Consider the following 144179-nt stretch of genomic DNA (forward strand, 5'->3'; position numbering starts at 1 on the left):
ACTTTAAAATTATTAATTAGTTAATAATTAATTATTACTTAATGAACTTCCCACCCTATCTCCCTACAAACCCAATTGCCCGCTACAACACTATAATTTACCATTAGCAATTAAATTCAAAAATGGTAATCACTTAAAATTATTAACTAAATTTTAAAAAATGAATAACAATCATACAAACAATAACACATAAAATTATTTTATATACTAAAACACATCGAAATAATCAAAAAAATGATATTTTTAACAACTATATTATTGAAAAATTATATTAAAAACAACGATATTCTTAACAATTATATTACTTACCTAAAATATCAATATTCTTGACAACGATATTTCTGCATCATGATATTTTTGTATGACGATCGTTTTTTTCCGATATTTCTGTCTCCCTATATTAAACATTCGATATTTTTTCCAAACATTGGTCTGCTAGAATGTATAGGATCATTCAGATTTGTCTTGGTCACTGTAGCTAGTAAGAAATCTTTAATGTTTGCACTGCTGGATAGTGCTCAACATATTACAGAATTCCCCTGGTGCCCCCGTGTGTCACACAATATCAGTTCTCTTCACATTGTCACCTTGTGAAGAGCCAAATTCACATGGTGTACACGAAATTAAGTGGAAGCTCTGCAGAAAGGAGATTTCCATCTAATTGTTTGGAGACTCCACACAGCCAATGTCCATTACAGGACGTCATACTTCCAGAGGGCATTGGCTGCAGCCTCAGAAGCTTTTTAGGTCGCAGCCTAGCAGACAGCGCATCCGGCTTGTTTGCTAAAGACATCTTGGGGAGTTTCAGAAAGTTGACCTAGGAATGCATCTGCCCATTGCTCGCCATTGGCTTTGTTGTTTGTGACGTAAATTTTCTTGCTTTTCATTTGCTTGAGGTTCTCCAGGTTCAGTTCGCCTGTCTCGTTGCCCAAACCTTATTTACAGTATCCTTCCGAGTCCTCGATTTCTGTAAACAGGCCTGTAAATCTTATTCTTATCTCATCACATTTGCTGTGCATTCAAAGACCGAGGTCAGATGTCAGGCACTGTCTTCCGACTATACTTTTCTTTGTCTGGCTTGAAAGGGAGATGATTTAAGTGTCTATCTTGCTGGATACTGGGGGTAGGAAAGAGTTTTTTTCTATCACACTAAAACATTTTTGAGGAACTGTGTGAGTATTTCAGAATATATCAGAATTAGAAACACAAATTAAGCATATTTTTGTTATTTCTGAAGTGAGTTGAAAAAAATTATTTTAATATGATCAAAATAAATCATTACGCTAGGTGATGCAATTTCTACACATTTTCGTCTGTGCACTCTATAGTTTTATTAGTAAAACTGTATGTCAGTGCAAATGTATTGGTCATTTAAATTGAAAATATGTTGTCTATAATGGTAGCGCGCTACCAAACCATGAATGCTCCACACTACGCCACTCCACTCTACTCTGCACCACACCACTGCACTCTACTCTGCACCACTTCATTTTACACCACCCCATGCCATCGCGCTCTGCACCACTCCACTCTATGCCACTGCACTCACTGCCACTTCACGCTACGCCTCTCTACTCTACCCTGTACCACTCAACGCTTTGCCAATAAAGTCTTTGCCATTCTACTCTCCACCACTGCACTCAACACCACTCCAGTCTAGGCCACACTTATCTACTCTGCACAACTCCACGCTACGCCACTGTACTCAATGCCACTCTGCAACACTGCACTCTACACCGCACTCTATGCCAACACACTCTATACCAATGCACTTTACTCTGTAACATTCAACTCTATGCCCCGGCACTCTACGCCAACCTACTTTATGCCACTCCAATCTACTCTGCACCACTGCACTCTATGCCATTGCACTCTACACCACTTTACTTTACTCCATTACACGCTATGCCACTCTACACAACTGCACTCTACCCTGCACCACTCCACTCTACGCTACTTCACTCTACTCTGAAACAATCTACTTTTTGCAACTGCACTCTACTCCACTCTACTCCATCCTGTGCCACTCCACTCTATGCCACTGCACTCTACACCACTCTACTCTTAACCACTGCACTCTATGCCAAAGCACTCTACACAACTGCACTCTATGACACTGCACTCTACACCACTGCACTCTACTCTGCATCACTGTACTTTATGTCACTGCTCTCTAACCCACTCTATTTCACTATACACCACTGCACTCTGACACTCTACTCTGCAACACTGCACTCCCTGCCACTGAACTCTACGCCACTCTACTGTGCACTGCTCCACTCTATGCCACTGCACTCTACGACACTATACTCTACTCTGCACCACTCTATGCTATTCTACTCTGCATCACTACACGCCACTGTACTCTATGCCACTCCACTCTACTCTGCACCCTACGACACTGAGCTCTAAGCTACTCCACTCTACTCTGCACCACTGCATCATTCAACTCTACGCCACTCCACTCTCACCACTGTATGTCACTCCACTCTGCACCGCTCTAGACCACTGCACTCTACACCACTCTGTGCCAATCCACTCTACTATGCTCCACTCTAATCTACGCCACTGCATTCTTTGACGCTGCACTGTACGCCGCTGAATTCAATGCCGCTACACTCAACACCACTATACTCTGCAACACTCTACACCAATGCACTCTACACCAGTTCACTCTACTCTATGCCACTCCAGTGTATGCCACTCTACACGACTCCACGCTATGCCACTCCAATAAATGATACTCTCTGCCACTCCACCCTACAGCACTCTATTCCACTCTTAGCCATTCCACTCTAGGACACTCCACACCATTCTCTTCTACGCCACTAACTTTTAGCCATGCTGAACAGCAGCCTTCCTGTTGCACAACATGTCTAAAACACATTGGCAAAGCCAATAGCTCTTGCATAGACGAGACCTATTGGGTTTTCCAATGCTTGCTTGTTGTGTGGGAGGGGGAGGTGGTGAGTTAAAGTGCCTCAGGCTCTGCTCAGAAAGTCCAAGGCCCAACCCCTCCTGACAGGTGAAAACATTTCACAAGTTGGTAGGTTTGGTAATAAGAGAAAGCAACAAGTGAGAGTTTGGTCAGCACTAAAACGTTAATGTGAATGAACAGCGATTCTTTCTGCTGGGATGGGTGAATACGATGTCAATTAATGTCATGATATGTGCAGGCCAGACAACAGCAATATCAGTCAATCCAACCTGAACGTATGCACAGCCTGTGCCCACATGCTTCTCAATGCTATGTCAATGCATACCGTAACTTGTGCCTGCACAGAAGCGCCGACATCAGCAGTAATGATATCAATGTATGCTTGTACGATAATATTATTGTTGCCAATAACACCAATGTCAATGTACATTCAGATCAAAGCAAACATACCTTTAACAACACCAGTAAGGACATTGTTAATGTGCAAGATGACAACTATGCACAATTTTGGTAATGCCGATAAAGATTATACCCACGGCTGCTATATTATATTTAGGCATTCTAATGAACTCACATGATTGCTGTTGGATTCACCCAAGATGACCTCCCAATCAACCCGAGTCAGAGATACGGGGTCAGGTAGGCCCTGTGACCCATGCCCACACTTATCGTGTAACAAGTCACTGGTGGTGTTCCCCATAAATTACAGGCAAACACACACCCAGGGAAAACCCTGATCGATTCCACAGATTGATAATTGCACCACAAACAAGTCTGAGGTAATTGGCTCCAGTAAAACCCATTTGGCCAAAGGCTTGCGTTCCCCAGAAATACCACAAAGCTAGACACCACATGTAGACAGGTACACTCCAACCAATCAGGACACGACATGCACACCACACATAGCGATCAAGTGCCCCTCACACCGGACATCTGGACACATAAACACTGGCCCACATTCCCTCGCCCCAAGTTCGAGAGCCATATGTGTCCTTATCAGATGTGCACGTTAGGGTGACCAGGCGTCCCGGATATGCCAGAACGGTCCCCGTTTTTCACCAGCTGTCCGGGCAGATTTCGAGAAATTTAGCTCATGTCCCGGTTTTTGGAGAGGGTCGACTAAAAACGGGGGGAGGTGTTTTTTTATGTTTTACAAAGCGGGGATAGTTAGCAGTTGTTCCAAGAAAGCAATTTAATTCACAGGCAAGCTACTGGGTGTAAAAATTGCATCTTATGTATGTTCTTACTGCCTGTTTTGTAATTCTCTGCTGAGGAGCGCTGTCATTCTGTGCGCTCACTTGATGTAAAATTATAGTCCTTCTTCTATTTTTGTGAAATGTCCTGTTTTTTGCCTTTAAAATTCTGGTCACCCTAGCACATGTGATTGATTTATGACTAATATGCTCTTTTGGAATGTAGAGAACATTGTATTATTCCTCATTGTAGGAGAGTAGGATCTGCTTCACATGGGTACCCCCACTTTTTGTTGGTGTTTTACTGTTTTTCGACCTTAGTCTGGCTGTGGCCCTGCTAATCAGGACCACAGCCTAGCTACTTCCTCTCTAAAATGGGGTGCATGTACATTAGGTACATATCTAATTAGATTCTGGAGTGCCTTATAAGCCCCTAGTATATGGTATACTATGTACCTAGGGCATAGGTACCTCAGAGGCCTACCAGGGGCTGAAGCATGTATTATGCCACCCCTGGGAAGCACTCCAAAATGGCACCACAGGTCTGCTACTGCAGCCTGGGTAAGGGTGTGCTTGCACCCCTTACAGTGGTATAGGCTACCTATATCACTACCATTGCACACACATATAAAACCTATAAGTTACTCCTATGGCAGGCCTTAACAATCCTGAAGGGAGAGTGCTTGGTTTGTATGTGAGAGGGTGCCCCTACATGAGCAGAGCCCCTCTGCAGTGTTCGGAGTACCTTCTCTGTGCTGTTTGTGGTGCAGCCTGACCATATACTCTTAATATACTCTTAGGTGCATTATAACCTCGTGGTAAATGCTAACTTTTGCCTCTGCCACAGACACGGGTCTGGCCTCCTGCTGCTGACCGAAGCTCCGACAGGGGAGGCCTGGATAATAGGTTTCCTGTCGCAGGGAGGTGTAACCACCTCCCCAGACAGGCAGATGTGTATTGGGGCTGGGCGGGAGCACTCTCTGGTGCTTTGAAGTCCTGCACAGGGGGCACACTTGGTGTCCCTGTGCATCGTCCAGTTCAAACCGGTTGCAGGGGCTACTCCTCTTCTACTTGGGCTTCCCTGGTTGCTCCAGACGTGCCCTGACTTACCCCTGCTGGGTGAGTCCCTCAGACCTTGCTGGTCTGCACCGATGTCCTTCTTCTCTTTCCACAAGACTTGCCGTTGCCAAGCCTTGTTGGGTCCAATGTGGTTGCAGACACCGCAGCACTCGACAGACTTTGTGGGACAGCTCGAATTCGGCTCATGGACTTCGTCGATGCCTCCTGGACCTCGTGGCTGAAGAGTCAAGACACCCGTCAACTCACCTGAAGCAACCGACATCTGTGGGCATTGGTCCATCGTGCCCTAGGTCACTGGCAAGTGACCCAGACTCTGTCCCCTCTGCTTTCAGGTTCTTTCCATCCTAGAGCCAGGCTTGGATCTCTTCGCAAACTTCTCCTCTTCACGGCAGCAGCAGTTCTTCGCCAGCTTCCATTGAAATCGATGACGCGACCCGACACCAAAAGACACCTATGCACCCGGCTTCCCTGGGTGAGGTAACTCGAGTACTCCGGTGCTCCCGTGGGTGCTAGCCCTAGAACCTAAGGGTTTGGTCCTGACTCGATTCTAAGTGTCCCTAATCTTTAAATTTCCAACCGCGACATTGCCCATAGAAGCTAATGGGAACCCGCAAATGTGTTTACACCCTGCAGTCCCCATGGGTCCCCTGTGTCACTACCTTGGGTGGTTCCTTGGGGTCCCAGCGATTACGCACCCAGGGCCCAAACGTGTATTTGTGCTATTACTGTTTATTGCTAACTTGTAAATTAAGTACTTCGAACTCCAGTCTCATAAAGAGACTAGAGGGGTGTGTTCTATCTTAAATACATATATTTTGAATATATACCTGGTGTGGTTGTCCTTTCATTTGATCATTCAAGAGATTATAGACTGGTAAAACAAGCTGCTTTACATTCCTTCGAGACTTAGCCTGAAGGCTGTTCTCCATAGCTACCACTAGGATAGCTTTCAATAAAGGTTGTCTTTAACTAATCGCCATAAGGGGTTGTTTGGAATGATACAAGGTGCCCACTAGAATTAGTGGATAGCATATATCAGGCCAACTTCTCACACTCATGAACTGTATAAATTGACAGACAAAACTTTGTACAATGAGAGATTTTGAACAGAAGCATTCTGTCCAGGCTCTCCTGGCTGCAGTGTTTGATTAAACCAACTTGTTCCTGTTTTGACAAACGCCTCTTGTCTTTTCACCCATTTAAGGTAAATTCATATCCTAGCAACATTTCTTTGTCATATTTCTAATATCAATATAAAGTGACGTTATGAAAAGGTTTTGGACACCCAAAACCTTTTATGTCTGCTTTGTATGCTCTGCAAACCTCAATGATTCCTATTGGGAACAGAAACGTTTTATTAAAAAATAAATATTTTTAAAAAAAATATTTTTCCGTGAAATAAATACCCTTAATTCTAAACACAACTGGAGATCGACAATTTAGTCTCTCACAATGCGCACTGCTTGTGCTGAAAGGCCCTCTCGTCCCAAATAGTGAAGAGGCGGTGCAAACGCCTGCACCCACTCATCTGCATATAGTGGATCTCCACTGAGCAGGTCATATGTAATAAACGTACACTGAGCATATGCACGGAGGTAGTGTTTCTGTGCGCTTTACTTATCGGTCATCTGATGACCCACACTGAGCATGCGCAAGGGAGCAGTGAACAGGGTTACAGTAACATCCTGTTGATACACCACAGCCCAATTATATTTTTTGCACGAGCGTGTCTTCGAGTGCAGTAGTTGTGGGGGGTATTCATCGGTATCGTTGCCTCCCCTCCAGCAGCTTCTTTATTAGGAATACTTTAAAAGAGGGTCTGTGTGCTTGCCTAGGGGGAGGGAGTGTGTACCATGAAGAATAGAAAAGGAAGTCCCCACCAGGGTTCAGCTAAGGTAAGTTATGACGTATAACGATGGGCCTTATTGGTAGCAAGAGGACTCTCCTTGTATGAACAATAACACAGTCCAGCACGCCCAATTTAGCAGGAGTAATCCATTTTTTAAAGGACATGTTTAGCTGTCTGCCGCCAACTTTTCATCCATTTCATTGCAAGATAACAGGGGGAAACAAAACAATTTCCACCTTTTTCTCCATATCTCTCTAAGTTAATTTCTTTAGCAGATTGTGATGAATATTTCAAACCCACACCTATTACTTATGTTCCTCGCAATGTCACTCTGGAACCTCGTTTAGGAAAAAAAAAAGGTTTAAACGAAAATCAAAGAAACAATGATGTTCTATTTTAGAGAATTTTAAGATACACGAATGGATGTTTTTGGCTGAATTTAGGTTGGTTGCAGTTTTAGTTACATGTCTAAATTGTGGTCCTCCAGTATTTTGTTACTTCACTGTATGAAAGTGTACCCCACTTTGATATTACAGCAATGTAATTGTAGTTCATTTTGGTTTTATATGTGAGGGGTGAAAGGTGAAAGTCGAAAGGACAAATAAAGTAGTCGCACGGCCGGTGTTTGTCTTACAGTCTGATTAGTGCCACCCAACAGTGGGATTTGGAAACAAAGCAAAAAGTCAAATATGAAGTTCAAATATATGTGACACTGGAAATCTGTTGGCATATTATGACACGAATCTAGTACTGTCCGTTACTTGGAGGAATGGCAGACGATCTACAAGACTGTATATTAAGTGGAGATTTCACGAATACAATTCATACATTACATTTCACATTTTTAGGCACAGGGACCTTAAGTGATTTGCCAAAGATTTGCCATGGTGTTCACAGTGAACTGTCTTATGTAGTGGTGGATGGACCACCAAGGTGTACAAGGCATCGAGTAAGCCAGACCGGTACTATAATTTAATGGTTTTGCCATGCTTTGATTTATCACCCAAATGAGAGGAGCCATATTGGGTAGAAACCTTTCCAGAAATTCTACAAAAGGAGCACTAAAAATTCCCCAGTGCATGCATGAATAGCTCTACAAGTCCTTATTTTTAGGTCGAGCCTGGGCAACGCATGCGCTGCTTTGCGAGCCATGCTGTATTGGAGTCTGGACTTGAAGCCCCACTCACTCTCCGCCCATATTTGTAATTGGCTTGTGTCATTGTCCTTCATAAATGCTGACTTCTGATTCGTTAATAGGGTTGTTAGTCCCTCCTTAGTACCGCCTTGTCTTCATTTTTAACCTCCCATGAGGACTGGCCCTTTTACTTTGGTTGTTACACAGTACGTCTTATTTAGTTTGTAAGCACTATTTTCTTTAATGGTTTCTCGTACCGCAGGCACTACATGCTGTCCTGAAAAATTCAGCGTGCCATGAACGCTTTCACTGTGTACTTTTACCAAAAAAAAGCATTTGTTTGTCAACTTGACAAACAAATTCATTTTTGGTAAAAGTGCCCCATACCGCACTTTCACTTTAATAGCGGCTACGGACCTTTCTTTAGGCACGGCTTGTATAAAGAAAGGGGCGTGGCCTCTATTAACTGAAAGCGCAGCATGGGGCGCTTGTAGACAAGAAGCATTTGCAATGCAATAGGTCTCGCATTTTAGAAACTTTAACCTTTTGGTATTGTAAATGACATTGCCTTTTGTTATTGCAGGTTTTTTAAACACGGATAAAAGGCATTGTCATTTACAATGCCAATAGCTCAAAATCTCGCAATTGCGAGACCTATTGCATTGGAAATGCTTGTTTTCTATGTGCCCTGAAACTTGTAGTCTTGAATTGATGGTGGCATGAATCGAACCACAAGTCCCAAAGTAAAAAGAAAATATCTAGACTAGATGAGCTACTTGCATATGGAGGATTGGGATTCTAAACAATTAACAGAGTTGTGATCATTTTTTAAATGGAGGGAGTTGTGAGAGTGGTATTTTTTTAAAGAGAATATGGGAGAATCTGTCTTTTACTTTTCCTTAAGTTAGGGTTAGTTTATGATCTAAGAGAGGACTGCTTTCCAAAGCGTGAGCAGAGTGTTACTTCTGACAGAGAGAAGGCTCGCATGTTTGTCTTTAGAGCTGGATCTCAAGCGTAAACTTAGCATAACGCGCACTGACATGGCCATAAAAATGACCAAATAAACCTTTATACAGGTATCCTCGTACATGACAGAGTAATGTATGATGTTGATGCATCTGTGGTGTACTACTTTTTGTTCAAGGTGCCAGCCTCATTTTGCGATGTTGCCGCCTGTTTCTCCGAAGAGGAGTGGAAGCTTTTACACCACTGGCAGAAGGAACTTTACAAGAGTGTGATGAAGCAAATACACCAAGCCTTCAGTTCCCTGGGTGAAGTTACACTGTCTGTTTATGTTCCAGAGTACATAATGCATGACTAGAGCACCCTGATACACATGAGCGTTTCTCAGAAATTGATTGTATGTAATTTTTCTGAAATGAATTTGGTAACTTGTAGGACTATTACCAGGCCACATTTCTCTTAGAGACTTTATTCTATTAATACATTTAGATTTTATAATTTTAGAGTGAAAACCTATGATATTTCCAGTAGAACTCTCTAGTTTATGAAGAACTAACAGACATAGTTTTGTGTGGTGCATGTCAATGGGGCAGCCCAGCAAAAGCTGAGTAAAGTTGCCATAATTCTTTGTGACGTAGCAAAAGCTGCTACCTCTAAATTGCAGTGGCGGTTGGCAGTCACAAGCACATCTCTGCAGTTGTTGGCTCCATTCACTTGCTTCCGATTCACCAATGAATTATCTTAGCCCATCAAGCTTGTAATGGCCAATGTCCTGTGAATCGGTGAGCCAAACTCTTGAATGCATGCGCCAAGACCGCAGTTGCAATCTTCCATTGGTGCTCTGTTGCAGGATTCCAAGCTAACTCAGTAGGGAACTGGTGGCCGGTTCACTTTACGCCTCAGTTTTAACAGCACAACTATTGAACACACCCATTTCTTACAATATAAGTAGGGAGCTCTCTGGGTCTGCCCCTCTCTGCTTTGCTATCCCCTGGCCTCTGACCTGATAACATCAGTGGCAAGAACACAGAGCAGTCACCCTTTTGGGCGTCAGTGCTCCTGCCTTCTTGTTTTCTGTCCATTTTCATTATTGTATCAATAATGAATAATAGTTTATTATTCATTATTGATACAATAATGAAAATGGAGCACAGGAGCTGTAACAGGACATTCGCTAAAAAGCCGAGGTAAGTTAAATAAAATTAGTTTATTGTGTCCATTGGGGCAGGGAGAGTGTGTTTGTGTGAGAGAGGGAGCCTGTGTAAGTATGAGAGTGTTTGTTTCTATGTACGAGCATGCTTGTGCTTGTGGGATTGAAAGTGAGTGAGAGTGAGTGAGAATGAATAAGACTGAACGTGAAGCATGTTAGAGAGAGTGAGAGAGTGTGAATGAGAATGAATGTGAGTGAGTGAGTGAGAATGCTTAGGAACAAGTGGCAATGAATGAACGTAACTATTAGTGGGAATGAGTGAGAACAAGTGAAAAGAGTGACAAAGTGAATTCAAGTGATTGTGAGAGAGAATGTATGAGTGAGAGTAATGAGTGAGTGAGTGTACTCAAAGGAGGGAGAACAAGTGAGTCAGAGTGAGTGATATTAAGACTGAGTGAAAAAGAACATATGAGTGAGAGTAAGCGTGAGTGGAAGAGTGTGAGTGAGAATTTATGAGTGAGAGTGAGTAGAAGTGAGTGAGGATGAGTGAATGCAAGTGATTGCGAATTAATGAGTTTGAGTGAGTGAATTTATGTGAGCTTGAGAGAGAATGTGGTGTTATGCTTGCTAGTATGCAGTTGGCTGGGGCATACAGAAGGCAATTATTGGCATTTAGAGCCAACCACTGCAAAAGGCTTGGGCTTGTATACTAAATACAATTCTTAGCATGACAGGCCCCTGTGACAAAATACTGGCATTGCCATTCTAAAAGTAATACTTGGCATTTCTGGACACCCATGGGAAAATTCTGCCAATGGCATACTGGAGCAAATTCTTTAGCATGGGGGACCAATGCCACAATGCTGAGACTGGCACATTGGAGGTCATTCTTGGCATAAAGGAGCACAATTGTGGCTTATTGAGGAGGAAGCAACCAAAATGCTGGCCCTGGTATACTAGAGGTAATGTTTAATATAGAAGGCACCCCTGATAGATGGAGAGCACTAATGGCAAAATTCTGGCACTGTAATATTGGATCTCATTTTTGGCCTAAGAGGGCACCCATGATGAAATGCACATTTTTAAACAAATTGTTACTATGTTCCATTATTGTGAATACATAAAAAATATATATATTTTTAAAAACCTTAAAATAATTTAGGCTTCCGGTACAGTTCTGTATTTTGTGGCGCTATATATTCTTGAGGTGACAACATAGCAACCACATAATATTTTATTTTAACGTAAAGAGAAAGGAGTAAGGTTCCCCTGGCATTGTTTATCTACACCCTATTGGAGGTGGTATCTAAAATAAACATTTGTGTTATATTAGTAATGCTGTTATTATGGAACTTCAGCAATGTCAATTATTGTAATTTATTCAAGATCATGTGAGATCGCTTCGTGGGAGTATTTAGAGTCAAATGTCATTGTGATATCACTTTTGTGGTGTTATTCAGATCAAAGAGTGTGTGATGTCACTTCCGCTACCCCTTACATTTTGGTGAATAACATTTTTTCTAGCTAACGCATCAGAAATTTCTGTTCTATTAAGGTCACAGAGGCGAGAATTATGTTTCTCTTTCTTTCTTGATAAAATTACGGCAGCCAATTAAAACAATGAAAGCTTTAAACTACGCATTCCTTGAGCAAAGGCCCAATGTCTCCACAAATCAGTTTATAACAGTCTCCATATATAAGCTCTAGAAACCTGTGTCCGTCCTCTTTCTTTACGAAAATCATAACTGCAACTGGGCACGAACGACCGTTCTCCAACGTGGATACCAAGAACCAACAGCAAACTTCACACCAACAGGCGTATCCAAACATGACACCCCATAGGCGAACCTTTCAAGTGAGATTCCGTCAGATGGATCTCCAACCACGCACGCTCCAACAGCTTCTCTGCTGGTTTATTATCCGCACCTGTCAGGAAGAAAAAAGAATCGTAACACCCAACCTCTTCAAAAGAGGAATCTGAAATCAAAGGGTGGGTCATACAAAATAATATCAAATTAAAATCGGATGTTAGCAACATCAACAGTTCTGTATATTTTACATAATCTAAACCATAACATGTGAGATCGCTTTGTGGGAATATTTAGAGTCAAAGGTCATTGTGATATCACTTCTGTGGTGTCATTCAGATCAAAAGGTGTGTGATGTCACTTCAGCTACCCCTTACATTTTGGTGAATAACATTTTTTCTAGCTAACGCGTCAAGAATTTTCTGTTCTATTAAGGACACCGAGGTGAGAATTATGCTTCTCTTTATTGATAAAATTACAGCAGCCAATTAAATCAATGAAAGCTTTAAACTACGCATTCCTTAAGCCTTTAGCCCAATGTCGTCCACAAATCAGTTTATAACAGTCTCCATATATAAGCTCTAGAAACCTGTGTCCGTCCTCTTTCTTTACGAAAACCATAACTTCAACTGGGCATGAACGACCGTTCTCCAAGTGGATACCAAGAACCAACAGCAAATTCACACCAACGGGCGCATCCAAACATGACACCCCATAGGCGAACCTTTCAAGTGAGATTCCGTCAGATGGATCTCCAACCGCGCACGCTACTACAGCTTCTCTGCTGGTTTATTATCCACACCTGTCAGGAAGAAAAAAGAATCGTAACACCCAACCTCTTCAAAAGAAGAATCTGAAATCAAAAAGTGGGTCATACAAAATAATATCAAATTAAAATTGGACGTTAACAACATCAACAGTTCTGTATATTCTACATAATCTAAACCATAACACTGGGCGGGATAATCCTCGCCTCTGTGTCTATAATTGAACTGAAAATTCTGGGCACTTTACTAGCATTTTTTTATTCTATATCAGGATAAGACAAGACAAGACATGCAACATAAATTTGTCTTAGTGCTTTTAGATATCTGTAAGGAAACCCCGTAGAAGTAAAACCTCTACTTGTTTTATCCAAGGCCCTCACATCGGATACTTGCCTACAAGAAATGAGGCATAAAAGTAGAGTCAACTTTGCTGATAACTGTTTCCTCAAAGGATCTTCGTTTGCCAGCAAAGCCCTTCAAAAAATATTTCAGTTAAGGGGGTCGAACAAGCCTGATAGTCTGGAACATTTTACAGATTAACGGATGCTCACCCACAGGTCTGCCATCAGAACCAAGATTACCCACTGAAATAGCAGACCTAAAATTGTTCCCTGTGTGATAGGCTAAACCTTGAGTAGCCAGTTCCGAGGGAAATTAGTGATCACTGGTATAGTGGACCCCAGGGTATCAATTTCCTGTTCACCACACTAATGAATCTGTAAGCGCCAGGAGAGAGTCAAACGAGTCCACCATGCAGGGGCCACATAATTCATTGAGGGCTCTGAAGACGCGAGAGTGAATACTCCAATTGCTGGAATCTCAGACAAACCGAGAGTTCTAGTCCACCACCACATTCGCATGACCCAGAATGTATTCCACAATCACTGATAGCTTATGTTGTAGACAATAATGCCAGAAATCCTTGGCAATCGTCACTCACAGACGTGACCTCATCCCCCCCAGCTGGTTTTTGTACCAAACTGCTGAAACATTGTCCCTCCGAAGCAGGATGTAACATTTGACCTTGTGCGGGGATAAAATCCATACTGCAGATGCCCCGGCAACAGCTCGAGGCAATTGATATGTAGATTCAGTTCATGTGAGAACCATCTGCCTCCCATCTCTACTGGCCCGCATCTGTCTCCCCAACCCCATCTGTTGTCATTCAACTCTATGACCATCTCCGGAACTGAGGCAAAAATTGCCTTGCCATTCCAGGCTTCTATATGGTCTAACCACCAGGCGATTTCCGTCCTGGCTTCATCCGACAAAACTATGTGTTCCGAGTAAGATAAACCCTCCTGTAGATGTTAAATCTTGAAGTGCTGTAAAGCCCGATAATGAAGGGGACCAGGAAATGTGGCTTGAATCGACGAGGACGGAAGCCCGCCAACCTGGCCAAAATCCTCAATGATATAGTCTGCGAGGTAGAGGCTTTCCTTAACTCCTTAATTGATGCAATCTTTGCAAGGAGCAGTTTGAGCTGCACCAGAACTGAGTCAACTAATAATCCTAGGAACTCCAGACTCAAAGTTGGGAGAGATTTCACCCCATTGATTATGAAACCCAAATCTTGGAGGACTTGCACCACCCACGAAAGATTGGTTAAAGCCGTCTCCCTGCTTTGCGCCCCAATAAGAATATTGTCTAGATATGTGATCAGACGTACCCCCTTTTTTCTGAGGAACTGTAGGATTGGACGAAGAATCTTGGTGAAGCACCCAGGGGCCGAGGACTGGCCGAAGGGCAGGGCGGTAAACCCGTACTACATATGAATCAACAGATATGCATAATTCAAATCAAATCACACCATCCAATCTATCTCCTTCCTGTAAAAGGTCTTGCACAAGATGAATGCCCACCCACCTTGAAATGGTGATACACCACCCAAGAATTGAGGTGCCTGCGGTTGAGAACCAGACAAAATCATCACCCCATTTCTGTACCAGAGATATGGTGGTCACAGGTAAGCAGGTTTTGGTAAGCAAGTTTTGAACCCTGATATCGATAAAGAGACTCTCTGGAGAAAAAAGGAGAGGGGGAGAGGGGAGAAATGGATTCCTGAGAAGGAGTGGTGCAAAAATCTATTTTGAAGCTTTGCACTGTTTCCCAGGGATGGTGACTAATCGCCCGTTGATTGTGTAAGAAGTACTGAACGCTGCCCCTCAATGCAACTTCTGAACAAGAATTGAGATTTAACTGTAAAGTCAGTGTCGCCTGCTGTGCTACCACCACAGTAGCCACCTCGATGTTGTAGGGGTGGAAGTTGGAAGATCCCAAATAGGATGCGCTGCCTCTGGAAGCATAGCCCCTGAAGAAGATCTGGGGGTAACCACTGTCTGGCCCTCGCCCCTTGAAGTGCCTGGCCCTTGTAAAAAGGCCAGGGTGCAACATATTTTTGATATTAGATTGAGCTTTATTCAAAGCGGAACAGGTGGCATCCTACTTGCCCAGATCTTTGACAAATCTGTCGCCAAATAGAAGGCAGTTCGCTGAAGGACTTGCCTCCGAAGAGGCCAGTTCAGTCAACTCAGGGTCTATCAATACAGATCTGCAGCGCTGAGCTGACATGGCGCAGTTTGGGTTGCCAAGCAGACAGAGAGCACACTGGGATCCTTCCAGTAAAATCTCTGATCCACCGTGGCATTGGAGTCATTGGCCTGAACCACTAACTCCAAACCTTTGGTTAGAGGCCCGTAGAGGTCTAACAGCTTGTCCTGGCAGCCGTGCCAGCCTCAGTCAATCCCTTTAATTGGGGTCCTTTGCAAATTGTTAATTATCATCTCCATGCTGGTATCTAATTCAGGAGTATCTGCGACTTTCCTCATAAGTGATCGTTGTGTGCATACGGAACTTAAGGTATTGCGCACCTTTTTCTTGAATTCTTTTCGCAGGTGAGTGTGGACATAGTCTGCCACCTCAGGGCAGGGCACCCAGTCAGTTGATTGAGGCTAAACGATGTCATCCTGATCAAAGAGGAGGTTACGAGGGCGATTGTCCAGTGTGTTGTCATCAACATGCTGAGATTTGCGTTTCACCGGTTGCAATTCTCCTTGTGAATGCTCCGATTCAGATTGGGAAGATGAGTGGGAGGAAGAGTCTTCAGGGTAGCGTCCCTGGCCCAGACTGACCTGCACCGAAGAGACCCTATATTGATGGTCTAGGTGAACTGAGGAGGAACTCTGTGCCCCTGCCTGTATTGAAGGCCGTCCCACCAGACCCTTACTCGGTCTACCAGTGTTAGTGGTGTTCCGATTCAAAAGGGGGGTTTAGCTCCGTACTCGGACTTCACGTTATCCGGCGTCCATGCACTTGGAAGCATCTGTCACGATATAGATATTGAGCAAGCTACTGGAACCCAATAATAGACGCACAACTCGTGTGGATGCCGTAAAGAAACAGAACCCCTTGTGGGTCAGAAATATCACCACAATTTGAGGAAAACATAAGAATGGACCATAGCCTTGATAAAGTCGCGGGACGATTGCCCTTGTTAAGCGACGAAACACGTGTCGGCTGTTGTGAAAGGCTCTCTTTGAAGACTCAAGGATTAAAAAGAAAAGAACTAATTACTTTTGTATTCGAATTTGTGCCAATATTCAGCACGTTTGAATAATTCCTGTAACAACATTTTGTGTGCTGGGGTGTTCTCACCAACGAGGATCTCCTCCTCCTCCCTAAGTACAGAGTAGGCAGCAAAATGTAACAACATCCTGGTTGGTTTACATTCAACAATCTCTCCCGCTCCTCCCAGATACTCGATCAGATACTCAATGCGCATGGGCCTGTCAGCTGTTCTGTAATAGGAACATTCATCTCGGAAACTTAAGATTCCCTCATTTCTTGAGTAACAGCCCAGTGCCAATCAGGATACTATCCAGTATGAGTGTTCTGGTGTGGGTTCTTGTCTAGTACCATTGTAAAGCACTCCGATTCCCGCCGTCCTACTGTGTGCTGTAGAAAACAAAGAATAAAAGAAATATATCGGGCATTACTGAAATTGTTGCACTATTTGCAGGTCACAACATGTGGTGCAAAAATACAGACATTGCGTTAATTGCTGGTTTCTTACATTTTCCGTAAAGGGGTCCTAATATTTTCTTATGGGAAGCCAACAATGTAATTATTTAAAGTATTATCTTTGCACTCACACAAAGTCAGACACATGTCCTGTGTTCCAGAGGAATATATGACGTTACAACGCAAACAATTGCAACGCATGCATTTACAACGCGGTTTTTACATCGCAACTACCATCACATCGCATGATTTTACAACGCCTGCCATTACAAAACATTTTTTAAAACTACCTTTACAACGCATACCATTACAACGCATAATACTTTTAGGTTAACAGTGGGGTAAGTGTTGGATAGCGTAGGGGTAAAAGTTACTATTCCCACTCCAGTGAGTGCAACAGTAGGGAAAGTGTTGGATAGTGTAGAGGTTAAAATTACTATTCCCAGGTACCCCCAAAACCCATACCCACCCTAAAACTAAAAAAATCTCCTTTACTTACCTTATAATGCGTTGTAATGGCATGCGTTGTAGTGACATGCGTTGTAATGACATGCGTTGTAATGGCATGCAATGTTAAGGCAGTTGCGTTGTAACAGCTGCATTGTAAGGGTAGTATGTTGTAATGACTGCGTTATAATGTTGTTTCCCGTTTAAGAGTCAGTTGGGCCATGTCTCAAATGGATATGAGGCTGGAAGTCATGATTTAATGATACTGACTGGTGTTGGCATGTAAAATGAGGCAATAATATTGTCAGTATTAGTAAAAAAAATATTTCCAGAGACACAGATATCAAAGTGTTGGTCAATAGGTCAGTTATCTTTGTAATGTCAATTATAAACAAAAAGGAATAATTCAGATAGTAATAAAAAAAAAGGATGAGAACAGATAGATACTCGGGTGAGTAAAGAGATCTGGTTAGAGGTCTCAGACCTTTGAAAAAATGCACACCTGGGTTCAGATTTTAAAAGAATGAACCTATTCATTTAATGGGTTATGTATTACACTTCAGAATGTGTACAGATGCGAAATCAGAATATATCCCACCAGTGTCCAAGATGTTCACGATGAGGAACAAAAGTACAGGCATACTGCAGTGATATATTTGCATTCATAAGTAATGGGATGGAAAACGTGATATCAGATCCAATCCCAGTTCTATTGGAAAGCTCAAAACATCTTGGCACAACCCTTATTGCTAGATGTAGATGGTGCTTTGTTGCAATGCTAGTTCTTTGATTATAGAACTGTGGAAAGCAAACGTCCCTCGCTTGTTTGTTATCCGGTTACAAAAAAGTAGAAAAGTACGCACAAATGAAAAAATGTGTTAAAAAAGAATGCTTTTGCTACATAAGTGGGACACATTTTGAGGTCGGTACTAACCCATATGGATGTTTTTAACTTACTTTTGATTGTTAATAATTCCCTTCTATTATTATGACTTTTATGCTTTTCTAGAAAACAGAATAAAAAAGAAACAAATCTAAATAAAAGGAGGACGATAATATTCTTGTTGTTCTTGGGTCCATCGACCTCAAAATGCCAGACAGTGGTACTGTATTTGGTATCACTGACATAGATCCCAAACCCATAGTTTCTACACCTGCTTTGTCCACGGTTGGTGCATTAAAGGCAGGAGTGGCTGTGCTTCCCTAGCAGTGTAAGTCTATAATTCCTCAGAATAATCTATTGGTAAAGGAATTTCAGGTGCGCCTGGAGCATGAACAAAAGGCATGTAAACATCTTTTCTATGGTCATGCTATATTTGATCAATTTGCAGTAGCATGTATTAACTAATGTTGCTTTTCCTTTCTTAACAGGTCCTCTCATTGCAACCTCAGTATTTTCATTAGGTCCTAAAGAAAAGGGAGATGCCTGCTTCAAGGACCTTCAGGACTTGGAGATACATGGTAGTATTCGCTATTTCTAAAACAAAGTAGCAGAGCAGAATTGATCTCTCTTGATCTTAAAACAGTAGACGCATTGTTGGATCATATTTTTCCAAATGCCTATATTGTCGACCTGCCACTTTAACAAGGTGGCCAACTTTGGAGAGACTAAGGTGTGTTTCAAATTGTCATTACTATGAGTGCAAACAGAAACTTTAGAATGGCATGTGTGGGGTTCCGATTAGTGTTGCTTATTCTCCCAACGTTTACCCTCAGAGTGGAAATTCTGTTTATACTCCTCTGTATGCAATCCACGTAGCCACTCCATTCCATGAAATGGTCATCTTCTTACTCCACTCCCATGCAGACTTCACGCCTTCACCTTTACACCACCTGCAAGGCTAGCTCTTTTACCTCCTCCCATGCATAGGTACACTCCCCTGATTCCTGGCGTGGATTCCTGCCAGTTGACATGGCAGTTACTACCAAGTGATGAGAGGTTAAAAAGGTACTGGAAAGGGACGTGACAAAATCAGTGCATCTTCAAGGATAAACAAGGATTTTAAATTCTTGATTACAAAAATGTACTCAGTTGTTACCAGATACTCTTCTGTTGACACACTTTGCATTAAAACAAATATATGGACATGCATTTGCATGCAAAAACACTCACATGCACACAGAGCAGCACTAGTTTTTGACCATTATGGAAGATGATGTTGGGTTGTAATTCAATCCAGATGCCTTAGGGTGTAACAGAAGTAATATTTTAAAATATTTTAATGTTGCCCATTGGGACCAAAATACTGTGGTCTATAACACCTTGTATGTGAAAAGGTGGCTTCTTAAGTTAAGGCGAATTGTGTTTGTGAAATGCACGTTAACTGGCTGTCAAAATAGCTAAATATGGTAAAATTGAATCTGTCTTTGCACCTCATCCAGTCCAGCCTGCCACAATCTGTTACAGACTAACAAAATGTCATCATGGACACAGTCATATATACAACACTGGTATTGTAAATGTTGCAGTAATCCCACATGTGGATATAGAAGAAACTATTGCTGATGCTCCTGTACTCCTTAGTAAAGTGCAAAGATTTCCACTGAGCATGGAGCTAAGAGATACATGGGGCCTAATTACGATGTTGGGCAGATCGCCACCGACAGGCCGTCAATGGCGGTCCACCCAAAATCCAGGGCAAATTTTGATGCAGCTGGTTAGACCGCAGTGGTCGGGGGTAAGACTGCTTCCTCTGACAGGATCCAAGAGCCCATTGGGGTAGTGGTCGGAATCCTATCCCTACAATGAAGGCGGTGCCTGCACCGTCATAGGGATTAGGATGTCCCTTTCGGATTGCTTTTCCATGGCGGTCCCACCGCCATCAAAAGGCAGACGAAAACAGACTTTGCAGGCCCCAAGAGGGCCCCTGTCCCCCATGGGCAACTGTTAAGTGGCCCTGGGGGCACATGCACTGCCTCTCCACACATCCATGCACCTGTGTCAGGCACCACATGGTGCCTGGCACACAGTGCATGTATGTGCACAAAGTGTCTTTTTCTGCTGCAGCCCTTTTCCTGGGCCGCAGCACAAGTCACAGTAGAAAAAAACACTTTCCAGGCTGATCATATTAGGCTTGGTGGAATCGCCCACTTATTGTCGGACGGTCACCTGCCCAATACGATGGCAGCCGGCAGTCCGACGAACCGCCATTGTAATTAGGCCCTTAGTGTCTACTAAGCAGATGATGCTATAATATTTGATAGAACTTCCATTGGCTTTCAGAGATCACTGAACGATTCTGTCAATGCTGTTAAGATAAATTCTTAAAATTAAATATTCAGAAGACAAAACATTTAGGACGAGAAATTTCAGACTGAAGAACACTTTGAAGTTAGATGGAAAGGAATTGAAAGATGTACACTGGTATGCATATCTAGGTGTAAACTTTGCAAGCAATCTACCCATGATCCACACAAAGGGAATGGTATCTTGTTCAAAAATGGTAGCTGGAGCTCTATATAAAGTAGACAACTAAATCGGTAGAAGATCAATTGAGATGTTAGTACATTCCGTTGAAGCAAAGCTTATATGCCTGTTGTTAAATGGCTCTGAAATTATTTCTTGAAAACTTGAAAATTCTAAAGTGGAGATGGCTTTTTGGTAAACTTGTTATCATTGTGTAAGGAAACATCAAACTTTGCATTAAGATTAGAGTTTAGTATAAATTCTATGCAAAGGTTTTATCACATATACATCGAGCTGACTTGAAAGTAGAAGGAACAGAGTCACATATAATAAAAAAAAGTCAGTTGGTGAAGAGTCACCAGGTCTGTTGCTTACAACTAGAACATGAATCTTAGAACACCTGGGACCCAAGGAGACGAGTGGGTAGCTATTGGAGGTTAGTCAAGGTTGGAAGATAGAGATAAAACTACTGATAAGAAACTCCAATATGGAGAATAGAATCGCATAGAATAGACAGCGAGTAAACCCATGCTCCAGAAATATTTATTCTTTAAACAATCACAAGAGGTCAGACTCTGGGTGCTAATGATGAGGGTGGAGTGGCTCCATTCAGTAGAATTTGCTGGAAGTTGGACAAATACTTCTTATAATAAAGAGACTAAGCCAAATCTGTATGCAAGTGGTGCAAACTCTTAGGCCTATCTTGTTTTTTGTCTGCTAAATAAACGTCCACAACAGTTAGTTTCAGTTTTTAGTAAAATACAGATTCAAAGGTTAATGAAATGCTGCTATAGCTCTTAGTTCAGAAAGCCTGCTTTTTGTGATTTGGTGTAAATCGGTTCAGTAGTTTTGGAGATATTAAGCGCCAAAAGTCTTTGTATATCTGGACAGTTGAGTTTGATAGACTCTTGCGGGAGCCGCTCAATCCAGTAAAAAAAATAGAGCCATCTGATTGACCCAGGGGGGCTTCTTTACCCATGGGCCGTCCAGATCGCTCCCGCAAGAGCAACCCTCAGATTGGCTGCCTGCAACATGAGGAAACATGTTGCAGGCAGCCATTTTGGGACTCAGTGACTTCGTTCCCTGTCCTGCGATTAGTTAAAAAAAATAATGCAAGTGTACAGGTTCGGGATACCCTGCCCTTCTAGGCCCTGTGTGGCCAAAATATTTTTAAAAAGGTTGCAGCCCCATTGGAGTCCCACGCGATTCTGGCTTTTAAAAATAAATGGACACCCACCAGCCTTTTCATTTTTATGATATTCTGGGAAGGGGGCATGTGGCCCACCATCCCAAGCCACAGATGGGTCCCAGGGTCCCTATTCCCCGGGGCCAGGTTTATGAAAAAAGGGGATGGGACATGCTTGTCTTCTTCCTGAGCCTTAAGAGGTCCAGCAGACCCCATCCCCTGGGGCCAAGCACATTAGTTTTAAGGAAGTCGGCATGCAGCCCCTCTCCCGGAGTCCAAATGGGCCCCTGGGGCACTATCCCTAGGGCCAAACAGTAACTAGAGGGGAGGGGAACGCGTTGCCCCCCTTCCGTGAGACCCCAGCCCCCGTGACCGGCTCTTTTCCATGCGGGAGCCGGCTTGGGCTGCGGGGGCTCGCTCTGCAGCCCCATCTGTATGTTTTGTGGGAGCCCCAAGTGCATTTAAATGGAAAAGGCCCCGGGGAATGGTGTCCCGGGGCCTCTCAATGCTCGGGAGGGGCGCCAAGCGCCACCCCTCCTATAATTAATTTATGCTATTTGGGTTATAATTAAAGTATGGCCCCGAGGGATAGGGTCTTTGGGGCCCGTTTGGGCTCGGGAGGAGGATCATGCCCCCCCTCCCCTATTATTAATGTTTTCATTGCGTCTCTGGGGCCTCTTGAGGCTTGGAAAGGGTGGCCATGCACCCCCTGCCTTATAAAGTATGACCCTGGGGGATGGGGGCCCATTCAGGATAGGGGAGGGATTCCACTCCCTCCCGAATAATATATTTTTTTGCTTCTGGGGAAGAGTCGCAATGGCCAAAAGTGGGCATGGGAAGGGGGAATGCATGCCAGGTTCTGCGACCAACCCTACGTAGCGCTTTGATGAATGCCGTGCGTGGTGGTGTTGGCTTTACGTATGGTAATAAAATATTACTTTATGTTAAAAAACAACTACAAATTCAGTGAAAAAAACCAAAGGTTTAAGTGACGTTATAGTTAGGTGAAACTTTCAATACCAATGTAAGGTTTAAAACTCAAAAAGTCACTGAAATTCACCAGTTATAGTTATCTCTAGTAACCATAACTCATGTTCTAAGGTAACTATTACTTGTGCCCTCGCCTGCACTGCTAATTACCTCCCCTATTACATCACTCATGACACGTTCTATGACATTGTTGATAACATCACTGCAATATCTGAAATTACATCTTTGATGACAAGATTGTGCATGGTGGGGGGTGCGAGTTATAGTTACCTTAAGGCACGAGTTTTAGTTAGTAGAGATAACAATAACTGGTGAATTTCAGTGTTATTTTAGTTTAAAACGGTCCTTAATACAGTACTTTGGCACTGACATTTTCGCCTAACTAAAGCGTCACTGTAACATTTAATTTTTTCAGTGAATATAATATGTAGATGGACAAATATGAGGAGTGGGTAAAGTTTTAAAGATTGATCTGATGAAATAAAATGAGCATGAATATTGTAAATGTGTATCTTAATAGTTTAGATGTATGAAATGAATTTTAAAATGTCCACTCTTTAATGGCTGTTAGTGTTTGTATGTTCACTTTGTTGGCATGTAACAAACATAAAATACATTTAAAATGAAGCTTGTAACTTCACTAGCATGCAGAAGGAAAGTGATTTATAGGAGTGTGGAGTTTTGGTCCTGATTTCCAATTGTCTGTGAAGAAGGGACAGTGTGTACATTGTCTCATGATTTGAACGGTGATGGATTAAACCCAGATCAGTTGACTGGGGGCGAGTGCTTGCAATGTTCAACACTCCGTCCATCATTTCCTTTGGTTTTGCTTTGTTCGCCATAAGTTGGCAGGGTATGCTCAGACGTGAGTCCCTTGCTCACTTTGCCACTGGATTCAAGCAAGCCTAGCTGAAGACGGCTGAAATGCCAGAAACCGGTCCTAGGAAGCTTGTTTCCGGTCCAGGGAAGACATGGCTTGGCAGTTCGGGCTGGACTGTTCCCATGAGGCACAGGGTCAGACTGATTTGCATATGGCCATGTCTGAACTGGGGTGGCAGAGTGGGCTAAAGAACGGTGATGGATTAAACCCAGATCAGTTGACTGGGGGTGAGTGCTTGCAATGTTCAACACTCCGTCCATCATTTCCTTTGGTTTTGCTTTGTTCGCCATAAGTTGGCAGGGTATGCTCAGACGTGAGTCCCTTGCTCACTTTGCCACTGGATTCAAGCAAGCCTGGCTGAAGACGGCTGAAATGCCAGAAACCGGTCCTAGGAAGCTTGTTTCCGGTCCAGGGAAGACATGGCTTGGCAGTTCGGGCTGGACTGTTCCCATGAGGCACAGGGTCAGACTGATTTGCATATGGCCATGTCTGAACTGGGGTGGCAGAGTGGGCTAAAGAACGGTGATGGATTAAACCCAGATCAGTTGACTGGGGGTGAGTGCTTGCAATGTTCAACACTCCGTCCATCATTTCCTTTGGTTTTGCCTCATGATTTGATTGCCATGTCTATACATTAATTGATACAAATATAACCATAATTTCCATTTGTTTACCACTATTAAATGTGATGCACTTCTGTTCCTTCCAGTCTACGTCTGCAGTTCCATTGTCTATATGCAACTATAGTTTAAATATGTGTTTATAATTACTTGAGTGTACCTTCTTTTTTCCTCTTTACAATTGTGCGTTTTTTGTGTGCCTGGTTATTGGTGATGAGCTTGCAGTGTTTATGTTAAATAAATTAGCTATTTGAATACAGCTTCTTGCTGGGGAAAGTGAAAATCATGCATTTTTTCTTTTTTAATAGAACTTTTTGCCGCTGAACCTGAAGTGTTATTCATGCCCAATCAACATTTGAAGGATGCTGAGAATGCAGTTGAAATGGACAACTTTGGGGATCCTGGCACAGGTCAGAAATAATTGACAATGACGTATTTATTTTGATTTTGAAAATAAAATTGGAAATCATCTACTGTAACTGGCTATAACCTAAGAACTGGGTCAGAAAGTTTAAAGCGTGGAATTGATTTATCGGGCCATTGCTCAGACAAAATGTATGTTTTATTTATACCCTCCATTTTAAAACGTAATACAACTGTGTGAAATAATGCATGAATGGTCAGGAGAAATAAGAATGTCCTGTTCGTTCAGACATCACTCAATAATGACAGAATAGTACCTAGTCTCTTATTCCTATACAGGCAAATCCATCAAGCTAGGATTTTGCGAGTCCTTAATTGAGAATATTATGGATTCGCAATTAAGGACTCGCAAAATCCTATGCATGTGGGAATCGCTATAATAATAGCGATTCCTACACGTTTCTTATTTGCGATTCGAAAATTGCGAGTCGCAAATAAGGAATAGCTTCCCATTCATTCCTATGGGCCTACAGGCCCATAGAAATGAATGGGAAATTGCAAGCGCAATTTGCGAGTACCAGTAGGTACTCACAAATTGCGCATGCAATTTCAAGGGTGCCAGGGTGTCAAAGGACACCCTGATGCACCCCTGAAATTGATCCGTGCACATATGGTGTGCACACACATGCCCTACAACTTTGAAAAATGCACTTTCGTGCATTTTTCAAAGTTTTCGCTATATACCATGTGGTATGATTCCACGGTAAATAGCGGGATCAAATAGCGAAATCGCTATTTTTAAAGGTATCTTGCATTGCATTAAAGGAATCGCAATTTGCGATTCCTTAAATGCAATCGCAATTCAAGAAATCGCAAAAATTTGACATTTCTTACATTGCGAGTGGCAACTTGTTTCATGCATCGCAAAAGCTATTTTTGCGATCGCAAACGGCCGATTTTTGCGAATCGCACCATTTGCAATTGCAAAAAGCTTTGATGCATGTGCCTGATAGTGAGTGAATATTATGGGAGAGATGCGGTGAGTTGCCTTAGAAGAAACACGCACTATTACAGTCCTGCAGGTACTCTACACCTATCTGTGTTTTTGAGTTCCCGGGCCTCATGAGCTAACCTCACTCCAATTACTACTCAGACTATGTATTTATTTCTGCTCTAACCTAGCAATGCACATTCTATTGTTTTCCCACCAGTTTTTTTCAATTTTGGAGGACAGTCCATTACAGAGACTGTTCAATATGTATGGTTTCCTTGAAATAGGAGGTCAATTTCGTTGTGAAAATAGAATTCCCAACCGCACTTTTATGCTTCTGAATACATAATTAAATTTTATGTATTTTCATACTGTTGTATGTGACTGCAAGTAAGAGTGCTGCAGTTAGTAAACTGTTTTTGTATCCATGTGATCCTAAACCCAACATAAGTTTTTGGGTAATGTTTTGTGTGGCTGCATACCAAGCGGTGTCCACAGGGGAAATTACTCTTTATTGATGGTGTCCCTGATATTAGCTTTCAATAATCTTTATTGAGGAAGGCAGGCTTAACCATACATACACAAACACTGACTTTTCAGCATAATAGAAATGGAACATTCCCCATAACGATAGTCACTCTGGGTCATAACTTCCAAATAACAATTTATGGCGTATTTTTTTGCCTCTTCAATCTTCGAAATGTGTGGTCATGGGACGTGTCGATGGCTAGGGCTTAGGAGTAGTTAAGAAGAGGGGGGAAACAATTAAGTACCACAGTGAAAGTACCAAACGTCCTTAAGTTACGAAATAAGATATCAGGCACCACAAGAACTAGACGGCACATACCAATACAGGATATGCGATTGGCAGTGTGACAGTTAAACCATGTTGCAAGAACAAAGATATTTCCTAGTTCACCTGTGGTTGTGAAAAAAAGGTCTTCCCTTCACTTTTCACTCTTACGGTCGCCAGTACCAGTACCAGTACCAGAAAATCTTGATTTTCTGGTACTCCTGTCTCTTCTGACGTGTGACATGACTCCTATTTGGGAATCTGTGTATTTTTGCTTCCTTCCAATTAAGATCCAATCTTCTAAAATCTGTTTTAAGTTTTAAGTTTAATTGACTTCTGTCTGGGATTAGTGTATGTCCACCTGAACATTTCCATAGCCCTGCTGAGAGCTTTATGGTCCTCCTAAGATCTATGTCAGAATCACCATCAGCTGCCACTACTTAATTGTGCAACTAGCTCTTCAGCAAATACTTCAAGACCTCTGATTCATTAGCAGGCAGCTATCCTAGAGTCCTGGGGCAAGGGGCTTTCCCCTCATTTTCCAGGAATTCACTTTGGAACTCCAAGTTAGACAATAAGATTGCTTAAAATGAATTCTCTGATCCACCTCCTCTTTCTGCCTTCATCTCGTGCCTACAGAGGGATGTAACTTCCTCCAGCTTACTCATTACAATCCACTCATTCATTCATTCATTAAGACTTTATTCGGTTATAAAACAATGATAACCATGAAAGTACATAAAAAGACATATTATATCACAATTCATAATCCAAAATTCAAATTTCAAGTTTAAGCATTTCATACTTCAGATAATTTCAAGTCAATAGTGGTAAAATAAAATGAGTGTTAAAAGGCACATGGGCTCTAAAATACATTTAAAACAGTATCGATTTTCTTAAATGGAAAACATTTCTTAGAAATACAGAAACCGAGGCGACCGTGAATATATCCTCAAGTTTTCGTATAATCAAGAAAGCAGGTCGGCATTGTCTAAGATTCATATATTTTATGATTGGCTTAATCCACCTTTCCCTAGGTATAACATAATATTTACAAAATAATAAAATATGAATGTCCGATTGGGAGGAAATATTATCACAGGGGCATTTAATAATTCCAGCTGACCAATCATTCTGTACAGGAAAACTCACAGACCTAAAAAGAAACCCAAGTATAAAACGTATCAGCAGGAACTTTTCATGTTCCGTCAACCGCAGGGTTAAGTATGGTTGGATATCCTGCGATATTAAAATCAATTGATGGGACATCACAGTTTTCTTTGTCAGTTCCGTTCGTTCTCTTAACTCCTCTAGGTACATAATGCATAACCTTTTCAGTTCCTTCCTAGAGATCGTTGCCATAGACTCAGGATCATCATAAAATTCCGGGTGGTTAATGTGGCCGCAGAAGCTTTTAATATACTTCAGCCATTTTATTCGGTGCACATTCTCCAGATTTAGGGTATCCCTCAATATGAGGCGATTCAGATGACACTCAATTGTAGTCCAAACCCTATACCACAGGAGGACAGGTTGAAGTCTAACGAGGTCCTCAATATATAACATTCCAAGCTCAGCATGGACGTTAAAAGTGGATGTGCCGTCTGGGGTAGCTAAAAGAAATTTCAAAAAACTATTCTCTGTTAGCTGAATACTAGCTACATTTGAGTAACCCCAAATTCCTGCACCATAAGTTGCCACGGCCACACAACTGGATTTGTAAATACACAATAACTCTTTCAATGGTTTCTTACCCATCTTTTTACTAAAAAGTTTAAGGGCCATTATGGACTTAGTGAATTGCATGTTTCTCCCCTTAACTGCAGCATTCCACTGACCTGAGCATTCAAACATAATTCCTAAATAGGGGAAAGTAGAAATATGTTCTAATGGCTTAGACTCTATGAACATAGCTTTTTTCCTCTGTTTAGTTTTAGTGCCACAATTCATGGAATAAGTTTTTGTACAGTTCACCCTCAGGTCCAAACTAGTCATGAAGGTGGAAAAGGAAGTAATCATAGTTTGCATTACAACAGGGGTCCTTGCCATCAGAACGGCATCATCGGCATAAATTAAGGCCGGGATATGGCGTTTTATTGCCGATGGCATATCTGTGCAGTCCCTCAGCAAGACATCCTCAAGCCCATTGATGTAGATTGTAAATAAGAACGGAGCAAGGACGCATCCTTGTCTTACTCCCCTCGCAATATTAAACATTCTGGTGCATTCTCCCTTTAGACCGAATCTAACTGTAGCCCTGGCCCCATTGTACAACTCTCTTAGGAAACAAATAATATTATCCTCAACTCCCAATCGTGTTAAAATTAACCATAGTTTGCTGTGTGTAACACAGTCAAAGGCGGAAGTTAAATCTACAAAAGTTAAAAACATTTTCCCGGCCTTGGCCTTGGTATATTTTTCCAATAGAATGAATAAGTTGAGTCCTTGATCAACAGTCCCGACCCCTTCCCTGAACCCATATTGCAAGTCGCTGATAATCTTGTGCTCGTCTGCCCACACCTGCAACCTTTCAAGAATAACCCTGCCCACAATTTTGATGGTAGAATCGAGTAGGGATATAGGGCGATAGCATTTACAGCTTTCCCTATCGCCCTTTTTAAAGATTGGTACTATTATTGATTCATACCAGGTGTTAGGGAGACCTAACTTACAAGCAGCGTTCAAAAATCTAGTTAATAGGGGAGCCCATAGTGTAAGATTATCTTTAAAAACATCTACAGGTACCCCATCAGGGCCTGGTGCCTTGCCCCCCTGGCTCAAACTAATACCCTTCAACACCTCACTCAAGGTAAATGTGAGGTTCAAACTCTTAAATTTTGTGGGTATGTTAGGTAAATCTTACTTTATCGAATCACTCAAAGGGTCAACGGGGCTGTAAAGGGACTCGAAATAACTCACCCATTCATTCTCACCAATGGCTATCTCAATCCTCGCCTTGGTGTCATCCTTAAAATATGGTGCGTTTACTGCCCTCCAAAAGGCAGTCATATCTCTCCGTTCTGAAGCACTTAGTAGTTCCTCCCACGCTTCCTTCTTTAAGCTGGCCCTCCTATTCTTGATTGCCAGTTTATAAGACTTACGAAGCTCTCTGATCTGGATTTTATCCCTTACTTGTCCATTTAATGCCAATTTAAGTTTAGAGTGTGCCTTCGTACACTCTTGGTCAAACCATCCCTCCTTTTTCCTGTTTCTGTTATTATCTTTTTTCAAACTAACCCACAGACTTTCCTTAATGCATGTTACAATAGATTTAAAATCATTTACTACTTCTAGATCTTTGGAGGCAATATCCAGACAAGTGTTGAAACATGTGTTACATGTCTTAATTAGGTTAGAAAGAAAGTCAGCAGGTACAATTTTTGACCATTTTATGGCGTATCCGTTTTGTCTAGAGATAACAATATCTCTAGATTGTGGCCTGGGAGTGCTATCGAGGATAACACAGGGGTTACTAAGTTCCACCTTAATGGGAAAATGATCACTGATGGATAATTCTAAAACATCAAAGTTTCTAACACTACTCCTAAAGCACGAAGAAATCAAAACAAAATCAATTACAGAGGAGAGTCCCCTACCACAAAAGGTGGGAGTAAACAGAACTTCTGGTTGACATAAAGTGTTTGCAAACCCTAAGTGATTCACAAAAAGAATCTCATTTAGGGCGTCGCCCTTACCATTATGTTCAAAATGTGTTGGTGCGGACTCTTTATCCAAAGTTAGACCACAAATTCCATTCCTGGCTCTATTACAAATAGTGCAGTTAAAATCCCCCCCCCCATATGGCGACACACTCCTTTCCTTTATTACAAAGTATGGAGTTGATTTCCGAGCTAAGTTTTTTAAAAATTAAAGCTGAGTCTGCCGGGGGAACATTATTGTAAAAATTAATAACCAGAATACAGAAATTTTTCTTCATGTGTAGGCCAACAATGTGGTAATAAGTGGTATTATGAAAGACCTCGATAGTTTGACAAGTAAAACGGTTAGAGACATATGTGCAGAGCCCACCCTTAGCTCTGCCATGCACTGAGCCAATTGTCGGAGTAAAAATAGTTCTAAAACCATTCAAATGATATACGTCTTTCGCCCAGGATTCCTGTAGACATATAACATCGTGGTCTTCAATTAGTTTATGCCATAACGGATTATCCAATTTTGTCCTAAGGCCAGCGATATTCCAGTAAATAATAGACCAGTTTTTTTCAGTCCTATCATGTGTGGCATGTCTTGGGTTGGTAGTATTGGCAAGAATCTTTTCTGTAATGCCCTTTCTCTCTTCTTGGATTCCCAAAAGTGTCCTGTCCACCCTTTCATTAAGTTTAAGTTTGATACTAGCCAAATCCTGTGCTGCTCGGTCATAGGGAAGCCCCATTTCCTGACTGTCCCCTACTTGAACAGGGGTGGAATATTCCACACAGGTATCAATAATCTGTTCCCGTGCTGGTCAATCCACCCCCCCCAAGCCTGATAGAGTGTCAAATCTGTTGTGCGTTGGGACATTAAATAAATTCCCTATCTGATGATAATGGTCAGGGTTATACGGTCTGAAACCACCATGCGTCATAGGCACCCTGTTATCTTTACGATGATTTCTGACGTAGGGGGGCCTTCCTTCATAACGTATTGTAGTCAGTCTCTGACCAGTGACAGCAACAGGGGGAGCTGGTGGATAAAAATAACTTAAATCCAAAGACCGAATTCCTCCAGGGTTTCCATAATTTGGAAAGCCACGAATAAATTCGGTAACTCTTGAGTCTCTGAAATTTACGATGATACAATCCCCAGTAATATCTTTAGCTGTAGGCCCGAGCCAATTTACACGGCGAACATTAATGATTTCCCCACATAAATCAGGTCTGAGAGGTCTGTTTTTCCCTAGCCAAAACATAACCTTGTTTTTTAATTCAGACGTGGTTTCATCCCTAATGTTACTCCACTCTGGGACCCCTGCAAGTACAATTACGTAGGGATAGGAGTCCGGTGGTAGATCAATTCTTTTTTTATGACCTTTTCCATTATTTTCTCTTACTTTTTGTAACCCGGATGCCATATTATCAGAGACTTCATTTATACATGAATTAAGACTGTCTGTATTAGTTACCTTTCTGGCCTTTTCATTTTGTGTGGTGTTATCGATATCCATCATCGTCATTTCACCTTCCTGTAGAGCCAAGTTTATATTACCTTGTCCAAGTTTAGTACTTAGTAGTAATGATTGTGTATTTTTGGGTGCTACAGTAGGATTATATGTCATGAGTTTATCGTCCCCTAATTTTTTTTAGCAAGGCTGAGTTCTCCCTCGTGATTTTTTCCAGGACTTCTAACTGTGTGCCTAAGCGTCTGGTACGTTCTAACAGTGGGAGAATCAAAAACCTGACTAAATGCTCAATGTTATCCAATGAGCATACTGTGTTTCTGTCAATTACAGGTGGACTGTCCGTTATATCAACGGTCGAGTTTATGTTGTTGGGAACAGTATTTTCAACTTGTATGGGGTTTTTATCCCTATATGTTATCCCCTTTTCGTTGTGCATAGGTAGTGTACTTTTGCTCTTTTTATAGCGCCCACCCTTATGCTGCTTTCCACCTCGTTTACGTTTTAAACTGGAGACATTTCCCTCTACTAATACGCGGTTAGTGCAATCAGATGGTGGCTTGTTATTAATTGGTAGAAGGCTTTTTCGTCGACAAGGTTCCATAATTGGATAAGCCATGAAAGATTCTAAGCTTGTGTCTACGCCAGTTATATCCAATACTGTGGAAAGATTTTGTTGTGGGCATGATAAGTGAGCGTTTTGGGTCTCTATTGGGTCGGGAGACAGTACATTAGCAATTTTCCCCAAGGACGACTTTCTCATAAACACAGGTTCAAGGGATAGTCTTTGTTCCGTTAGGGCTATCTCCTTCTCCAAAACAGTCACAGCCTTCGTAAAAAAGGCGTCTATAGTGCCAATTATCCCAGTTCCAGCCCCACCAGTGAGCGGGATATTTTTTAATACCATATTTACTAAACCTATCTAAATGACCAAGATCACACGCTAGATGTCACTATGGATGTGGGCGTCGATAGTATATACAAAATAACAGTTAAAATAACATTGTACTGAATAAAGTCTTGCAACCTTACTGTAATTAAAATCAATAGGGGGAGGCCCAGTCCAGTCTTCTCCGGTCTTTGACGGGCTTAGACGGGCCGGCCCTTGGCCCGGGCTTCGCCCGGCGCGTCCCGCGCGCGATCCCGCAACGCGGGAAGCGCGAGGTGCTTTTTGAAGTCCTGTGCAAAGGGAGGGAGGGGCCGCTGCTGGTCACTAAGCCCCTAAGCCTCCTGGAGCCTGTAGTCCGCTGCCGCCTCGGAATTCAGCGATGTCGTCCCACTCTGGCGCTGCGCTTCCCGCTCTCTCTTTTCCATAGTCTCCTGTACACTCGACAATGACAAAATCTTGCGGAGACATAGACCAACCGGAAGTTAAAACGAGAGACAGAAGGAATACTGATTACCTAAATAATGAATCTAATATAGGCCCCGGTTCATTAAAAAGTACTGAGGCCCCTCGTCCACTATATAGTTTAGTTAATAGTCCAAATTATTTTTTACATCTGGACACAGATTGCGAGGAAGGGGTTAACGGTATTATAAGTATTGAGCATGCAGAACAGCCTATTGTTGAAGGAAGGGGAGATAAGGTGGCCATTGACCAACAATATGCCCATGCATTGAGAATGGTCTCCTGGAACATTACGGGTATTAGAACTAGACTCTCTGATGAGGCTTGGCTATTATATATTAAGACGTTTGATATAATTTGGTTCCAGGAAACATGGTGCAGAGAGGAAGTGGTTATTGACGGCTTTTGTTCATTTACAGTAGACGCAACTCCGTCACTTGCAGGGTGGGCAAAGGGAGGTTTAGTGAGCATGATCTCTGTCAAATATGGATCAGTAAAGATAGAGAATATTGTGGACTCGCCCTGGTACCAGATTATCTTGATCTAATTTAATTGAAGTCCCAATACTATTGATTAATTGGTATTATAATATATTTGATCAAAATGAGAGTGGAATTATTAACACCCTTAAAGAGGAGATTAATAAGGCTGCGAGTGTTCATTTCCCTGTATGCATAATATGGACAGGGGATTTTAATTGCACCCTATGCCGTTATAGTAAGCATGCGGCGTGTGGGATATTAGATATTGAAAACCAACCTTTTGCTCATTTTAAACAAACCCCGCAGGGCGAAGCATTAAATGATATAGTTCTAGTCAATGACCTCTGCTTTTTTGATACTCTGGTTTGTACCCCTCCTATCCAGTATCCAACATTTATGGGCGGGGGCAGGACTAACACTATAGATTTCATGCTGATATCACGTACATATTCACATTTGGTGGAAAGCTTTTCGGTAGAACCTAATCCTACTAGTGATCATAACCCTCTGACGACTAGTCTGCAAATAATGGCAGCAAAGGGTAAAGGTGATGAATATTCTATGAATTATAATCCTAGTCAGGGGGTGAAAATAAAATGGTCTAAAATAGATGCTGTAAAATTTGAAGAGAGTATTGTCAAAGCTAATACTGGAAAAGTCTTGACATGTTTATCTGAGGCTTCTACTTCGGAGGTGGTCATGCAGTGTTTTGAAGACATTTGTAAAGAGGTCGCCAACAATTAGACTAGGGTAGTGAAGAAGAACAACGCCCCGCAGGAAATTAGATGGTTTAATGCAGAGTGTTCTAGGGCCCAAAAAGACCTTAAAAAAGCCTTGCACGTGGTCCCCCGTGATAAGGCCTTAATAAGTTCGGCAAGACAACTTTATAAACAAATAATTGGGCTCAGGAAGGATGAATTAAGAAGACTTGCCTGGGACGACTTGGAGAGAGCTAGCGCTCTCAAGGATTCCAGGGGCTTCTGGGAAGTCATAAACCGTCCTTTTTTTACAGACGCTGTTAGAAACATGGAATCAACTATAACGGGGGAATCCTGGGTAAACCATTTTTCGAAAATATTTAATCCAAACGGCGTATCCTTGCAACATCAAAAAGACCACACAATTATTAACTTGGAAACTGCGACCCAAATGAGTTTATCTATTTCTGCCAGCGAAGTTGAAGAGGCGCTAATAAAAGGCATCTCTGCAAAAGCCTCAGGGCCAGACGGGGTACCCCTAGACATGTTTAAGGGCAATCTCCAATTATGGGCTCCATTTTTGGCAAATGTTTTTAAGGCAATAATAGTGGGTCGCATCCCTACCACGTGGAAAAAAAGGCAGTGGTGGTGCCGATATATAAGAAAGGCAACAGGAATGATCCTGTATGCTATCGGCCCATATCCCTAATTGATGCCACATGTAAAATGCTGGGGAGGGTAATTCTCGCCCGTCTGGAAACCTGGGCTAATGACTCTGGTCTTATATCTCAATCACAATATGGTTTCCGGAAGGGAATGGGAACGAATGAACAATGTCTCAACCTGTCCCTAGTTATGGGTAAGTACATGAAGGCCAAGGGTGGGTCAGTCCACCTGGCCTTCATGGACTTATCTAGTGCCTTTGACTCAGTCAATAGAGGGAAGTTGAGGACATTAATGGAAAGAATGGGTTTTGAGGAAGCACTTATTACTTTGTTGCGTAAATTGCACTCGACAACCTCTGTCTCTATATGCTATGGACCAGGGGGCGAAAAAACTAGGCCTATTGCGTCTACTAAGGGTGTCAGACAGGGATGCATATTGGCCCTCTTTTTATTCCTTTTATATACAAATGGGGTGGAGAAATTTTTATTGGATCAGCAGCTGGACTATCCGAGCATTGGAGGAAAGCGGGTTCCCCTTTTATCATATGCGGATTACACGGTACTGATGACTTTAACTGCTAATAGGCTAAAAAAAGCTTTAATGGCTTTTACTGACTTTATGATGGCACTGGATCTTAAAGTACATTTTAGTAAGTCTTTTATTATGGTGTGTGGCCCAAAACAAACAAAAACGAGGAAATTTGTAGTAAAGGAAAATACTGTTTACATATCGAGGGAACGTCTTCAACAATAAACTGAATTGGGATCATCTGATCATAGTGAGGGCCCAACACACTAGCAGAATCATAGAGGGCTTGTTCCGCTTTGCGTGCAAGTTGGGTCATAAGCCGGTCGCGGAAATGCTTACCTTGTATAAATCAAAATGCTGGTCAGTTACTACTTATTGGGCAGGAGTATGGGGCTATCAAAAATGTAGCCAGTTACAAATTCTGGAAAACAATTTTTTTAAAAGACTATTGATGGTCTCTATTAGTTCTCCTACGAAATTTTGTCACTCCGAATTGGGAGTGGATTATGTTGAAGACCGAATTAAAATTGCCCCATTAATTTTATGGGGGAAAGTGTGGTCTTCAGAGGAATCGTCATTTACTAGAGAGATTATTAAGGACTGTATGAGCCTGGAAAATGTATTGTCCATTCCTTGGCTCCGTTATGTTAAAAATGCATTCAATAAGGAAATTATTATGACAATCCCAAAAGCATACCAGCTAATATGAAACCAATCATAAAAAACTCTTATTACAAAGAATTAGGAATGCTTGACTCGGTCGACGAGCTTTTAGTTTATAGGCAGCCAAGAGACCAGGAATTTTATCTATCTTTTAGCACCCATACACAATCACGCTTCCTTCTGACTATGTTTCGTTTCTGCACAGTGCACTTTTTTCTGGCTTTTCCTAACCCAGTTAGCTGGTGTGAGAGACTGACTCCCTGTCCATGTAATAATTTAGCCCAACAAAGCACAATGCATTTTATGCTCTTTTGCACATTATATAAGGATATAAGGGCCCGTTTTATTAGGCCAATTTTGAAGGAAATTTGTCCTAGTTCGCATCAAGAGGGTTTTAATTATTTATTATCTTTATCTTCGGTTGCCATCTGTAGTGCTGTGCTTAATTTTATTAGAACTGCATTATCAATTAGGAAACAATATGAATTGTGTTAGAAAATCCAGGTAATGCGATTGAAGGGTTTAAATCCATGCAGTTATTTTCGCATAGTGATAGAATACAATGAAAGCTTAGGATCATGTTTTAAAAAAATGTATATTGTGAAATCTAAATATTTATCCACCCCAAATGTTGTATTGGAAAATTTTAAGGATGTTTTATGTATGGTGCTTACTTTTATGATTCAATGAATCGAATAAAGTTTATTTGATGATGACAAAATCTTATTTTCAATCTGTTTAAGCACAGACATCACTGCCAGCTCTCCTTGGACTAAGCCTGTGACAAACGCAGCACAGTAGCACCCATCTCTGACTCAGCCTCATGACATTCCCTGGTGGACAATGCTTTCTATGTGAATACATCTCTCTTTTCTCTTTGAGTCTTTAGTTTCAGTTCTTTTAGGCACATTTTCTCCAATGGTCAGTCTGCTCCCATCTACTACAAAGAATCAGGAGTTTTCTCTGAGCCAAATAACTTAACCCAGCAAAGAAATGTGTGCTCTGCCTTTCTCTCACAGACTCCAGAGACGTTGCTCTGTGGGAGAGAAAACTGCTCTCACCAAAGATCCTCCCTCTGCATTGCCCTCCACGTGCTGATATCCCCCGAGGATCTGCCCTCCTTCTCCCTCTCTACAGTTCTCGTCTAGGTGGCACGCTTCGCTTAGGAGTTTGACTTCTGCCACCATCTTCATGAATATGCAGCCCAGTAAGGGGGGATAGACAACCTCCAAAATACCAGTTGAGCGTCGACTCACTGTCCAGGAGCAGGATCTCCTGATGGACTTCCCATTCCTCCATCAATATCCACCGCTAGCCCGCTACACCACCACCCCAGTGCAGAAGCGCAACTCAAGTGAAGGGAGCTTTGTGGGAGCTCACAGACGAAACAATCATTTTGAAGTTCCATTGGATCTGCCCTATGTTCCTATTTCTAAACTCAGGGATTAACTGACAGGGAATTTCAAATTTACTAATTTAGCTCTCAAATTTGGTTGTCTCTTGACTGCAACGCAAGTCTGCAGGAGGAAGGGTTCGAATGGAACCTTTTCTCCAGTTCCAAAATCCTCCATTGTCAGTCAATGGGTTTCTTTATTCTGGTGACTATGAGTTAACGTAGAAAATGCTCTAATTCTGTCCTCCACTACCCTTCATGCAAGCTCAAAAGATTGTCTGTGTCGTTATTTTTAGCTCTAGAAAATATTTTTCCCCATGCAAATCAACAATATTTTTACAATTATGAGGGTACATATATTTCTTAAAAGGAGGGAATGCACAATGAAAAACTCAGCAAAATACATGAAACACAGAGCAGCTTTGAGGTCCACACACAGTGTCACGAATAATGTAAGAGGAGACAGATAAAAATCCAGTTTTATCATTGATTTAAAGGCAGTGTAACTACACTTGGTGTGCCAGGGAGAAGAATCTGTGGGTAAGAACTTGGCTGCCTCTTCTGTCCCATGCAAGACACTTTGAGTTCTCTCAAATTGTCTACTTTTTTCAAAAAGTGGCCTTTCTTTTCCAGCAGCGCTTGAGGTAAACATGATGGCAGAGGGAATCAATATCTCCAAACTCCCAGACATACAGGAAGGAAGGACCGCACTCGAGGGCAGTGGCCAATTTGCAATATTTATTCCTGGTGACTGAAACTTGTCGGGTGTTGTATTTTTGTGCCGATTGTTGTTCGTGGAATATATATATATATATATATATATATATATATATATATATATATATATATATATATATATATATATATATATATATATATATTTTTTTTTTGTTTTTTTTTTTCTGATTGCCAGCTGAGGCAATGCTAGAAAAGCCTTTTCATCTTGGAAGAGAAATTTCCAAGTCAATTATAAGAAATGTAAAAAGCATTTTTACAGCCCCATAAGTATACAGAGCTTAACAGGAATCTGTCAAATTATTCAAAAATTTCTGTACCATAAGTAAACATATTGAGCTGTGTTTTTATTCGAGTACATGAATGAATGATGACAATACTTCATAAACTAAGTGTATGCCAACGTTATTCTACTGAGAAGTTACTATCAGATCCTATTAACTGAGTGGAAAGCACCATTGATATTTACAATCGAACCTCAAGGCAAATAACATGCAGGCCTAAAGTGAAGCTACTTCAGAAGAATACCTATACAATATACCAAGCCAACCCAAGAATGTACTGAAGTTAAATAATGAAATTATTTCCCAGTATTTGTTTTTATCAGCAATTTCGAAGTACATCTTTTCAAAGACAATGTTTATTGGCAATAGAGTAGCTCAGCGTATAAGTATTTATTCTGATGATTATTAATGTAGAACTTGTAGAAGTGTGTCTTTCATACATAAATGTATTTATTAGTTCAGCTTTGTTTTTAAATTCTTGATGGTGCTTGTTTTACTTATATATAAGATATTTATTTTTTATTGAATAGTATAGTTAACTATTGTTTATGTGAGTAGTTCTACTCGACACCCACAGCACATACAGGTTAGATCCACAGCACATAAAAGTTAGTCTTGGAGTAGATAGAAGCATACGCTTTAGATATGTAAATTACACTGTCAGTTCACAAGCACATATATGTATATGGTATTACCCTAAGTCTAGTTCTACCTGACTGCAAAGACTCTGGTTGATAACCTCAGGTGAGTGAGACAATGAGACCTCCTTTCCTCTCAGCTACCTACAGCGCTAAAAGAGCGTGTGAAAGAGGAAAAGGGTCTAATTGGATTTGGGAAGCTAATTGCTGCATTTAATGAACTTACTGTCCTAGACCATCCTGATCCCATATTAATTCAGTAATCATAAAGGACTAGTCACAACAATATATATGTGGATATATAATGTGAGTTTTGTAGTAGTGCTGTGTATTTTCCCTAATAAATGTGTCTTTCCCAAGTCAAAAGGCTTCTGTTAAAAAAACCTAGCCACTCACTTTATCATCCACATTCTGATAGATTAACTTTCCAGTTTCACCAACTAATAATTACAATTCCAGTGCACTTGTTTGTATTTTTCTAACAGGATATTGTGTTCCTAATTCTGGCACTATTTTGAGAATGGGTGAAAAGTTTGACCCCAGTACAACAGATCAGGATAGTGAGGGAGGAGAAAAAAGTGGCACTGCCGTTAGATCAGGTAAGGTAGCTATTCTATTAGTTTTTGTACATTTTCCACTTTTGCACAATGAACATTCCTTTCTTAGTAAAGACTCCAGCAGCTGAAATTAGTGTTAAATAGAATTTGTTTATGGTATGGAGAAAACCATATAGCAGGTGTGTCTGTGTGTAGGTTTGTGTACTACTGCCCGAAATAGACTCAAACTAATTTCTACATCCTGGGCTAGTCCTAACCTACTTCTTTTAAACCCTACCACCATTTAGGAGAAACATCTTCATTCCTGATCTATTCCAATAGCATCATCTCTCTGGCAGGCATTCTCTATAGGAGCTTTATACTTCTTGATTGTGGCAGTGTCTTTCAGCTATGGCTTGATTCAATGCTTCATCCTGTGACTGAAATCACTGCTCGACTTATCTTCAGGAAGTAGCCCCAGACAGCCCTCTGGATTAGCTCCTCATTAAAAGAAATAAAACCATAAAGTTGAGTATTGGAGAACAAAATGCTGCACCGTAAAGGGAAAGGTTATTATTGAGAACTATAAAAAAAGAGTTCCTGGCTGGCACTTTTATCAAACAGTTCAGTATTTATGGTCTCAAGTACTTGATGAGGTACTCCACTGTTTTTTACCCATTTTGCAGCGTGGAAGAGGTGTGGCGCAGCGGCCAGGGTGCCTGACTCCAGACCACAGGGTTCACGGTTCGATCTCTGGCACTGGCAGCAGGTTAGCCCAGCACAATCTGACTCTGGGCAATAGCTTGCTTAATCTTCCCGAGGGCCCCCAGCGCCGGGATACCTCTCCGGAGCTAGCTGTGCGCTTTACAAATGCTGGCATTTACATTTTTTAAGGATCCATGTAGAAACCCTTATATTCAGTAATTCAAAGATTCTTCTTATTTTTGTAATGTGAGTGATAGATTCCAATAGTTATGTATCCAATTATGTCATCTAATGTATTTTTTGCTCAACTGTTTTAGCCTACGAGCTTCCTCAAGTTGACCATAGTAGATGGGTTTCTGTCAGACCTCCAATAATGATTGAATTTAGCAATTAAATTGCAAGTCTATTGTTTTCTAAAGTCTCCTTATGCCTCGGTCTGCAGAGAAGTTAGTGTCTTTTTGTGTGTACGATGACTTGCGTTCTGGAAAACAGTCATGCGACTTACTGAGCCACAAACAATTCCCATGCTATGTTGTAAATGTGTTTCTTATATCCATATTTAGAATTATATAATAGATACATTACAGTTTGTAAAGCCTACTTTCACCGCCAATGATGTATATTATACTGATTACAGACGTTCATGTTACCCAACTCAGTGGTGCTTATTTTATCACCCTTGGAAGGATGGAAGTTGAGTCTATACGTGGGATTCAAAGCTGTGACAATGTCGATAAACATGCGACACTGTAGTGGTTACATTAGCACATTGAGTCACTAGATTTCTTGGCACGCTTGTGACATTTCTTGGTATTACATGGTATATTTGACCATTTCTGTGCGCACATAAATTGATTGTTTGACGGATGAGGGCCTGTCCTTAGCAGGATGCAGCATGTGGTTGAAGTTCTCACTCATCTCGGCAGCATTCGATACCGTCTCACCGGCATGGATGGTTCAGCGTCTGCAGCAAGTGGGAGTCAGTGGGACAGCCTTGCAGCTTCTCCACTCATTTTTTTGTCTAACAGGGCTCAAACTGTCAGCTGTGGAGGCTTCAAGGCTAAGGCTTTCAGTCTCCCATGTGGGGTACCACAGGACTCATCTCTGAGTCCTACCCTTTTCAACCTCTATGTGGCTTCTTTGGCTGACCTGGTGCGTTCATTTGGTTTTCAAGTGCTGTTGAATGCAGACGACACACAAGTAATCATCTCTATTTCTAAGGACCCGCAGTTGGTGGCAGGGAAGTTCAATGAGTGCATGCCCAGCATCATCTGCTGGATGAAGGACAACTCCCGGAAGATTAATGCAGACAAGACTGAGGTGCTTATGTTTGGTTCTCAAAACTCCATTTGGTCAAGCACTTGGTGGCCAGATTTCTGCAGACCTCTCCCCACCCCTGTCAGGCCAGCCAAAACCTTGGGCTCATCTTTGATGACTCAGGTCAGTTGCCCTGTCAGCACTTGTTTCTACATCATTCGGACCCTGAAAAAGGTCATCCCCTACATCCCATCGCAATTACACCAGTCAGGCATCATTGCCCTGGTCACCTCACGGTTGGACTATTCCAATGCTTTGTACCTGAACATTAATAGTTCCTCCCTGAACAAACTTCAGGTTGTACAAAATGGGGCAGCTCGTCTCATTCTGAACACTCCAAAGCAGCATTCCGTTAGGTAGGGGATTTGTTACCTTCATTATTGCTTTTAAGGCTATGTGCCTAGTTTCTAAGGCCCTTCATCATAAGGGCCCCTCTCATACGAATGCGCTTTTTTAAAGGTACATTCCAGGAAGGATACTGAGATCTTCTTCTTGCAAAAAACTTAGGATCCACAGATTTTTGAAGACTAGATGGGGTGAATGCTCCTTTTCGGTATCAGCTGCCAAACTATGGAATGACCTACCTACTTATATTTCAGATGTGAGCTCTTTCATGTCCTTTAAAAAACATCTGAAAACCGGGCTTTTATCATCTTAGTACCCTTTTCTGGGCCACTTCACCTCTGCTGACTCCTTTGCTCCGTATAGCGCCTTCACACCTGTGGGTTTTAGTGCGCTCTATAAATTCTATCCTATCCCAGGCTGTGTAAGACGTCACATAGCACAGCTACAATGTTGTTACAGTAAGGGAACTCAGATTAATCGGTGTGACAATAAATCCATTTATTAACTGCCTAAGAGACGATGGCAATGCTTATTGGTAATTTACCCTTGCACGCCAAACATGGCAGAGGGGCAGATTGCTGTGCATCTGCTGCACGTCGCAGAGGTGCATTGCCTGCATCATTAGTTTGTGTACACAATGACATTTTGCTCAGTGGATCGGATTCTCTCACTGGTTGTTCTCATAGCAGGAAGAGCAGCCTCAGCGCTTCATTAATCCTTCGATGTGCAGAGGGACTCTGCACAGTGGGAGCATGCCTTATTAAGCCGACACTGGCTTTGCACCTCTTTACGAACAGTCTTGAATACTTATGCGGAGGCCAGCATAGGACAGCAGACCTCTGTTACTGGAATTTAACTGGCAGTGAATCAGCCTGGTCATGGGTCACGGTTCCCAAAAAAGTGTCACACTAGACATTTTGGAAGGCATGCAGCAGTCCAAAGGACCATAGTTTGCACTTCCTGATGGCTGCAGCTTGCACACACACACAGCCGGTGCTACCAGAGATTGTCATCTCACACTTTGTAAATGGCTTCAATTTGCCCTTGGCAGGGCCGGTTCTAGGCATGTGCAGAACGTGCGGCTGCACCGAGCCGATGTCAGTCCCCCACCTACACCTGCCTCTGCCCAACTACATCTCTCTGGCTCTGCCCCAGTGCCTAATTTGAGATGATGGTTTCCGGTGCTCAGCAATCACAGGATGTTGAGCTGACACCGAGACTCAAACCCGGTTCCCTAGCTCCAAGGTCGGCAGCTCTGCCTTTAGGCCACATTCTCTTCCCAATTTCATGGTAAGTATTTGGTTCAGTTTAAGGCAGCGCTAAGAGGAGAAATGGGTTGGTGCAAGCTACCTGCTGAGGAGAGCCCCGGCACTTATTTATTTACAAATTAACCACTGCTCTGCCCCTTTGATGGGCTGTGCAGTGTAGCAGTGAAGCGTTCAAGCAAAATCTAGAAGCATTATATGTGTTGTGGCATGGCATGAGCTTGCCTGGACCTCCACTGAAGAGAGTGCAGCTCAGTCCCAGAATAGACATTCACGACACACACACACAGACCACATCTCCTCTCTCCAACCCACTGCAGAGGCCCCTATCCGACCTTTCTCTGAAAGTTTGTCAGTAATGAAGCCAAATCCTTCACATGTAAAGCCTTGTCTGAGGCTCTTATTGACATGTAATGGACCCTTTCCCATCCTCCTTGGCCTTTGCTAAGATGCCTGATTCTCCTTCCACTGTGTATGGTCCATAGTCCAGTCGACCTCTGGGAGAGGAAGAGGCGGAAAGAACAGGAGGTTTGGGCAGCGCAGCTGGTTATGAATATAAGGCTAGACTGGGTAGAAAGAGATGGCGAAGGTCTGGAGAAAACTGAAAACAGGAAGCGGAGAAGACATTAGGAAAGAACGTGCGGTGGTGGAAAGAGGAGAATATGTAAGAAGTGGAGGGGTAGGACAGGACAAAAGAAAAGCTAGAAAGTAAAAAGGAAATAGGCACGAAATGGGGAACAGGGACAGTGTTGATACGGGAACAGGACAGTATTGGTAATAAAATGGAGAAGAAATCAGAGCAAAGGACCAAATTGCAAGAAGAGAGGGACAAAGGAGAGGGTAGAGGCCAAGAGAAAGGGAAAGCAGGCAACAGTGAGGCGAGAATGAGAAAAAAAACCAGAGGCAAGGGCTGGGGAGAAATGAAAGCGAGGCGAGGCGAAAGAGTAAGCAGGGAAGAGAAAACAAAATATATTTTACCAGGCTAAGGTAGAAGAGCCGTTCACCTAAGCCGGAAGTGTAGAGAGGTATTCCCTGGTGTGGGTACGTCCTCCCGAATCAAATACAAATTATTAAAGGTATCCCATCCAGTGTAATGAAAGCGCAGCACTAAACTCTCGAATCGCCACGAGAGGTAAGGGCCGAGCTTTCATTACACTGGATGGGATACCTTTGGCGATTAGTAAGAGAAAAACAAAAGCCATCGACAGAAAGGAGCACCTAAGGGGCAAGGCATAATTAGAGGCAGCAAATAAGAGACATATGTTTATAAGAGGTTGAGAAGGAGGGGACTGAGAAGAGATATGTGGGTAGAGAGGCAGTGGAAGAAGGTAATGCAGGCTGGACTGCTTTTTTCTTTTCACATTAATGTCCTTAAAAATGGCCACTTGGTCTGGAGTTGGACTGTGCCTGGCACATTGACACAGGCCTACTGACAGCAGAATACGCCACTGAGCTGAAGTCTCCCTGTTAATAAAATGTGGCATTATGGGGGCTATAAGTTTGAATCGTGTAAGGCAGGCTCAGTCTTCCGGCTAGTCGAGTTTGGTAAACGAAGCACCTTCAATTAGCTAATAGTAACATCTGTGATTTACAGTTTTTAGAAACTGCAGACATCAGCAGTCCTGCAGTAAATTAAAAACAAGTTATTACGTTATTATCACCCTTTCACAGTTCAACTGCCTTTTAGACCTGGTGTTGCATGCATATGGCATTGTGCTAGTACCATTGGCCTGTCAGAAAAAGATAGTGGGGGTATCTTTTGCAGCTAGTGAGATTAATGCTATGCATATACACTTAATTGATCTATAGGAGATAGGTATTCATTTTGTTTAAGCTTGCTATTTATGTCCTTATCAATTTCTTTGATGTCCAAGGAAGTCACATCTTGTAAAGTTGCTTCACTGTTTTAGAAGAGCATAGTTTGAAACAAAATGTTACGATGTAAAACTAAAATGACGCATGGAGTATTTAGATACTGACAACAGTGTTATCTATGTATCCCGTTGGCATATTGCAATTCTCTATAACTGATGCTCAGCACGAATATATTGTTGCCTTGCAATTCGATGTCTGGATAATTGCTGTGGAAAGTCAATAAAAATACATTAAAAAAAAAAAAGTTGCTTCACTGTTACCAAAGAGGATGATAAGTCAATGTCACTTCCTGTGATGTCATTCTGATGTCACTTTCTGTGGTTATCAGGCCACATTCAAATAAAAGGGGACTCATGATTTCCCCCTTTTGCGGCGGGCCCTAAAATTTTGTAGATCAACCGTGGCCCTCAGCATTCATTATCCATTCCATGCTTTACAAATGCAATAGAAAAACACCAGTTCATTCCGTTGTGAGTAACAAGGTGGGACGGATACCATTTCCTTGCAACTTGCATTGTGTGCATTTGCTTTTTCAAAGTCAGCGGCACTGCCTTTACAAATGCAAAGTACTTATTTGAATCTGGATCACAGTTTTGTTTCTCGCTACTTTAAGAGTATTACAAATGTTTTGGAGGCCTACCTCTGTTTTTCTTGAAAATAAATGACTGCATTATCAGCTTCTTAGCTTTTGTCATCAATTGTTGCTCCTTATATCAATATTTGATTGATCTTGTCCATGTTATCTGTGAATGTCATGTAATGTTATTAAAGACACCATAATTCTTAATTTGTTGATTGAACACAGGTATTCAGATATGAAGTTTCCTTATACAACTACTTGTTTTATGTGTTTTTTTTAAATCAGGGCTTACTGATATTTTACCGGGTGGTTCCTTAAACATAAAAATCAAGGAGGAATTGTGTTTCGTGGACACCCTTGACTGTGAGAAGCAAGGGAGCATCTCCAGGGCCACACGTGAGTAATTATTGCTAACCAAATTGGAATTGAAGTAAGTTGTATAAGCATCTACCCCATTGCTTGGACCAAATTAGATCAAAAAATGTTCGCCAATGATAGTTTGTCACAAATGTTTATTGTAACTCATTGCCCCTGACAGCATATGGGATAGAGCAAAAGCATACCAGGAGCTATGTAATGTATAACATCAGTTTGATGGGTTCTGTTATTACAAGGATTTAATACTAAAAAGTGTATTAATCTTTTTGCGTTTATCGACCCATTCAAAATACCAATTCTCCAGAGTGAAGTATTTACCGGATGACGTAAATACCTCCAATTACGAATTTGCAGAGGGAATTGAGGAATTAAATTTGGAAAGAGGTTTCACGGCACCTCTTTCTGTATGTGTCAGAGTTTGTACTTCGCATTTTCCCTTGATACATTTCAGCTGGGTTGACCTCCTGAAACGTGCCAGGAGTAAATAGTTAGGCTGCGGGTCTTACAGCAAAATTTGACATTTCGAGTAAATCACAAACTGAAGTCATTATATATTGGGTTTGAGTGACCTGTGCCTCAGAAGACAGATGGATCACCCAGTTCCCACTGGCCTTAGCCATATGTTACCTGGAACAGCTAGGTTATATAGTGGGAAGTTGTGGACATTAATGGAAAGAATGGGTTTTGAGGAAGCACTTATTACTTTGTTGCGTAAATTGCACTCGACAACCTCTGTCTCTATATGCTATGGACCAGGGGGCGAAAAAACTAGGCCTATTGCGTCTACTAAGGGTGTCAGACAGGGATGCATATTGGCCCCCTTTTTATTCCTTTTATATACAAATGGAGTGGAGAAATTTTTATTGGATCAGCAGCTGGACTATCCGAGCATTGGAGGAAAGTGGGTTCCCCTTTTATCATATGCGGCTGACACGGTACTGATGACTTTAACTGCTAATAGCCTACAAAAAGCTTTAATGGCTTTTACTGACTTTATGATGGCACTGGATCTTAAAGTACATTTTAGTAAGTCTTTTATTATGGTGTGTGGCCCAAAACAAACAAAAACGAGGAAATTTGTGGTAAAGGAAAATACTGTAGAAAAAGTATCTAAGTTTACATATCTGGGGAACGTCTTCAACAATAAACTGAATTGGGATCATCTGATCATAGTGAGAGCCCAACACACTAGCAGAATCATAGAGGGCTTGTTCCGCTTTGCGTGCAAGTTGGGTCATAAGCCGGACGCGGAAATGCTTACCTTGTATAAATCAAAATGCTGGTCAGTTACAACTTATGGGGCATGAGTATGGGGCTATCAAAAATGTAGCCAGTTACAAATTCTGGAAAACAATTTTTTAAAAAGACTATTGGTGGTCTCTATTAGTTCTCCTATGAAATTTTGTCACTCCGAATTGGGAGTGGATTATGTTGAAGACAGAATTAAAATTGCCCCATTAATTTTATGGGGGAAAGTGTGGTCTTCAGAGGAATTGTCATTTACTAGTGAGATCATTAAGGACTGTATGAGCCTGGAAAATGTATTGTCCATTCCTTGGCTCCGTTATGTTAAAAATGCATTCAATAAGATTGGTCTGGGAAATGATTATGACAATCCCAAAAGCATACCAGCTAATATGAAACCAATCATAAAAAACTCTTATTACAAAGAATTAGGAATGCTTGACTCGGTCGACGAGCATTTGGTTTATAGGCAGCCAAGAGACCAGGAATTGTAACTATCTTTTAGCACCCATACACAATCACGCTTCCTTCTGACTAGGTTTCGTTTCTGCACAGTGCACTTTTTTCTGGCTTTTCCTAACCCAGTGAGCTGGTGTGAGAGACTGACTCCCTGTCCATGTAATAATTTAGCCCAACAAAGCACAATGCATTTTATGCTCTTTTGCACATTATATAAGGATATAAGGGCCCGTTTTATTGGGCCAATTTTGAAGGAAATTTGTCCTAGTTCGCATCAAGAAGGTTTCAATTATTTATTATCTTTATCTTCGATTGCCATCTGTCGTGCTGTGCTTAATTTTATTAGAACTGCATTATCAATTAGGAAACAATATGAATTGTGTTAGGAAATCCAGGTAATGCGGTTGAAGGGTTTAAATCCATGCAGTTATTTTCGCATAGTGATAGAATACAATGAAAGCTTAAGATCATGTTTTAAAAAAAATTATATTGTGAAATCTAAATATTTATCCACCCCAAATGTTGTATTGGAAAATTTTAAGGATGTTTTATGTATGATGCTTACTTTTATGATTCAATGAATCGAATAAAGTTTATTTGATGATGACAAAATCTTATTTTCAATCTGTTTAAGCACAGACATCACTGCCAGCTCTCCTTGGACTAAGCCTGTGACAAACGCAGCACAGTAGCACCCATCTCGGACTCAGCCTCATGACATTGCCTGGTAGACAATGCTTTCTATGTGAATACATCTCTGTTTTCTCTTTGAGTCTTTAGTTTCAGTTCTTTTAGGCACATTGTCTCCAATGGTCAGTCTGCTCCCATCTGCTACAAAGAATCAGGAGTTTTCTCTGAGCCAAATAACTTAACCCAGCATAGAAATGTGTGCTCTGCCTTTCTCTCACAGACTCCAGAGACCGTTGCTCTGTGGGAGAGAAAACTGCTCTCACCAAAGATCCTCCCTCTGCATTGCCCTCCACGTGCTGATATCACCCGAGGATCTGCCTGCCTTCTCCCTCTCTACAGATCTTGTCTAGGTGGCACGCTTGCCTTAGTAGTTTGACTTCTGCCACCATCTTCATGAATATGCAGCCCAGTAAGGGGGGATAGACAACCTCCAAAATACCAGTTGAGCGTCGAATCACTGTCCAAGAACAGGATCTCCTGATGGACTTCCCATTCCTCCATCAATATCCACCGCTAGCCCGCTACACCACCACCCCAGTGCAGAAGCGCAACTCAAGTGAAGGGAGCTTTGTGGGAGCTCACAGACGAAACAATCATTTTGAAGTTCCATTGGATCTGCCCTATGTTCCTATTTCTAAACTCAGGGATTAACTGACAGGGAATTTCAAATTTACTAATTTAGCTCTCAAATTTGGTTGTCTCTTGACTGCAACGCAAGTCTGCAGGAGGAAGGGTTCGAATGGAACCTTTTCTCCAGTTCCAAAATCCTCCATTGTCAATCAATGGGTTTCTTTATTCTGGTGACTATGAGTTAACGTAGAAAATGCTGTAATTCTGTCCTCCACTACCCTTCATGCAAGATCAAAAGATTGTTTGTGTCGTTATTTTTAGCTCTAGAAAATATTTTTCCCCATGGAAATCAACAATATTTTTACAATTATGAGGGTACATATATTTCTTAAAAGGAGGGAATGCACAAAGAAAAACTCAGCAAAATACATGAAACACAGAGCAGCTTTGAGGTCCACACACAGTGTCACGAATAATGTGAGAGGAGACAGATACAAATCCAGTTTTATGATTGATTTAAAGGCAGTGTAACTACACTTGGTGTGCCAGGGAGAAGAATCTGTGGGTAAGAACTTGGTTGCCTCTTCTGTCCCATGCAAGACACTTTGAGTTCTCTCAAATTGTCTACTTTTTTCAAAAAGTGGCCTTTCTTTTCCAACAGCGCTTGAGGTAAACATGATGACAGAGGGAATCAATATCTCCCAACTCCCAGACATACAGGAAGGAAGGACCGCACTCGAGGGCAGTGGCCAATTTGCAATTTTTATTCCTGGTGACTGAAACTTGTTGGGTGTTGTATTTTTGTGCCGATTGTTGTTTGTGGAATATATATATATATATATATATATATATATATATATATATATATATATATATATATATATATATATATATATATTCACTTAAAAAACCATAGGTTTCACACATGTTATAGTTAGGTGGATATTTCACTCGTAAAAAACCAATGAAATTCCCCCGTTATAGTTAGTTCAGATAACTATAACTCGCGCGCCCGCAATCCACTGCTCATGATGTCACATATTACATCACTCATGACATGGTCAGTGGCATCACTCATGACATCACTGATGACATCATCCTTGTGATAGAGTGGCGGTCGCGCGAGTTATAGTTATCTGAACTAACTATAACGGGGGTCCTTCAGGGACCCCCTGACAAACGCTAGGGGGTCAGGAACTCTCTACCCTGCCACCTTCCTTTTTCACTCGCGCACTGAAAACAAACAAAATGGCGGCCGACACTTCCTGATTTCGACCGATTCGAACATTGACTAACATGTAACCACCAATCAGAATTACGCTCGCGCACGTTAGGGTGCTCGCACGGTGTGCGCACAGTGCGCGCGTATAGATATTGATATGCTTTTAAATGCTATTTTCTCAGGAAATACTGAACAGATTTACACCAGACCTGCAAAAGGCACTTCCTTGACCTTATGGCTACCTCTCTGCCAAATTTCAAGTAATTCTTTTCAGCCGTTCGGGCTGTAGCTGCGACTAAAGGTCCTATGGAAAAATGCATGGGGAAAACGCGTTTTGGGACCCCCCCTTTTTCTCGGCCCCGCTTGACAAATCACCCCGAGACTTTCTGGGTAGGAGCTGAACGGAGCGCCCCATTAGTTTTGAAAATTTCGCGAGGATTCGTCAACCGGCACCAAAGTTATTCAAAATAGAATTTTGCGATTTCCTATGGAAACTCGGTCCTAACTATAACTATCTACTGGCGACCGCCAGTAGATTATATATATATATATATATATATTCACTGAAAAAACCATAGGTTTCACACACGTTATAGTTAGGAATTAGCATTTAAAAAACCTTGCAAATTCACTGAAAAAACCATAGGTTTCACACATGTTATAGTTAGCGGAAATTTTACTGATAAAAAACCAGTGAAATTGCCCCGTTATAGTTAGTGCTGGCAACTATAACTCACGCGACCGCAATCTTCTGCTGATGCTAATACTGTATTTAGACACTTATTTGCCCATGTCTTCTTCCATACATTTTTAGCTATACATATATTACAAATATTTTTTTTTCATAAAGACACATATGTCATCAGCAGAAGATTGCGGTCGCGTGAGTTATAGTTGCCAGCACTAACTATAACGGGGCAATTTCTCTGGTTTTTTATCAGTAAAATTTCCGCTAACTATAACATGTGTGAAACCTATGGTTTTTTCAGTGAATTTGCAAGGTTTTTTAAATGCTAATTCCTAACTATAACGTGTGTGAAACCTATGGTTTTTTCAGTGAATTTGTACGGTTTTTTAAATGCTAAGTTACTTTACGCCATTCGAGGCGTGCGCGCCCACTTAACGCAGTTCGTTCCGTGCACGGTTTTTATCAACTTTAATAAGCCCTGTACATTTGGTGGCCTTCGGCCACCAAAAGCACAGGGGGTGGGGTCAATGTGGATAGTGTTTTTTTTATTTCGATTTTATAATTTCATGTTGCCAAAATTTAGTTTTTTTTTCCTATTAATAAGCCCTGTACATTTGGTGGCCTACGGCCACCAAAAGCAGAGAGGGTGGGGTAAGTGTGGATAGTGTTTTTTTTATTTATTTTTTTTTACCGTACGCTTACGGTAAGCGTACGGTAAGCGTACTCGGCGAAATTGCCGAAAAAAAAATAAAACCGTTTTTGCTCTTGGGGGATGTTTGGGGACTCCCTCAACATGACTATGTGGGAGGGAGTTGTCAAAACAGCCCCGTAACATGTTTTTGGCCATCTTGTTTGATAAACAACACTCAGTGCGAGAGACAAAATGGCGGCCGCCGCTTCCTGGTTTCGGCCGATTCGAATGTTTACTAAGATCTAAGAGCCAATCAGAATCGCGCTCGCGCACGCCACCGTACGCTTACGGTAAGCGTACGGTAAGCGTACCGTAAGCGGGCTCAGATATATATATTGATTTAAAGGCTATTTTCTCAGAATCTACTGAACAGATTTACACCAAACCTACAAAAGGCACTTCCTTGACCTAGGGACTACCTCTCTGCCAAATTTCTAGTAATTCTGTTCAGCCGTTCGGGCTGTAGCTCGTTCTAAAGGTCCTATGGAAAAATGCATGGGAAAAACGCGTTTTGGGACCCCCCTTTTATCTCAGCCCCCGCTTGACGAATCCCCCCGAGACTTTCAGGGTAGGAGCGGAGCGTAGCGCCCCACCTATTTTGAGAAATTCGCGAGGATTCATCGACCGGCGCCAAAGTTATTCAAAATAGAATGTTGAGGTTTTCCTATGGAAAAGGGGTCCTAACTATAACTACCTACTGGCGACCGCCAGTAGGTAATATATATATATATTTTTTTTTCTGATTGCCAGCTGAGGCAGTGCTAGAAAAGCCATCGCTCATACATCTTGGAAGAGAAATTTCCAAGTCAATTATAAGAAATGTAAAAAGCATTTTTTACAGCCCCATAAGTATTCAGAGCTTAACAGAAATCTGTCAAGTTATTCAAAAATGTCTGCACCATAACTAAACATATTGAGCTGTGTTTTTATTCGAGTACATGAATGAATGATGACAATACTTCATAAACTAAGTGTATGCCAACGTTATTCTACTGAGAAGTTACTATCACATCCTATTAACCTAGTGAAAAGCACCATTGATATTTACAGTCGAACCTCAAGGCAAATAACATGCAGGCCTAAAGTGAAGCTACTTCAGAAGAATACCTATACAATATACCAAGCAAACCCAAGAATGTACTGAAGTTAAATAATGAAATTATTTCCCAGTATTTGTTTTTATCAGCAATTTCGAAGTACATCTTTTCAAAGACAATGTTTATTGGCAATAGAGTAGCTCAGCGTATCAGTATTTATTCTGATGATTTTTAATGTAGAACTTGTAGAAGTGTGTCTTTCATACATAGATGTATTTATTAGTTCAGCTTTGTTTTTAAATTCTTGATGGTGCTTGTTTTACTTATATATAAGATATTTATTTTTTATTGAATAGTATAGTTAACTATTGTTTATGTGAGTAGTTCTACTCGACACCCACAGCACATACAGGTTAGATCCACAGCACATAAAAGTTAGTCTTGGAGTAGATAGAAGCATACGCTTTAGATATGTAAATTACACTGTCAGTTCACAAGCACATATATGTATATGGTATTACCCTAAGTCTAGTTCTACCTGACTGCAAAGACTCTGGTTGATAACCTCAGGTGAGTGAGACAATGAGACCTCCTTTCCTCTCAGCTACCTACAGCGCTAAAAGAGCGTGTGAAAGAGGAAAAGGGTCTAAGTGGATTTGGGAAGCTAATTGCTGCATTTAATGAACTTACTGTCCTAGACCATCCTGATCCCATATTAATTCAGTAATCATAAAGGACTAGTCACAACAATATATATGTGGATATATAATGTGAGTTTTGTAGTAGTGCTGTGTATTTTCCCTAATAAATGTGTCTTTCCCAAGTCAAAAGGCTTCTGTTAAAAAAACCTAGCCACTCACTTTATCATCCACATTCTGATAGATTAACTTTCCAGTTTCACCAACTAATAATTACAATTACAATGCACTTGTTTGTACTTTTCTAACAGGATATTGTGTTCCTAATTCTGGCACTATTTTGAGAATGGGTGAAGAGTTTGACCCCAGTACAACAGAACAGGATAGTGCGGGAGGAGAAAAAAGTGCCACTGCCGTTAGATCAGGTAAGGTAGCTATTCTATTAGTTTTTGTACATTTTCCACTTTTGCACAATGAACATTCCTTTCTTAGTAAAGACTCCAGCAGCTGAAATTAGTGTTAAATAGAATTTGTTTATGGTATGGAGCAAACCATATCCCAGGTGTGTCTGTGTGTAGGTTTGTGTACTACTGCCCGAAATAGACTCAAACTAATTTCTACATCCTGAGCTAGTCCTAACCTACTTCTTTTAAACTCTACCACCATTTAGGAGAAACATCTTCATTCCTGATCTATTCCAATAGCATCATCTCTCTGGCAGGCATTCTCTATAGGAGCTTTATACTTCTTGATTGTGGCAGTGTCTTTCAGCTATGGCTTGATTCAATGCTTCATCCTGTGACTGAAATCACTGCTCGACTTATCTTCAGGAAGTAGCCCCAGACAGCCCTTTGGATTAGCTCCTCATTAAAAGAAATAAAACCATAAAGTTGAGTATTGGAGAACAAAACGCTGCACCGTAAAGGGAAAGGTTATTATTGAGAACTATAAAAAAAAGTTCCTGGCTGGCACTTTTATCAAACAGTTCAGTATTTATGGTCTCAAGTACTTGATGAGGTACTCCACTGTTTTTTACCCGTTTTGCAGCATGGAAGAGGTGTGGCGCAGCGGCCAGGGTGCCTGACTCCAGACCACAGGGTTCACGGTTCGATCCCTGGCACCGGCAGCAGGTTAGCCCAGCACCATGTGACTCTGGGCAATAACTTGCTTAATCTTCCCGAGGGCCCCCAGCGCCGGGATACCTCTCCGGAGCTAGCTGTGCGCTTTACAAATGCTGGCATTTACATTTTTTAAGGATCCATGTAGAAACCCTTATATTCAGTAATTCAAAGATTCTTCTTATTTTTGTAATGTGAGTGATAGATTCCAATAGTTATGTATCCAATTACGTCATCTAATATGTTTTTTGCTCGACTGTTTTAGCCTACGAGCTTCCTCGAGTTGACCATAGTAGATAGTTTTTTGTCAGACCTCCAATAATGATTGAATTTAGCAATTAAATTGCAAGTCTATTGTTTTCTAAAGTCTCCTTATGCCTCGGTCTGCAGAGAAGTTAGTGTCTTTTTGTGTGTACGATGACTTGCGTTATGGAAAACAGTAAAGTCTCATGCGACTTACTGAGCCACAAACAATTCCCATGCTATGTTGTAAATGTGTTTCTTATATCCATATTTAGAATTATATAATAGATACATTACAGTTTGTAAAGCCTACTTTCACCGCCAATGATGTATATTATACTGATTACAGACGTTCATGTTACCCAACTCAGTGGTGCTTATTTTATCACCCTTGGAAGGATGGAAGTTGAGTCTATACGTGGGATTCAAAGCTGTGACAATGTCGATAAACATGCGACACTGTAGTGGTTACATTAGCACATTGAGTCACTAGATTTCTTGGCACGCTTGTGACATTTCTTGGTATTACATGGTATATTTGACCATTTCTGTGCGCACATAAATTGATTGTTTGACGGATGAGGGCCTGTCCTTAGAGGGATGCAGCATGTGGTTGAAGTTCTCACTCATCTCGGCAGCATTCGATACCGTCTCACCGGCATGGATGGTTCAGCGTCTGCAGCAAGTGGGAGTCAGTGGGACAGCCTTGCAGCTTCTCCACTCATTGTTTTGTCTAACAGGGCTCAAACTGTCAGCTGTGGAGGCTTCAAGGCTAAGGCTTTCAGTCTCCCATGTGGGGTACCACAGGACTCATCTCTGAGTCCTACCCTTTTCAACCTCTACGTGGCTTCTTTGGCTGACCTGGTGCGTTCATTTGGTTTTCAAGTGCTGTCAAATGCTGACGACACACAAGTAATCATCTCTATTTCTAAGGACCCGCAGTTGGTGGCTGGGAAGTTCAACGAGTGCATGCCCAGCATCATCTGCTGGATGAAGGACAACTCCCGGAAGATTAATGCAGACAAGACTGAAGTGCTTATGTTTGGTTCTCATAACTCCATTTGGTCAAGCACTTAGTGGCCAGATTTCTGCAGACCTCTCCCCCCCCTCCCCCGTCAGGCCAGCCAAAAACCTTGGGCTCATCTTTGATGACTCTCTGAGCTTTGATGCGCAGGTCAGTTGCCCTGTCAGCACTTGTTTCTACATCATTAGGACCCTGAAAAAGGTCATCCCATCGCAATTACACCAGTCAGGCATCATTGCCCTGGTCACCTCACGGTTGGACTATTCCAATGCTTTGTACCTGAACATTAATAGTTCCTCCCTGAACAAACTTCAGGTTGTCCAAAATGGGGCAGCTCGTCTCATTCTGAACAAACCAAAGCAGCATTCCGTTAGGGAGGGGATTCGTTCCCTTCATTATTGCTTTTAAGGCTTTGTGCCTAGTTTCTAAAGCCCTTCGTCATAAGGGCCCCTCTCATATGAATGCGCTTTTTTAAAGGTACATTCCAGGAAGGATACTGAGATCTTCTTCTTGCAAAAAATTTAGGATCCACAGATTTTTGAAGATTAGATGGGGTGAATGCTCCTTTTCAGTATCAGCTGCCAAACTATGGAATGACCTACCTACTTATATTTCAGATGTGAGCTCTTTCATGTCCTTTAAAAAACATCTGAAAACCGGGCTTTTATCATCTTAGTACCCTTTTCTGGGCCACTTCACCTCTGCTGACTCCTTTGCTCCGCTGTAGCGCCTTCACACCTACGGGTTTTAGTGCGCTCTATAAATTCCATCCTATCCCAGGCTGTGTAAGACGTCACATAGCACAGCTACAATGTTGTTACAGTAAGGGAACTCAGATTAATCGGTGTGACAATAAATCCATTTATTAACTGCCTAAGAGACGATGGCAATGCTTATTGGTAATTTACCCTTGCACGCCAAACATGGCAGAGGGGCAGATTGCTGTGCATCTGCTGCACGTCGCAGAGGTGCATTGCCTGCATCATTAGTTTGTGTACACAATGACATTTTGCTAGCTAAGCATGTTGGTGCCCTGACAACTTATTTGAAATTTGTAGAGGTTTACAGTCTTTCCGATATTAGTCTCATGATTTTTCTGAGCCAAATTGCCTGCACATTGGCAGGATTTCCATGTTTGATGTTGAGAAAGTGGGTACAGGTTTTAGCACAGTGGATCGGATTCTCTCACTGGTTGTTCTCATTGCACGAAGAGCAGCCTCAGCCTTCGTGCTTCATTAATCCTTTGATGTGCAGAGGGACTCTGCACAGTGGGTGCATGCCTTATTAAGCCGACACTGGCTTTGCACCTCTTTACGAACAGTCTTGAATACTTATGCGGAGGCCTGCATAGGACAGCAGACCCCCGTTACTGGAATTGAACTGGCAGTGGATGGTCATGGGTCACGGTTCCCAAAAAAGTGTCACACTAGACATTTTGGAAGGCATGCAGCAGTCCAAAGGACCATAGTTTGCACTTCCTGATGGCTGCAGCTTGCACACACACACACACACACACACACACACAGCCGGTGCTACCAGATATTGTCAGCTCACACTTTGTAAATGGCTTCAATTTGCCCTTGGCAGGGCCGGTTCTAGGCATGTGCAGAACGTGCGGCTGCACCGAGCCGATGTCAGTCCCCCACCGACACCTGCCTCTGCCCAACTACATCTCTCTGGCTCTGCCCCAGTGCCTAATTTGAGATGATGGTTTCCGGTGCTCAGCAATCACAGGATGTTGAGCTGACACCGAGACTCAAACCCGGTTCCCTAGCTCCAAGGTCTGCAGCTCTGCCTTTAGGCCACATCCTCTTCCCAATTTCATGGTAAGTAGTTGGTTCGGTTTTAAGGCATCGCTATGAGGAGAAATGGGCTGGTGCAAGCTACCTCCTGAGGAGAGCCCCGGCACTTATTTATTTACAAATTAACCACTGCTCAGCCCCTTTGATGGGCTGTGCAGTGCAGCAGTGAAGCGTTCAAGCAAAATCTAGAAGCTTTTATATGTGTTGTGGCATGGCATGAGCTTGCCTGTACCTCCACTGAAGAGAGTGCAGCTCAGTCCCAGAATAGACTTTCACGACACACACACACAGACCACATCTCCTCTCGCCAACCCACTGCAGAGGCCCCTATCCGACCTCTCTGAAAGTTTGTCAGTAATGAGGCCAAATCCTTCACATGTAAAGCCGTGTCTGAGGCTCTTATTGACATGTAATGGACCCTTTCCCATCCTCCTTGGCCTTTGCTAAGATGCCTGATTCTCCTTCCACTGTGTATGGTCCATAGTCCAGTCGAGCTCTGGGAGAGGAAGAGGCGGAAAGAACAGGAGGTTTGGGCAGCGCAGCTGGTTATGAATATAAGGCTAGACTGGGTAGAAAGAGATGGCGAAGGTCTGGAGAAAACTGAAAACAGGAAGAGGAGAAGACATGAGGAAAGAACGTGCGGTGGTGGAAAGAGGAGAATATGTAAGAAGTGGAGGGGTAGGACACGACAAAAGAAAAGCTAGAAGGGAAGAAGGAAATAGGCATGAATTGGGGATCAGGGACAGTATTGATACGGGAACAGGACAGTATTGGTAATAAAATGGAGAAGAAATCAGAGCAAAGGACCAAATTGCAAGAAGAGAGGGACAAAGGAGAGGGTAGAGGCCAAGAGAAAGGGAAAGCAGGCAACAGTGAGGCGAGAATGAGAAAAAAAAACAGAGGCAAGGGCTGGGGAGAAATGAAAGCGAGGCGAAAGAGTAAGCAGGGAAGAGAAAACGAAATATATTTTACCAGGCTAAGGTAGAAGAGCCGTTCACCTAAGCCGGAAGGGTAGAGAGGTATTCCCTGGTGTGGATACGTCCTCCCGAATCAAATACTAATTATTAAAGGTATCCCATCCAGTGTAATGAAAGCGCGGCACTAAACTCGCGAATCGCCACGAGAGGTAAGGGCCGAGCTTTCATTACACTGGATGGTGATTAGTAAGAGAAAAACAAAAGCCATCGACAGAAAGTAGCACTTAAGGGGCAAGGCATAATTAGAGGCACAAATAAGAGACATATGTTTATAAGAGGTTGAGAAGAGATATGTGGGTAGAGAGGCAGCGGAAGAAGGTAATGCAGGCTGGACTGCTTTTTTCTTTTCACATTAATGTCCTTAAAAATGACCACTTGGTCTGGAGTTGGACTGTGCCTGGCACATTGACACAGGCCTACTGACAGCAGAATAAGCCACTGAGCTGAAGTCCCCCTGTTAATAAAATGTGGCATTATGGAGGCTATAAGTTTAAATTGTGCAAGGCAGCCTCAGTCTTCTGGCCTGTTGAGTTTGATAAACGAAGCACCTTCAATGAGCTAATAGTAACATCTGTTATTTACAGTTTTTAGAAACTGCAGACATCAGCAGTTCTGCACTAAATTAAAAACAAGTTATTACGTTATTATCACCCTTTCACAGTTCAACTGCCTTTTAGACCTGGTGTTGCATGCATATGGCATTGTGCTAGTACCATTGGCCTGTCAGAAAAGATAGTGGGGGTATCTTTTGCAGCTAGTGAGATTAATGCTATGCATATACACTTAATTGATCTATTGGAGATAGGTATTGATTTTATTTAGGCTTGCTATTTATGTCCTTATCAATTTCTTTGATGTCCAAGGAAGTCACATCTTATAAAGTTGCTTCACTGTTTTAGAAGAGCATAGTTTGGAACAAAATGTTACGATATAAAACTAAAATGACGCATGGAGTATTTAGATACTGGCGACAGTGTTATCTATGTATCCCGTTGGCATATTGCAATTCTCTATAACTGGTGCTCAGCACGAATATATTGTTGCCTTGCAATTCGATGTCTGGATAATTGCTGTGGAAAGTCAATAAAAATACATTAAAAAAAAAAAGTTGCTTCACTGTTACCAAAGAGGATGATAAGTCAATGTCACTTCCTGTGATGTCATTCTGATGTCACTTTCTGTGGTTATCAGGCCACATTCAAATAAAAGGGGACTCATGATTTCCCCCTTTTGCGGCGGCCCTAAAATTTTGTAGATCAACCGTGGCCCTCAGCATTCATTATCCATTCCATGCTTTACAAATGCAATAGCAAAACACCAGTTCATTCCGTTGTGAGTAACAAGGTGGGACAGATACCATTTCCTTGCAACTTGCATTGTGTGCATTTGCTTTTTCAAAGTCAGCTGCACTGCCTTTACAAATGCAAAGTACTTATTTGAATCTGGATCACAGTTTTGTTTCTCGCTACTTTAAGAGTATTACAAATGTTTTGGAGGACGTTATTTTAGTCTATTCGTACTCTTGCCTGTCCTGGGAAGCGGTCGACTGTTAGACCGGCTCCAGGTGGGACCACAGAGAGGTAGGAAGTCAGGCAGCGGCCATCTTGGTGAGGGCTCGCGCTGCACGTCGCGCTTCGAGCGCTTAAAACCGGATTTTCTGTGCAGTAACAGTGATTGCTGGTATTCTCCTCCTGAGGCTTGAGCCGGGAGGTTGATTTTTTTTGATTTTTTTTATATAGTGTGCTGTATTTCATTTTCCTCCCTTGTGTCCGCTCCCCCCTCAAACTGTTTTTAAAGTTGAAATCTTTTCCTATACTCAAGTTACTTGAGCGCCGCTCCCCTTACATTGCTGGGACAACGTTATTTTAGTCTATTCGTACTCTTGCCTGTCCTGGGAAGCGGTCGACTGTTAGACCGGCTCCAGGTGGGACCACAGAGAGGTAGGAAGTCAGGCAGCGGCCATCTTGGTGAGGGCTCGCGCTGCACGTCGCGCTTCGAGCGCTTAAAACCGGATTTTCTGTGCAGTAACAGTGATTGCTGGTATTCTCCTCCTGAGGCTTGAGCCGGGAGGTTGATTTTTTTTGATTTTTTTTATATAGTGTGCTGTATTTCATTTTCCTCCCTTGTGTCCGCTCCCCCCTCAAACTGTTTTTAAAGTTGAAATCTTTTCCTATACTCAAGTTACTTGAGCGCCGCTCCCCTTACATTGCTGGGACAACGTTATTTTAGTCTATTCGTACTCTTGCCTGTCCTGGGAAGCGGTCGACTGTTAGACCGGCTCCAGGTGGGACCACAGAGAGGTAGGAAGTCAGGCAGCGGCCATCTTGGTGAGGGCTCGCGCTGCACGTCGCGCTTCGAGCGCTTAAAACCGGATTTTCTGTGCAGTAACAGTGATTGCTGGTATTCTCCTCCTGAGGCTTGAGCCGGGAGGTTGATTTTTTTTGATTTTTTTTATATAGTGTGCTGTATTTCATTTTCCTCCCTTGTGTCCGCTCCCCCCTCAAACTTTTTTTAAAGTTGAAATCTTTTCCTATACTCAAGTTACTTGAGCGCCGCTCCCCTTACATTGCTGGGACAACGTTATTTTAGTCTATTCGTACTCTTGCCTGTCCTGGGAAGCGGTCGACTGTTAGACCGGCTCCAGGTGGGACCACAGAGAGGTAGGAAGTCAGGCAGCGGCCATCTTGGTGAGGGCTCGCGCTGCACGTCGCGCTTCGAGCGCTTAAAACCTTACGTCCATGGCTCCGCGCAGCGGACGCGCATTGCGGGCACGCCGATCGCGCGCCGGAGTCGAGCCAGAGTCCTGCCCGTCTGCGCCCGTCCGCGACCAGACGGGACGCGGGACAGGAGACTCCGGCCACAGGGGCAACACGCAGACATCCGAGAGAGCGCTCCTTCCTAAGTCAATACGCTACACTCGCGAGGCGATATTCGAAATAGGTAAGACCCCCACCTTATCATGTCATCACTCCATAGACCCTAACGTATTATCATCTCAATGCAACTCATGCTACTTTCGCCTTGATGATGCCTCCATCTTTAATAACCCTGTAACCTGTCTTAACCTGATGCTACTTAATTGCAGATCAATGGTTAAACACAAACTGGAACTTCGTGACCTTCTACTTCACAATGACTTCGATATATTGTTTCTAACAGAAACCTGGCTAGATGATTCTTCATCTCCAGACATACTCGAGGCTGTTCCTCTTAGCTACAGCCTACTGAGAATTGACAGGCCGATACAGCGCGGTGGTGGCCTTGCAATGATCTTCAAAAAAGAACTGGAGTGCACCCTCACTCACAAAGTCATCACTAATAGCGAATGTGGCTTTTTCACCATTAAAGTGTCTCCTAACATGTCCATAACTGGCCTTCTCATTTACCGGCCCCCTGGCAATGCTACTCCTTTCTGTAACCAACTAATTGATACTGCGACGCAACTAGCTATCAAATACAACAACTTCATGATACTAGGCGACTTGAATCTTCATTTTGAAGATCTACTTGCCAAGGAAGCTCAACTCCTTAAGACAGCTTTGCACGCTCTGGGGATCACTTTGCTTTCCACCTCACCTACACATAAACAGGGCCACCTCCTCGATCCCATTTTCGCGACTTGGGAAGGCATTAATATACAACCTCCGGTCCCTATAATATGGTCAGACCACCACATGATTACGTTCAATATACCCAAGACCAGGATTAAGGATAATGCCCACAAACCTGTATGTGCCAAACGTCGAAATTGGAAAAACTACACCCCAGAACGCCTCTCTGACGAATTAAAAATTCACCCCCCCCCCCAAGGTCTATCCCTTCAAGACACCTGGAATTCTTACGAACTCTGGTTGGGTAAGGCACTTGATAAAATCGCCCCCTGGACTTGCAAACCCCCAGCCAGGCGAACAAAATCTGAACCGTGGTTTTCAGAAAAATTAAAGGCAGCTAAAGCCCGGTGCAAAGGGATTGAAAGAAATTGGAGAAAGAACTACTCCATGGAACTGAAGGAAAATTACAAACGTGAATTAAAAGCCTATCAGAGACTTATAAGAAAGGAAAAAAGTCTCTTTTACCAAAATAGAATTGAACAGTCTATAAATCCCTCTAAAGAACTGTTTCAGATTTATAAACAACTAACAGACACAGCGAGCCTGGATACGCAAGACACATACTCTGATGAGTTATGTGAAGAAATTGCTGATTTCTTTGTCAACAAAGTAGACAAAATCCACGCTACTTTTTCCGCGCCCTCTACTCTGGGTACGATACCTCCCTGCCCTCATAAATCCACTCTTACTCGTTTCTTCACTCCGGACAAAGCAAAACTGTCTAGCATAATCAACAGTATCCACTCAGGCTCCCCAAACGATGTGTGTCCATTAGACAAATGCAAAGACATCATGGACAGTACTCTCATGGATCAAATTTGCCATCTCGTCAACCTATCCTTCAAAGAATGTCTCGTCCCTGAGGCTTGGAAAAACGCCCAAGTCATCCCCCTGAAAAAAAAACCGAACATTCCTATTACTCACTTTCAAAACCTCAGACCAATATCTCTATTGCCTCTTTGCGCCAAAATAATAGAAAAAATAGTGAACTCCCAACTCATGGCGTACTTAGAGCAAGAAAACATCCTCCATCCCACCCAATCCGGCTTTAGACCCAAATACTCCACGGAAACTGCCGTCTTGTATTCCACGGAATTTATCCGCAAGATGGTGGACGAGGGTGAAACTGCAGCGCTGGTCATGTTGGACTTAAGCGCCGCTTTTGATACGGTGCTACATGCCACGCTCTTGTCCCGACTCTCTGACATTGGAGTGAAAGACGGTGCACTGGAGTGGATTAAATCCTTTCTCTCCAACAGAACTTTCCAGCTTCACTGCCCGCCTTTTAAATCATCCTCGCGGTCCGTGAGTTATGGGGTTCCACAGGGCTCTAGCTTGAGCCCTACCTTGTTTAACATCTACATGGAACCCCTGGCTCAAATCATAGAGAACTTCGGCGTGGGCATTGTTAGCTACGCCGATGATACGCAGCTCATGTTCAAGCTTACTCCGGATACTGACAAGCATGCCGCAAACTTTTCGGAGTGCATGACTGCGGTCGCTAGGTGGATGGACAGTAATTGTCTCCGGCTAAATGGTGACAAAACTGAGGTGCTTGTGATTGGGAACAACACCTCCCTTTGGTCTCAAGCATGGTGGCCTATATCGCTTGGCGACTGTCCTCAACCGGTTGAGAAAGTCAAGAACCTCGGGATCATGATCGACTCGGATCTTTCAGGTAAATCCCAAGTCCACAAGATCATTGGCAAATGCATCGGAACACTAAGAATCCTTAGAAAAATCATTGACCTTATACCCATCACAGCCAGGAAAACCATTGTACATGCTCTTATCACACCGCACCTGGATTATGGGAATGCCCTTCTTCTGGGCATTAACCAAAAACTTCTTCACCAGCTGCAATGTGTACAAAATGCAGCCGCCCGGGTGGTACTAGGCCTTCCGAAAAGAATCTCGGCCAAGACTGCACTGTCCAAATTGCACTGGCTCCCCGTAAGGGAAAGAATTAAATTCAAGAGCCTCTGCTATATTCACAGGATAGCCCACAACAAGGGCCCCTCATACCTTAGAAGCCTCATGACCATCCATCGCCCTACTCGTCATCTGAGGTCTTCAGGAATGTCCCTTCTCAAACTACCCCGCGTTCATAAAGCCAAAATCGGGGGCCGCTCCTTCAGTTTTCTAGGAGTGAAACTCTGGAACGCCCTTCCGACTCATTTAAGAATAGAACCCTCTGAAACCCTTTTCAGAGCGAACTTGAAAACACACCTCTTCCCTCAATAACTCTGGCCCTTTTCCGTCCGGTTGTCGCGGATGAGATTTTTCAGCAATCAGCGCGGGGATACACAACTGTGCAGCCATGCGCTCAATAAATGTTTTATTATTATTATTATTACCTCTGTTTTTCTTGAAAATAAATGACTGCATTATCAGCTTCTTAGCTTTTGTCATCAATTGTTGCTCCTTATATCAATATTTGATTGATCTTGTCCATGTTATCTGTGAATGTCATGTAATGTTATTAAAGACACCATAATTCTTAATTTGTTGATTGAACACAGGTATTCAAATATGAAGTTTCCTTATACAACTACTTGTTTTATGTGTTTTTTTTAAATCAGGGCTTACTGATATTTTACCGGGTGGTTCCTTAAACATGAAAATCAAGGAGGAATTGTGTTTCGTGGACACCCTTGACTGTGAGAAGCAAGGGAGCATCTCCAGGGCCACACGTGAGTAATTATTGCTAACCAAATTGGAATTGAAGTAAGCCGTATAAGCATCTACCCCATTGCTTGGACCAAATTAGATCAAAAAATGTTCGCCAATGATAGTTTGTCACAAATTGTTATTGTAACTCATTGCCCCTGACAGCATATGGGATATAGCAAAAGCATACCAGGGGCTATGTAATGTATAACATCAGTCTGATGGGTTCTGTTATTACAAGGATTTAATTCTAAAAAGTGTATTCATCTTTTTGCATTTATCGACCCCTCCAAAATACCAATTCTCCAGAGTGAAGTATTTACCAGATGAGGTAAATACCTCCAATTAAGAATTTGCATAGGAAATTGAGGAATTAAATGTGGAAAGAGGTTTCACGACACCCCTTTCTGTATGTGTTAGAGTTTGTACCCTGCATTTTCCCTTGATACATTTCAGCTGGGTTGACCTGAAACGTGCCAGGAGTAAATAGTTAGGCTGCGGGTCTTACAGCAAAATTTAGAATTTTGACATTTCGAGTAAATTGCAAACTGAAGTCATCCTACATTGGGTTTGAGTGACCTGTGCCTCAGAAGACAGGTGGATCACCCAGTTCCCACTGGCCTCAGCCATATGTCACCTGGAACAGCTAGGTTATAGAAGTTTAAAATGGCTTGCAAGACGGCTGGCCAAAGGCACATGCACACTTAAAACATAAGTGCACAGATCCCTGCTGCCACTCGCAGCAATTGCCCCACCCCGTCCTGACACTACGTTCAGGACGGGTTGCTGAAAAAATAAAATGGTCATCAATAAGTTTTACCATTTTGATTTTCAGCTATTCTGGTGTCTTTTTTTAGCGGGGTGATGGTCCTCCGCACTCATGGAGGAGCCGCCCCTGCAGGACTACTAGTAACACCATTCTTTGCCCCAGAGAGGGGGTACTGTGCAGAGCAGGGCACATATCTTAAGATCGTGGACTCTGCTGCACAATATGCTTTTTTGGGCTCTTTGGGGCCAGGACTACCTGTACCACAATCCGTTGACCTTGGAGGCGGTCTGCTCTGAGCAGGGCGCTTATCTTTAATTCACTCAGCAGGAAGAGACTGAGCTGGGCAACTTTCCATTAATTTTATATTTGGTGGGATTCACTGTTGGCAAAAGGAAAACTCTGAATATATTTTTTCTACTTCAAAGAGGACAACTATAGATTCTATCCTACAGCATGCTGTGGGTGTAACTTCCCAAACAATTGCTGTGACTGAGAGAAGGTTGTTGTTGGAAGGGGGTGGCCCCTCTTCTGCTTGCAAACCTAAACCAACTGTCCTGTGCTTCTGTAGTTGGGGGACTGCTGTCATTTGACTGTGCAAGAGCATGTCCAAAGGAGTCTGTTGTCTGCAGTTAACTAAACCTCCCTGCCTAATGAATCGCCAGTTAAAAGGGAAAAAAAGGGTGAAACTTTTTCGAGGGGTGATATGATTTCATGAATGATCTGTGTTATAGGATTGAATCAGTTTTGAAAGGAAGTCTTCAATTGAACAAAATAGAATCAATGTTGGCGTTTTCTACCATTTCTACTAAAATTAGTGACTTTCCTATTGTTCTCAAGGGTGCTCCTCCAGTGGCTGAGAGCAATGGCTCTGTTTTGTCTCTGGGTGCTCAGCAAACAGATAATGGCAACTCTAGCGGCCCTCCTACCCTGTTGCCTCCTGCGCCCCAGCTGCCCCAGTTGTTAAACCTCCCCTTAGTTGCCCCAGTGTACGCTCCTGTTAGCTTGGTGTGTGTGGTTGACTTTTGTAATTCTACCCACCATGCTCCTTGTGAGGATAATTTCCTTTAGAAGCTAGATGTATTGAGCCTACCCCCCACACACTCTCCCTCTGCTTGTCCGTATGTAATGGTCCTGGTCAGTATTACAGGACTATTACATTGTCAGGCCCAGCTTCGCAGGATCCGGTTGCAGCAGAATAATGGTCCACCTCCAGATATGACCCACACCCAACCACTATAGGGAACTGGGTGTGCGAAAGATCAGGCGGGGGAAAGGAAGGGAAGGGACAGCAGTGGATTAAAAGGATCTGAAACAACAAAACAGACAGGGATAACGTACATACAAATCACTACTCTCAATATCGTCTCACTAGGAAGAATGTATACCTGACTTGACCAAAGGTCACAACACCTGTAGCCAGCCGGCTATCAATGCCCTCTGGGGACCTATTAACCCAAAGAAGAAAAACCAAAGACACGCACTTCAAACAACAGTGCTGACATAATGCTAGCAAGTTACTCCTTATCCCCAAATAGTCCCGCTCCAAAGTCACGAACAGAAGATCCACTGGAGATGAAGCTCTCCCTCGCTGTAACCCCTATAGTCTTTCCCTATGTCCTTGCGCCCCGGGTCGATCCTGTCCAGCCAGTACCTGTGTCTCCGCTCCAGGCACACTGTTCCCCGCGAGCTAATGTCTCGTGAATGGCCCACTTGGTTAACTCACCAAGAAACTATCCTCTTGCGGCTCTCGCTCCGGCTTTCCGGAGTAGATGGTGCCCCGCCGCGGTTTCCTCACCTGTCGGCCGACGCCTCTGCCGAGACGCTCTGTCCTCCTTTAGTGCGTGCCACGCTATGAGACTCCCGTGACCTGTACGGGCACGTCTCAGGGGCTGCTCGCACCAACGGCTTGCTCGTCTTCAAGGGCGGTTCGCGTCCTCCGCTCGCACCCTCCTCTTCTCTTCGTCCTGCCCAGCGCCGTGACTCAAACGGCGATCCGCGTCCTCTCTCCTCCGCTCGCCGCCGAGGAAGAGTGAAGTTCTGTGTCCCAAGAATTACGCGCAGCTTCCTGTGCGCCCGCGCTTCCTTTATCCTGTGAGCCCCCCGAGGCTCATGGGTAATGTAGTTCTTGGGTGGCGCGGCTCGGTCGGATCCTGACAGTTGGTCCCCCTCCCCTAGCGCCTACCAGGCCCGGGTTTAAGAGGGAATCGGCGGTGAAAGGAGCGTATGGCTCGGGGCGCGTGTACATTGTTCCACGGTTCCCATGAGTCATCTTCTGCTGGATATCCTTTCCAGGAGATGAGGTACCACAACTCTCCTCTTTTTAGCTTGGAATCTTTTATGCTCCGAACCTCGTATTCCAGGCCTTCATCCTGTAGTACCGGAGGTGGAGCTTGTTGGCGGGCCCCTCGTGCCGGCTTTAGAAGGCTGCAATGAAATACCGGGTGAATGCGTAGCGTACCCGGTAACTTCAATTTATACGTCACTGGATTGATTTGACAGAGTACCTGGTAGGGCCCTATGTAGCGGGGATGAAAGATGCTTCGCATCTTAAATCGGATGTTCTTTGTTGACAACCAGACTCGATCCCCGATCTGGTACTGCGGTCCCTCTCTTCTGTGTCTGTCTTCCCATCTTTTATAGGTTGCCTTAGCTTGCATTAGGTGTTTTCTCACCTGTCGATGTACTGAAAGAAGTTTCTTGGCTTGTGACAGTACCAAGGGTTGATTTCGTACTTCTTCGGGAATGGAGATGGGCAGAACCTTCGCTTCGAATCCAAACGTGGCATGGAACGGAGAGAGGCCAATGGAGCTGTGCCACGCATTATTATATGCCAGTTCCGCCATCCAAAGCATGTCGATCCATGAATCCTGAGCCTCTCGGGCGTAACATCGAAGGTACTTTTTTAGGGTCTGGATCAACCTCTCCGTTTGTCCATCTGTTTGTGGGTGGAAACTGGTTGATAGAGAAGATTCGATGTGTAGGGCCTTACACCATCCTTTCCAAAACCTCGCTATGAATTGCGGGCCTCTGTCCGAAATGATGACTTCGGGTAGGCCGTGCAACCGGACCACATGGTGTAAGAGGAGTTGTGCCGTGGCACTGGTGGTGGGGAGATTAACACAAGGGATGAAATGCCCCATCTTCGTGAGCCCATCCACTACCACCATGATGGCGGTGTTTCCTTTCTCCTGAGGTAAACCTGTGACAAAGTCCATACTAATGTTTTGCCAGGGGCGACGTGGAGTGGGTAAAGGCATGAGTCGTCCTTGTCTTCCCCTTGTGTCAGTCTTCGCTCTCGCGCACACTTCACATTGCGCCACCCAGGAGGTGATGTCCTTGGGGAGAGAGGTCCACCAGAAGTGGCGTTGTACTATTTGCAGGGTCTTTTTTCTTCCTGGATGTCCTGTTAACGGGGAGACGTGACACCATTCGAATGCCTTTTTCTGTAGTTCTTTGGACGGCAGGAATACCTTGTTTTTATAAAACGGTAACCCGTCTTTCACTGACCGATCGACCTTACCTTGCGCCCAGTTCTCCCAATCCACCCGTGGGCTCTGTTTTCTTATCTCCGACAGAAAATTTTCCGCTCGTACCACACATATCACCTTCGAGGGATGGATTATGGGTTCCAGCTTATTTTCTGGAGGGACATGATCGGAGGTCTTCTGTCTGGACAAGGAGTCCGCTTTCTTGTTATCCGCTCTTGGACGGTAGGTCACCACGAAATCGTACCCAGCGAAGAACAGCATCCACCTCATTTGTCTTTGGGAAAGGTGTCTCGCAGATTTCATGTATTGGAGGTTTCGGTGGTCTGAATATACTGTGACGGGATGTTGGGCTCCCCAGAGATAATGCCTCCATTCTTGAAAGGCTTTCTTAATTGCTAAGAGTTCTTTTTCGGCCACAGTATAATTCCTCTCAGCGGGATTTAGTTTTCGGGACATATACGCCACGGGGTGTAGGTGACCGGTGTCTTGATTCCTTTGCGATAGAATGGCCCCAATTGCCTCGTCCGAGGCATCAGCCTCCACCACGAAGGGGTGTTCTGGTCTTGGGTGCGCTAGTACAGGTGCAGTCGTGAAAGCGTTTTTTAGATATGCGAAAGCCGCTTCCGCTTCGTCAGTCCATTGAAATGGCACTCCCTTTTTCAGCAATCTCGTGATAGGTACTGCTACCTGCGAGAAGTGTTGGATGAATCGGCGATAGTAATTCGCAAAGCCCAAGAAACTTTGGACCTCACGTACGTTCTTGGGAGTGGGCCATTCTTGGACTGCCACCACCTTTCTCTCTGCCATGCGCAACCCGGTCGGACTAAGCATGACCCCTAGGAACTCAACCTGAGTCACTCCAAATTCGCATTTACTTAATTTGCAATAAAGTGCATGTGATCGTAGGGTATTCAATACTCGACGTACTTGATGGACGTGTTCTTCTGTGGTGTCCGAATATATAAGGATGTCGTCAATATACACCACGACACAGACATCCACATATTCCTTCAACACATCGTTCAGAAAATACTGGAATGCCGCCAGGGCGTTGCACAACCCGAACGGCATTACAGTATATTCGAACAACCCGTATCGGGTTTTAAATGCCGTTTTCCACTCATCCCCAGCCCGTACGCGTACCAGATGGTACGCTCCACGTAAGTCCAAACGTGTATATATTTTGGCTTCTTTCACTTGGTCCAACAGGACCGGGATGAGTGGTAACGGGTATCGATTGCGAACTGTGTTTTTATTGAGAACGCGATAGTCCACACACGCTCTCAATTCACCGTTCGCCTTTGGAATAAAAAACAGGGGCGAAGCTGCCGGGGACCGGGATGGTCTTATAAACCCTATGGCGAGGTAATGGTCTAAATATTCTCTCAGGTGTTTCGTTTCAGGCCCTGAAAGGGCATATACCCTACAAGCCGGGAGGGTGGCCCCCTCCACCAGGTCTATACGACAATCGTATTCCCTGTGTGGAGGCAGTTGCTCGGCTTCTTTTTCGCTGAATACATCCTGATATTGTGACTATTCTGCAGGCAACTCTACGTCCCTTTCGGCTGCAGTGGCTAAATAGTGAGGATGGGCAAAAGACTCGCTCTGTGAGCGGCAAGTGAGGGGAACGAGATGGTCCCGACAAACGTCGGAAACGAATCGCACCGTCTTGTTTTTCCAATCTATCGTGGGATTGTGGTATCTTAGCCAAGGCATGCCCAGAATCACCTCATATTGAGGGGCATCGATTATATTGAAAGAGATCCTTTCCTGGTGTTTCACCTCCCCTACTCCCACACTCATGAGTAGCTCCTCGGTTTGTTCCACAATCAGCCCTGATTTAAGCGGTTTTCCATCCACCGCGTATACTTCCTCCGCGGTTCTCCACGGTACTCGGAACAACCCTAGGTTCGTGACCAACCCACTGTCAATAAAGTTCCCGGTGGCTCCCGAATCCACCATGGCCTTAACCGGATGACAGGAATCCCCCTACGTGAGAGAACTGAGGAGCACGATATGGGCTTCAGTATCTGGAGCTTCTGTTTTTGCCAGAGAAGGCAGAAGCCATCCGGATTCCTTATCCTGTTCTCTCCCTATCTTGGTTTCGGCATTACCCACAGGGGCCAAGGTGGATACCGCTACCTTCTTGGGTCTGGTCCACATTTCGTTGGGCTTCGGCTTATTAGGGCATTCCCTGACGTAATGTCCTTTTTTGCCGCAATACATACATAAGCCCTGTACCCTACGACACTCTCTTCTCGGGTTAGTGGGCTCTTTACTACCCCTATCTCCATTGGTTCAGAGGAGGTGTCGGGGCTTACTACCGGCTTACGTACCGGTCTCTCTCCTCTGTACGCTGCCTTGTCCCACCTTTTCTTTTCTCCTCGATCCATCATCCTCCCATCCAACCGCAAGGTCAAATTAATCATGTCCGTGCAAGTGCGGGGTTGTGGATCTATCTGCGCCAGCACGTCCTTCATTTCCTCACGTAGGCCTTGATAATATAGGGACATACGTTTCTCCTCTGGCCAGGCGGTTTCTGCCACCAACCGCTGGAAGGTGGTTAGATAGGTGATTAAGTCGCCTCTCCCTTGTTTTAGTTCTAGTAAGTCCCTATCGGCACTAAGCGTGGTAGCTCTCCTGTCGAACACCTTTTCGAACTCACTTCGAAACGCCTCCCAATCCGATAATACCTCGTCATTGTTTCTGACAAGAGGGACCGCCCAATTAGCGGCATCCCCCACTAAGTATGAAATGGCGAATGCCACTCGGGAATGGTTAGTGGGGAACGACGCCGGTTTGCAGGAAAAATGAAGCAGGATTTGTGTCAAAAAGACTTGCACCTTCAGGGGGTCCCCCGCATATCTCTCGGGACTTGCCAGGGGGATGGGCGGAGGCACAGTGACCTGAATCTGCGAAGCCGCCGGCGCGGCGTCAAAAGGATTTCTTGACATTCTCTCTACTCGGTCTCTCAAAGCTGCAGTTTCCGCTTTAGAAGCGACCAATTCCTGCTGAACTGCCAGCAGCGCCTGAAGAACCTCATCCATGGTGGCCATGGCCTACTGCAACCGAGCCGGGCGTAGCTATATTTCGTGGGCGCGTAATTCTGTCAGGCCCAGCTTCGCAGGATCCGGTTGCAGCAGAATAATGGTCCACCTCCAGATATGACCCACACCCAACCACTATAGGGAACTGGGTGTGCGAAAGATCAGGCGGGGGAAAGGAAGGGAAGGGACAGCAGTGGATTAAAAGGATCTGAAACAACAAAACAGACAGGGATAACGTACATACAAATCACTACTCTCAATATCGTCTCACAAGGAAGAATGTATACCTGACTTGACCAAAGGTCACAACACCTGTAGCCAGCCGGCTATCAATGCCCTCTGGGGACCTATTAACCCAAAGAAGAAAAACCAAAGACACGCACTTCAAACAACAGTGCTGACATAATGCTAGCAAGTTACTCCTTATCCCCAAATAGTCCCGCTCCAAAGTCACGAACAGAAGATCCACTGGAGATGAAGCTCTCCCTCGCTGTAACCCCTATAGTCTTTCCCTATGTCCTTGCGCCCCGGGTCGATCCTGTCCAGCCAGTACCTGTGTCTCCGCTCCAGGCACACTGTTCCCCGCGAGCTAATGTCTCGTGAATGGCCCACTTGGTTAACTCACCAAGAAACTATCCTCTGCGGCTCTCGCTCCGGCTTTCCGGAGTAGATGGCGCCCCGCTGCGGTTTCCTCACCTGTCGGCCGACGCCTCTGCCGAGACGCTCTGTCCTCCTTTAGTGCGTGCCACGCTATGAGACTCCCGTGACCTGTACGGGCACGTCTCAGGGGCTGCTCGCACCAACGGCTTGCTCGTCTTCAAGGGCGGTTCGCGTCCTCCGCTCGCACCCTCCTCTTCTCTTCGTCCTGCCCAGCGCCGTGACTCAAACGGCGATCCGCGTCCTCTCTCCTCCGCTCGCCGCCGAGGAAGAGTGAAGTTCTGTGTCCCAAGAATTACGCGCAGCTTCCTGTGCGCCCGCGCTTCCTTTATCCTGTGAGCCCACCGAGGCTCATGGGTAATGTAGTTCTTGGGTGGCGCGGCTCGGTCGGATCCTGACATACATACGGACAAGTGATCAGTTGATATGTAAGGTGTTATACTGGCTGTGTAAGCCTATTGGATTCTGCATTGCACAAAACAACCGAATTTTAATGACCCGAAGAGAGTACTCGGTTGGACCATCCCATAAGCCTCTAAATGGGCACTGTATTGTTGTTAATTTTAGAATGCCCAATGTACTGGAAAGCTTGTTAGCTAGTGTAGGAAACTGTGTTTTATTGCAGTAGTTTTTCCACTTTTTGCCTTGTATTTGATGCAACTTTGACTGGGGTGCACTGGGTTCCTGCTAATCTGGTCCCCAGTGTTAGTGTTCTTTTCCCAAAATAAGGTAACTGGTCAATTGATGCTCAATGGACCAGGCTTTTAGCACCTCTGTAAGTCCCTAGTATGTGGTGCCCCGGGTACCTAGGGCATAGGTACTATAGTGGTTCCTTAAGAGCTGCAGCATATATTGTGCCACTCTGATGGACCCAGCACCAACCTCTTGCAGACTGCCATTGCAGGGTGCATGATAAGGCGCACTAAAAAGTGAAAACACAACATGGCACGTCCCCTAACACTGCATGTTATATTTTCATATTTGTAAGTCGTCCCTACAGCAGTCCTTACAGCCCTATGACAGGGTGCATTATATTACATGTGAGGACATATCTGCATGAGCAGATATGCCCCTGTGCTGGCCAGTTCAGTTACTGACACTGTACGTGAACAGTGAAGCCATCTTAAGGTATGTACTGGGCACTGGTCAAAACGAGTTTCCCAGCTACATGATAGCTTCACTGAAACCTATGGTGTTTGGTATCAAACATCTCACATTAATAAGCCCACACTGCTTCCAGTGATGGATTTATTAATACATGCACCCAGAGGGTACCTTAGAGGTACCACCTGAAAACCTACCGACCTCTAGTGTATTGGCTGACTGGTCCTGTTCAGCCTGCCACCACAGGCGCGTTTCTGACCCCTAAAGGTGAGAGCCCCTGCTCTCTTAGGTCGGTAATGACGCCTGCTCTGGCAGTAGGAGTTGTCATCTCCTCCAAGCAGGGTGATTTGTAATCTGCCTATCAAGGCTGGAGGCTCCAAAGGCCTCCACCACCCCCTGCCCAGGCCCATTTGGCACCCGGACAGGTGGGAAAATTAGCTAGTCAGGAGGTGTGTTCATCCTCAGGCTAGGACTACCCCTAAGGTGGGCTACCTAAAGTGAACACGACTAGGAAAATTCCACCATCTTGGTTTTTGGTGAAATTAGGTCTTCTGGGTTAGGGTTATGCCCACTTTCCAGAGAAAGTGGTCATATGGAGGCTATAGTCACCCTAAAGGTAGGGCGCAGATTGGCTACTAACTGACACTCCCTGTAACACCCCTGAATACAGTATTTAGGTGGCACCCCTATTGCCAGGACCTCCGATTCAATGGACACAAAGAAGGAGTGGACAAAGAAGATTGCTGACCTGAGAACAGAGGAGCAGTGACTGACTTGGCGCCAACCCTGCCAGCCTGCCTGTTGCACCCAACCCTCGTAGAGACACTGACTCATCCTGCTGATGTGCAGACTCCAAGAAACCAGGAGGGTTGTCAGTGCTACGCAAATCACCAGAGAAATTCCCTTGTAGTAGAGGAGCTACTCCGCCGCAGCCGCAGGCACCAAAGAAGCAAGGTCCGGTTCACTGTCCTGCCACTTACCTGAACTACCAATGCCGCAGCCGCCCAGGAGGAGGTCGCTGTGCGCCCACAGGTCAGATCCATCCTCCCTTCAAGTATGGGGATGCCAGGACCGAACAAGAGTCGCACAGTACCAATACCTGGGATACCAGACCCCTTCCAGCAACCAAGGCTTGTTGTGTCCAGCCCAGACACCAACGCCGCGGAAGACCGGCCTCCATGTTGAGGTACTTCAGGACAATGAGGCCCACACCGTGAGTGGCCCAGTTGTCCTTTTTGCCCCTCTTTTGCAGAACCAAGACAAAGAGAGAGCCTTTGACTGCTGCCACGCGACACCTCAAAGTACCCCTGCACCGACACCCCACAGCCCGAGTCCAAGGAAGGTGACGGTACCAACAAGGTCCTTAGACCCTCAAAGGCTGAGCCCAACCTTGGGTTTGCCCAGAGTGGACTCCCAGTCGCAGCCTGCAGCCTCTTTGTGCAGGCCCCCTCAACCGCGAGTGTCTCTTGCAGCATGAACCCTACACCTAAAAGAACCACTGCACCCTAACATAACATAACATAGGAGAGACCGATTGGCTTTGCCAATGCTTGTTAAGTATTAATGGGGTAATTAGTAGGTTGTGTTTTACAGCTGATGAATCTGCTATCGCTGTCAACCAGAGTTCTTCTAGTGAAGCCTCTGGACCCGTGAGGTACCAATTGATATTTTCTAATTCAGCGTTTACTTTTGGGCCCCATTACTTGCTAATGTATTTAACAACCTTGATACATCTTATCTGCCTCCCTCTTGGTCAAGTTTGGTAATTGTCCCTGTTTATAAAATAGGGAGCCACTCTGATCCCAAATGTTAAAGACATATCGGCTTAATTGATACAACAGTTACAATCTTAGGGAGGGTCATTTTTAACATAATTTGGGAATGGACGAATTATTACAACATCTTATCACCTTGCCAGTATTGGTTTAGAGACAGGCTAGGCACATCGGAACAGTACCTATATTTGCATTTGTTGATAGGCAAATATATCATAGCTAGGCGCAGTCCGCTGTAACGGACCTTTATGGACTTGTTCTCGGTGCTTGACAAGGTTAACCGGGCCAAGTTATGGGTGCTCTTGCTGGGGATTGATTTAGATGCAACCCTTGTTCTCTCTCTACCAACTCTCCACCAGGGTCAGATTTGGCCCAAATGAGGAACTCACTGGCCTGTTCACATTGCATTGTGGAGTCAGGCAAGGGTGTGTTTTAGCTCCCCCTATTGTTTATTCTGTACATGAAAAAATGTAATAGTTGTTTGAAAGAAGCGACTCTAGATGTCCCTCGTGTTAACTTCACCCTCATACCGGTGCTCCTATATGCAGATGACGCGGTGCTGCTACCTCAAACTCCTAATGCCTTGCGTTGCTTGGTCAAAACCTTTTCTGATTTTATGGCGGACTTTGATTTGTGTACAAATTTCTTTAAGTCTCATACCATGGCTTGTGGTCCTAAACATCATCTATTACGCATCCTTTCCAACAATGGCAATTAACTTATCTGTGTGGCTCGTTTTCCATATCTCTGACTTGTGTTCTATCAAGTTCAGTGGTTCCTGGGCTTGAAATATTTCATTTTGCTGTGCAAAGTTTTCTCAGACTGTGGGTCTGATTTTTAACATCTGTCAGGTAGTTTGGGTGTAAGCCTATCTCATCTCTTTTAGAAATGTATACAAAACTATTAATTTTAACTGTGGGTTATGGGTGTCTGACATATCGGGTTATGCAGAATGTGGAGCACTCCAAACAAAGTAGATTACGATTTTTTTGGTCCCGCCTTCTTTCTCTTTCGCATTATATTTCATGCTATTATGAGAAGGTCTCCTTATCTTACCTTGAGTATAATATCCTGCTATGGTTATTGGTATGGAATCATTTCCAGGCCACTATGAATCATGCAATAATCAGTGATTGTGTTAGTGTCCGCTATGAACATGGCATGAGCATCCCATGGATAAAATAGGTTAAGCACAATTTAACTGAGGTAGGTAGAACTTCCTTATTTGATAATCGAGCCTAAATACATTTTTTTAAAAAATATGATTGATATAGCGCGAACTTGACCCGAATCGGGTATCAGCGCGCTTTACATAGCACCAGTTACGTTACATGAGGACACACATTCATTTTTGTTAGGCACAGGGAGATTAAGTGATTGGCCCAGAATCACAGGAAGTTCAGCATCATTGCCGAGACTCAAACCCAGTTCCCCAGATTCGAGATCGACCGTCCTACCCGTTAGGCCAACTCCTCTCCCCAAATACATAAGGGGGACAAATTGATTATTAAACACTTATTTTTAGAACACGTCGGACTTAGAGGTATGATCTGGAATTGAGAAAGCCTCTTGTTTGAAAATATGCTGATCTAAAAACAAATATTGGCATAGACCTCTATCGGTCCTTTATGTGAAACAGTTGTGAGAGGGCCTTGTTTTTAAGTCTCGCTGAGTCAGCGCGCATGCGGTGCTGGGAGAGACTTTAGTAGGTGAGTTTTCAAAGTGCTGCTGGCTGGCGACAAGCTTGCGCTCACACACCGCCAGCCTTCAGCCGCACTTTGAAAACTCACCTACTAAAGCATGTCTTGTAGCGTGTTTTCTTTACTTTTGGTATAATCGCGGCACCCGCGCTTTACTTCTAATGTTATAAGTAAAGTGCGGGTGCCGCGATTATACCAAAAGTAAAGAAATAGAAAAAAACATCTATTTCTTTACTTTTGCTATTATCACGGCACCCGTGCATTACATTTAACATTAAAAGTAAAGCGCGGGTGCTGCGATTATAGCAAAAGTAAAGAAATAGATATTTTTTTATATTTCTTTACTTTTGGTATAATCGCGGCACCCGCACTTTACTTTTAATGTTATAAGTAAAGCACGTGTGTCGCGATTATACCAAAAGTAAAGAAATAGAAAAAAATATCTATTTCTTTACTTTTGATATAATCGCTGCACCCGCGCTTTACTTTTAACATTAAAAGTAAAGCGTTGGTGCCGCAATGCTTGTTCTGCTTTTAGAGTTGCCCTTACCCTTGCCTGTGAACCTACCCAGGGTGGCAAGTAGTTGGAAGCGCACAGTTGCTAGGTGACCACGTGTGATGTTTGTCAACTCTTAATTAACAACGCTTTGGTGTCTTGTAGTACATTTGTGTTTTCCCTTCTACACGTTCCGGCATGCAGCGTCCCTCCTGCTGGTCAAATGTCACACTTTCGACATCAGGCGCTTTGACAGATGCGTCAGGCATTTGTCTGGAGCATCAAGACCTTGTTTTTTCTTGCCACTGGAGTGTGCTATTGACACGACACTGTGCCTTTCTTTTTAGTTCAGTATTGCATAGCTATTTTGCTGTACGATTTCAACCCGTTTTTATCAAATTTCCCTCTGTCTAATCTCTAAAATATTGTCTCAGCGCCCAGACATCTTTCTTTTAATAAAGGTGGGCCTGCAGCGCCCCTATTCCTGCCCCAAGAGCCATAGGCAGCTGCCCTTCAAACATGAATCAATCCTCCCAACCCGTCCATTGACGCACATCTCTTACAGCGCCCCACGAGCGTCCCTGCTTCATGCCTCTTACGCCAGTCCTGGACACGCCCACCTCCCACAGAGCTCCACAATTCTGCCCTGTAACACCCTTTTTTCCAACCCTGGACATCTCAGCCCCACTAAAGGTCGTCAAATCTGCTCAGGGCACACCCACCCCCACTAAAGCAGCTCGTCAATTCTGCTCTTACGCCAGAACAGGGCCCTTACTCCAGTACGGGGCACGTCCACTTTCACTAAAGTTCAGCAATACTGCTCCTTATTGGTGTACCCGACAAGCAAACCTACCCTAAAGTTCGTCACTTCTGCCCAGGGCATATCACACTAGCTCGTCAATCGTGCCATTATTCAACTTCACTCCCACCTCCCTCCACCTCCACTCCCTCCTCCCTCTACCTCCAACCCCACTCTCCCACCTTCTCTCCCCCCTAAATACCTCCACCTCCCTCACTCACCCCCTCCCTCCACCTCCACTCCCCTAAATCCCCCACCCCCCCTCCCCGCACCTCCACTCCCCGCACCCCCATCCCCTCCCTCCCTGAACCTCCACTCCTCCCTCCCTACACCTCTACTCCCCCCTCTCCCCACTGCCCCCTTGCTTGCATAAACAACAAAACTAGAACACATTTTTGGTGTTAATTCTGGTTTTTATTAGTATACTTCAGTTGTATATAATGCTTTCTAAGTTATATATAAAGTGACAAATGGTTATAACACTTTTTTAATTATAACATAACTTTTAAACATGCTGCACAACATTAACAATGCTCTGCAACACATATTAAAAACGTTAACAAAGCCAATAGCTCTCTCTAAACACTTATAAGGCCCCAAAGGCGAGACCTATTGGCTATGCCAGTGCTTGTTGACATTTAGAGCAAGTATCATATGTTACTTATTGTGCTTTCCTTTGGGGCATTTCAGTACATTAGCTGGATTGAAGTGTGCGAGTGGTGGCTTCTCTGCACAATCTCTCTTTCTCTTGACAGTTTTTTGTAAATTTTACAGAGCATTTAGAATGAAATTTGTATTGCCACTTTTAAAGATACATACATTTAAACAATGTAGAGTTGCCTTGCGTTTTTTACAAATGTTGCCTAATGAGGATGTATGTTTTAGAAAAGGGTGTTTTCTTAAATCATCTGTCTTTTATTGAAAATTAATTAATTTATAGATATCTGTATATTGTATATTATTTCTACATATGCTTGCTTTTATGATTGTCTCAGACTTTCAAATAAAGATTAATTGAATTGAATATGTTTTAATGCATTTCCAAATCTAGAGTTGTGGCCAAATGTTTGTTTTCAGTGTGCCACTTTCTCTGCATATTTTGTTGATCTACATATCTAGGTTTTAAACATGCTGATATTAATCGTTTTTTGGAATGTTAAACTTGGTGTATGCGTTTAAGTATGTCTATATTTCTGCATCATTTATTAAGAAAGTCATATAACTTTTCTGCTTCTCTAAGGTTATAATGTTCTCCGTTGTATCCTGCTCTATGCCAAGGCTTTGTAGCTCCTCACTTGTAAATTCACATTGAAAAGTGTTTTGAAGATATACATTGATTTAGATAGATACAAAAGGATATAGCTATGTTAACTCAATTGACACCCTCTGTTACTCATTCAACTAAAACAATATTTGTAATAAACTTCTTTTACATTTTTATATTTTGCAACAGGTTTTCTGAGAGCAGGTCTTTGTATGTGTCTTTAAGCTTGGGGCTGTTACAAAATCCTCTGAAAGGTTTCATAAATGTCCACAAGTGTAGGCTTAAATGTGTTACAAGCCATCTAATCTGAATGATTTGTTTCTGTATTGTTAAGTATCCCAAGGCACTCTGGGCCTTATCCTTTAAAACATGAATACAGCTGTGAGCAAGGTCAAAAAGGGTCGCCATAGCTCTGGGAATTCAGACCCTTTGCCAGCTAGGTTGAGGGTGAGCTTTTCCATCCCCAGTACCTGCCAAAGCCTCTGTAGCCATCCAGAGTGTGTTGGTGGCTGGGTGGAGCACCAGTGCGCAAGGATATTCTGAGTGGCTGCGCCCAGTGCGATAGCAATCAACCGGCCCCTCCTAGACTTGCTCCCAGCTGAATTCCGAGAATTGACAGGCCCCCAATACCTCAGACTTCTTCACCTTGCTGATACACAAATCCCGCAAGCTAGCTCCTCGCGTAATTCCAAGCGGCCGCGCTGATCACCTGAGCACTCATTCTTCCCCCTTTTGTTTCTTTTTAGTGGACGAGGGGGGGAGGGGTGGGGGGTGGAGGGAGGTACAGTTGGGTTCTAAAATGTTTGTTCTGTTTTTTCCCACCCCCACTTATTGTTTCTTCCCGTAGACCCGCTCCGCTCATCTTACTTCAGTAATGTTATCTATTGCGACACTTGTTGTCTTTACTGCACTGTCCTCAGGGAACTGGGGGTCTTTTTGTCTCCTGTTATGAAAATCAATAAAAGATTTAACCCATGAAACATGAATACAAATATTGATTTTCAAGGGAGAAAGGGTCTGAAGAAGTTTGTGTGGGACACATTGGCAGAAAAAGGAGTAAAAAGAATAAGGGTGAGAAATAGCTTAGCAGAGCGAACAAACTTGTGGAGGGCGATGGAAAATGTACACAATTGAATTACATGTCATAACTATACACATTCATCACGGTTCTAATAGTAAAAGCAAAGTAAATTCAATATTGTCAAATGGTCCTTAATTAACTAGGTCTGCTTAATGACCTAACCAGGTAAAGTGTAGAAGTGGATTTCACTGAATTGCCTTAAGATCTAGCAGTCCAAATCAGAAATTCTGCTAATCCGCAATGCTCCTAATATCTGGGATAAAACATTGTGGCCTACTGCATGGGAGTCTGTCCTGACCCAGTGCCAGCGGTACGAAATGTAGACATCCTATTAGGTGATAAACTTATATTAAACAGCTAGATATCACCCATGAAAACAAATTGCGTCTTTCAGCTGTGTACTCTTTGACACCTGTTTTCCTTTCTATCGTAATCAGAAGTTGCTCATCATCAATGCTTTGATACATTCTCCCATTAATTATTGCAATGCTGACTTTCTTGGTACCAGAATATCATAACGTACTTATTGTCTAAAACAAATACCTTTTCCTAAACATAGTTTACAAACATATCGCTCCACTGGAGTTAATGGAAAATCTACAACCAATGGCGCAATATTTTTGTAATGCATATTTAGGACAGAATATTTCAGTCAGACAATAGTTCTGCTCTTGAAAGTCTGATATACAGCTATATTTCCTTGCCCATCAAAGAAGAATGGTGCTAGACTGCAGTTGAATCAAAATGCTGTATCCAAGGCCATCTTTGGCCGTAGTAAATTGGGCCGTGTTTTAGTCTAAATTCAGACTAGAATCTTGTATTGGTTTTCCATTAAAAAGAGGATTAAATTTAAGATGATGCTGTGTTTAGTTCATAAAACCTTAAATACCGGTCTTTAACTTGTCTCAGCATAAATGCTTCCTCAAAGCCTGTGGTGTGGCACCTGCTACCAGCCTCACTGAGATTGTTATTCCAGAATATATTTTAGCTGATTGGGGGGAGAGGGTGCAGAGCCTTCAGGCCTTTTGAGTGCAAGGTAAGACACAGTCTTCTTCTTCCCTTCAAAGAGGAAGTAAGCATGATGAAGTAAAAAAAAAGCTAACATTGTAGCTGTTTGACTACATCTAATCAGTCTTTTACTTTCCGATGCAGACTCCACAGCTCCAAGAGACAGCCTTCAGGCTGTACGATGACCTCTATAAATATCCAAACCGATAAACTGATGATGTTAGTAACAATTTTCCTACTGCACAGAGCCTTTCGTAAAAGTGTTATATGTATATGAATCCTCAAACATCTAGAAGTCCCTGGTCCCGTATGCCGCTAACGATATATGGTAGATCGGCGATCTTTAAGATGGTGGCACTTCCCCGTTTATTGTATCAACTTCAGAATCACCCGTACCCGATTGCGCCTCGCTGGTTCCGAATGGTGAATTCGGTGCTGGGCCGGTTTTTGTGGGGACAGGGGGGCGGTGCGGGTGGCGTTGCGCACGTGCTTTCTCTCTACCTACTGTGGAGGGCTGGCGACCTCCGACATGCTATCGTACTATCAGGCGTCGCACTTGCTGGTCCTCAACGAGTGGTGGTACGGAGACCGAGGAGATCCGGCTTATGCAACAGAGAGGCACTTCATGGGGCGGCATACTCTCCACACAATCCTATACTCAGCAACGCTGCGGAATGCGCTGCCGCAGGTGTCCAGAGTGGTCTTTCAGATTTGGCGACAGTCCCTAAGGAGAATGGGGTGGTGGAACACACTAACGGGGGAAACTCCTTTATGGCATAATGGACAACTGCCGGAGTTGGCGGCGTTGCAAGGGTTCGGCGGTTGGGACGACATTGGCATTTCCACCCTGGGCGACGTGATGAGGAATGGGTCCCTTAAATCGTTTCGGGACCCACAGGAAGAATTTGGTATGCCCCGGACACAGTTCTTCCGCTACCTCCAGCTCCGTCACGCGCTCTCCCCCAGCCTGGAGGGCCTTGCGGACATCCCTGACTTTAGCCCATTGGAGGCGAAAGTCTTTATGTGGAATCTTGCAACTAAAAAGATCTTGCGGATCTATCAGTCCCTGGTCACACACACTGCGCCCACTCTGGACAAACTGCGGAGGGTGTGGGAGGAGGATGTAGGCTCGCTGGAGGAGGAGGATTGGAGGGAGGCCGTGGTCGCCCCTCGTGGAGCAGCCATCGCGATGCGCCTCCGCCTTGTCCAATTCAAATACTTACACCGGGTATACTATACTCGGGTGCGACTGTATCGGGCGGGCCTGATAGCCTCCCCGGAATGCCTCAGGTGTGGTAGGGCGGAAGGCACATTCATACATACGGTCTGGCATTGTTCGTCACTTGAGCGATTTTGAAGGGGGATCTTCTCTTGTTTATCTTAGGTCCTGGGATGGTTGCTCCCGCGCACGCCACCGCTCGCGCTGTTACATGTCATGGATGGCATCGGGGCAATATTTACAAACAGCATCTTATGCTGCTGGGCCTTACATTGGCGAAACATGATATTGCCAGGATGTGGAAAGATGAGCGAGCTCCCTCAGTGGCCGCCTGGAAAAATGGCCTAGACTTCTGTATGGGGCTGGAACAGCCCATTTTTGTGGCCCGGGGCTGTCCGCGCAAGCATTATAAAATTTGGAAGAGGTGGGCGGATTATCGGGGCTTGTGGCTGGAGCCCCCAGCGGTGACGGAAGATATCTCAGTGGGATTAGGGCAGTGCTAGAGGGGTGGGGTCTGCTTTTTGTGTGTACGATGACTTGCGTTCTGGAAAACAGTAAAGTCTCGTGCAACTTACTGAGCCACAAACAATTCCCATGCTATGTTGTAAATGTGTTTCTTATATCCATATTTTGAATTATATAATAGATACATTACAGTTTGTTTGTAAAGCCTACTTTCACCACCAAAGCTGTTTTTTTATACTGATTACAGATGTTCATGTTAACCAACTCAGTGGTGCTTATTTGATCACCCTTGGAAGGATGGAAGTTGAGCCTATACGTGGGATTCAAAGCTGTGACAATGTCACTAAACATGCGACACTGTAGTGGTTACATTAGCACATTGAGTCACTAGATTTCTTGGCACGCTTGTGACATTTCTTGGTATTACATGGTATATTTGACCATTTCTGTGCGCACATAAATTGATTGTTTGACGGATGAGGACCTGTCCTTAGCGGGATGCAGTACGTGGTTGAAGTTCTCACACATCTCGGCAGCATTCGGTACTGTCTCACCGGCATGGATGGTTCAGCGTCTGCAGCAAATGGGGGTCAGTGGGACAGCCTTGCAGCTTCTCCACTAATTGTCTAACAGGGCTCAAACTATCTGCTGTGGAGGCTTCAAGGCTCCCATGTGGGGTACCACAGGACTCATCTCTGAGTCCTATCCTTTTCAATCTCTATGTAGCTCCTTTGGCTGACCTGGTGCGTTCATTTGGTTTTCAAGTGCTGTCGAATGCTGACGACACACAAATCATCATCTCTATTTCCAAGGACCTGCAGTTGGTGGCAGGGAAGTTCAACGAGTGCATGCCCAGCATCATCTGCTGGATGAAGGACAACTCCCGGAAGATTAATGCAGCCAAGACTGAAGTGCTTATGTTTGGTTCTAAAAACTCCATTTGGTCAAGCACTTGGTGGCCAGATTTCTGTCGACCTCTCCCCACCCCTGTCAGGCCAGCCAAAACCTTGGGCTCATCTTTGATGACTCAGGTCAGTTGCCCTGTCAGCACTTGTTTCTACATCATTAGGACCCTGAAAAAGGTCATCCCCTACATCCCATCGCAATTACACCAGTCAGGCATCATTGCCCTGGTCACCTCACGGTTGGGCTACTGCAATGCTTTGTACCTGAACATTAATAGTTCCTCCCTGAACAAACTTTAGGTTGTACAAAATGCGGAAGCTCGTCTCATTCTGAACAAACCAAAGCAGCATTCCGTTAGGGAGGGTATCCGTTCCCTTCATTATTGCTTTTAAGGCTTTGTGCCTAGTTTCTAAGGCCCTTCGTCATAAGGGCCCCTCTCATATGAATGCGCTTTTTTAAAGGTACATTCCAGGAAGGATACTGAGATCTTCTTCTTGCAAAAAACTTAGGATCCACAGATTTTTGAAGATTAGATGGAGTGAATGCTCCTTTTCGGTATCAGCTGCCAAACTATGGAATGACCTACCTGCTTATATTTCAGATGTGAGCTCTTTCATGTCCTTTAAAAAACATCTGAAAACCGGGCTTTTATCATCTTAGTACCCTTTTCTTGGCCACTTCACCTCTGCTGACTCCTTTGCTCCGCTGTAGCGCCTTCACACCTATGGGTTTTAGTGCGCTCTATAAATTCTATCCTATCCCAGGCTGTGTAAGACGTCACATAGCACAGCTACAATGTTGTTACAGTAAGGGAACTCAGATTAATCGGTGTGACAATAAATCCATTTATTAACTGCCTAAGAGACGATGGCAATGCTTATTGGTAATTTACCCTTGCACGCCAAATATGGCAGAGGGGCAGATTGCTGTGCATCTGCTGCACGTCGCAGAGGTGCATTGCCTGCATCATTAGTTTGTGTACACAATGACATTTTGCTAGCTAAGCATGTTGGTGCCCTGACAACTTATTTGAAATTTGTAGAGGTTTACAGTCTTTCCGATATTAGTCTCATGATTTTTCTGAGCCAAATTGCCTGCACATTGGCAGGATTTCCATGTTTGATGTTGAGAAAGTGGGTACAGGTTTTAGCACAGTGGATCGGATTCTCTCACTGGTTGTTCTCATAGCAGGAAGAGCAGCCTCAGCCTTCGTGCTTCATTAATCCTTTGATGTGCAGAGGGACTCTGCACAGTGGGTGCATGCCTTATTAAGCCGACACTGGCTTTGCACCTCTTTACGAACAGTCTTGAATACTTATGCGGAGGCCTGCATAGGACAGCAGACCCCCGTTACTGGAATTTAACTGCCAGTGGATGGTCATGGGTCACGGTTCCCAAAAAAGTGTCACACTAGACATTTTGGAAGGCATGCAGCAGTCCAAAGGACCATAGTTTGCACTTCCTGATGGCTGCAGCTTGCACACACACACACACACACACACACACACAGCCGGTGCTACCAGATATTGTCAGCTCACACTTTGTAAATGGCTTCAATTTGCCCTTGGCAGGGCCGGTTCTAGGCATGTGCAGAACGTGCGGCTGCACCGAGCCGATGTCAGTCCCCACCTACACCTGCCACTGCCCAACTACATCTCTCTGGCTCTGCCCCAGTGCCTAATTTGAGATGATGGTTTCCGGTGCTCAGCACTGGTACTTTTCATGAGCACCAGTTAAGGACACGTTCATTTACGGGGAGATTAAGTGATTTGCCCAGAATCACAGGATGTTGAGCTGACACCGAGACTCAAACCCGGTTCCCTAGCTCCAAGGTCTGCAGCTCTGCCTTTAGGCCACATCCTCTTCTCAATTTCATGGTAAGTAGTTGGTTCGGTTTTAAGGCATCGCTATGAGGAGAAATGGGCTGGTGCAAGCTACCTCCTGAGGAGATCCCCGGCACTTATTTATTTACAAATTAACCACTGCTCAGCCCCTTTGATGGGCTGTGCAGTGCAGCAGTGAAGCGTTCAAGCAAAATCTAGAAGCTTTTATATGTGTTGTGGCATGGCATGAGCTTGCCTGGACCTCCACTGAAGAGAGTGCAGCTCAGTCCCAGAATAGACTTTCACGACACACACACACAGACCACATCTCCTCTCGCCAACCCACTGCAGAGGCCCCTATCCGACCTCTCTGAAAGTTTGTCAGTAATGAGGCCAAATCCTTCACATGTAAAGCCTTGTCTGAGGCTCTTATTGACATGTAATGGACCCTTTCCCATCCTTCTTGGCCTTTGCTAAGATGCCTGATTCTCCTTCCACTGTGTATGGTCCATAGTCCAGTCGACCTCTGGGAGAGGAAGAGGCGGAAAGAACAGGAGGTTTGGGCAGCGCAGCTGGTTATGAATATAAGGCTAGACTGGGTAGAAAGAGATGGCGAAGGTCTGGAGAAAACTGAAAACAGGAAGCGGAGAAGACATGAGGAAAGAACGTGCGGTGGTGGAAAGAGGAGAATATGTAAGAAGTGGAGGGGTAGGACAGGACAAAAGAAAAGCTAGAAAGTAAAAAGGAAATAGGCACGAAATGGGGAACAGGGACAGTGTTGATACGGGAACAGGACAGTATTGGTAATAAAATGGAGAAGAAATCAGAGCAAAGGACCAAATTGCAAAAGGAGAGGGACAAAGGAGAGGGTAGAGGCTAAGAGAAAAGGAAAGCAGACAACAGTGAGGCGAGAATGAGAAAAAAAGCCAGAGGCAAGGGCTGGGGAGAAATGGAAGCGAGGCGAAAGAGTAAGCAGGGAAGAGAAAACAAAATATATTTTACCAGGCTAAGGTAGAAGAGCCGTTCACCTAAACCGGAAGGGTAGAGAGGTATTCCCTGGTGTGGGTACGTCCTCCCGAATCAAATACTAATTATTAAAGGTATCCCATCCAGTGTAATGAAAGCGCGGCACTAAACTCTCGAATCGCCACGAGAGGTAAGGGCCGAGCTTTCATTACACTGGATGGGATACCTTTGGCGATTAGTAAGAGAAAAACAAAAGCCATCGACAGAAAGTAGCACTTAAGGGGCAAGGCATAATTAGAGGCACAAATAAGAGACATATGTTTATAAGAGGTTGAGAAGGAGGGGACTGAGAAGAGATATGTGGGTAGAGAGGCAGCGGAAGAAGGTAATGCAGGCTGGACTGCTTTTTTCTTTTCACATTAATGTCCTTAAAAATGACCACTTGGTCTGGAGTTGGACTGAGCCTGGCATATTGACACAGGCCTACTGACAGCAGAATACGCCACTGAGCTGAAGTCCCCCTGTTAATAAAATGTGGCATTATTGGGGCTATAAGTTTGAATCGTGCAAGGCAGGCTCAGTCTTCTGGCCTGTCGAGTTTGGTAAACGAAGCACCTTCAATGAGCTAATAGTAACATCTGTTATTTACAGTTTTTAGAAACTGCAGACATCAGCAGTCCTGCACTAAATTAAAAACAAGTTATTACGTTATTATCACCCTTTCACAGTTCAACTGCCTTTTAGACCTGGTGTTGCATGCATATGGCATTGTGCTAGTACCATTGGCCTGTCAGAAAAAGATATTGGGGGTATCTTTTGCAGCTAGTGAGATTAATGCTATGCATATACACTTAATTGATCTATAGGAGATAGGTATTCATTTTATTTAGGCTTGCTATTCATGTTCTTATCAATTTCTTTGATGTCCAAGGAAGTCACATCTTGTAAAGTTGCTTCACTGTTACCAAAGAGTATGATAAGTCAATGTCACTTCCTGTTATGTCATTCTGATGTCACTTTCTGTGGTTATCAGGCCAAATTCAAATAAGAGGGAACTCATGATTTCCCCCTTTTGCGGCGGGCCCTAAAATTTTGTAGATCAACCGTGGCCATCAGCATTCATTATCGATTCTATGCTTTACAAATGCAATAGAAAAACACCAGTGCATTCCGTTGTGAGTAACAAGGTGGGACGGATACCATTTCCTTGCAACTTGCATTGTGTGCATTTGCTTTTTCAAAGTCCGCTGCACTGCCTTTACGAATGCAAAGTACTTATTTGAATCTGGATCACAGTTTTGTCTCTCGCTACTTTAAGAGTATTACAAATGTTTGGGAGGCCTACCTCTGTTTTTTCTTGAAAATAAATGACTGCATTATCAGCTTCTTAGCTTTTGTCATCAATTGTTGCTCCTTATATCAATATTTGATTGATCTTGTCCATGTTATCTGTCAATGTCATGTAATGTTATTAAAGACACCATATTTCTTAATTTGTTAATTGAACACATGTATTCAAATATGAAGTTTCCTTATACAACTACTTGTTTTATGTGGTTTTTATTTTTATCAGGGCTTACTGATATTTTACCGGGTGGTTCCTCAAACATAAAAATCAAGGAGGAATTGTATTGCGTGGACCCCCTTGACTGTGAGAAGCAAGGGAGCATCTCCAGGGCCACACGTGAGTAATTATTGCTAACCAAATTGGAATTGAAGTAAGCCGTATAAGCATATACTCCATTGCTTAGACCAAATTAGATCAAAAAATGTTTGCCAATGATAGTTTGTCACAAATTGTTATTGTAACTTATTGCCCCTGACAGCATATGGGATAGAGCAAAAGCGTACCAGGGGCTATGTAATGTATAACATCAGTCTGATGGGTTCTGTTATTACAAGGATTTAATTCTAAAAAGTGTATTCATCTTTTTGCATTTATCGACCCCTCCAAAATAACATTCCTCCAGAGTGAAGTATTTACCAGATGAGGTAAATACCTCCAATTACGAATTTGCAGAGGAAATTGAGGAAATTAAATGTGGAAAGAGGTTTCACGACACCTCTTTCTGTATGTGTTAGAGTTTGTACCCTGCATTTTCCCTTGACACATTTCAGCTGGGTTGACCTCCTGAAACGTGCCAGGAGTAAATAGTTAGGCTGCGGGTCTTACAGCAAAATTTTGAATTTTGACATTTCGAGTAAATCGCAAACTGAAGTCATTGGGTTTGAGTGATCTGTGCCTCAGAAGACAGGTGGATCATCCAGTTCCCACTGGCCTTAGCCATATGTCACCTGGAACAGCTAGGTTATAGAAGTTTAAAATGCGCATGACTGGCTTGCAAGACTGCTGGCCAAAAGCACATGCACACTTAAAACATAAGTGCACAGATCCCTGCTGCCACTCGCAGCAATTGCCCCGCCCCGTCCTGACGCTACGTTCAGGACGGGTTGCTGAAAAAAATAAAATGGTAATCAATAAGTTTTGCCATTTTGATGTTCAGCTATTCTTGTGTCTTCTTTAGTGGGGTGATGCTCCTCCGCACTCATGGAGGAGCCGCCCCTGATCAGGCCGGGTTTATTCCTTCCTGGAACACGGCCATGAATGTTCGCCGCTTATGTCAGTTGCTTCATAATCCAGGGCACTTCGAGGAAGAGGCATGTATTTTATTGATTGACATGGAGAAGGCATTCGATAGCTTGGAGTGGCCGTACTTGTTTCGAGTTCTTAGGGCGTTTGGTCTGGGCGAGAGATTTGTGGACTGGACAAGGATTTTATACCACCTCTCGACTGCCAGGGTTCGCACGGGGGGGTGATTTCAGAGGCCTGCAGTTTGGGCAGGGGGACGAGGCAGGGATGTCCCTTGTCTCCCCTCCTGTTTGCGCTGGCGATAGAGCCCCTGGCGGTGCATGCCCGATTGGGACGCTGTTTCCAGGGATTGGAAGGGGGGGGGGGGTCAGGTTCATCGCATCGCCCTGTACGCGGATGATCTACTAATGTTCCTCGCCAATGCTGATGAGGAGCTGCGGGGGGCCCGCGAATTGTTGGGCAGACTGGGACGGGTGGCGGGCCTCAAGGTCAACTGGAATAAGACGTGCCTTTTCCCTATTCGGGGGGGGTAGAGGGGCACCTCTAGGTGTTGCAGAGGTGAGGTGGGAAAGCAGCTGCTTAACTTATCTGGGGGCCCGGATCTACCATGAGCCCCATGATCTACTGGAAGGGAATATCGGAAGGGCGATGCGGACCGCCAGGAGCAATTTTGAATTCTGGGGGACCCTTCCCCTTTCAGTGGCGGGAAGGGTGGCATTGTTAAAAATGGTCACCCTGCCACGCCTTCTGTATTACTTCGGCTCCCTCCCCCTATGGATACCGCCAAAGTATTTCACCCAGCTTAACGCTATGACCACGGGGTTTTTGTGGGGGTCTGGGAGACGCAGAGTGGCGCTTACTACCATGCAGCGCCCCAGACGGGAGGCGGGACTCGCAGCCCCTGACTTTGAGGCCTATCACCATGCAGCCCAATTTCAATGGTTTACTAAATGGATGGCCAGGGAACTGCGCCTGGAGGAGGGCCGCGGGGGCTTGGGTCTGGATCTGCGTCGACTCTCTCGGACGCTTCTCCAGCTCCCCCTACGAGAGCGGGAGACCCCGAGGGAGCTGTGGGTGGTGCGGCAGTGCTGGAATCAGGCGAGTAGGAGGGCCAAGATGAATCCTCCGTATGCCCCGGAGATTCCGTTGAGGGTCTGCGAGGCTCTGCCACACGGGGGGATTGGCAGAGTCTGCGAAACTGGGAGGATGTGGGGGTCACCACTATTGGAGACCTCTATGAGGATGGTGTGCTTTTAACTAACCAGGACCTCTTGGGGCGGTACGACCTGCCCCGACAGGACTTTCTCTTACATGCTGCCGTGACGGCAGCTATCCGGAAGCACTGGAGGAGGGGGATGGAGGAGCCTCCGACCTCTCTCCCCTGTCAATATGTAGTGTATGCAGCGGGGACGATTAAAGCTGTAACCTGCCTTTACAGGCGTCTTACTCAGGAGCTTAGGTCCCCCTTGGAGAGGCTGCAGACCAAATGGGAGGCGGACCTTGGGATGCCCATTGAGGAGAGACCGTGGGAAAATCTAATGGAGCGGGCGTGGAAATGCTCTAGAAATGCGAGATTTCAGCTGATACAGTTTTATGTCTTCCATAGGGCATACCTCACCCCGCTCAAAATTAACACATTTTTTGGATCCCGCACCGCCTGCCCTTGCTGCAAATCAGAAAATGCTGAGTTTTTGCATATGTTTTGGGAGTGCCCATAATTGCATGAGTATTGGGAGGAGGTAACGGCTACATTGGGCGACACGACAGATAGAAACATTGAACAGACCCCGGGGTTTTGCTTACTTCACTGGTTTCCCCACACTGCCCGTAACAAGGTGACTAGTAAATTTATTGACTTGGGACTAGTTCTAGCTAAACGAGAAATCACCAGTCACTGGAAAGTGACCACGGCGCCTAACGCTGCGCGTTGGTTGCGAGAATTTACAAAGTGGGCTGACTCCGAGGGGACTCTCAGGCTCCAAATGGCCTAGAGAGCTGATAATGATAAAATGCTGATTGCAGCCAGAGCGTGGGTGGCGTTGGTGGACCTGCTTAGGACGTCGGTTGCTGACCCGGACTGATCTCCTTCACGATTCCACTAGGGCACACGCATGGTTGATCTGCCCTCCCCGAGCGGGCGGCGGGGTTGGGGGATAGCGGGTTTTGAGTGGCTACTTCTGTTCATTCGCCACCTGGCAGTACGTTACCAGTGGACCAATCAGAGGGGCTCATCAGTGATACTGGAAGATAGCGGAGGGAGCGACATGTCTGGCAGTGGGGGGGGAGTTGGAGGGGCTGGGGGTGGGCAGAAGGGGTTTAGTTAATTAGTTATTTATTGAGGAGGCTTGCAGCGAGGCCTAGTAGGACACTGTTGACCCGGATGCTCTGGATGGGATTATAGGCCGTGCCTAACCTGACACTGTTGCCGTAGGGGAGGGCTGGCAGAACAGCAGGGTGGTATTGGGATAGGGGGAGGGGTGCTCATCCCAGGGGCCTTGATATCGCAGGTGCAGGACGGGATAGGAGCATGGAGAGTTATAGGAAAGACCCTGTCTTATGGTGGAGATGGTAGAGGGGTATCGATATACCGGAATTTGATCAGGGGGGCTTGACAGGGGCCCTGGAGAGAGCGGTTTATTTAGGTACGGCCCATCCTGCAGTAATCGTTGTAATGTATATTGTCTTGTCGTAATAAACTTGCAATAAAGTTTGTTTAAAAAAAAAATGGAGGAGCCGCCCCTGCAGGACTACTAGTAACAACATTCTTTGCCCCAGAGAGGGGGGACTGTGCAGAACAGGGCACTTATCTTAGATCGTGGACTCTGCTGCACCATATGCTTTTTTGGGCTCTTTCGGGCCAGGACTACCTGTACCACAATCCGTTGACCTTGAGAGGCGGGCTGCTGTGAGCAGGGCGCTTGTCTTCAATTCACTCAGCAGGAAGAGACTGAGCTGGGCAACTTTCCATTCATTTTATATTTGGTGGGATTCACTGTTGGCAAAAGGAAAACTCTGAATATATTTTTTCTACTTCAAAGAGGACAACTATAGATTCTATCCTACAGCATGCTGTGGGTGTAACTTCCCAAAAAATTGCTATGACTGAGAGAAGGTTGTTGTTGGAAGGGGGTGGCCCCTCTTCTGCTTGCAAACCTAAACCAACTGTCCTGTGCTTCTGTAGATGGGGACTGCTGTCATTCGACTGTGCAAGAGCATGTCCAAAGGAGTCTGTTGTCTGCAGTTAACTAAACCTCCACGCCTAATGAGTCACCAGTTAAAAGGAAAAAAAAGGGTGAAACTTTTTCGAGGGGTGATATGATTTCATGAATGATCTGTGTTATAGGATTGAATCAGTTTTGAAAGGAAGTCTTCAATTGAACAAAATAGAATCAATGTGGGCGTTTTCTACCATTTTTACTAATATTAGTGACTTTCCGATTGTTCTCAAGGGTGCTCCGCCAGTGGCTGAGAGCAATGGCTCCGTTTTGTCTCTGGGTGCTCAGCAGACAGATAATGGGAACTCTAGCGGCCCTCCGAACCTGTTGCCTCCTGCGCCCCAGCTGCCCCAGTTGTTAAACCTCCCCTTAGTTGCCCCAGTGTACGCTCCTGTTAGCTTGGTGTGTGTGGTTGACTTTTGTAATTCTACCCACCATGCTCCTTGTTAGGATAATTTCCTTTAGAAGCTAGATGTATTGAGCCTACCCCCCACACACTCTCCCTCTGCTTGTCCTTATGTAATAGTCCTGGTCGGTATTACAAGACTATTACGTACATACAAGTGATCAGTTGATATGTAATGTGTTATACTGACTGTGTAAGCCTATTGGAATCTGCATTGCACAAAACAACGACATTTTAATGACCCGAAGAGAGTACTCGGTTGGACCATCCCATAAGCCTCTAAATGGGGACTGTATTGTTGTTAATTTTAGAACTCCCAATGTACTGCAAAGCGTGTTAGCTAGTGTAGGAAACTGTGTTTTATTGCAGTAGTTTTCTCCACTTCTTGCCTGGTATTTGATGCAACTTTGACTGGAGTGCACTGGGTTCCTGCAAATCTGGTCCCCAGTGTTAGTGTTCTTTTCCCAAAATAAGGTAACTGGTCAATTGATGCTCAATGGACCAGGCTTTTAGCACCTCTGTAAGTCCCTAGTATGTGGTGCCCCGGGTACCTAGGGCATAGGTACTAAAGAGGGTCCTTAAGAGCTGCAGCATATATTGTGCCACCTCTTGCAGACTGCCATTGCAGGTTGCATGATAAGGTGCACTAAAGTGAAAACACGACATGGCACACACCCTGGGTGCCATGTCCCCTAACACTGCATGTTATATTTTCATATTTGTAAGTCGTCCCTACAGCAGTCCTTACAGCCCTAAGACAGGGAGCATTATATTACATGTGAGGACATACCTGCTTGAGCAGATATGCCCCTGTGCAGGCCAGTTCAGTTACTGACACTATACATGAACAGTGAAGCCATCTTAAGCTATGTACTGGGCACTGGTCACAACGAGTTTTCCAGCTACATGATAGCTTCACTGAAACCTATGGTATTTGGTATCAAACACCTCATATGAATAAGCCCACACTGATTCCAGTGATGGATTTATTAATACATGCACCCAGAGGGTACTTTAGAGGTACCCCCTGAAAACCTACCGACCTCTAGTGTATTGGCTGACTGGTCCTGTCCAGCCTGCCACCACAGGTGCGTTTCTGACCCCTGAAGGTGAGAGCCCCTGCTCTCTTAGGTCGGAAACAATGCCTGCTCTGGCAGGAGGTGTTGTCATCTCCTCCAAGCAGGGTGATTTGTAATCTGCCTTTCAAGGCTGGAGGCTCCAAAGGCCTCCACCACCTGCGATAGGCAACCCTGCCTTCCCCCAGACAGGGGAAATGCCACCCCCTGCCCAGGCCCATTTGGCACCCGGACAGGTGGGAAAATTAGCTAGTCAAGGGGTGTGTTCACCCTCAGGCTAGGACTACCCCTAAGGTGGGCTACCTGAAGTGAACACGACTAGGATAATTCCACCATCTTGGTTTTTGGTGGAATTAGGTCTTCTTGGTTAGGGTTATGCCCACTTTCCAGAGAAAGTGGTCATATGAAGGCTATAGTCACCCTAAAGGTAGGGCGCAGATTGGTTACTAACTGACAGTCCCTGTAACACCCCTAAATACAGTATTTAGGTGGCACCCCTATTGCCAGGACCTCAGATTCAATGGACACAAAGAAGGAGAGGACAAAGAAGATTGCTGACACGAGAACAGAGGAGCAATGACTGACTTGGTGCCAACCCTGCCAGCCTGCCTGCTGCACCCAACCCTCGTGGAGACACTGACTCATCCTGCCGCTGTGCAGACTCCAAGAAACCCGGAGGGTTGTCAGTGCTTTGCAAATCACCAGAGAACTCCCTTGTAGTAGAGGAGCTATTCCGCCGCAGGCACCAAAGAAGCAAGGTCCGGTTCACTGTCCTGCCACTTACCTGAACTACCGATGCTGCAGCCGCCCAGGAGGAGGTCGCTGTGCTCCCACAGGTCAGATCCGTCCTGCCTTCAAGTATGGGGATGCCAGAACCGAACAAGAGTCGCACAGTACCAACACCTGGGATACCAGACCCCTTGCAGCAACCAAGGCTTGTTGTGTCCAGCCCAGACACCAACGCCGCGGAAGACCGGCCTCCATGTCGAGGTACTTCAGGGACAATGACACCCACACCGTGAGTGACCCGGTTGTCCTTTTTGCCCCTCTTCTGCAGAACCAAGACAAAGAGAGAGCCTCTGACTGCCGCCACGCGACACCTCAAAGTACCTCTGCACCGAATCCGAGGAAGGTGACGGTACCAACAAGTTCCTGAGACCCTCAAAGGCTGAGCCCAACCTTGGGTTTGCCCAGAGTGGACTCCCAGTCGCCGCCTGCAGCCTCTTTGTGCAGGCCCCCTCAACCGTGAGCGTCTCCTGCAGCATGAACCCTATACCTAAAAGCACCACTGCACCCTAACATAACATAACATAACATAGGAGAGACCGATTGGCTTTGCCAATGCTTGTTAAGTATTAATGGGGTAATTAGTAGGTTGTGTTTTACAGCTGATGAATCTGCTATCGCTGTCAACCAGAGTTCTTCTAGTGAAGCCTCTGGACCCGTGGGGTACCAATTGATATTTTCAAATTCAGCGTTTACTTTTGGGCCCCATTACTTGCTAATGTATTTAACAATCTTGATACATCTTATCTGCCTTCCTCTAGGTCAAGTTTGGTAAATGTCCCTGTTTATAAAATAGTGAGCCACTCTGATCCCAAATGTTATAGACATATCAGCTTAATTGATACAACAGTTAAAATCTTAAGGAGGGTCATTTTTAACATAATTTGGGAATGGACGAATGATTACATCTTATCACTTTGCCAGTATGGGTTTAGAGACAGGCTAGGCACATTGGAACAGTACCTATATTTGCATTTGTTGATAGGCAAATATACCATAGCTAGGCGCAGTCCTCTGTAACGGACCTTTATGGACTTGTTCTCTGTGCTTGACAAGGTTAACCGGGCCAAGTTATGGGTGCTCTTGCTGGGGATTGATTTAGATGCAACCCTTGTTCACTCTCTACCAACTCTCCACCAGGGTCAGATTTGGACAAAATGAGGGTGTGTTTTAGCTCCCCCTATTGTTTATTCTGTACATGAAAAAACGTAATAGTTGTTTGAAAGAAGCGACTCTAGATGTCCCTCGTGTTAACTTCACCCTCATACCGGTGCTCCTATATGAAGATGACGCGGTGCTGCTAGCTCAAACTCCGAATGCATTGCGTTGCTTGGTCAAACCCTTTTCTAATTTTATGGCGGACTTTAATTTGTGTACAAATTTCTTTAAGTCTCATACCATGGCTTGTGGTCCTAAACATCATCTATTATGCATTGTTTCCAACAATGGCAATTAACTTATCTGTGTGGCTCGTTTTCCATATCTCTGACTTGTGTTCGATCAAGTTCAGTGGTTCCTGGGCAGGAAATATTTCATTTTGCTGTGCAAAGTTTTCTCAGACTGTGAGTTTGATTTTTAACATCTGTCAGGTAGTTTGGGTGTAAGCCTATCTCATCTCTTTTAGAGATTTATACAAAAAAATAATTTTAACTGTGGATTATGGGTGTGTGATATATCGGGTTATGCAGATTGTGGAGCACTCCAAACAAAGGAGATTAGATTTTTTTGCACCCGCCTTCTTTCTCTTCCACACTGTATTTCATACTTCTGCTGTTATGAGAAGCTCTCCTTATCTTACCTTGAGCATAATATCCTGCTATAGTTATCGCTATGGAATAATTTCCAGGCCACTTTGAATCATGCAATAATGAGTGATTGTGTTAGTGTTTGCTGTGAACATGGCATGAGCATCCCATGGATAAAATATGTTAAGCACAATTTAATTGAGCTAGGTAGAACTTCCTTATTTGAAAATCAAGCTTAAATAATATATATTTTTTTTACAGAGATTTATATAGTGCGTACTTGACCCGAATCGGGTATCAGCGCGCTTTACATAGCACCAGTTACTTTACATGAGGACACACATTCAGTTTTGTTAGGCACGGGGAAATTAAGTGATTGGCCCAGTTCAGCGTCATTGCCGAGACTCGAACCCAGTTCCCCAGATTCGAGGTCGACCGCCCTAGCCGTTAGGCCAACTCCTCTCCCCGAATACATAAGTACGACAAATTGATTATTAAACACTTATTTTTAGAACATGTCGGACTTGGAGGGATGATGTGGAATTGAGAAAGCCTCTTGTATGAAAATATGCTGATCTAAAAACAAATATTGGCATAGAACTCTATCGGTCCTTGATGTGTAACAGTTAGGAGAGGGCCTTGTTTTTGACATTTAGAGCAAGTATCATGTGTTACTTATTGTGCTTTCTTTTGGGGCATTTCAGTACATTAGCTGGATTGAAGTGTGCGAGTGGTGGCTTCTCTCCACAATCTCTCTTTCACCTGACACTTTTTTGTAAATTTTACAGGGCATTTAGAATGAAATTTGTATTGCCACTTTTAAAGATACATAAATTTAAACAATGTAGAGTTGCCTTGCATTTTTTACAGATGTTGCCTAATGAGGATGTATGTTTTAGAAAAAGGTTGATCTGTCTTTTATTGAAAATGAATTAATTTGTAGATATCTGTATATTTTATAATATTTGTATATTATTTCTACATATGCTTGCTTTTATGATTGTCTCAGACTTTTAAATAAAGATGAATTGAATATGTTTTAATGTATTCCCAAATCTAGAGTTGTGGCCAAATGTTTGTTTTCAGTGTGCCACTTTCTCTGCATATTTTGTTGATCTACATATCTAGCTTTTAAACATGCTGATATTAATCGTTTTTTGGAATGTTAAACTTGGTGTATGCATAAGTATGTCTATATTTCTGCATCATTTATTAAGAAAGTCATATAACTGTTCTGCTTCTCTAAGGTTATAATGTTCTCCGTTGTATCCTGCTCTATGCCAAGGCTTTGTCGCCCCTAACTTGTAAATTCACATTGAAAAGTGTTTTGAAGATATACATTGATTTAGATAGATACAAAAGGATATAGCTATGTTAACTCAATTGACACCCTCTGTTACTCATTCAACCAAAACAATATTTGTAATAAACTTCTTTTACATTTTTATATTTTGCAACAGGTTTTCCATTTCACAATTCTGAGGACAGGGGGCAGTTGGAGAAACTGCATTGTAAAGACAGAGAAGAAAGTAGCATCTGCCTCAACTCTGGTAAGCTGCAAACAGTTCAGTGTGACAAATTGCAAGGTCTGGTCAAGCATAGTACAGCATTCTGAGAACAGGTCTTTGTATGTGTCTTTAAGCTTGGGGCTGTTACAAAATCCTCTGAAAGGTTTCATAAATGTCCACAAGTGTAGGCTTAAATGTGTTACAAGCCATCTAATCTGAATGATTTGCTTCTGTATTGTTAAGTATCCCAAGGCACTCTGGGCCTTATCCTTTAAAACATGAATACAAATATTGATTTTCAAGGGAGAAAGGGTCTGAAGAAGTTTGTGTGGGACCCACTGGCAGAACGAGGAGTAAAAAGAATAAGGGTGAGAAATAGCTTAGCAGAGCGAACAAACTTGTGGAGGGCGATGGAAAATGTACACAATTGAATTACATGTCATAACTATACACATTCATCACGGTTCTAATAGTAAAAGCAAAGTAAATACAGTATTGTCAAATGGTCCTTAATTAACTAGGTCTGTTTAATGACCTAACCAGGTAAAGTGTAGAAGTGGATTTCACTGAATTGCCTTAAGCTCTTGCAGTCCAAATTCGAAATTCTGCTAATCTGCAATTCTCCTAATACCTGAGATAACACATTGTGGCCTACTGCATGGGAGTCTGTCCTGACCCAGTGCCAGCGGTACGAAATGTAGGCATCTTATTAGGTGATAAACTTATATTAAACAGCTAGATATCACCTATGAAAAAAAATTGCGTCTTTTAGCTGTGTACTTTTTGACACTTGTTTTCCTTTCAATCTTAATCAGAAATTGCTCATCATCAATGCTTTGATACATTCTCCCATTAATTATTGCAATGCTGACTTTCTTGGTACCAGAATATCATAACGTAGTTATTGCCTAAAACAAATACCTTTTCCTAAACATAGTTTACAAACATATCGCTCCACTGGAGTTAATGGAAAATCTACAACCAATGGCGCAATATTTTTGTAATGCATATTTAGGACAGAATATTTCAGTCAGACAATAGTTCTGCTCATGAAAGTCTGATATACAGCTATCTTTCTTTGCCCATCAAAGAAGAATGGTGCTAGACTGCAGTTTAATCAAAATGCTGTATCCAAGGCCATCTTTGGCCGTAGTAAATTGGACCATGTTTTAGTCAAATTCAGACTAGAATCTTGTATTGGTTTTCCATTAAAAAGAGGATTACATTTAAGATGATGCTGTGTTTAGTTCATAAAACATTAAATACCGGTCTTTAACTTGTCTCAGCATAAATGTTTCCTCAAAGCCTGTGGTGTGGCACTTGCTACCAGCCTCACTGAGATTGTTATTCCAGAATATAGTTTAGCTAAATGGGGGGAGAGGGGGCAGAGCCTTCAGGCCTTTTGAGTTCAAGGTAAGGCACAGTCTTCTTCTTCCCTTCAAAGAGGAAGTAAACATGATGAAGTAAAAAAAAAGCTAACAACGTAGCTGTTTGACTACAACATCTAATCAGTCTTTTACTTTCCGATGCAGACACAGCTCCAAGAGACATCCTTCAGGCTGTACGATGACCTCTATAAATATCCAAACCGATAAACTGATGATGTTAGTAACAATTTCCCTACTGCACAGAGCCTTTCCTAAAGGTGTTATATGTATGTGAATCCTCAAACATCCAGAAGTCTATATTTAGGAAAGGAGCCTAAATGAAAGTAACACGATCATTTCTTATCTCTCGTTTTTTGCACTGGACATAATCCTGTTATGTGCTCCTTACTTATGAATGTGTCTTAGTTGGTGCATTGGTTCTATAAAACTGTGATTGAGCCCTGCTCATCTCTACTGTGTTACATATTGGTCCACTATCTGGTCCCTGACTTTTAGTACTTTCAATGACATGTAGCAAATTGGGTCCTCGTTTCTTATTTCATACCTATGGTTGGATTCAACCACCCTATCATGATCTTCTTTTATCACAAATCTACATAATTTCCACTTTACATAGAAGAAATATACAGGCTGTACAACCATCAGCTAAAAATAAATAGAAGGATTACATATTTAAAACAAAGGTCTGAAATTAGTAGCACCATTTGCCCCAGACACCCGCTTGTGCTACTTTTTTGTTGCAGCTCCGAAGTCTTTAACTAGTCTGCCTTTGAGGGAGCTGTTGATGACAGCCAGTGCTTTGCATTGTCTCATTTAGGCAGCAGCAGCTCTAGACCAACTAATATTCTTTTGCTATGTGCCCCCCTCCATTTATCTATTATACCCAATATGATGCATTTGGGGTCTATATGTATTGCCTCCCCTCCCACCTTGCCTGAGGAGCTAGCTATCTCTTGCCAGTATTGGGAAATGACAGTGCAATCCCATACAATAGGAAAGTAAGTAGCTCTAAGATTATTACATCTGGTACAGTGGAGATTTGGTATTTTACCCATCTTCCATAAGTATTCTGGGCTGTAATAAAATCTATGGAAGTATTTAACTTGGATCAACCTAACCCCAGAGGATATGGCGAGGGTCCTTGCCGCCACTTTAGCCTCCTCCCAATCCTTGTCATCCATCTGGCCCACATCTTCTTCCAATTTCCATTTTAAGGAAAGTATTGGGTCTGGAGAATTAATTAGTAAAGAGCGGTATAATCACAATATACCTGTACCTCCCAGTTCCTCTATCCTATGTTTGGCCTACAGTGGGTTGCACTCCAGAATCTCCTCCTATTTATTGTGGTAACACTCTAAGGCGTGTCTCAGTTGTAGATACTGGAAAAACAGAAATTTGTGCAGTTGAAATTCCTCTGCCAGCTCGGTGTATGATTTTTTATGGTCATGGGACCAGATGTTGCCCAAGTTGGAAATACCTATCAAAACCCATCCCAACCTTGTACCCTGCCATAACAGAATGGAATCCGTCGAGATACCGTGCCACTTTATATGTTTGAGGGCGTCATGCCAGCAAAGGAATAGTATTCTAACAATGGAGGGAATGGCAGACAGAATAGCCCTGCCATACAATAGCGTCAACGGGTCATATTTCCACTGCGTGTTTAGTTCCAGTCGGGAGATCGAGGCATGTCTATCTCCATGCAACTAGTCATCAAATGGGATGAGTTGTATGGTGCTGTAATATGGTTTGATATCTGTCTAACCCAGACCTGTATCATACATGCCCTGCCTACATTTAACAAAGCAGATCCGCTGTGTTATATTATACCACAGGGATGTTAGCCTCAAGGACTGGAGGTTCCCGAAAAAAGTGGATGGCAAAATATAGGGATAATTCTGCAACACATACCAAAAGCAAGGAAGGGAAATCGTTTTGAGCAAAGCCACCCTGCTGATCAACAAAAGTAGTAAGGTAGTCCACATCTTGATCTCCTCTTTTAATTGGCTAATCGGGGAACAATGTTCAATTCCCAGCTTCTCTGTTGCGTTTGTGCAATTTTCATCCCCTAGTAGAGAAACTAGTCCCCTGCCTCTCTCATACCTACATCTCGAAGGCAGCTAGGGTGGTTCCCCAAACAAATGCACATAACTAGTAGTGCCCCAGTTAACCTTAAATCCGGAAATATCTCTATATATATTTAGGATGTCAAAAATACATGCACAAAAAAAGAGTATATCATCGGCTTGAAAGGAAACCCTATCCTTTTGGCCATTGCTCCAATGGAAACCCCTTACCTGTGGGTTCACTTTTAGCCATTCGGCAAGGGGTTCTATAACCAGAGCAAACAATAAGGGCGAGAGCAGGCAACCCTGTCTGGTGCCCTATCATTTGGGAAAGGACCTAAGAGTACTCAGACCTGGGCCCATGGGCTGCACCCAGGATCTCTCTATATATCTCTGAAATCTGGGGCCAAAATTCATCCAGCCCAAGACTCCAATGCACTTTGTCAAAGGCCTTCTCTATGAGAGAACCACTTGTTACTTAGTTTGTTAAATACGTTTATTTGATACAGTCCAGGTATGGTATATGAGGATATATAAAGAGACCTCCTAGTCTCAAATATGCTGACTCAAAAAAAACAATAAGGCTTTAAAAAATGGGTGAAAATGCCTGAAATGTGGGTTCATTCACAATAGGAGAACATGTGTACTCGGAAATTGTTTTTTTTTTTACAACAGGGTCAGAAGTTATCACATCTGCTTCATCAATTGGTATTAATGAAGAGGGCAAGACCTACGCCATTGACATCGAAGACCACAGAAAAAGAGAAGAACTTGACACACATGAGGGTCTGTATATCACCAGAAGCTGCCTACATTCACACAACAATATAGAAGTAGCCTGAGGGGAGCCATATGAAACAGGGATTCAGATCCTGTACAGTTAACCATTTCAGATGTCCCTTTTTTTGTGTTAGTTTTCAAACTAACATGCCCGGCCCTGTTCATCAAAGTCCTATTGTTATGATTAGATTTGCGTTCATAGCAACATCTTGGGCCCCACAGTGTGGGAGGTCTCGTGAAGGTGAAATACTTCCTAGCGATTATTTAAGCAAAACCCAGACAAATGTAAGTTGGTGCAGTAAATCATAGACAGAACCTAAAGAAGGTTTTTTTAATTTCAGAAAGGTTTTATTAGGTTTTATGCATACAGGAAAGAAAATACATAGAGAGCAATCCACCCAAGGGGTGATACTGATAAGCTGAGTGAAAGGCAACAGTATAGCTCATAAACAATAAGCTTCATATCAGAGGGTAGGAGGTGTGTGTATTGGTGTGAGGGTTGAATGGTTAGTGTTGGTGTGGTGAATGGATTGTGTTGGTTGAGAGGACTACAGTATCTTATTGTATGGTAATGGGTGTGGAGTGAAAGACTAGAGAGGGAGAAGGAGGGAAGAGAAGGGGATAATGAAAGAAAACCAGAAGAAGGTTTTGATGGATTTGCACAAGTTATTGCTGGTTGTACACGTCTGTAGCACCAAGACACAGATAGTAGTAATACTCAGTATGGTAGACTTTGTTGCACTTTGTCAGAGATGTCACCAGGCACCAGTAGAGCTGTGAAGAGTAATGTGTGGTGAGCTCATTTGCACAGCACTTGAGCATTTAGCTCTTGTGACAAGCATAGAATTGATTCTTTTGAGTGAGGAGGCTCTGAATGCACATCGTATAATATCCCTTTTCTAATCTTGACAGGCTAGGACAAAGATCATGCTGTTGCAGTGCTTAAGAATTCCTTCTCCACAAAAGCATGCTTTTGAGGGGTAGGAAAGAATCTGTCTAAATCGAGGTCCTTGGTTACAGCCAAACTGGATTACACCAACAGCTTATACTTGGGTTTGTCAGCATTATTAATCCAACAGCTCCAAATAATCCAGAATTCCGCAGCACATCTAATTTTGAAAATTCCCCCACGCTCTCCAGTGTCTCATCACTCCCTGTCATCAAGAGGATCCAATTTAAGGCAATTACCCTCGTCTTTAGGGTCTTCACTCACAATGGTCCTCTTTACCTGAGGAGGTGATTCAAATCATATACTCAATCAAGAGCTCTGAAATCAAATAATCTCAAACTGCTCCAAGTTCCCCGTATACACAAAGTCAGAAGAGGGGCGCATTTCTTCACTTACCTGACTTCCAAGTAGTGCCACTTAGTTTATGGTGCAGTCTATTGGAATCTGTTTTTCGACAGTCTCAAAACTCTTCTGTTTGACACTTGTCTTATAGGTGTGTAGTCTGCCAGCTTTTCCCTTTTCATTTATGAGCTAACCGATATTGTGGGACGCATCTCCAGAGGCAGCTGTGCGCTCCATAAGTGCCTTGAATTAAATTTTATACATCCATGCCGCTAGCCTTTTGGGAGGTAGGAATGGCAGACATTGTGTACATTTATGAAATTAATTATTTTGTGTGCAAGATATTCAGAGATCCAGCCATCCCAGCACCACTCTTCATAGGAATAGGGATAAAACATGTCCAAAAGCTGTTGCTGTAAATACAATTTGGTCTCCAAATTGTAGCTAATAGACTTACTTTGTCTTACAAAAAGGTTGTGCTGTCTGACAAAGACCTTCCTGCCCCACAACACCTGTTCTTCAGATGAAGGAAATTGCCAGCTGTGGTAGGCATAAGAAGAGCTCTAAAGTGACTTTCATGCTTCTGTTCACCTTCTCCATGCATCACAAAGTAGCCAGAGCTTCCAGGCAGAAGTTGCATGTGTCGGCCTCCTACCAAATGACTGCCCATGATCCACATATTGTATGCACACCTTGAGCCTGAGAAACTCTTGTTAGCTGCCAGGCAGGCGTGGTATGGTTAGCTGAAACCCAGTTATTCCTGAGGCCACTGGGGAATTCCCAGCATTGTTTCTTACTAGGATCTTAGAGATTCCGAGGGGTTCTCTCCAGGGCTAACCCCCAAGATTCGCTGAGACATGGCTTAGGAGACAAGAGGAACCCACTGGTATACCTCCGCCTGCTACCCAACCCGGAGATCATGGTCAGAAATGTGTGATGAGTTCAGCGACCAGATTTCACAGTGCCTGAATTCTTGTGGTTTATAGTCGGTGGTGAAGGCAGTGAATCATCCAGTGGGAACTAGCAGCCTCTACATAAATTATTTTTATGCAATGTGCTTATTTACGTATGTGCTGGTATAACTCCCAGGAAAAAACAACAGAAACCTTACCCATTTGAACCAGAGGTCTCTCTTTTTTACTTATCTTTTCGTCCTGCTGTATTTGTTTTGATTTATATGTTCCCACCTTCAAGCTGCATCCTTCGGATTTTGGGAGTTTTGAGATCCGTGACAGTCACCCTGTCATGCTTATCATCAAAATAGCAACCTTGAAACACTCAGACACTGTGTTTACCCAACAGTAATTTTCTGATAATAGTCTGCCAGTAATATGCTGCTAATGACATTAGCACAAGTTGCTGCTTGGGACCCGATGGGGAGACTTGCGACACCGTCGGACTGGCTAGTCTGTTTATCAGACGTGCTGCAGGAAAGGGGGAAAAAGAGAACTGTGTAGTATTCTGATGTTAAAGTTGTTCTACTATGTTATCTCCTATGTTATCCTGTCCCTAGCTGTTCAGCCTGTGTGAGTGTTCTGAGTGGAATGTTGGTGTGTGGGCTATGTGTGGAATGCCTGTGTGACTGGATGAGTGATGACAGTTGGTGGATGGGGCTGAGCAGCTAGAAGGCTGTTCCTGGTGGAGCTGTTAATGGTGACTTACAGGTTGCCCTACAGGACTGATATACTTGTTGATAAGGACTTTCTAAGGATTTATACTACCTGTTTATTTACCTGAATAAACTCTTCTTGGATTACACCTTACAAGTGTGGTCGTGATCACTACGAACTGTTTCTCATGTTACCAATATTCCTCTGGATGTCATACCACAACATGAGGCTTTTACTGTTGAGAATAGGGGGGAGAACGAATACGCCGTATTCGCTGAGATTGAGAAAGTGTGTGACCCATAATCTCATAGAACAAATTTGACATACCAAAATTCAACTATAAACAATTGTGATTGAGGATTTGAGTAAATTAAATGTACTTAATCCCATCAGAACATTGTATATCTATATTTCATTCATGGACACACATGCCAAAGTGGCATTCTGACTCATGACAGTCCTTCTTTGATGCGTACACATAGTATCACAACCTCCCGTCCCTCAGGGTACCTTGTAACATAATATCAAGTGTATTATAGCAGCTACTATCGTTCTTGCAACATATAATGGCAGTTTTCGTGGTGACTGGAGAATAAATGTGCTGACCCATATGTGATAGGTATTCCTTTGAATTGAGATTCTGTGAACTTCTTAAAATTTAATGAGGGCTTTACTTTTGTACAATGCCTTTGTGGTGGTCCTGAAAGTATTCTGTAGTTATTTGTAGTGCTGAAACATGTCGACCTTTGCATCTGATGTAATTATTACTCCTATGCCTTTTTTATGTGTTAGTGAGCATTTGATAATAATACATTTGACCTAACAACGCTTCCAATATAGTTTGAAATTTTGGGTATTGAGTCAAGAGCTGTATACATGACACATATCTTTCGTGAGGAACATCACAGTTCAGATTAAGTGAAAGGTTGCAACACCAATGCAATTTCTATCCTTGGGGACATTGGTTTCAGGAGGAAGTACTTGGTTTCCCCATTGCTTATTTTGGGCCTTTATGTCAATATCTATGTAGAAAATAGGTGCCTGTGATGGCGCTTTGGTGACCCCTGCCTAGGATTGTGGATAGTATTTGCAGCCAAGTGCCTGTGAGGTACATTTCCTTTTGCTCCTTTTGTCTTTTGTTATATTTCATGTGGATGAATGTTGAATTACTCACACTTGATAGAGAGTCAAAACTGATGAAAGAGGGATAGATCAACATAAATTGCTTTAACTAAAATATGTATGAAACTAAAATTATAAATAGTTGTTTGACATATCCCGATAAGTAAAAAGCAAAATAATCATAAAACTATTTAAAACACTTTATTTCACATTGGATCTACTTTACTGTAAAATATTAATCTTAATTTTATGTCTGATTATATGCTCCACTCGTTTCTTTGCCTATACAATTTTCCATTCCATAATACTGTTTCACAGTCCTCCAGGTGATTGCGGGCACTGTTTCCAGTTCTGGACATTCATGCGATAAACCATTGCATTCTGGGTGCTTTCGTTTTATTTTGCTTCCATTGAACTAAATACACTAACACTTCTGAAAACAATCATTTTTAGGTGAAAAGTTCTGGGCTGGGAGCAGTGTCTATATTGACCTTGTGGGAGAAATTACTCTATCACCAGCAATGAGAGAAAAGTAACATGTCTGTCTTCCTAGACACAAAGGGGCAAATCATACAACATCTGCCCAGACTGACTCATACAAAAAATCATATTTGCTCCTGTCAGTCAGATCAAATGTTATTTTTCCACTGGTCGTCTATACAAACGTTCCAGCAAAACAGCCCTAACTAGTGTAAAGTTGCCTGCCACCAGTGCATTTTACATGATCTGGCCCAGAGCATTATGGTACCTACTTCGAATACCTTCACAACACATATTCTACTAGGATCTGTCCAGCTGGAAAGTCACTGCCTGCTCTCCTCCAGAATATTGTCTGCATATATATTGTTAAAGTGTAACATTTCACAAACCAAAAGCAGTTAATGTATATTTATTTATAATCCAATAGGTGATGGAAGCATAAACCAAAAGAGAAATATGGGGACATATTTAAAATGCAGCTACAGAACAGCACGAAACAGATGCACAGTAAAGCAGATCCAAGCAAACGTTGTCCATCGTGTGCATGAGAGAAACAGTTCTATTGGCCAGATTTGGTCTGGAAGTCATCAGGAACTGGGAGGAGATAGCACTGCTGAAGGGCAAAATGATGGCATCTTAAATCAACCATCACTCTTTGCACAAAGGTCAGAAACAAACAAAGCATGTGAGAGTGAAGCGAGAAATGACATTATTCCTCGAGACTCTGCTCCACTGCAAGATTGCAGACCATCTACTAAAATTGTGAAATCCACCCAGAGGGGCAGATACACTGGCCATCAGCAGGCGCATAAAGTAAAAGGAAGACACATTTGTACAGAGTGTGGAAAAGGCTTTTCTGCGTTGTCAACACTTATTACCCATGAACGAACACACACCGGGGAAAGACCTCATCATTGTACTATATGTGGAAAAAGCTTCAATCAAAGTGGAGTTCTTCTTAGACACCAAAAAATGCATACAGGTGAACGACCCTATCAGTGCAGTGTATGTGGAAAAAGCTTTAATCGTAAGGACTATCTTCTTGGACATCACAAAATACATAAAAAAGGCGAGCAATTTTGTGAGCTTGATCTAGTGGAAGGATGGCTAGGAAATCACATGCCTGAGGCACACAGCTAGGACTATGGATGTAAGGAGTTATCTGTAAGTCCTATACTTGAATCAACAGAGCAGTATGGAATACAAGAGGCGAACAAATGTGTGATAAAAGAGAAAGACTATTTGCGTGGAATATTTAGTAATTGGTCACCCAGGTAAATCAGAATTTAAATATGTTATGTGTTTAAAGCAGAAATGGAAATGTGAGTTGGTGGAAAACTGTATGGAGCATGCAAAGCCTTGAGAATTCACAATGGCCCCTTATTACCAGTGACCTGGCCTGGCCAACTGCTACTGTACCAAATTTAACATGTAATTCTCCATTTGGATGGGGAAACCTTGTGGCAGAAGCTCCTTTTCAGCTCTGATAAATACTGATCTCTGAAGTATCAGCATTTACAAGGCTGATAAATAAAGTATTCTGATCCAGGCCATTCGTAATAAGGACCTTAGCGTCCAAACATGTTGGCAGGGATTTTTGAGATCTGCATCTTTAGACATGATAACTTTTCAACTCTTAGAAATATGATAGCCAAATTGGAGAGGAATTGTGTGACTATGAAATACGAAAGCAATGATGTTAATGAGTCTCGGTGGACATTACAACTAGTTGCTGAACTGCTGCATAATAGTAATTGCAAAAGCTGAGGATAAACTACGGTTCTGTATAGAGAGTAGTTAAGAGCCAGAGGCGACAGAAGCCCTGGGAAGCCACTGAATGCTTCAAAAGTTTCGGAGACTGGGAGTATAGTGGAGTAAAAGAATCAGTTGAAGAGGACTGGCTGAAACGTTGCTGTTAAATTCAGGTGCTGCTCAAGGAGAAGTTGAAAAGAAATGCCTGCTAAGTGGAGTGAAATGCTGAGCAACACTGTATAGTAGCTCCAGCTGCGGTCCTCCTTGCTGAGTTACTTTCCCTGCTTTGTGGTAAAAACAATTTTTGAGATACTACTCTCTTGTTGCAGTTCTTAGGGGTTAATGCAGCCAGCGTCCAGCATAATTCTGTTTCACCCATATTTCTTCTGGTGTAGCTTATTATGAATGTTGGGTCTGGATATTTGTGAACTCAGCTTTTGTGCTATTGCATTCACCATGCCCGCAGTTACAATGCAATATGGAGGCTGCGCTGGTCCAGCTGTTGTAGAAGATACCAGTGTCTTATCACATTTTTCCTGCTGACCACAGAACATCAGTGTTTTTAAGAGTCTTGCTTGCCTAGAGGTGATGGCACTGGAGGTTATGAAATGAATGCCTTATTATATAACTCACTTTGACATTATTGCTTCAATGAGTCCACATGGTTAATTAGTTTGTCAGTTTTAGTTTGTATTAGTGGGGTACTGGCCTGCGACTCTTTGCCTACTTCGGGCCAGTGCCCCACTAATACAAGAGAGATCCCTGGAATGCCATTGGCAGCAGCATAAGCCATCAACATAATGAAGCCTGCATTGACACAATACATTGGTAACATGATGACAATACAAACAACATGGTTAGTGCACAAGTCCCCCTGACGATGTGACGAGGTGTGAGGGAAACAGCCAGGGTAGGGTGCTGTACAAAGTTAGAGTTTCGAATCCAGTCACAGCAGTTAAACGTAGCTCAAGAATCACTCTGTAATGTAAGAAGGTGATTGTTGAGTATGCAGCCTGAGGGTTACCTCAGTGGGGTGGCAACCAGAGAATCGAAAATGGCAACTGAAAATGAAGATGACCAACAATAAACAATTCAGCCATCCAGCAGTCATTGTGACTCTGTTTCTTACAACTGGACAGGCAACACTGCCCGCCTTGACCGCACAAATAAAAGTGAGAAAAAGACTAAGTAATCCTCCTTTCCTCGGTTCAAAGGTGTTGCTTTCACTCACAAGGTAAGAAGTATCTGAGAGCCTGTTTGTGGGAAGTGTAATGTTTGTAACATATGCTACTAAAGATCACATGCTCTGCATACTCCCACCATTCAGTGTTGGGCGTGAACCCTGCAAGTTGTTTTTCTTCTAGGAAGTCTTCGGTCTCAATATAACTCATCACTCCACCCTGAAACCTACAGTGCACCAGGACAAAGACTCCTACTCAGATTGTTTTTTTCTGCCATCGGCTTCAGACGTACTTTCAGATGTACTTCTTGAGCTTTGAAACTGTCAAGCGTGTCCGTTCAACTTCATGAATAGAATCTTCAGTTACATCATCGAAAGACATTTTCAATATCAATGGTTTGTATTAGACCTTGACCTTAGGGGTTCTGTAGGTCAGGTCGTATGAAAATGAATTGTATGTGTGTGGGTCATGGAGAAAACAGACTTCCAATCAGCCTTAAATGCAATTAAAAGTTCTCATTGTCAGAATGCCAATGAGTTTGCAGTCTTTGCTTACCTTGGGACCATGAGGAATGGAGCTGTTCGGTCTGTCAACACAAGATGCTGCAGGTTGGAACTTCATGCTCAGAAGTCCTTCACCCAAAGTTTCTATAGAGTCAATGACTGAGGAAAAGGTAGAGGAGCCTCTTAAAAGGTCACCTCATCCTCCAAGCAGTGACTTGCCTATATTCTCCCCTCCCCTCGTGTAAAACACCTTTTGGGTAAATAATTTGGTTATTCCTTCCACAATCGTTAGAAATAACCTCAGACAAGGGGGTCCTATAAGTTGTCAAGCAAGCATGCTACTTGGAGATCCACACTACGCATTCTCCCTTGTCATCAAGTAATCAATCTTGAAATTAAAGAAAGCTACAAAAGAAAGTGCAAGCATTTCTCAGCAAAGATGCCATGGAATTGGTGGCTCCATGCTTAAGTGCTCAACCGGTAAATTCCCTGTACTTACTCATCCCAAAGGACGGTACCCTGTGGCCTATCCAAAACCTCCGACCACTAAGCTATTACATCCTAAAAAGTATTTAAAGATGACAAACCTGCAGGACATCATTCCTGTGCTCTGCACTGAATCTCAGATGGTCACCCTTGACCACAAGGGCCTTTACTTTCACATCCCTATTCATTCGGCACGCCATCAGTACCCTAGGTGTGGGGTAAGTGAACAACACTACCAATTCAAAGTTCTACCCTTCAGAGTAACAACAGACCCAAGGGTCTCTACAAAGCCTGCCAATCGTGTGCTTCTATATTTAGATGATTAACTGATAAAGAAAAGCAGCAGGCAACAGCAATGCATAAAACACACTCAGGCTGCTGTGCCACTCCTGCACAGGCTAGGGTTTACCATCAATAGCAAAAAATCCCATCTCTGCCCTCAGCCTTTCTTCAAAGCACTTTTAACCTCTTAATCACATGCAAAGTCTAGACCGATGGTGGGACAAGATTGTGAGAGGATGCATCAACACACTTGATGAATGTGTGACTAGAGGTTAATGCCCTAATATTTTCCCGGGCTGAGAACATTTTGTCTGACAACGTGAAAAAAGTTCCATTGTCATATACCACAAGTATACGTTTTTACTGGTTTGTGCGGCTAACTCTACTTGATAACTTTATGACTAGTGATAACTAAGTGCAAACAGAATGGGGATACATTTGTATTGTCAAAGGAACCCACAAATGAAACCAAAGGATTGGGTATCCTATTAGGCAGTTTTAACTCTCTTTTCAGATCCCTGTGTATACTTTTGAGCTCTCAATGGACGACGGATCTCCACCTGTGTATAGGAATTTATACATTAGGTGTTAAATCTTTCCACAACAAGAGGGTTAGGGCATTACTTTAAACCTAATGGAATCATGTTAGAAGGTGGATCTACTTCGATATGTCATCAGTCTTTTTGTGTTTTTGATATGAGCTGGGGGACAGATTAATTATTCTTTTCCTCTCTCCTCCTATTTCCTGCAAATAATATAGGCACAGTCTAGCCAAATCAACAGGGGTGATAGCATTTCAAAGGCTGCTAACTCCATCAGACATCACATCCTCTAACAGTAAGAACCGTTGCGAAGCTTTTGTGGGAGATGGCTTAATGTATGGTCATAGTAATTAATTCTCGGCTTCAAATGGTCAGAAGCAACAAGTCTATGGAAAGATCCAGTATTGGTAGAACCCTGGGGTTCAGCACTCTCTGAAGTAGTGGAGCTATAGGAACTTGTGGCAGGAAGGCCTATTCGTGGACGCTGAGTTGCAGCTGACCCTTAGCACAGACAAATCACTCACGGGCACGGAGGCACTTCTGAAATACATGACTGTTTAGGGCTCCTGTACACGAGAATTACAAGTGTCACATCAGCCTGCTAGAGCTGACTTTGATCCATTTGGGCCTCAGAATGTTTTACACACTCATTCAAAAGAAAACAGTCCTGTGAGGACAGGCAACACGTATTACACATGGACACAAGGGGCAATCACTTGGCCCAGGCGTCAGTATTAGCCGAATCACTATAGCACTTGGCAAGGCCTTCACTAGATCCAGGTCCTAGTGGAGCATCTACCTGGAGCAGAGAATAACCTTGTACCCCCACTAAGGAGGAAGTATCAATAAGTGTACAAGAATGAGATGAATCCCCAAGTACTTCCGCTAGTACTTTGAGAGAGGGGGGAAATCAATGGTTGATCTGTTCACCTCCACAGAAAGCACAAACTACTCAAGCTTCGCCTCCTGGTACCCACACCCAGACTGCATGGGCAATGCACCATGTATCAATTGTCTGGGGTATTTGCTTACACTTTTCCTTTAATACTTGTGACCCCCTCATGTAAATCTTGAGGCGCCAACGTGAGTGAGGCAGTTTGGGTAATCAGTTCTTTTGGCACAGTCTGTCTATCCATACAAGAAAGTGTCCATCTGGGCAGACCTTCTAACCTAGCATTAGGATCTTGTGGGGCATCCAAATGCCCAGTAAATCAACCTAGAAATTTGGATCCTTGGGTTTGGGTACCTCAGACTTCCAGAAGAGTGCATACTAATGCTGTGTGAGGCCTGCAAGATTGATATGTGGCAAAGTAGAAGCTCTTTGTTATTGCATAAACAAGCTGACGGATCTTTTGAAATCGTCAGTCAGGACATTTTTTGGTATTTGCTGAACCTTCAGAAAGTGGGGTTTGCATACACATCAGTCGGACTACATTTAGCAGTGGTAGCTGTTTACATGCAAAACACACAACATGTATTTAAAAAAAATCCAGTCATCAAAGCTTTCATGGAGGGCCTTAAAAGAGTATTTTCTCGATGGATACAGCAGCTCCCTATATTGAACATGCCATCCTCATTAGACTCATTGGGTTCATTTGAGCCATTGCACTCTTGAAGGATGGAGTATCTCTCTCAGAAAGTAGCATTCCTGGTAGCAGTAAAGGAGCCTTTCATCCAGGGTCTCAGGGGTAGAGTTGTCCTGATGACATATCCTCATTTCTTGCTAAAAGTGGTTTCCCCCTTCAACATTGGTCAAACCAATGAACTGACAATCTTCTTTCTACACCTTGTGGCAGAAAGAGCTTTTACACACATTAGATGTCAACAAACCCTAATGTATTAGATAGGTAGGAAGGAGATGAAGTGACTCTTTATTGCTTTCCACAAGGTGGAAGGATAGCGTGGTCAGGTGAAGACCTAAAGGCGCTCGATCCCCCATCCAAGTGCTGCCCCCATTGTATTGACCCTGTGACCCTCGAACTCCCTCAGATCTGTAACAACTGTGGGATAGCTATTGGCAGCGATGCCTCTGTGATATCCCCTAAGCCCAAATCCCTATTTCAAACAAACCTCAGGGCGGGCCTTCTTAACTGCAGATCCTTAGCCAAACACGCAGACGATGTCTGGCTTTTACTTGAAGAGCAGGAATGGGATATATTGTTTTTAACTGAAACTTGGATCAAGGAGGACAACTTGACCTCCATTGCACTTGCAGTCCCTTTGGGATTTAAAACATGCCTCGCCAACCGCCCTGGGACAAAAAGAGGCGGTGGTGTAGCCATTATTTTTAAAGAGCATTTAATTTTGACATCCTCTGCCCCCACTGCTATTCAAGGTATTGATGGCCTCCACTTTTGCTTTCAAGTGAGCCCTCAGTTGTCACTAGCAGGACTAGTGTTTTATCGCCCCCCGGTTGGTACAGACCCCTACCTTACTACTCTACTGGACACGATTGTCCAGAGTTCGCTCCTCCACCCCCTTTTTATTGTGGTAGGCGACTTCAATATCCACATGGATAAACCCGACTGTGCCATGGCAGAGCTGCTCAGATCCACGTTAAATACGGCCAGTCTCAGACTGATCAATGAGGGCCCTACTCACACAGGGGGCCACAATATTGATCTCATTTTTTCTAACATCAAGAATGTGCAGTCTGAGACACCTCTGCCTCTGACATGGTCAGATCACGCACTCGTCCCATTCACACTGAATATTGCGAATGATGCCCCTGTCTCGAGTAAACGGTACTTCCTGAAGAGGCAATGGAAAAAACTGACCCCTGATACTATGTGCCCGGTCCTTGCGCAAACCATCCCTTCCCTGACAAATAATACCAATACGGATGCTACACTTCTCAATGAATGGATTGGAAAGATGGTTTCCTCCATTGCTCCAGCCTCCCGGGCCCTATCTAAAAGAGACTCTCCCTCAGCTCCCTGGTTCTCGCAGGAACTTAGGAATGAGAAAGCGGTCTGTAAAAAACTGGAGAGACTCTGGAGAGTAAACTACGGTCCGGAAGAAAAAGCTAGGTATAAGGAAGCTTCTAAACATTTCCGGAAAGCTATTAGGAAAAGCAAAAAGCGCTTTTATGCGGACTCAATTTCTCAGGCAGATCAGTCCAGCAAACAAGTTTTTAAAGTGGTACAGTCGTTTTTTAAGCCAAAATGCATTGAAAGAGAGGTTGTACCCACAGCTACGCTATGTGAGCAAATTTCTGAGTATTTTGATCATAAAATTAAAAAAGTCTACGACTCTTTTGGTCCAATAACAAAAACAGTGAAGCAGGACATAACGAATAAAGGCGAGCTAGAAGAGACTTTTACCCAGTTCATGCATATTCCACTGAATGAGGTAAGGCAAGAACTTAGCCGATGCAAATCCGGCTCCCCTGACGACCCTTGCCCAGCTAAACTATGGAGTGCCATTGCAGACTCGGTAGCCCCGATACTTCAATGTATTTGGAATTCTTCCATTGCTTCGGGCATTTTCCCGGACGTCTGGAAGCATGCTACTCTTCTACCCCTAAAGAAGAAACCCAATGGGGACCCAGACGACCTTACGAATCTCCGCCCAATATCCCTACTTGCTGCCCCGGGACAAATGCTGGAAAAAATTATACAGCGACAATTGAGTAAATTTGTGGAAACCAATAACATCCTACATGAAACTCAATCGGGTTTCCGTCCCGGTTTCAGCACAGAAACAGCGCTCATAGAGGTAGCCGAGTCAGTGAGGTGGTCGATGGATGCAGGAGACTCAGCAATGCTGGTACTCCTGGATCTGTCGGCCGCCTTCGACACGGTGGACCACGCCAGCCTACTCAGCCGGCTCGCAGAGATAGGCATTCAGGACAGAGCACTAGGGTGGATAAACTCCTACCTATCACTTAGAACGCAGAAGGTAGCGCTTGGGACGTTCTCTTCCACACCCAAAATTCTTGGATGTGGAGTCCCGCAGGGATCGGCCCTCAGCCCCCTTCTGTTCAACATCTACCTGGCTCCTCTTTTCACGTTAATTGCCAACTGGGGTGTCAAGGCAATTTCATATGCCGACGACACCCAGTTGGTATTTCCATACTCGGAGATGACGCATGATTCTTTTTCAAATTTCAAAGGCTGTCTCCAGGATATAGCACACTGGATGAACACCAATAAATTAAAACTGAATGCCAATAAAACTGAAGTCATCTTCTTCAGCAAGGGTCCCCCCCCCGCCCCTGAACTCTGGTGGCCCACGGAGATGGGCCCGCCCCCCTCACCAAGTCACTCGGCAAAAAATCTTGGAGTGAGATGGGATGATAACATGTCCTTTTCATCCCATGTCCAACAAGTGGCCGGGTGCTGTCTTAGCAAGCTGAGAAACCTCCGAAAAATCCTAAGGCTCTTACCGGAGAGTTGTAGAAAAACGGTTGTCCATGCGACTGTCACCTCACGGCTGGACTATGCCAATGGTTTATACCTGGGCCTCCCAAAATACTTGACTCACAGGCTTCAGGTAGTTCAAAATGCGGCTGCGAGACTGTTACTGCGAATTCCTTTCAAGCAGTCAGTCTCTCCGCATCTTCGAACCCTGCATTGGCTACCAGTAGCCAACAGGATAAAATTCAAAGCTTTGACGCTTGCGTTCAGATCTCTGTATGGCTCCTGCCCACAATACCTGAAAAACCGCCTTCCTAGATACTTTCAAAGCCGTGCACTACGATCCAATGACCGTGTCCAACTGGTCATCCCGCGGGCAAAAAAGGCCCGGCTAGGCGGTCGGACCTTTTCAGCCAACGTCTCCGCTTTGTGGAACTCCCTGCCACAAGTTATCCAACAGGCCCCCTCCGAACCCTGCTTTAGGAAATTGCTAAAGACCTGGCTCTTCTCCCAGCCACGCTAGCTCTCCTATTTTTATGCCTAAGGTTATCAGTGATCTACTAGCGCCGGGACACCTCCTCGCGAGGTAGCTGTTCGCGCTGTATAAAATCCAGTATTATTATTATTATTATTATTATTGCTTTTGTCAAACCCCACTTGCAAAATTTTAAATATGGGACTTATAAGATGGATAGTTAAATGCATAAAAATATTTTGTGCTAAGGTAAATTGAACTTTGCATTCATTGCCTAGGCTGAACACATTCTATAAGAAACAAGGGTGTTACAATAGCTTTTCTCGTTAACATACCACTAACAGATATATGGAACTCTGCTACATTTTCAACACCACACACATTCTCTAAGTATTACTGTGTGGACATTCACATCCACCAAGAGGCACAAATCGTGCAAACTCTGCTTAAAACCTTATTTCAAACATCTCTTTGACCTGTTCACTAGTCACCACTTTGGAGAGAAGTGCACTGTTTTATGGTCCATGCAGAGCATGTGATCTGCAGTAACACATGCTACAAATGTAAAATATTACTTTACCTGTAACTATCAGTTTGTAGTGTTGTAGATTCACATGGGCCCTCCCACCTCTTGAGATGTGAGACCATGCTTCAGATGTTTTCTTCACAGGATACATTCGCAGTGCACTTTTACACAGTTACCGTTTTACTTCGATACACTCCACTTACCTCACTCACTTGTTAGGGAAAACTAAAATCTGAGGTGACGTCTATGTTCTGGTAGATTATGAGTTTTGTAGAGGAGTCACAACCTATCTGAAGACTTCTTCGAAGAAAAACAACTTACAACTTACAACTTCCATGCCCAGCACTAGATGGCAGGAATGAGCAGAGTATGTTACCGGGTAACATTTTCCATTAAGTACTTAATGTGCTAGACTAGCATTGCCCAAACTGTCGGTCACTAGCCAATTTTTGGTGGGTTGCGAAAGTCCTTGTACATTCAGATTTTTTTTAGCCTGAGGCACTTTTTCAGCTTGTGTTACAGACAATATTTGATCTCGTTGAAGACAGAGAGATATGAAGAAACGTAAATATGCCAGTAGTTTTTCTGCTTTACAATTATTTAAATAGGACTATGCCGCGAACACACACCTCTAGGAACACAAGGGTACATATCTGCTGGTTTCATTTTGCTTTTACTTTGTAAACAAAGTGTATTGACCTTTAGGACTGGGGAGGAGTGATCAACAAATCGAGCACATGCTTTAAATGTGACAGTCAGACTGAATCTTACCAGCCTTCCAGCAAGTAATTAGATTAAATTCTCTAAGTAGCCTCTGGCCCTGAAGAGAGGCATGTGCATCTGACAAGGCCAGGACACTGCAGGCTACAACAGCTCCATACTCTGGCTGAGGCTACTGATGTGCAGAAACAAAAGAAAAGCAGATGTTGCAAATTTGTTAAGGTTAGGAATATTTGTGCACCGAGAGCTCGATTTCAAATTCTGTGCAACACAAACTATACCTGTAATTCTAGGTGTGTCGTGAAAGTTTTTCGCTCACAAATTTGGGCTGTGGTTCTACAAAGCTTGGTGAATACTGTAGAAGTAAGGATGCCTGCATTGTTCCTTCAAAGAGGATAGAAGACACTGGGCATAATGGTAGTTTCGAACACATTAACGTTGATACAAATGAAAATAATGATAATAGTTTCATCATGCGAAGGTGAATGAGGATCAGTGTGTGTCAAATTACTAAAATACAGAATATGTGGGGGGGGTAAGATTGTAATAAAGGAAGAATTTTAAGATGAGTACTGAAAGGTATGTCAATTTTTATTTACTAGAGTAAATGATTTGTGAACAATGTTTACATCAATGTCTCAGATTAATAAGCCTGAGCCTGCCGCTAGAAGCACTACATATTGTCCTTCGATCGTTACTTAGCTATATAAAATCAGATTGTGTGTTTAGATGATCATGGGGCTGATAGGGGAGGGTTGACGACATTTGCACCAGGTTGCAGAGGACTGTTGCACTGAGCAGAATTTTGTAAAAGAATGTCTGTGATAAACCACACTGAATGGTTCAACAACTTCGGACTCCCTATAAGAGGTTGCGTAGTGTTAAGAAGGAGCAGTGAGGACACAGCAAGTAAACCTGGCTCTTATGGCCTCCCCAGACCTGCTAACGTTTTCATAGTGCGATTCAGTACCAGATGGAGGGGCAGGACTTAAAATAGAATGGCTGTGAAAAGGGGAGGCGGGAGTGTTCCCGTTATTAGATTAAATGGTCAAAGCAGCGAGGAACCTTGCGTGCTGTTGTATCACCATTGGTCACTTTGGTGGTTAGGTTACAGATTAGGCAAAGCAGGACACTTGGGCTTGAATTCCTGCTTTTCCTCTTGACCAAACGTTTTAATCCTGGGCAGGTCACGACCTCCCTTTACCTATGATCACTCATGTACCAAAACCTGTTGTGGGGGGCACTGTGTAGGACACGGACAGAAAACAATGACTCTGCTTTAGAAAAATAAATGTTTGCAGCCTCTCTGGTTCTAGCTTTAATTACCATTAAATTACAGCTGTGAAAAATGCTCTGTTCCCTCTGCTGACATAGATCCACTGTTGCAGGATTAGGTTTTTTCTTTGTTGTCTTCAGCACTGTGCCCTTGGCCATTTGAAATAGCAGTGCCTTCGAATGTTGCAGAATAGTTTATGAACTAAGTTTTGATGGAAAATACAGCAGAAAGGTCAAGATTAAGAGACCCACATTTGTGAAGTCTGTAAGACATGCTATCAGCCTAATAAGTTAAAACCTTTATGGTGTTTTTACAAGATCATATAATTGCACCTCAACCCACCACAAACCCAATGATGCTTCTGAACTGTGTCCACAACAAATTGGGGCGTGTTCCGTGTGCCCACGTCTGTAGACCATCACCATCCCATTTTTCTGTTCCCCCTGGTCCTAGAGCTCCCAGAATCAGGGTCAAATGCTGCTATTATTACATTACATTGCTGCTGCTATAATCCAAAAGAAAATGCATGCTGTTGACTCCTGGTTCTCTGTAAGCTCTTTATGAAATAAAGAGGTAACTCTTCAAGTCAACGAGAGAAAGCAGAATGCAACAAAAAAGCCTACCATGAAATAGGACACACACTCTGCTCCATCCAGATCTTTATAAGCTCTCCAGCTGTCCTGACCAATCACACCAAAGCAACTGAACATGCCAGATGAATGAATGAATGAATGAATGAATGAAAATGCGCAACTAAGCCCAAAGGCATCAAGGCGCCTAACACAAAAAGATCAAACAGACCAGGAACCAAAACTACGGGTAGGCCTTGGCAAAGAGCCATGTCTTTAAAGCCTTCCTAAACGTAGGGACAGTATATTGAGTTTTAATTTCAGAGGGGCAAGTATTCCAGAATTTTGGGGCTAAAGATGAAAAGGCCCTCCCTCTCCATTTAACTCTTCGAAAACGGGGAACTGACAGCAGACTCTTTCTCAAAGAGCGAAGGTTTCTGCCCAGGACATAAGGTACAAGCAGGTCCTTCACCCCCTCGGCCCCCACGCCAGATAAAGCCCCGTAGGTCATGCAAAGGATCTTAAAGACGATCCTATCTTGGATCGGGAGCCAATGCAGACTCTTCCTGGCAGTGGTAGCCGAAGAGGTCCTAGAAGCATTCAGCACAAATTTGGCTGCCGCATTCTGGGCTGTTTGCAAACGTGCCACAAGGCCCTTATGCCGGCATAGAGAGCATTGCAGTAATCAAGCCGTGAGGCGACCAATGCAACAACAATCTGTTTGCGGGCATGCGGAGCCAGATAATGTCTGATCTTCCTAAGGATCCTAATGATCCCCCAACAGGTAGCAACGGTCCTATTAACCTGCTCCGACATGGAGAGAGAGGGATCGATCAGAACTCCCAAATTACGGGCCGAGTCCGTGGGCGCAGGGCACACTCCCAAAGAAGGGGGCCACCACTTGGAGGACCAAATGTCCCTGTTTCCTCCAAAAATAAGAACCTCGGTTTTTTCCCCGTTCAGCTTTAGTGAATTGTAAATCATCCACTAAGAAACTGCCTCCATGCAGTTCCTAAAGCTGAGAGCGGAGGTACTGCCCGAGTGGGAAAGGGACACCATAATCTGGGTGTCGTCAGCATATGATACCACCTCCATCCCATAAGGTCTTATCAACTTGGCAAGTGGGGCCACATAGACGTTAAAAAGGGTAGGACTTAAGGCCGACCCCTGAGGGACCCCACATAGAACAGGTAGGGATGGAGATAGGAATTCACCCAATTTGACCCTCTGTTCCCTCTGGTCAAGGAAGGAGGCCAGAAGGCTCAAGGCCAAGCCCTCCACCCCCATCTCCCTGAGACGAGATGTTAGGACCAAGGGAGATAGGGTATCGAAGGCGGCTGTCAGGTCCAACAGGACCAGAAGAGCGGTATGGCCCTGGTCAACCTCCTTACGGATGGTATTAAATACTACCGTAAGAGCCGACTCCGTACTATGATGTCTCCGAAAACCATGCTGGGAGTGATCAAGACAGCCCGAATTGTCCAAGAATGCCGTCAGATGCTCATTAAGATGGATTTTGAGCATCTTTGCAGGAGCAGGAAGCAGTGAAATCGGGCGTAAATTTTTAAGGGTTTCAGGGTCTAGAGATGGCTTCTTTAGTAGAGGCTTAACCACCGCACTTTTCCACGAAGAGCGAAAAGTGCCCTCCTGTATTGCCCGGCTCATAATACTCAGAAGCGGGGGCATAAGAGTTTCCCGACATTCCTTAAAAACTTTAAGAGGACAAGGGTCCAAAGGGGACCCTGACCTGGTCTTGCTTAAAAGCAGGTCTAGCTGTTGAAAGGAAAGCAGAGGAAAGTTAGACAGATACGCAGAGGGGGCCACCGTGCCATCACCCACACCGAGTAAGACCAAGGGAAGATCACATTGTTGGAAGAAAAAAAAATGTGTGATTGCAGGGGCTTTATCTAAGCATCCACATTCACTGACAGCATATAACACATCTCCTCTCTTCAAGAATAAACAAGCATTGGCATAGCCAATAGGTCTCGCCTTTGGGGCCTTATAAGTGTTTAGCCATGCAACAGTTGATGTTGCACCAAGGATATTGTGCTGCATAACTAAATACTTATAAGGTCCCAAAGGCGAGACCTATTGGCTATGCCAATGCTTGTTTTATTTGGGCCTTCATATTGGCTCTCTTCATTGGATACTGGTGTATTGTGCTTACTTTCCCGAGTTTCTCATTGCATCATTGTGTTGTTTTCTAGCCCTGTTTCTGGGTCTTGTGATGTTGCAATCTAGATAACTGTTGCCCTTTCCTGTTCTCTCACTCCCCACTCGGGTACTGTGCGTCCAAGTGTGTCTTGGCCTGGGGCAGGTGGGACTGGCTGAGCATTATTTTGCCTGTCCGTGCTTTCCAGTGGATTTGGGTGTGCGCTCTGTTGTGTGTCATTGTGGGTGACTCTTTCCTGTGATGTTTGGGGATGCTTAGTTTACTAAGAGCTTGCGAATTCTGATGCAAGTTAAAGGCGCCCTGCGAGTTCATGAGCTACTGTGATACATTACTAGAGGGCCTTTGTATTCTTGCCACACTATTGCCTTCATCACTCATTGCACTGTGTTATGTAAATATCTTTATTTGCTCCAGGGAATGTCCGTCAGTTTTAATATTTTGAGGGTATCTGAAGAATGGATAGATTTGGGGGCCTTTCAGAGCCTCAGATTTTCTGGTGTGAAGCCTCCTGGTTGGGCAGTTTTTTAAAGTTTTCTCAGCCTTTTTTTAAGATTTTCCTTGAAAGCATGGGTTGAAACTTGTTCTTCGAAGTGACATTCTCACAGGAAGGTTTAGTGCCTCCCCATACGGTTTTTATTGGGTTTGGAGTTGGGTTATTTTGAATTGGATTATCTGTTGAGTTGACAGTTGATCCCGGCCAAAAACCTTTTTCTGCTTCTCCTTCCTGTGACTGCAATAGTGACTCCTGGAGCGGAGGGGGAGCCAGCTCTGGGTGACTAGGCGACTGTTATGTGTTTATATCATTATGATCCTTCACTTGTGAGTGCCAGACGTTTGATATTGATTCTTGTTTTTTGTGAAGTAAGAATGCTTTTTTTATTTCCACTACACTGTTTTTCGTGACGTCTGTCAATTCAGATTTCCTCTACAGAACTGCAGATGAGGGACTCTATTCTCTCTCACACTGAGTTTTGATCTCTTATATACAAGAAGTTGAATCTTTCTAGTTTAGTGTCAAACGGCATTGTATATATTGCCCATGTTTTTAAGGCTGATATCTGTATGCCCAGTTTGTCAATGTTTATGGTGGTTGCAGTTATTATTGCCGTCAGTGTTGGGTAGAACCTGCTCCAATCTAATACACTGTCATTCACTTTTCCATTCCAGCTGTGTTCCTAACTAACTTTGCCCATCAGAGACCAGTCTTTTATGTGCATGCCTACTGTGAGTTCAGGCATTGCTTGGATACGAGATTGTGTTGACTGGTGTGCCTCCGGTCTACATTTTGGCCTCGCGTCTAACTTTTCATGCAACACTTAACCATTTCCTACAATAGGCCCTTTCACAACTAATGAGAAGCAGTTGCCGTGCTGAAGTAGATGTCATCAGCAGATCCTCAAACAACAAACCCCACAATAATCCCTAATCATTGCTCTCATTTCCTACTCAGATTAAGTAGAATCTCTGATGCAAGTTAGAGATAAACACCTGATACTCCAAAGACAAACTTTTATCAAGGTGGGGGTAGAAGAGAGTAGGGACATGGACTCCTACCTTTTCACTGTATCTTAATGCTTTACACCTCCACTGACCAAATCTCCACTTGGACAGAGAGACATCTTGTCTGATCCATCCATCAATTCAGCAAGACGGCACTCTATTGTAGCATCTGAGAACTCAATGTATTCACTCTTTCTTGCCTTTGAATCATCACATATTTCAATAGACTTTGTCTGAGTCACTCTTTTCAATTAAACACCCTGGGCTCAATTCACAGAACTACCTTAAGACAAAATCCTAAACTTACTACTTTTGGTATTCACAGAAGGCATTTAGTAGTAGTAAAGTTAGGATTTTGTCTTAAGTCTGTCTTAAGTCTATCTTAAGTCTGTCCTAAGTTTGTCTTAAGTCTGTCCGAAGTTTGTCTTAAGTCTGTCCTAAGTCTGTCCTAAATCTGTCCTAAGTCTGTCTTAAGTCTGTCCCACTACTTTTGGTATTCACAGACAGACTTAAGACAAACTTAGGACAAACTTAAGACGGACTTAAGACAGACTTAAGACAAAATCCTAACTTTACTGCTACCAAATGCCTTCTGTGAATACCAAAAGTAGTAAGTTTAGGATTTTGTCTTAAGTTAGTTCTGTGAATCGGGCCCTCCCTATTTATGAATGTCTGTTCTGCTGACCCAGCATTATGTGTATTGGTGTAGAACCTCCAACAGTTGAGCGTGCCACCTATAGGAGTGAGTGCTTAATTTATGCAAGAGTTTGCGAGTGGTAGGCACAGGTACTCATTTTTGTGGACCAGAGCTTATTTTTCATCATCAGTATTTGATTCAGATTGACAGAAAGAACAGAAGAAGAGGAAGAAAGAAGGGTGAAGAGAAAGATTTGAATACAATAACAGTAGGGAGAAGCAGAAGTTAAATAGAACCTGTATTAGTGTGATAAAGGAAGGGAGAAGGGTATAAGAAGAAAGATACACAACGTGGAATCAAGACCAGAATTCCTTCTTATTCGGTAACCCTGGCATTCAGCAGTGCCAGCTCCATGTTAATGCTCTGCTGGGGGTGAGATGAGTCTCAGCTTACATTTCTTTAGAAGTTTTATGTAGTTACTCCTCAACCACCCATCAGGATTCCTGTGTGATAGGACTGCTCCAAATCATAGATTAAAGCTCTATTATGTTGCTGAGTTCTCTGTGCCCCAGTCTTTCCCTTCATACGCTGACCTTCCAAAATTAGCACCAACCTAATAAAAGGAAGCTCATGTTGCCTCTCCCCGGCAGAGGTGAGCAAGACGTGTCTGTCGACTACCAACCCCGACCCCAAAAACAGGTTGTCCATTGTCCGCCAGACCACATCATAAATCCCCCACCCCACGGAACAAGTTGTCCGTCGGTTGCCCCCCCCCACCCCTTGCACTCTTACCAGCACCAGGCAGCAAACTTAAGGTCGCCCCGTGTGGCAGCAGATCTAGCTGCCCCACTGCTTCAGGGCACCAACAGACTTTGTTGCTCTGGATGGATGTAAATTGCTGCTCTATTCATGCCGGCTTGAGCTGCATAATTTGTTTTTCTGAGCCCCGGAGCTACCTTTGTAGAATGCTTGGATCCTGCAGACTAACAACTACTTCTGTTCCTTTCCCCAGCTTCAGTGGGTTCATTTCCTTTCCACGCTGGTTTCAGCAATCGCGTGACGCAACTCCTGCGTGACACAACCTAGTCTGCCATTAGTTAAGAAACATTTTACGGCATTTATTGAATTTATTGCTCAAAGACAATACCTTGAAAGGAAATTCCAGCATCTGAATAGTGATTGACATTATTAATCAATGAAGCATAAAATGAGTTAAAGAAGAAAGCCATTCTTTTGCATGAAGTTTAACCCCTTGAGTACCCATGACGAGATGGTCTCGTCATGGGCCGCGGTTGCGCTGTGCCCATGACAAGACTATCTCGTCATGAACCCCGCCCGCTAATTCAACGCCCGGCACAGGGCGGGGAAAGGGCGGGGCACACAAGGGGTTAAAGGTTTTGCTTCAAAGATGGTAAACAAAAAACATTAACAATAGCTGCAATAGTTTCCTGACGATTTATCATTAAGTTATTGCTCAAATAGTCATTGAGACATTGCAACCGAATTCCATAAAGAAGGTAGTTTTGATAAACTACATATTTTTGGATTGAAAAATTATTTTCCTTGTAACATCACGCGGAGATGTAGAGGCATCTTACCAGGATACTCTTTTTCCAGCAGAGAAGTAGGAACAATTTACTTCCTAAAAATATCATTCATTTACATTTTCAAAAACATTTTATTGAGTAATATGATCACGCTGATACTTTTAATATTGCCATTCAGATCTATTCCAAATTGTAAATTATTTGCTAAGTCACAGAGGCAACAATTTTTCATAACATTTCTTAATGCTGAGAGCCATGCCTCCTTTTGAAGTTGTTTCAATATTTTTTTTTGTCTTCCCAAAGCAGCAATTTGAATATGTTTCCCACTTCATCAAATGTGTCTTAGCTGTTGACACCATTATTCTTCACATAAACATTACTCTCCTTGGCAATACATTCAGTTGTCACCATGTTTCATTTAAACTGAGACATGGTAGTATACTTCCCAGCTCTCTGAATCTGTCCTAATATTTATGTGTAAATCCGGACTAATGGTTAATAATTTGGGGGCACAGCATGGAAATTTAATCTCCAAGCAATTAGTTGAACTTTATTACATTCACAGTATTCATTTTGATTATTTTTGCCCAAGGTTAGCTTATCTTTATTTCCGCATTCCAGAGCATAGCCTTGTATTTACCAGGCAGACAAAAGGAGTGCACCTGAGAACTAGCAAAATAAACGCCCCATGTGAATCTGCACAAAGACGAGCCCTTGATTTCTAAGCATCATCAAGCAGGCACTTCATAAAGTGGCACATATATATTAGAAGACTGCCAGCCAAACCAACACTGGGAGAGGAGCATGCAGCTTTGATACCTCCGGGGGCAGCGAGCAGCTCAGGAGGTAACCAGGAAAAACAAAAAGGACCTTCCAAGCCAATAGGCTTAAGTTTTTCAAAAGTTAATAGTACGACTTGAACAAAGGCACTGTTCCTACAGCTAACACAACGGAGACCGAAAATATTATAGTCAGTAAGTAGTTTCACTGATGAAACACAGCATGCCCCACTGTCCCACGTGGTTTGGTCGTATTTTTACACAGAACTCTTTATACTAACAAGCAAAGAATGCCTCGGTTTCTCAAAAGAATCACGATCGTGTACAAGAAGAGACGGTGAAAAATCATCAGTGTATGCTCATGTGTGGGAACTCTTCAGTCAGTAGCCAAGTCTGGAAACACGGCTCACGAATAACTGCCATATTTTAATCTTGCCGGTCACAAGAATACCAATGTTTCAATGTACACACATGCCTTAGGACCATATAATATAGGGGTGTAATCGTAGGTAGTGCAGTACAGTTAGTTCTCGTGGTTACTTTGTAAAAGAATGAATGCCGGTGCCAAAGATATGCTCAGACGCATGCGTCCGGCACTATGAAATGTCAGTGCGCCGAATACTACCAGGGCTGCGTGCTGTTTAATCCACCTCATGCCACTTTAATCCACTACCAGACACTCTATGCCCATTTATCTCCCTGCGGGATCCTGCTTTCTCCCGTGGCGGTTCCTCCTTTCCCTCTCGACTAGTGGGCAGTATCCGATTGTGAGAAATGAGTGTCAATCCCTAAAAATGTGCACCGCTGGGCCCCACCAGCAACCACCGGCTCAGATTAAGCACGGGTTCAGGCTGTAGTCCTAATGAATGCCTACGACCAATAAGGGATGTTCATAAGACTGAAAATCGTTTATATTCTACAGAATCTATAAACAATCTCTTGTTATAGGTTCTTTTCCACCTTGGTGAAAAAAGTGGGATTTCTCACAATTTTCAGGCTTCTGCCCATACGAAGAAACAGCATATGTGGCTCTGATGAAATATTGGAACTTCAAAGTGGAATTTCTAAATATTCTACTTCCACAGATTTCTGTAGAGTAAACTGTTGGTTTGCATAATGTTTATAATTTCATTGAATGGTCTATTTGATGGTTTTGTTAATTTCCACCATTAAATTAATTTTAAATTCTGCCTTGAAAACATTTTCCTAATTCACAAATTTCCCCCAATTGGTATAGTTTTGAGAGCAGAGATGTATTTTCAGAATGAGAAAGTCATGCAAAGCATGTAGATTTTTCTGCATTTTCAAGTAATTCCTGAAGGCAGTTCATAGGTGAGAATCAGATGGAGGTCAGTGAAATGCAATCCGAATGAGGTGTTCATCAACAGAGTCGTAAATTCATATGAAGGAAAGTGAGGACTTCACATATAAAACTTTTATGTGGATAAAGTAAGATAGAAAATCTTCACATCTAGGTTTAGATAATTTAAGGGGCTATTTAGCATTTGGTGGACAGGGTACCCCGCCAAATATGCTGGAGTGGTTATGTTATGTTATATTTGGAAGGCTTTGTAGAGCGCACTTATCACCCGAGAGGTATCCAGGCGCTGGAGTAGATGAGTAGCCTGTCTGCCAAGCTGACGGTCATCTTGCGCGATTTAGAGTCGGTGAACCGTCATCCTTCTGCTGGCAGAGCTTTTCTGGCTCCGCAGGCAGAAACTTTAGACTGATAACCCAACAAATATTAGACCATCGGTCTGAGTACCTTAGACTGTGTGTCCTATACAGAGGGGAAAGTGGGCTAACCCGTGGCAATGAGCAGAGCAGTAACCTATCCGGGACAGGTGAGAGGCAGTGTGTGTCTGAACGAGAAGCCAAACTATAGCAGAACCATTTGGTAAATGCAACAGTGACATGGCAGAGTGACATGAGATAATGTACACTTGTGACAAGAAGACTGATAAAACCCGAAGTAAACATTTGAAACTCCGCTCTGAGCGCCACTGTATGCCACCTAAAGAAACAGAGAAGCCCAACAAACAACAGCGTGCCCCACCTCCACAAGGAACACTGAAACGAGCTACTAAAGGGTCTGTCGATGCGGGCCTAAACCCCAAATAAACGGCCTCCATTTCCTTAATCTTGGGGTCACAAGACAACCTACGACTTCACCACTACGGGGATAAATGAATAACTATTACAGAAGAACCACAGCTTTACTTATGAAATAATTCTTTTAAGGTGATATTGATAGAATGGGCAAAACAACTGCAAAAAAATTTAAACTCGCACTCAACGGTAGAAGATCCTGCTCTACAGACAAGCGCGTGCGCTCCTCGCGCTAAAAGTGGGAGGGGTGGGGGGAGTGCGACAGCACACAAAGCGTTTCCCTTGCAAGAGCGAGCCCAGGGCACCATGTGTTTGCAAGTTAATTACAAACGTGTCAAGCTCACTCCTGCAAGGCAATCGCCACACGTGCACAATGGAACGCGTGCACGTTTTCGGCTGAAAAGCCGAAGCGATTGCTAAAGGTCTTTTTGCCTATGCAGCACATGCGCGCTGCATAGGCGAGACCTAAAAATAACATTGCTGTTCTATTCTCCTGGCCGTTACGCCACATCCTCTCCCATTACGCCACACTCTCTCCCCTTAGGCCACATTCTCCCTCCTTACAGCGCATCCTCTCCTCTCCCCAATAGGTGCACCTTTAATTGCCTTTGATTTTTTCACTTATGTGCCTCTGACTTTTTTTTCACCACAAAAAAACTCACATTCTGCTCTCTATTCACCAAGCATGCACTTAAAAATCTACACAACACACTGAATATAATGTTCACATTCTATTTTTACTGTTACACTCTTAAATAAAATAGTAATTACGGTTAAAGCAGATCCATCTATCAATTAACTGAACTGCATTCTTACATGACACTCAAAATCCATGACTTTAAATAGTTAAACATACAATCAAAAATGCACACATGGAACACTTCTAAATAAATTCACAATACGCTATGTTGAAGCAATAAACATCCATAAGCAGTACAACAGTCTGTATGACCTTCTTGGTTTTAAAAAGACTTTTCTTCATGTGACTCTAAAAATTTCCATGCACAGTCTCCAACACTATGCGCTATTTCCTGACCATGTATTGCAACTTTACATTTTTGTTAAACGTCAAAAATACTCTGAATGGCAGACACATTATAAGCAGTGGAGTAGTGAAACTTGCGGCCCACCCCCACACTCTAGACCCCGTCAGGAGCTCTCATGCCAGGGGCCATTGCACAGTGCAGAAGGTGGCTCCCCGGGGCTCAGGGCCCCCTGGGCAATGGGGGCTATTGTTACGCCACTGATTATGAAACATGAAGTCTAATTATATGGTAACACTAAGGGGAGGGGAATAACCTGAACTACCAGTCTCATCTTCTCCTCCAACACTGCACACAAATAATTCAGAGAAGTCAAAATAAGACTCTTTATTTTACCCTGATAGGAGGCTTTTGATGACAAACTTCCCATAAAAACTAGGGTTATACAGAACATTTTGTCCATGCTGCATTTTGAGAAAAGTTGAACAGTGGACTTTGTCTTGGACACATTTATACTGGCATTCCACGCTGCAACAGATCGCCAACAGCCTCTTTAAGCTCTTCATCAGCCTACTTTAAATTGTGTTCAAAACTTCAAGTCCACCAGATTTTTCCAGTTGAGTTGCCCTTCTTGATGTTAATTCATTACTGCAATTAGCCGGCACAGTCTACGCCGCATTATGTCCTACATCATTTATATTTAACACAGGACTCTTGTCAGCCAGATGATGGTATGCATCCAAACTTGTTATAGTCAAACCATTAAAAATTATACTCCAACTGGATCACTGATCATGGTAAACAATATAATTGAAAAAATTATGATGTCAAAAAGATAGTTTCGCACAATAGCATGCTCCTATACTTATAATGGTATCTACATAAATATTGGAAATAAAACATTGTTGACGCTAATATTGTCTAAAATATTAATAAAAATCGTCTTTTTAACTATAGAGTTTATAGTAGTAAATGTTAAATATTTTAATTTATGAATTTAATATAATGTAAATTAAATAAATTCCATACATGTTTAATACTATATATAAACACACACACATATATATGTATATCAAGAATCCCCATAACTTCCTCCAAGAGATGGGCACAGACACCATTTTAAATTTCTCTGTTGTTTATTGTAGTCTTGTCCACATGACTCGTTTTGGCCAATCTTGGCCTTGATCACATACGTGCCACAAGAGTGCAGCATCTTTTTATAGACATCACATGGTATATAAACATAAACAACATACTTTGCACATCTAATAAAACCCAATTCATCCAGTTGCAATGAAGTCCAACATAGAGATACAATAATGATACTGTTACACAGTTCATGAATTACACAGTGGTACACAAATCAAAAATTGTTGGATAAACAATAACCACATGATACCTGTAATAACAAAGTGACATATAAATATAAAAAGGTTTTACTGGTTAAATCCATGATGTCAGTCGTCAGCAAAAACATGCTTCACCAGAATATGGTAAAGATATATAAATATGTAAATGGGTTATATATCAAGAGTGAAAAGGGTAGCATTTATAACATTCAAAATTGATGTTAATAAAAATTATTGGACTCACAGAATAAATTCATATAAATAACAGGATAAATCCATATTCAAAGATGCCATAGAAAAAAGTGCCTAAGAATCAAGTTAAGACAACTACACATGAAACCCTTCTTGTAAAACACCCAATATTTAAGTTCATAGGGAGACATATTAGAATAAAACACCTACATGTCATTGCTTTTGTAGAGACAACAAGCAACAACATACTCCCTGGAAGCCCATTGTTCTTAACACCTCTATGTTGTACCTACAACTTATATCCCCACCCAGAAGTGTGTTATTAAAAACAATAAATAATAAAAGAAAGATAGCAGTGGAACACATAGTAGCTCAAATATGTATGTCGTGTATAAATACACAGCCACCATGAGGAAAACCAATGAATACACATTCCTAGAGAAAAGTGAGAAAATCCTAGTCAAGATTTAAACCATTGGAAGCCTTAGAATCAAGATGCAAAACGTAGTGAGCCTCTTGTCGTCTCAGCAACCTCTCTTGATTGCCACCATGACACCAATTTCGGGACAGAATCAATTACAAAATATCTAATGTGATTCAAATTAATACTGTGGTACTGAGCAAAGTGTCTTGCGACTGGGTATGACTGGTCTCTATTTGTGATTGCTCTCAAGTGTTGTAGCACCCTTTTATGGACCTGTAGCTTTGTACTGCCAATATACTGCAGTCTGCAATCACATTCTAAAACATAGACTGCGTACTCGGTTTTGCAATTATACACCCCTGTAATAGGTTGCGGTTTCTCACAATACGGAGTGACATATTCACTTATATTCTTAACAAATTTACAAGCTCTACATGAGCTACATTTATAGAAACCATGCCTTGGCTATAGCCATATATTTCTGGCCACTACCTACGGACTCGTCTTCACCAAGGCATTTCTCATACATGGTGCCTTCGGGAAGGTAATTGATGGCGGCATAGGCAGTGTGGGTCCTAGAACAGGGTCACTCTGCACAACTGACCAATATCTATTGCACATAGCTCTTAGATCTTTCTCCTGTTTGCTAAGAGTAAGACTTAACCTGGGGGTGAGGTTTTGAACTTTCTGACCACGATCAAACAAGAGTGTCTCCCTACTTTTCTATATATGTTTTTATTTATTACAGAGTTGCGGTAGCTACCCTGTAGTTATAGTTAGGTGACCAAAGGTAGGGATTTTTCTGAATTTTGCTTCTTAGTAACTTTGCACCTGTTTGACAAATGTGGAAAAGTTTGCAGACCTGCTGTCTCCATTTCATTTTAGGAGGACTGAAAATTTTGCAGCATTTGGTCAAAGAAAGGGGGGGCTACGTTTTGTGTGTACCCCTGATTAGTATTAGTTTACTTTAGTACACATATGAAGGGAATAATATCTGCTAATGCTTAAATGCTTTTTTTCTGAAAAATATTGAGAACCACAGTACAATCGCGTAAGTCTGTAGAAAGTACAGCGGTATCATAAAAGTGTTAAAAAATATATATTATTTATAAATAAACATATATATTTTTATATTTACTTATGTTCTCTTAGGTTGGCTCTTAAAAGAAACAACATAGAGGCAAGCTCTCGAATAATCACAATCGTTCAGTGATACAATTTAGTGCAGTGCGTGCATGTGAGATTAAAAAAGGATTTAGAAGAGAAAACACTTTAATTGAAAATATCTCTTATAATCCTTATTAAAAATATATGCTGCCTCACAATGTGGTCAACATGTTTCAGCCCTCTCAACTTTTAGTCATGGGCTTTCTTCAGGACCTTGATGAAATTTGAATTGCTACTGCATTATAAATGAAGTGAAAAAGTGATATAAATTTAAAATTCAATACAGCCTTACGAATTACATTCCTCTATACAAACAGGATACAGTTGAAACCTATAACAAAAAATATATATATGCAATGTAGTACTCAAAATAAAACAGTAAGTCATGTTCCAAAACAACTTCAAAATGGTTATATATCCTGTGGAACATCTAGTATAACCACAGACACTCATACTTATATGATATATATAGCAAAAACTATTCACTAAACTGATTTGCTCACCTGTTTTGTACGAGGATAGGACCTCACCTCACCCGGCAACAGTTCAGGTCTAGGAGGCCCTGCTCTGGGCAATAAACAGAAAATAAAAAGAGAGGAAAACAAGAATAGAACTATCAAACTGTCCCCCGTACTATTACTGAAATCTGTAATTTTTAAATTGCCCTCTCACTTTCCATTAACAAAACTGAAGTATGAATTAAATTAAAAATGAATTCAAATGATCATGGCTCTATCCAGAGTCAATAAATGAAGGCATCAGCTCATTCTTTTCTTGAAAGACCGAATACCTCCTTACAGTATCTAGTGTGTCAGTCCGGTATATAGATGTATATACTCTCGCTATTGTCCATGTGTATCTTTATATTAGTTGTAGGGATAAGTCATTGTCTAACATTATTACTTCTTATTCCCTCTGTTACCCAAGGTCCCCCATGTGCGTACATATATAATTGCTCAATGTAATGCCTAACCCCAAAGAGCAGAGATAAAGTGGGCCCTTCAAACTCAGCTAGCATATAAAATAAACTCGATAGTCTGTGCAAACATTAAGTAAGTTGTTCCAAAATCAAAACATGATGGTATTATTGTTGTGCTAAGGTAATTCATGCCACACTGTGTCTAACCCCGTGTGCATCGTTTTCCTAGTATTAGAATGAAAACGAGATGGGATGTGAGCACAGGACAAAATCGGGAGCTAAGACTCGGGAAGCGGCTCAGATATAAAAAACGTCAATATTATTTAACTCGGCAGTCGCTCTAACACCATGCACATTTAAACTAGAAGGAGGAAGGCAAAAAGCGTGTTCGATTTTCCCTAAACAATAATACATAGTGCACGCACGGAGCCCCAAAGAAAGGCCATTCCTTACTTGTCCGTCGGTACCTCAAGCTCGGACTGAACTGAATAATGGAGGTGATGGATAGGTTCCAGGACCTTCTTTTATGTCGTACAAACCCAGCTGCAATTAATTAAGGAACACTGCAGCGTCGGGAGATGACGTATATCCAAACTACAAAATGACGTCTAGATACCCGGAAGTTGTAGTTTCTCTTGCCGGTTTTCTGATTTCATTAACGTGTTTACATTATCAAGAAGCATACTTTTTACTCTCAACCAGCTATATTCAGAATTAGAGACCACTTGTTGTATTATCGATTAACGTGTGTTTATAAAACAGCATGTACACGGCTTCTATATGATGAAAGGCTGACTGCGTGTGATGATCTTGGTTATAAACTACAAAGTGACATCACCCAAGGCGGAACCTGTAGTTCATTAATCGCTTGTTTATTTACGAGGTCGTGTATTAGAGATCAATATGTTCTCAACCAAGGAACAACATGGCAGCATATATTTTCAAGCTGCTTCTGCACTATTTTTAAAAAGGATTATAAGAGATATTTTCAATTAAAGTGTTTTCTCTTCTAAATCCTTTTTTAATCTCACATGCACGCACTGCACTAAATTCTATCACTGAACGATTGTGATTATTCGAGAGCTTGTCTCTTTGTTGTTTCCTTCCTTTTGACCTGATTGAAACCTAAATCCACATTGTTTTCCTCTATGATCAAGAGGTATCAGTGGATGGTAGGAAGGATATCCAAATGATGACACTGACCACTCTGGTAATTGATGGAAATCATATTTTTCACGAGGGTCTCTTTACTTTGTTTTTGATTGCTGCGTAATACTGTTCATGTTATATGTTTGTCTGGTTCTCTGTTCAACTAACAGACCATCGGATTTGTTGCTTCATATAGTATTTTTAGGGAAAGTAATCCGATACAGGTCTATAAACATCCCTAGGACCCTTTACTACATTATCTGTTTTGTTTGGCTCTTAAAAGAGCCTTTGATTTGAAGTGTGTACTTTGGATTTACATATGCCTGTGCAGGAATACCCGGATGTTATTAATGAAGACATTATTGTACACCTTGTGCACGATATAGGTCAGCGTTTGAAAAGATAATGTTTAGGTGATATATCGAAGACATCGTGTGATCTCTTGGGAAGGAAGGCAGACACCATTTTGTTTATACATCTTTATGCTTTCTCATACTTTATGGCATTTGCTAATGAGTATTTCCATTTTATCCTTTGACAAATATTTGAATTTACAACATGGTTGTGAGGAAATAGAGTCATCAAAGATGTAAATGTCCCTTTCGTCTCTATTTCAATTGGAACACCTGTGAGATGACCAATATAATCGTCTCTATCTAAATTATGCTCAATTCATCGCTTCTTGGCATACTCTCAAGCCCAAAATATATAACTATGTCTAATGATCCACACAGAAGCCATATTTTGGGGAAAATATCACCAACCTTCAGGAAACCCTCACTAAATCTAGGAAAGTGAAACATGGATGTACTGGCACAGAACACTGTCCAATGATATACTATTTAAGATGTCGCTTGTTTGAAAGAAAGAGCGTGATTGGTTATATATAAGATTGGGCTACTGACATAGCCCACACTGTAGTAAAGAAGCACATTATATAACAAATAGACTAGACTTCTATTGTTTAACAATTTTCTACTCTACTAACAACTATTTAAGTGATATTTAAGGTCAAATGACCATGTAAACCAATACAGTATACTATTAAAAGGGAAACCCAACATTTGTATGTTATGTACTGGATTCTTTCTGAAATCAGATGAGAAAGAGAGAAGAACTTTAATTATATCATTACATTAACTTGCACTATGCTACCTAAAAACCATAATTCAGCTGTAACACAGATTGCTTATGGATTTAATTTTTTGCGACTAAGCTATAAACATGCATCAATACTACTACAGTTGAGTAGACTTCAAGGCCGCCTTTCTCAACGTAAAGAGAGCTAATCTCTGGGAAAAGTTGGCTCGCTGGAAAACTGAGGCGTGGAGGCGGCGTACTGCTACGACGGCTGTGGTCCCCCTCCCCCCCTGCAGCCTCGAATGACTCACGGGCTGCCGGAGGGCCGCTGGAGCGCCCTGGGACGGCGGAGGGGATAGCGCTGCTGGTCCCCTGCAGGAAACACCTAAGGCCTGATATCTGCAGCGCCCGACAGGGGATTCTTGCTGACATCGACGAGGGAACACTGAGGGGGAGCTTCCATTGCAGACTGGGAAGCTTGGGCCTGGATCCTGAAGATACTACTCCTAGGACTGGGCTGCCCTCTGAGAGGGAGTTAAGGAAGTGCGAGACCCACATCGGTCTGAGGGCACCCGCCTGAGGAGATCTCTCCCCCCTGTCACATAGGGCGACCAAACTCGTATTGTCGCTGCTGGGGGGTTGGGGGCTGTATGCGGACGCCCCCCTATCTGATGGGATCTCGCATGAGGCTGTAGGAGAGCCGGGGGCTGATTGGAACAACGCTGTGGTTGGGAGCGCGCCGCTGCCAGTGGAGGCTGAACATAGGCCTTGCTGCGGAGGAACTCTCCCTCGGCTGGACGCTGCTGTGACGCCGTACCTTTTTGCTGCCCTGGACCTGGGGGTCTACTAATGAACTGAGCACCACGTAGAAGATCTGTACACACACTACACTCAGGGCGGAGAGAAAGTGAGTGACCTGGCGCTCGCGGACGGTCCCCCTTCCCTATTGCTTCGGTACAATATCATGCATCCCAGCCCTTGGAGATGGGGAAGCCAGACGGCCGCCAGCCAAAGCTGACTTTTGAAGCACGAAAGGCCACCCGCTCACAGGCAGAACAGGAGGATGATCACGTGGAACCCCAACCTCCCTCCACTGCAGATTTAAAGGAACTCCTGCTCATCATGCAGTCCAGCTTGACCTCCATCGAATCCAAGATGAATTCTATGAATGCAAGCTTGGACGGAGTCACGCACAGGGTAGACAAACATGAGGACCGGCTGACGGAGGCGGAGCTCCGTATTTCGGACCTCGAGGACACTGCCACTGCTACCACGTCACAGACTTCGGACATGGAGAGGGCTCTCAAGGTGATAGCAGCCAAGAATGAGGATTTGGAATCCCGCTCTCGACGCAATAACCTCCGAATCTTTGGCGTATCTGAGACGACTACTACAGGGCGAATGGAGGAATTTGTTGAGCGTCTCCTTATAACGCTGTTTGGGAGGAAGGCCTTCTTGCCGGTCTTGGTGGTGGAGCGGGCGCACCGCACCCTGTCTGCACAACCCGTTCCGGGGGCCACTCCCCGGCCGATCATAGCCCGGATGCTGAGTTATCGGGACCACAACGCTGCCCTCCGCCTGTCCAGAGAACATGTTGTCTAAACAATGGGGTGACCCTGTGTCCCTCAGAACCTGGGTATGATTATTATAAGAAAACAATGGTTCTGTCGGGTATGAGCAAAACAATTACTTTGTTATACAAATGAATCAAGGGCAATTGAAGAATCAATCAAGAATTGACCACATAAATTGTGAAGTATAAAGGACACACACAACGTTAAAGTACAAATCACGGTAAAGCCAACTTTGGAGGGTGAAATGCTGTTCTTTATATATAAATTGCATCATTTATATAAACACCCATGTCATTTGTAAAGCGAGGTTACCAAAGTAATAAACTGTAAGGTGAATCAGTGAATCAGTGACAAAGTGACATAAGTGACAGAATTGTGCATACTATATACAAAGATTGAATACAAAAAACTTTTTATGTACAAAATATACAAGAAGAGGGCCAGTATTGAAGAGAATTACAATGACACCGTTTCACGAATAAATCAGAGCATGTATAGAAACAGGTCTTGAACTGGTCCTAGCTATTATCGTCGACGTTTCAACCCAGTGTAAGCGACACTAAATCGTCATGTAGGGTCTTCATCAGGACATTAAAATAAACGATGGCAACCTGCAGGAGCAAGTAAAGTACGTATCAAAAATGTGATGTGTAATTATTTTAGTGTGTGGTCCTAAATATAATTAGTTAATAATGAGAGGCCATAACTCACCTAGCCATATGGTCTAGGATGGCCTAACAATCAAGCATTCAGGTGTTCAAGGACAGAGCGCCTCATCCAATGGGGTCTCTGAAAGTCAAATAAAGCGCGGGATGACGTCAAGACAACACTAACACTAATTATCAAAAAACATTGAAGCTGCGCCTCGACAATATTTAAATGACAAGGACTACGTCAAAAGGAGAATTGCGAGTAATCAAGCAAATACCCTCCATTTGAAACATTCGGACCGATTTTGGAGATTAATTATAAAACGTGACAATCGCGGGATAAACACAAACGTCTTAAGCGCTTAGAAGAGGCTCACCTCAAAATGCGTTTTCCTGTAAGAGAGGCCGTATCTGGTGAATGAAATGCTTCGGATCCAATCCGAAATGAAATTCCGTACGATTATCTGTAAGGACAAGCGCGCATTAAGGAAGGGCTCGTGGCTGAGTAAAAAGGTTTTGGTGACGGGAAGCTTTGGGAGAGTACCTACTTTGGTTCAATAGAAATCAGCGATCTCGACTAACGCTGCAGCACCACCTTTCGTAGTTGGAGGAAGCCGCAACTGACAGGCCGGTTGCTATATGAAGGCAAGCCAGGGCAGTCCTACCTGACGTAGGCAGAATGACGTACCAGGGAAGTTGCCCGGCAACCATGGTCGCTTCTAAGACCTGAGGCAGCTGGAGCTAGCGCGAGTGTGTCAGCGCGCTTGGCTGACGTATGCCGACAGTAAAAGTGTCAATCTGTATGATTAACTAAGTAAATTAGGGATATAAAGGGTGAAAGAAGGCGTGCATTGCCTATATATGAGTTAATGTAACCCGACCCATGACGTAGTTAATTTAAGCCGCTTTAAGTCGGTAATCGTATGTGAGCGAGCGTGGACTACTCATTTGCATAGGAGATAGATGAAGTCTGGCACAAAATTATCAAAGTGCGAAGTCTACGTAGAATGCAGCAATTAAACTCAGAAAATGTCGTGCAACAGGGGTAAAGGTTAAGGCCCGCACACTTACATTTATATGGAACAAAGTAAGTGCAACATATGGATGTTCACCATAACATTGGTTTCAATAATGCATGTTCCCAGAAATAGTTGATTACGAAACCCCTACCTTCGTGTGCACCGAATCACAAGGGAGTTTCAATTGTACATGATGACATTTGTTTCAGGAAACATCAGATTTCATTGTTTACTCCAGAGAACATGGGCAGCTCCGATTTGAAGGTATGGAAATCTCTCTCTACCCCGATTTTACCATGGCCGTGCAGGAGCAGAGGAGAAAGTTTATCCCAGTCAAAAAGAAACTGCAGCAGCTCAATTTGCCCTACGCTATGCTTTTCCTGGCACGGCTTAAAATCACGCACTTGGGGAAACAGATATTTTTCAATACCCCCGAACAGGCACAGGACTTTCTGAAAAGCTTGCCAAAGCAGCCGGCGGCCCGCGCCTCTCCTCCCCACCCCCTGGAAGAACATGGCGACGCCTCCGACATAGGGTGACGAAATGCCGCACCGGCCCTACACTAACCTTTGCATAGTGGACAAGAACTTGCCGTCATTAGATGCCCTTGCCTGGAATCATCCTCTATGTCATGGCCGATGGGCGCGGAGGGCAAGAAATGCGACACAGACACTGAACAGGATGGTATGTATGGACTTCTGGGGAGCGCTCCCCCCCCCCTGCCCAGCGCTACTGAGACTGCAATGCACTGGACGGGACAGACTTGGTAAGTTCTTTGTCCCATTGTTGTGACCTGTCAGCTGGTAATGACTTTATCCTGCAGACTGCCCATATTTTCGCATTGGTGATCCCATTAAGCCATAGACTTAATATATGAACTGGCACAAGATGACCTTCTAATGTTGCCCGAACGCCCTCGCTTCTGCGAGGAGGCTTTGGATGCCCTCTGGAACCCACCCATTAGGTGAACCCTACCTACTGTTAGTATACTTCGGCTGGGGTAGAAAAGTTTTGGTTGTTTGATATTCTCCCTCAGTCTTATTGTTTTGATGGAAGGTGCGGTGTCTCTCGGGACATGGAATTGTGGGGTGGGAGGGAGGGAAGGGGACCACGGCAGGATTGGGCTGCTGATGTGGGAGGGGGGAAGTTTACTTCTTGCCACAGAACTTTACAGATTAATGACATGCCACAAGACACTGGTCATCAGACCCTAGGTGCGAAACCGTTCTGCGACTGCCACTTGACACACATTGCTGACGAATACGTATTATTATGTCTGCCACCGTGACTGATCCCCCGACTCATCCAACATACCGGTTCCTCACATGGAACGTACGAGGACTAGGTGACCCGCGCAAGCGCCGCCACATCCTGGGGTATTTAGACCGTCACAATATACAATGCGCGATGCTGCAGGAAACCCATTTTAATCCTATCGCTACCCCTACATTTGCATCTCGCTGGGCCAGCTATGCCAGTTTCTCTTCCTACTCATCGTATGCCCGAGGCACATGCATTCTCGTGAGGAAAACTCTCCCATACACTCCTATAGGGTCTCTGGTAGACAAGCAGGGTTGTTATTCCATTGCCTGGGGAAGATTAGCCGCACAGACCTTCAGATTTGTCTGATGTTATGGGCCCAACTCCGATGACCCTGAATTTTTTAGACTACTATGGGGTAAAATCCTGGAAATAGGCTCCACACACTTGCTATGGGGAGGAGACCTAAATGTCACCATTGAGCCTGCTCTTGACCGCTCACACCCGCAACCACGCCACTGGTCTACATCCCAATCCACTGTAAAAATTATTGTTGCTGATCATGAGCTCGTTGATGCGCGGCGACATATGCACCCGCTACAGAGGGAAGGGACCTGCTTCACCACAGCTCGGGCCTCCTGGTCCAGAATTGACACGTGGCTTATCACTAAAGGGCTTATCCCATGGCTGACACACACCCTCCATCTCCCTCGCACTTACTCCGACCATTCCCCGGTGCTCATCGTTCTCACCCCTCCGCACGAAAGCTCTCCATTTTTGAATTGGCGCCTGAATCCACTTTCCCTGCTTGACCCAGTTTTTAAACAAGAACTTGAACAGGAGATCATAGACTCCTTCCCGCGCAGCGAAAACTCGGGCGGGCACTACTCCACGATTTGGGAGGCATTTAAAGTAACCATTCGAAGCCTGTGCATTGCCAAGAGCGGGGGGATCCTGAAAGATATCAGGGCCAGACTGCGGAGGCTTGAGGGCGATCTCAAACATATTGAAACTAAACTACAGACAGCGCCGACGCCCGAGCTGCAGGCACAGTTTAGAAGTACACTAGAGGAGTACCAAGACACTGTGGAAAGCGAGTGTAAATTCAGGGGAAAGTACTTTAGGGCGCGGCAGTATGGGGAGGGAGACAGGCCGGGTAGGGTGCTGGCATCCCTAATCCGGCCCCGCGGTTCTCGAATACAGTCCTAGAGATTGAGGATGCCGATGGCCAGATCCCTAGGGATACTGCAGATATAGTGGCAAACTTCCGAAGCTTTTATAAGTGTCTGTATAAGGCCCAAAGAGATCACTCTACTGAGTTTGATTCCTTTTTTGAAGACACTGCGATCGCGTGGTTGGGGGATGGCCAACAAAAATTTCTGTTACGTCATCACGAGGATGAGGAGATGATAACCGCTATAATGCAGCTGTCATCTGGGAAGGCGCCGGGGCCGGACAGCCTCCCGGCGGAATTCTATAAAACCTTTCATCACCTGCTCATTCCGATCTTGCGACGTGTTTGAGGAGGCTAGGGAGTCTGGTGTTCTTCCCCCCTCTATGCGGGAAGCCCACATTATCTCCATACCCAAGCCAGGTAAAGATGCTAACTATTGCGATTCGTACAGGCCCCTCTCCTTAATAAACGTGGATGCGAAAATTCTAGCTAAATGAATTGCCAACCGTATCAGCCCCCTGAGAACCGTATTGGTCCTCCCGGACCAGTCGGGCTTTGTACCTACTAGAGGTACCTCCCATAACTTGCGCACGCTGTTCGCGCTACTGCAGGACATGGACCTGGAGACCAACGCTGCAGCAATATTCCTAGACGCTACTAAGGCGTTTGATTCCCTGGAATGGGACTACGTCGCCTTCGTGCTGCAGCGAATGGGGTTTTCCCCCCCTTCTGGCCTGGATCAACCTGCTGTACTCAGGCCTGCAGGCACGGATCCGTATTAACGGTGCACAATCGGCTCCCTTTGCGATAACCAGAGGCACCCGACAGGGGTGCCCTTTGTCACCCCTTCTATTTGCTATAGTCATTGAACCATTGGCGGCTAAAATCAGACAACACCATCGGGAGCACGCCCTGGTTTACCCGGAGAGACAAATTTTTATATCCTTATACACGGATGACTTGACGCTATATCTGCGAGACCCCGACGTAAGCCTTAATCCAATCCTTCGTGTAATGATACTGTTCGGCAGACTGTCGGGGGTAAAGGTGAATTGGGGGAAATCTCAGATATTCCCCCCAACTGACTCCATCCCGCGTTTTGAGCCTGATTATCCATTGGCTTGGTGCGCAGAATCGGTTACGTATTTGGGCATCCGCGTCTCCCGCTGCCGGGAAGAGTTGATGAGGGACAATTATGGCCGCGAATTGGATCAATTGACGGACAAAATAATCGGATGGATTGCGATGCTCTTATCCATGGCCGCCAGAGTGTCTTTGATTAAGATGGTGATCTTACCTAAGCTTCTCTACCTGTTTACTAACATACCCTACGCTCCGAGCCGCCATTTTTTTAACAGCATCAAATCACAGCTGATCAGACTGACATGGGGCGGGAAGAAGCCCAGACTGGCTTGGGAGGCCCTCACGCGTCCCTTTGACGCCAGAGGTCTGGAGGCCCCTGACATTGAATTATATTTTATCTGCACTCAGGCTCACTTTGCGGCCTACTGGATACACCCCCCCATACATGCCTCATCTGGCAGTGGAAGATGGACATATGGCTCCCACTCCTTATTCAGCATATTTGAGCGCGCCCACTGTACCTAGACACCTGGCCTCCACTACCGTCCAATGCACCACTCGCGCAGAGACTCCAAAGTCCCCTATTATACTCACCTCTGGCCCCTCTGCGGGGACGGCGCGACATACCTGTTACACAGAAGGGGGGATGCTGTCGGATGTTACGGAAGCTCTCTCGGCTCACTTGGGGTCGACTGTACACACGAGGGACCTTTTGCACCAGTGAAGAGTTTTTTGGTGCCTCCTCCCCCACCCCGCTGGAACGCTTCTATTATGTGCGACTCAGACAGGACGTTCGTGCCCTTGCGCCTTGTTTCCCACTCGAACCACCCATCATGGTTCCCCTGCACGTCATACTACAACAGGATCCCCCAGAGCATGTAGTCTCACGACTGTACACCACTACGCAGAGGGAGAGGGACCCCGTCCCGGCCAAGGCCAGGTGGGAGGAAGACATGGGACACCCCCTCACGGAAGAACAGTGGTCCTTCTGCTGTCGGCAGACTGGCGACATCTCGGCTAACAGCAGATTGTGACTCATACATTATAGATGTCTACACCAACTTTATTATACACCTGCCCGACTGCACCGTCTCCGGCTGCATGACAATGACCGCTGTGACCGATGCGGAGCGGAGGGTGCAGGGTTTGGACACTTGGCCTGGGATTGCCCACTGATCCGGAAATACTGGAGGGAGGCCTTTAGCGCATTGGACGAGATGACCGGAGTGCACTTGCCTGATACACCCCTTGTGGCACTCTTGGGGTACACTGAGAAATTGCCTGTTAAG

At 43.6% G+C, this 144179-nt stretch overlaps 1 protein-coding gene across 3 annotated transcripts; it reads left to right on the forward strand.

Moving 5' to 3' along the window:
* The first annotated feature begins 6864 nt into the window (after positions 1 to 6864).
* Positions 6865 to 110915, forward strand: LOC146798799 (uncharacterized). 3 transcript variants are annotated; one of them, XM_085626101.1, is made up of 12 exons: positions 6881 to 7106; positions 9340 to 9466; positions 18722 to 18811; positions 24741 to 24842; positions 39619 to 39732; positions 46042 to 46152; positions 53686 to 53799; positions 64732 to 64842; positions 88960 to 89070; positions 98665 to 98754; positions 102842 to 102952; positions 107877 to 110915. In XM_085626101.1, the coding sequence occupies exons 1-12, from the start codon at positions 7065 to 7067 to the stop codon at positions 108587 to 108589; spliced, it is 1836 nt and encodes a 611-aa protein (XP_085482227.1). In that variant the 5' UTR covers positions 6881 to 7064; the 3' UTR covers positions 108590 to 110915. The 3 variants fall into 3 exon arrangements, with proteins under 3 accessions (XP_085482228.1, XP_085482227.1, XP_085482229.1); XM_085626102.1 differs by lacking the exon at positions 39619 to 39732 and having other exon boundaries at positions 6865 to 7106; XM_085626103.1 differs by lacking the exon at positions 53686 to 53799 and having other exon boundaries at positions 6915 to 7106; positions 107877 to 110302.
* The last annotated feature ends 33264 nt before the right edge of the window (positions 110916 to 144179 follow it).

This window comes from Triturus cristatus, chromosome 9 (genome assembly GCF_964204655.1).
Source record: "Triturus cristatus chromosome 9, aTriCri1.1, whole genome shotgun sequence".
Taxonomy (NCBI): Eukaryota; Metazoa; Chordata; class Amphibia; order Caudata; family Salamandridae; genus Triturus; species Triturus cristatus.

Excerpts from the sequence above, each read along its gene's own strand:
- LOC146798799 (XM_085626101.1), top strand. The coding sequence starts at position 7,065 with ATGAAGAATAGAAAAGGAAGTCCCCACCAGGGTTCAGCTAAG. Across the intron at positions 46,153-53,685 it reads GAGCATCTCCAGGGCCACAC|GATATTGTGTTCCTAATTCT; the intron begins GTGAGTAATTAT and ends CTTTTCTAACAG. Across the intron at positions 98,755-102,841 it reads TAGCATCTGCCTCAACTCTG|GGTCAGAAGTTATCACATCT; the intron begins GTAAGCTGCAAA and ends TTTTTACAACAG.